The sequence below is a fragment of the Balaenoptera borealis genome (genome assembly GCF_965194805.1).
Source record: "Balaenoptera borealis genome assembly, contig: HAP1_SCAFFOLD_1013, whole genome shotgun sequence".
NCBI classification, from domain to species: domain Eukaryota; kingdom Metazoa; phylum Chordata; class Mammalia; order Artiodactyla; family Balaenopteridae; genus Balaenoptera; species Balaenoptera borealis.
In genome coordinates this window covers 5970-126324 of record NW_028123198.1, presented here as the reverse complement: position 1 = coordinate 126324, position 120355 = coordinate 5970, and the positions used below count along the sequence as shown (strand labels likewise).

At 38.2% G+C, this 120355-nt stretch overlaps 1 protein-coding gene, 2 long non-coding RNA genes and 1 pseudogene across 8 annotated transcripts; 2 read left to right on the top strand and 2 right to left on the bottom strand.

The window, feature by feature from the left end:
* Positions 1 to 14658: 14658 nt before the first annotated feature.
* Positions 14659 to 16483, bottom strand: LOC309621799 (thioredoxin, mitochondrial pseudogene; annotated as a pseudogene). The gene is made up of 2 exons: positions 16472 to 16483; positions 14659 to 16187 (listed from the first exon to the last, which is right to left on the bottom strand). The product of its transcript is annotated as a thioredoxin, mitochondrial pseudogene (transcript).
* Positions 16484 to 46254: 29771 nt separating this feature from the next.
* LOC309621798 lies at positions 46255 to 86932 on the bottom strand. Of its 3 annotated transcripts, none has more exons than XR_014240282.1 (3): positions 76608 to 77080; positions 56669 to 57129; positions 46255 to 47852 (listed from the first exon to the last, which is right to left on the bottom strand). It is a non-coding gene; the product is annotated as an uncharacterized lncRNA (long non-coding RNA). The 3 variants fall into 3 exon arrangements; XR_014240281.1 differs by lacking the exon at positions 46255 to 47852 and adding an exon at positions 86739 to 86932 and having other exon boundaries at positions 56388 to 57129; positions 76608 to 76772; XR_014240283.1 differs by lacking the exon at positions 46255 to 47852 and having other exon boundaries at positions 56388 to 56766; positions 57046 to 57129.
* A 141-nt stretch (positions 86933 to 87073) lies between these two features.
* Positions 87074 to 100959, top strand: LOC309621800 (M-phase phosphoprotein 6-like). Of its 3 annotated transcripts, none has more exons than XM_082409129.1 (6): positions 87074 to 87184; positions 92258 to 92370; positions 93457 to 93546; positions 97514 to 97604; positions 99702 to 99796; positions 100257 to 100959. In XM_082409129.1, the coding sequence occupies exons 1-6, from the start codon at positions 87134 to 87136 to the stop codon at positions 100387 to 100389; spliced, it is 573 nt and encodes a 190-aa protein (XP_082265255.1). In that variant the 5' UTR covers positions 87074 to 87133; the 3' UTR covers positions 100390 to 100959. The 3 variants fall into 3 exon arrangements, with proteins under 3 accessions (XP_082265255.1, XP_082265256.1, XP_082265257.1); XM_082409131.1 differs by lacking the exon at positions 93457 to 93546 and adding an exon at positions 89113 to 89189 and having other exon boundaries at positions 87095 to 87184; XM_082409130.1 differs by lacking the exon at positions 93457 to 93546.
* A 4258-nt stretch (positions 100960 to 105217) lies between these two features.
* LOC309621801 lies at positions 105218 to 110431 on the top strand. The gene is made up of 2 exons (XR_014240284.1): positions 105218 to 107192; positions 108060 to 110431. It is a non-coding gene; the product is annotated as an uncharacterized lncRNA (long non-coding RNA).
* Positions 110432 to 120355: the final 9924 nt, after the last annotated feature.

The following is a 120355-nucleotide window of genomic DNA, read 5'->3' as shown; positions in this document are numbered from 1 at the left end:
GTTTTCATTAGTTCTCCTTCTGGTGATTGGAATTTCTTTGATTTTATTATCAATAAAAACGTTGCCACTTATATTCAAAGTACATCCGAGAAATCGGATCATGAAGTTAGAATGCACATACCTCCTTCAGATACTCTTAGAAAACAGTGTCTCTCCATGAAAGCATGAGAAAAATACTTGTACAGCATCTTATTTGCTTTACCATTGCTTTAATGCACTTTAAAATTTATCTACAGTAATTGGGAACAAAGAAAGAAAAATAGACATTTCTTTGTTTTTCATAAATAACTACTCTCCAGAGTTGATAAAAATCTCAAAGCATTATTTTAACTTCCCACAAATATAATACATACAATTTTTTTTTTCTGAAATAATAAGGTCAGCAAATTAAGTATCTTGACACTAATATAACCACATACAACTGCTATTCTACTGACTTCCAGGAACAAAACAAAAACAGAAAACTTCTTATCAAGGTGCTCTGGGTTTCCTTTTGCTAGTGTTAGGGATCTGGAATTATAATCACCTGCCAGTAATAATTTTATAGATTCTAGTTGATTGTCTACAAAGAAAATATCGCTGGCTCTGCTTTGAGAGTTCTGGGTTTGACGTGACACTGACAATACCGCGTGGGACAGGCACTACACACACGTGGAAGTCAGAAAAAGCGCTGAACGCCCTGGACTCGCACTACTGACGCAGGATGTGCCTCGCTTGGCTCAGTAATAAAGTCACCTGCACCAGACCCGAATCAACAGTCACTAAATCTCTCGTATAGATAATAGATATTATTTAGATACACACCCACAACACATACACACTATACATACAGTTTGGAACAACATGAAGTAATATTGTCTTCAAATGATGTACCACAGACTGAAATAAATCCTGTAACTGTCATCAAGCTGCTAGAAGCTTTTGAGAGTTCTGAGCCAGGTTACTTAGTTACTTTCATCCTGCCTACCCTTCATTCACCCTGCTTTAATGTCTTGGTAGCTTTTTCTTTCAAAACCACCCTCCTCAACCCAGGCGTATTTCTTTCCCAGGATCACTTGATCGGACTTTGGAGGCAAGAAAGGGCATGCAGGGGGAGCAGGAAATCCTCAGCCACTGTACCTCACACCTGCCTAGATTTGTGATGTTCTCTGTCCTGTTGGCCACATTCGGTGTTAGAAAGCAGTTATTCAAAGCTTTGTCCCTCCTACCCCCCTTGGTCTTTCTGTAGAGCACAAAAGTGAAAGAAGCCTCTTTAGCAGGGGTAGCAGTTCATTAAAATATACAACTACATTTCCTAGCTCTGGGGTTCCCATTCTGTACTTGAGACTGCAGGTCACGGATGCTGTTATTAAGGTGCGGTGTGGGATCCATGAGGTTTTCTCCTGGCAGCCGGTGTCAGGATTAGTGCAGCCCTAGCCCAGGAGGAAACGGCCTAATGAATACCAACTTGGAAACAGTGGTGTCAGCACGTTACTTAAGCTTGTACATTGCTCACAATTACACACAACACACACACAGGCTTATCACTGGAAATGACTACGAGAAAACAAGACAAAGGTTTGCAAGGATAAACCAATAAGGCACCAAGAATACTTATTTTCAGCCAATTTAGACAACTTCAAAGTGTGAGGTTAATAATAGAAATGAAAATGACTTCCTAAGTCTTATCAACTGATTTACTGAGAGGTCACATATTAGTTCCTTCTAAATCTTTACCCCCTAATCTGTGATGGGAGACGTTGCTTACAATTGAACCATGAAAGGGACAGCCCAAAAGCTGTACATGTGAAACTAAACTGGGCCTTAAATCCTCACTAAAATCACAGAGCTGGCTGTGAAGAAGCTGCTAAACCACCCCACAACCTTCCATTTTATAATTGTTTTCATGAGTGTGGATTGTTTGCCTAATAAAAATAAAAATCAGAAGAAAACAGCATATGAGATGGAAATAGGGGGCGACCATAAATAGATGGGCTTCTCTGCCCTGGGTAGCGGGAGGGGTGGCTGAGGTAAGACTTGAGGGAAGCAGGTGGGCTTCATCTTTGAGGGAAGGGAGGGGGAGAGCAGCGGTGAGAACAGAGGCTGAAAACAGAGGCAGCTCTGAGAGTTGGCCTGGACCTAGACCTCCAAATGCATTACCTGTATTGCCTCTCCTTGGCTTAGTATCCTTTGTCTTAACTGTCTTTTTTTTTTTTTTTAAGTAAATTGGTTGTTCTTTTTAGGTTTGGTATGTTGCCAAAATGAAAAATAGTTGTTTTAACAGGAAGAATTAAATCACTTCAACCACATCATCCCACGACTTTTAGATACATTCTGCATCATCTTTACACTCCTCCACAAAAAAAAAAAAAAGGAAGAGGAAAAACCCAAATTAGGCACAATGACCTAAGGCAGCAGAATAATCTATGTACTTTCTGGGAAGACATGTTAACTGAGGGAAGAGGTCAAGGTGATCAGAAAAGTTCCTCATTTGAAAAACAAGAGAGGAACTGGCCCTCAGGCAGGGGATCTATTTCAAGGTTCTAAGAAGCTTCTGAACAAGTAGAGGAATTAGATGTGCAAAAAGTTCTGGAGCTCTGTGTACAAGGTTTTGTCGAATATACTGAAATTTTGATTCAGAGGATGAGTGTGTAAGAGCAGTGCATTTTTATAAACGTGAATAGCTTCTGAAAGTCCATGAAAACTATAACACCAGGCTTCTTTCCACCAGCAAAGTGCTTAAATACACTATGGAAACTATACACTTGTTTACTTAATATCCATAATGTAAAAACTGACCTGGGCTTAAATCTGACTTTTCCAACTTTGGTATAAATGAAGCGCAAATCCCTACACTTGCTGTTTTTCTAGGGAGACATCCTCAAATTTTAATTGTTTTTGCCATTTTAGCTTCTTAAATTTAGTCCCCACTCAGTCCTGGTCACTGGTATTCTGCTGGCCAATGCACTGTCACCCCCTTCCCCAGTAATGGCCTCACACTCTTCTTGAATGAATGGTTAAATAGATTAGGAAAGCAAACGGAATTTTTAACAGTAAAGTATGTATGCGTGGTGTGTGTACGTGTGTATTCATCAATACATAGGCTTTCATATATAAATGAGGGAATGGTTCAACAGATTAGAAAAGCAAACAGAATTCTCTAACAGTAAAGTGTGTGCTCATCACTATATAGGCTTTCTCAGAAGAGGAGGAAGAGAAAAATATATTGAGGTGGGGGGGGGAACAGCTTTCCTTTTGCTACACTGATCCATGTTTTAAAAGCTTATGCAAGGGTGTTATGGGTCTCATTTGTTTTCAGAGGCCGCAGAGAGCAGTGTCTCGATGCTTTTGGAATATCTGGCTGTAATCTAGTCCAAAGTCCAGGGACACTTATTTTCCCCCATCGCTGCCAGTGTTTGTTCACAGGACTGCATGGTGCGCGCCCGCCGCCGCGTCCCGCCCGCCGCTCTTCTCCTCCCCTGCAGGGGGATCCGCGCTCCAGCGGACTCCTGGGGGCGGTGGCGGTTCTCCCGGGACGCGCCGGGCTCCGCTCCTCCCCCGCGCTCTAGCACCCTTTGGCCCACCTCCGGCGGGTATTGAACTGCGCGCGGCGGCGGCGGCGGCGGCGGCGGCGGCGGCCGCGCTGGCCGCAGTGGAGTCACGGCCTCGGACTGACTGGCCTCTCCCGCCCAGCCTGGGTCACCTGCTTCTAATGCCCGCCGGGAGGCTCCGCCCCGGCCCCGCCCCTTCGCGCTGGGGCTCGGTTGGTGGGCCGCCCCGCCACGCTCTCCGCGCGTCCCCGCCCACTGCCCCGCGGGCTCAGCCTCTCCCCAGGCGCCCTCCGGCCCCGCCTGGAGCTGGCAGCCGAGGAGCGTGGGCCAATCGCCGGCCGGGAAGCTATGGGGGGGCGGGGCGAATGCTAATCACGCCTTCTTGAGACCCGGAGCGGGAAACCCTAGCTAGAAGTCCCTCCTGAGTTCTCTGCTGGCGTCCAGTGGTGCGGGGCTCACTTTCCCGTAATGTTCTAGCTTATGAACCCTAGCTTCCAGGGCACCTACCGGCTCTCCTATCTGCAGCTAAGCATCCTTAGAGTCCAGCGCTTGTTTAAAAGAACTGCTCAAAGAATCATTCTTAACCGTGGCACCTGTCTCCTCTCTGCGCTGCCCTCACCAGGTGAGCTCAAATTGAGAGAAGTACAAATGCTTACTGAGCCCCTACTGTGTGTCAGACGGCGCGTTAATCATTCTCATCTTAATACAGGATGTCTCAGATCCTTACAACAATTCTTATAGGTGAAGAAACAGAGTTTAGAAGCATACCAAGGGAACCGAGCTAATGATAGTTCCCCCCAAGAAAGCCACAACCTAGATAATCTTGTTCAGCGCGGTATTCCGACCGCCTAGCACAGAGTAGGCTCTCAAATGGCAAACCCGGGATTCGAACCGAGATAGTTGGGACGCGACAGCCACAGTTTTTACCACCTCCTCCCCCCTCCCCCCATATGCGACCGGTTATCTCCCAGGCTTTAACCTTTACTTTTGCATTTCGTAACAAAATCTTACTGTTGCGACAAGAAAGTGATTTTCTTTCTGTCTTTGGAAGACTCCAGACATGTTAGTCCTTTATCAGTTTATCGGGTTAAAAATCCAGGCAGTTCGAAGTCGCCCGCAGAGAAAAGCAACACTGGCTCCGGGCTCTGTGATGGGCAGGGGCCGGCCCCCCCCCCCCCACCGCCGGGGGCTACCCGCTGCTTAGCTGCGCACCCGCGCGCCGCCGGGGATCCGGAGCGCACGGAGCTGCGGGAGCCCGCGCGAAGACCTGCTGGGCGCCTCGACCACTGGGACGCACTGTGGCGCTCTCCAGATGGGTTATTACGCTGCAAGTTTTAAATGTCCTAAAGATGCCTCTTTTCTACATGTTCTAATTAGGTTGGAAGACTGAGGTGTTTAACATTCTTGAAATTCATTCACACGCTTACAAAGAGGGTTTGAATTGTTTCCCGCTCCCCCCACCCCTTCCTTCTACTGGAAGAAGGCGGGAAAAAGGCAGGAGGGCCTGAGTTCTTGAGGGACTCAGGACTGCACTTTAGGGCTGAGTCGTTCTTGTGTCCTGGATCCCACTTCCACAGACTGGGAGACAAAATTGCAGAATAGCCCTCTTCCTCCTGCTTATCAACAAGACTTTGTGAGAAATAATGAGGAATACGTGTATTAATCCCAGCCTCAAAGTTAAAAGAAATAAATATAAATCTCTTCACAAACATTAAAACCGTTAATAAATATGTTTAAAATGTACTTTACCTCTTTCATTCCCTGGGATTCTACAGGTGCTTATATTGTTTTGGTGTTTTTGGAACTACTTGGCACTCAGTGTCGGCAAACATCCCAGGGTTGAAAGTAGTGGGAGTTGAAAAGCTATGGAATAGCAATCAAAAAGAAAGGGAAACCCTCAGTGGAAAGTATGCACAGATTGTGACCATGCCAAGAGAGGCTGCCTCATTCTGTGGCCTGTATGCAACATGTGTATTATTGGGGATGGACAAGTGTTGGCTAATAATAAAAATTATTTGAAGTTGGAGAATGTTAATCACTCATGCTGGAATTTAACCAGAATACATGTGTTATTTCACTTGGTTCTGACTCAAAGGATGTTATCTCCTAGTCTGTAAACCTCTCCCTTCTTAATCAACAGGGAGATGTTATTTTTGCTTGGAGATCTCTAATAATAGTAGTAATAATAGCGGGAAAACTTGGCCAAAAGAAACGTATTTTGCATTGTATAGCTTTTTGTATCATTTGAATTTTTGCTTTTCTGCATATAGTATTTCACTTTAAAGGCAGTTTAAAATATGCTGTTTAACATGTATTAGGCAGGGTGCTACATAATTCATTTCAGTTAGCTCATTTGATCCTCACAACAATCAGATGGGACTGGCATCATAATGGCTTCCTTGAAGTTACATATTTAGTCCATGGAAAGGACAGAAATCACAATTTTCTTCTGAGTCATAGTTATTGTTTAACAAACTGGAAAACACTGAATTATTTTTAAAGATGCAATTTTTAAGCAACCAGAACATTGCCAGGCATTCTTAGCTATTAATTCACTCATCTATCCTTCCATCTAGCCATCCATCCATCCATCCATCCATCCATCCAAAAACACCAAATTTCTGACTTGAAGACACTACTGTTATATTAAACGTGTTGCTACAAAGTGGAATTCATGAGGTTCAACTTAAATTACTGTCCAAGGTGTACTTATTAATTGATGAAAATACGGAGGATCATGCCAAACATTCCATCTAGTAAGACTGTGACATTTTGAAAGTTTTGAAGTATTGGTTTTGGATTTTGTAATCAGAGAATAGTTATTGCATTTCTAATCTTACTATACTTGTATTGATTATACATATTGAGACACTTGAGAGTTCAATGCTATAGAAATGACTGGACAGGTAGCCTCTGTATACTCTTCAGTATCTTGATAATCAAGCCTGGAACAGTGTGCTGCCCATAGATGCCTTTGGTAAATATTTGTGAAATAAATGGGTGAATAAATGGCAACTGAGATTAACTTTTTAAACTTTAGCAAGTGGCATTGAATCCTTGGATAAAGCTTACCTTATGAGCTATATATATCTCTGAGGTTGACCCTACCCTGTTAAATGCAGCATGAGTCCAAACCTTGGCTCTTCCTTTACTAGCTGCCACTTTGGACAAGTCACACAACAGCTCCAGGTCCTCTTTCCTCATCTGTAAAGTGGAGTTACCCCTCATAGAGTTGTAGTGAGGGGTAAATGAATTTATATGGTGAAGAGCTTAAAACCATGTCTAGCACCTCGTAACTCTATGTAAGTCTGTTATTAGTTTCTACTGGGTTCATGCTATTTTTCTGTTTTCTCACTCTATTTTCTTTTGTGTATCACTTTAATAATGGGAAAAAAGTTACATTTTTTAGATGTACAGGCATACCTCAGAGATATTGTGGGTTTGCTTCCAGACCACTGCAATAAAGGAAATATCACAATAAAGTGAGTCACATGGATTTTTTGGTTTTCCAGTAATGTCTATAAAACTTATGTTTACACTATTCTTCAGTCTATTAAGTGTGCAAGAGCATTCTGTCTTTAAAAAAAGTACATATTTTAATTTAAAAATACTTTATTTCTAAAAAATGCTAACCATCATCTGACAACTCAGGGTTGTCACAAACCTTCAATTTGTGAAAAAGCAAAGTCTGCAAAGCGCCATCAAATGAGGTATGCCTGTACTTTATGTCTGAGCACACTCCCAGCTGTCACCAGCTATCTCTAGCATTTAGATATTAGCTAGATTTTATGCCAAAGCAGGGATCATTTCACTTGCCCTGGATCAAAGTGCGTACACCTGACATCAGCAACCAGCCCGCAAGTGTGCGAGTGTGCACAGGGCTGGCACAGGACAGACACCCACAAGCCAACTTGAAATCCCTCACAGGTATTTCCAGACTAGCTTTTTCCATGTCCTAGAGCATTTCTGATAACTCCTCTTCTCATCAGATCAGACACCTCTAGATGAGAAACCCAGACACTAATCAGAGGATTAACATGATGAGTCATTTATCCAGGTTCATAATAAGAATGCCTTGTTCACATTATAAGTGGAATCATTCAACTGTAATCTTTAGTCCTCTCCCCTCCTCCACTGTGGTGGAGATGATAGAAAAGTAAGAGCTTCTTTCTTCTTTCCCAGAGGCGATGGAAGCGCTAATCTTTCCCACTCTCAGCCATGGCTCTCAGCTGCACATTACAATCACCTGGGGAGCCTTAAGATCTACTGATGCTTGGGCCCTACTGAATCAGAATCTCTGGTTGACGGACCCAGACATTGTTTCTTGGTTTCGTTTTATTTGTTTATTTTTGTTGCCGTTTTGTTTTTAGCTCTCCAGGTGATCCTGATTTTCAGCTAGGGTCGAGAGCCACTGACATAGATGGTTTTGTTATTTCCTCAGCACAGCCCCAAACTTGGGCCTAGCTGGATCTTCTGCAGAAAAGGGTTAATCACGTCATGATGTAAAATGGAACACCTCGGGAGAAAGTATAGAGAAGTACGTTCTAGTCTAACTGCATGTGAGTCTGTTTGGGCTGAAGGAAAGTATATGTATATGAAGTAAAAAATATGTAACAGAATTGTGGTACAGGGATGGCACAGTCAACAACAATGGTGGCCGTAACAGTAACTGATGGGTATCGGGCATTTCCCATGTGCGTGCACTGTGCTAAGCATTTTACATATATAATCTCTTTTACCCCCAAGAATCCTGTGAGGTTGATATTATCAACCCCATTTTATAGATTAAGAATCTGAGGTTCAGAAAGTAACTTGCTACACAACGGCACACACCTTCCAACTTGGGTTTTCCTCGCTCCAAAGGCTATGCTGCCATTGATGGCAGGCCTCGTTGTAGGCCCAGCAGTAGAGGGTCCTGAAAACCACCAGATGGTAACTCTTGAGATAAGCAACTTCCCTTGTTCCTTATCATCCTTTTCCTGGGGACCAGGTCAAATTTTCAATTCTGGTGTGGCCTCTTGTGTGGGGGACTAAAGTACGGAAAAGCTGAGGGCTCTGGATTCATCTAGAATCCAGTATAAGTCTAGAGCCACTTGTTCTTTGGGCTTTGCAGACCAGGCATGAGGTGGGGCACCCTTTAGACTAGATTTCAGGACCTGTCTGGTATCTTGGCAGAGGGAGCTTCAGTTCGGTAAATATTGATTGCTGCACATGCTGTGAGCCAAACACTGGTGCCAGGGGTGCAAAGATGAAGAGGCATGGGCTTACCAGGCAGGACGTGGTGGGAGCACAGAGGAAGCACCTGGCCCAACCTGGTGGCTCAGGGAAGACCCAGGCTGTGCCTGGAAGGCTGAATATGAATTAGGTGATCTATGAGTCAGGGTTTAGTACAGGAAGAAACCACTCTAGGTGTTTCAAACAGAGAAATATTTAATACTGAGAACCAAACAGAGGCTTACAAAATTGATGAGCTGGAGGGGCAGAAGTCAGGGGGGTACCCCTGGGCTATTGAGTTCACGGGCCTACCACAGTAGCTATGTTCCAGAAGTTGGGATGGTGCTGCAGCAAGGGCTCTTCACACCCATGAAACTGGTGACTAGACACTGAAACAGGACATTGAGTCCAACAGCATTAAATGCCTCTTAACATTATTGCTCAAACCTTGCTGGCCAACAGCAACAGCAACAGAATGATGCCTTCTCCTTGCATCTGCCTCCAAATCTTACACAAGTGCACCTGATTGACTGAACTTATTTCAGATCAAGACCCTAGCTGCAAGGGAGTCTGAAAAAAGTAGCTTGGCAGTTCGCCATCTCTTCAAGCAAATTACTAGAAGGATAGAATGGACGCTGGAGAGGCAATCACTAGTATCCACTATAGGTAAGGAAACTGAGAAGGACTTCCTAGACAGAGGAATCAGCACAAGTAACGGGCACAAGGCCATGAAAGAGCACGATTCAAGTGGTGAACAGCTGGGCATGGCTATGCTATCAGAAGCATCTGAATCAAGGTTTTTACCTGAAAGTGCACTCACGTCTAATCAACATATTTTTGATTAATTAGATTCGTATGTACACTGTACACATGACACTCTTTCCTGTTGATACAGCGCTTGATTTATTCAACTGACTACTAGCGCAGAGGAGAAAGGAAAGGAGCAAAAAGCATGAAAAAGAATAAATAAAATTGTTAGGTAATAGTCATCCACAAAGAAAACAGAACATTAACCTTCCCCAAGTCTAATGTTGCAAACACTGTTGATTATGTGCCGAGGAGTCATCTCCCCTTTTTCCTTCCTAACAAAACCCCCGTTATTTGTTTTGTTCTGTTTTGTTGGGGAATCCACCCTTTTCTGCATAGCCCTGTGCTTCAGGAGAGGCAGGAGCTTCAGGTCAAGCCCCAAGGAGTAACACGTGATTAGTCTAACTGCTCGTGTTTCTCCCCTTCTTCTTATCAGCGTTTAGGTTACATACGTGCATGGGACACAGTCCTAGCCAATAAGGCGTGGTGTGGGGGCCAGTGTGAGGTAAGTCTGTCAGGGGCTTACGGGAAAGATCTTACTCCAAAGGAGAAGTAGTCCTCTCCCCTGCTGGGTATTGTTTTGTCTGCCTGTGATGCCTACCACTGTGGGCACCATCTTGCAACCACAAAGGAGCTAAGTGGACCCAGTGAAGAAGGATGGCATTGAGGCTGCCTGAACTGTTGGCCTCCAGACTTGTTGTTATGTGATACGATACGCTGCTTATTTTTTAATACATTTGAGTCCCTCTTTTCTTTCACTTGCAACCAAGAACATTGTAACTACTACATGCAGTCTGTACACTTAGGATGAGATCTGCCCACTTAAACTTGGCTAATGAAGTCTCTGGAGGAGATTTAAGGAGAAAAATTTATTCCCTTTTGTTTCCACCAGAAAAATTGTTGTTTATCCTTCAAGAGCATTCAAGACCCACTCAAATGTCATTTCTGTCAAGCTGAGTGCTTTGTTATTGCCTGTACTCCCACAGCCCTCCCACTACTTCTCTATTACAGCACTTTACTCATATACTCTTTCAGCAAATATTTATTGAGTGCCTATTTTGGGCTTGGTAGTGTTTTAGGCACAGGGGTTACAGTAGGAAACTAAATGCATGGAGATTCCAATCTAGTAGAAGACAGACAATGAATGAAAAAATTTTAATGTGATGACTCTTATCAAAGGGAAAGAAAAAGAATTCTTGTAAAAGAGGGGGAAATAACTACCTTGAAATTTATTTTATTGTACTGTGATTCTCTGTTCATATGTCAGTTTTTTCCACTAGATTGTGTGTTCTTGTAACCTCACATCACCCACCACTTCCCCGGGGGATTGCATTTTCCAAAGATGGCTGCGAAAACCTCTCCCATCCCACAGGTTTTTCTGCAATGTGATCTTGCCATTCCCCATAGGGGAGGGATGTAGGAGGTCCTAAGTCTCCTCCTCTTGAATCTCAGGGGGCTTGTGACGGTTTTGACCCATGGACTGTGTTGGAAGTGATGCTCTAAAACTTCCATGGATAGGTCATAAAAGGCCGTGTAGTTTCTACCTGGGTCTCTTGGGACACTTGTTTTTTGGAAGTGCTTTTTCTTGGGACACTCCCTCTTGACACCTACATATAGATGCTCCACTTGACAGTCCCAGCTGAGTGAGCCTTCAAGTCATCCCAGGTTAGGTGAAGAAGCTTCCAGATGATTCCAGCCCCCAACCTCAAGTCATTCCTAGTTGTTCAAGTCTTCCCAACTGAGGCCCCAGATGTCATGAATCAGAGACAAGCCATCCCTGCTGTGCCCTCTCCAAATTCCTGACCCACCGTATCCATGTGCATAATAAAATGCCTGTTGGTTCACACCAGTACTTTGGAGTGGTTTGTTACACAGCAGCAATGACTGGAACCCCCCAGATCTGCCTTTCCGTGAAATTTTAATCCAGTCGACAACTTGTTTTCTTTTCACCTGACCCAGTTGGTGATCAGCTTACGCACTGAAGCTTGAGAACTTTCATCCATCTTACTTTCATCCCATTGAGTGTCGCTGTTGATGATATGCATGTGAAATGTCTAATCTTTTAAAACACAAATCTTCACCATTGATCTTAATATCCTGCTGCAGTGAGTTCCCCAGTTCAATTGTGTGTAGTAGGAAAAAAGTGCCTCCTTTTATCCATTTTAAACATGCTTCCTTTTCATCTCATCTTGTTCTCTTGCTCTTCCCCAGGTAAAGTGATTTCCATTTTGTGGGTACCTAGACACAGAGAACTGAGTTGAGACAATAATCTTTCTTTGGTTACCCAGAAGGCCTCGGGCGTGCTGCGACGGGGAGCAGTGGATTTTAGCTGGTGACTGAAAGGTGGTGGAACACTGTATTCTAATTAGTCACAAGTTTAGTTCCAAGCTTTCAAAAAATAGTCTAGATTCTGCAAGACACAGTAGGTGTCCTCTTGTGGTGCTGGGAAGTAGAGCACAGTAGAGAGGGAAGAACATTGGCCAGTACATAGGCAATCCGGATTCAAGTCTCATCTTGTGAGCCAGCTGTGTGCCCTTGGGCATAACACTTAGCCTCTCTGGACCTCATTCTCCTCAACTATAGAGTGAAGAGATTCAACCAGAGGGTTCTGGAGCACCCTTTTGCCTCTAACTTTGTATGAATTCTATGTATTTGCCAGTCATTTTGAAACATCTACTACATAAATCCACGGGAAGAAAAAGTTTGTATTCTAAACAGTTTGCCATTTTAGCTTCAAAGTGGAGTTGGAGAGAACCACCACTCCCCCCTAAAAAATTTTCTAGTTTTTAGAAAACTAATGTCATCGTTTTCCAAAAACACAATCCAAATTAGGCTTCAATTACCAAAACTATATCCTGCTGTGACTGTTAAGTGACAGGTCTTGCAACCTGAGTCCTTTTAGTTTGGGGGTGCACCCCAGGGCTCCCATCAGCCTTGCTTTCATGAGCCTCTCAATTCTCACGGTGCCATTGCTCGATGTTTGCATGGGGACAGCTCCATTCTAAGTGATGAGAGTGAATGGATGGGGTGAACTGCTGCTGCATATGGCCACCTTGGGGAGGAAAAAGAATATTGTCCCAGTGAGCAGTGCAGTAGGAACTATTCAAGTGAATCTCTAGAAATCTGAAATCTCTTCCCAATTCTTTCTCTCCCTACAGAAGAAAAAAGGCAGTTACCATGTGGGACTTGGGGAAAGCATTCAGTCTCACTCAACCTGGACTCATTTCACTAATTTTCTGGTCTGCTTAATATTTCTTCAACAGTTGTGATTCTTAGAACGTCGTGGGCTCTAACCCACTTCTTAAGCTCTGCATCCTGTTTTGTCTTACTGAATTTTCTCTTTCCAATCCCAGGTGGGTGGGGGAAATGCTTCTCATCTCTGATTTTAAAATTCATTACAGAATCTCCAGTATTGAAGTGCTACCATGCATTGAGAGGACAGATTGCTTTCACTGTTGGCTTAACAAACTCTATCAATAGCAACAAGTAGCATGACGAGGTTCTACTCAACAGAAACTTACTTGTAAGGTTAAGAAAACCCCTGCGGTCCTTAGACGAAACTTCAGGTAACAAGTAGGAGAATAACAGCAGTAAAAGTAATAAAAAATATATCTAGTGTTTAGAAGAGCTTTTTGAAAATATTCTAAAGAAGAACCCTCCCACACTTTCCTTAATAAGATATCTCATATGTGATCACACATATCCACTTCCTTATCATCAGTATCATATGCGAGGATGTTTTGACGTTTTTGTTAAGGCTTTCAAGGAAGGCTTGAAAACAACACAGCAGCATCTATAATGCATAATACTGTCAGTTGTATCAATGGGAAAACTGAAGATCATGTAGGATGAATCACTTGGTTATTATCTGCTTGTTTAAGTTATTTGGGTAAAACAAGTCAGAAGTGTCGCTTGTTTCTTAGAGTGGTGCTACCCCTGTGAGGCTGCCTTCATGTGCTCAGTGACTCCTTGATTGTAGCTAAAAGGGGGACCCAGGGTTCCACACACCACATTCTGTTCCCCCTTCTGTCATTCCTGCTCACACTCTAGTGGGGGGATGAGTTTGAAGGCTTGTTGTCTTCAAAACCCTTCTGTCTATGTGGGCTATGCTGCATCATTGCTTGTTGCCCAAAGGCGCTCTGCAAAGATAACTTACTGCCTAAGAAAGTGGTATATACAGAACTGGTCAAGCCATGGGTTGCACTTTTTACAAAATTAATAAACAATTTTTTAAAGCAGTTTTAGGTTTACAGAAAATTGAGCAGATAGGGCTTCCCTGGTGGTGCAGTGGTTAACAATCCTCCTGCCAATGCAGGGGACACGGGTTTGATCCCTGGTCTGGGAAGATCCCACATGCCACAGAGCAACTAAGCCCATGTGCCACAACTACTGAGCTTGCGCTCTGGAGCCCGTGAGCCACAACTACTGAGCCCGCGTGTCACAACTACTGAAGCCTGTGCGCCTAGAGCCTGTGCTCCACAACAAGAGAAGCCACCACAATGAGAAGCCTGTGCACCATAACAAAGAGTGGCCCCGCTCACCACAACTAGAGAAAGCCCGCGTGCAGCAACGAAGACCCAACACAGCCAAAAATAAAGAAATAAAAAGTAAAATAAAATTAAAAAAAAGAAAATTGAGCAGATAGTACAGAGAGTTTCCATATATCCTCTCCTTTTCCCACTCACAGTTTCTCCTTAGTGCGGTTCTTAGTTCTCTCTTAGTTCTCTTGCCTTAGTGCAGTTACAATTTATTACAATTGATGAACCAATATTCATATAGCATTACTAACTAAAGTCCATAGTTTGCATTAGGATTCGCTCTTTGTGTTCTACAGTTCCGTAGGTTTTGACAAATAATGTCATGTATCCATCAATACGGTATCCTACAGAATAGTTTCACTGCCTTAAATATCTCCTGTGTTTCACCTAATCATCACTTCCTCACCCCGCCTTGACCCTTGACCCCTGACTATCACATCTTTTTACTTTCTTTCCCAGAATGTCATATAGTTGGAGTCATTCAGTATGCAGCCTTTTCAGATTGGCTTCTTTTATTTAGCAATATGCACTTAAGGTTCCTTCGTGTCTTTTCATGGCTTGATAACTCATTTCTTTTTTTTTTTTAATATCCTCTTTTTTTTAGAAGAAGAAATTACAAATAACAAAACATTAGCAAAATGAGTAGAAAGTACAGCGACTTCTCATATACTCCCCCTGCCCTCACACATGCACAGCCTTCCCCATCATCAACATCCCACACCAGAGTGGTACATTTGTTACAATAAATGGACCTACATTGACACATCGTTATCACCAACGACCGTGGATTGTATTAGGGTCCGCTGTTGGTACTGTATTCTATGGGTTGTTTTTTTTGGTAATTAATTAATTAATTTATTTATGGCTGTGTTGGGTCTTCGTTTCTGTGCGAGGGCTTTCTCTAGTTGTGGCAAGCGGGGGCCACTCTTCATCGCGGTGCGCGGGCCTCTCACTATCGCGGCCTCTCTTGTTGCGGAGCACAGGCTCCAGACGCGCAGGCTCAGTAATTGTGGCTCACGGGCCCAGTTGCTCCGCGGCATGTGGGATCTTCCCAGACCAGGGCTCAAACCCGTGTCCCCTGCATTAGCAGGCAGATTCTCAACCACTGCGCCACCAGGGAAGCCCTGGGTTTCTTTTTTGCTTCTTCTGTTTGTTTTTTTTTTTGTTTTTTTTTTTTTTTTTTTTTTTTTTTACAAAACAGCAGCAGGAAAGAAAAATGCAGGAGGCAGATGAGCCAGGCACCGGGGTTCAGATCAGAAGGGAGCAGGGAGACCAAGCTGTTACTGCAGGCTGGCCCCGGGACTCTGTCCCAGCATCCTGGGAGCACGGCAACAAGCCCTAGAAGGAGCAGAGAGTGGGTGAGGAGACGGCTGTCCCAGCTCGGTGGCGGCACCGCTCCTTGGGCGGCCACCCTGGCGGTCAGCCAGGTTGGGAGCACTTGAGGCTCCTGTGTTTGGAGGCCTGGTCTCCAAAGCACGGACCCACAGGGGCCAGGCAGAGGGAGGAGGTAGGAAGGGCCGGCACAGAAGGGCTATGAGTTCTATCTGGGTCCCCCGGGACCACGGGGCCCAGGTGGGCAGGGGCAGTCAGGACGCTTCCCTGCTTGTCAGACAATCAGCTTCTTCAGGAAGGCCTCCAGCTGGTCCTCATCCTTGATGCCCACAAACTTGTCCACCACATCCCCATTCTTGATGGCCAGCACGGTGGGCACAGCTGATACCTCATACTCTATGGCGAGGTCTGTGTGGTCATCAATATCCGCCTTGGCCATCACCACCTTTCCATGCTGCTTGGCCACCACCTTCTCTAACCTTGGCCCCAGGATCTTGCAGGGACCACATCACTGTGCATGGAAATCCACAACCACTGGTGTCTCACTGTTGACAACTCAGTCTTGAAAGTCTGGTCCATCCTGGATGTTAAAGGTCATTGTACAGACTCTGGTGGTGTATATTGACTGGGCTTGGCTGGGTGTTACTGTCAGGTTATTAGGACTGCGCTGTGGGGTCTGCAGGGCCCTGGAGGCAAGGGGCGCCCACTGACTCTGAGAGGGCTTCCTGCAGATTATGGAGGCCAGGAACCTCCCCAGGAGAAGTCGCTAAGCCATCTCCCTGCAGCGAGAGCAGAGGGGTGCACAGCGCGGCCCTCCCCACCGGTCAAGGGCACTTCTGTTCCCTATTCATTTCTTTACTCACTGCCTGCCATCCAGCTTGCACACATCCCCAGTCACCCAGTTGCCGCAGCCAATGGTATTTGTAGCTTTCCTGCCCCATGGACAACACTGGACAATTGCGAATGGAGCATCTACTGGCCAGGTACTGTGCTAGGTGCTCTGCTCCAGAAATGAGAAGCAGATGTGATCCCTACCCTCATGGGACTCACGTGATCAGTCATTCCTAATTAATACTCAGGTCCCTTGATTGCCACTGCTCCCTTTGGCAGGTTTACTTAAATGCCACTTAAATCTCCCTATTTTTGAAGACCTCTTCTTTCCTTCCCTTCCTTCTCTTCCTTCCTTCTTGCTTTCCTTCTTCCCCTCCTTCCTTCCTTCTTTCCTTCCTTCCTTTCTTCCTTTCCTTATTATACATGTCTTCTCAAGGCAACCACTTCTATACCTACAGCTTCAATTACTTTGTGTATACTCTAATGACAACACAATTTTAAATGTTGTTTTCATTTACCAGTTTTTTTTTTTTTTGGTTTATTCCTAGGTATTTTATTCTTTTTGTTGCAATGGTAAATGGGAGTGTTTCCATAATTTCTCTTTCAGATTTTTCATCATTAGTGTATAGGAATGCAAGAGATTTCTGTGCATTCATTTTGTATCCTGCAACGTTACCATATTCATTAATTAGCTCTAGCAGTTTTCTGGTGGCAGTTTTAGGATTCTCTATGTATAGCATCATGTCTTCCGCAAACAGTGACAGTTTTACTTCTTCTTTTCCAATTTGTATTCCTTTTATTTCTTTTTCTTCTCTGATTGCCGTGGCTAGGACTTTCAGAACTATGTTGAATAATAGTGGTGAGAGTGGACATCCTTGTCTCATTCCTGATCTTAGAGGAAATGCTTTCAGTTTTTCACCATTGAGAATGATGTTTGCTGTGGGTTTGTCATATATGGCCTTTATTATGTTGAGGTAGGTTCCCTCTATGCCCACTTTCTGGAGAGTTTTTATCCTAAATGGGTGTTGAATTTTGTCAAAAGCTTTTTCTGCATCTATTGAGATGATCATATGGTTTTTATTCTTCAATTTGTTAATATGGTGTATCACATTGATTGATTTGCGTATATTGAAGAATCCTTGCATCCCTGGGATAAATCCCACTTGATCGTGGTGTATGATCCTTTTAATGTGTTGTTGGATTCTGTTTGCTAGTATTTTGTTGAGGATTTTTGCATCTATATTCATCAGTGATATTGGTCTGTAATTTTCTTTTTTTGTAGTGTCTTTGTCTGGTTTTGGTATCAGGGTGATGGTGGCCTCATAGAACGAGTTTGGGAGTGTTCCTTCCTCTGCAATTTTTTGGAAGAGTTTGAGAAGGATGGGTGTTAGCTCTTCTCTAAATGTTTGATAGAATTCACCTGTGAAGCCATCTGGTCCTGGACTTTTGTTTGTTGGACGATTTTTAATCGCAGTTTCAATTTCGTTACTTGTGATTGGTCTGTTCATATTTTCTGTTTCTTCCTGGTTCAGTCTTGGAAGGTTATACCTTTCTAAAAATTTGTCCATTTCTTCCAAGTTGTCCATTTTATTGGCATAAAGTTGCTTGTAGTAGTCTCTTAGGATGCTTTTTATTTCTGCGGTGTCTGTTGTAACTTCTCCTTTTTCATTTCTGATTTTATTGATTTGAGTCCTCTCCCTCTTTTTCTTGATGAGTCTGGCTAATGGCTTATCAATTTTGTTTATCTTCTCAAAGAACCAGCTTTTAGTTTTATTGATCTTTGCTATTGTTTTCTTTGTTTCTATTTCATTTATTTCTGCTCTGATCTTTATGATTTCTTTCCTTCTGCTAACTTTGGGTTTTGTTTGTTCTTCTTTCTCTAGTTTCTTTAGGTGTAAGGTTAGATTGTTTACTTGAGATTTTTCTTGTTTCTTTAGGTAGGCTTGCATAGCTATAAACTTCCCTCTTAGAACTGCTTTCGCTGCATCCCATAGGCTTTGGGTCGTCGTGTTTTTATTGTCATTTGTCTCTAGGTATTTTTTTATTTCCTCTTTGGTTTCTTCAGTGATCTCTTGGTTATTTAGTAACGTATTGTTTAGCCTCCATGTGTTTGTCTTTTTTACGTTTTTTTTCCCTGTAATTCATTTCTAATCTCATAGCGTTGTGGTCAGAAAAGATGCTTGATATGATTTCAATTTTTTTAAATTTACTGAGGCTTGATTTGTGACCCAAATTGTGATCTATCCTGGAGAATGTTCCGTGCGCACTTGAGAAGAACGTGTAATCTGCTGTTTTTGGATGGAATGTCCTATATATATCAATTAAATCTATCTGGTCTATTGTGTCATTTAAAGCTTCTGTTTCCTTATTTATTTTCATTTTGGATGATTTGTCCATTGGCGTAAGTGAGGTGTTAAAGTCCCCCACTATGATTGTGTTACTGTCAATTTCCTCTTTTATAGCTGTTAGCAGTTGCCTTATGTATTGAGGTGCTCCTATGTTGGGTGCATATATATTTATAATTGTTATATCTTCTTCTTGGATTGATCTCTTGATCATTATGCAGTGTCCTTCCTTGTCTCTTGTAACATTCTTTATTTTAAAGTCCATTTTATCTGATATGAGTATAGCTACTCCAGCTTTCTTTTGATTTCCATTTGCATGGAATATCTTTTTCCATCCCCTCACTTTCAGTCTGTATGTGTCCCTAGGTCTAAAGTGGGTCTCTTGTAGACAGCATATATATGGGTCTTGTTTTTGTATCCATTCAGCCAGTCTATGTCTTTTGGTTGGGGCATTTAATCCATTCACGTTTAAGGTAATTATCGATATGGATGTTCCTATGACCATTTTCTTAATTGTTTTGGGTTCGTTTTTGTAGGTCCTTTTCTTCTCTTGTGTTTCCCACTTAGAGAAGTTCCTTCAGCATTTGTTGTAGAGCTGGTTTGGTGGTGCTGAATTCTCTTAGCTTTTGCTTGTCTCTAAAGCTTTTGCTTTCTCCATCCAATCTAAATGAGATCCTTGCCGGGTAGAATAATCTTGGTTGTAGGTTCTTCCCTTTCATCACTTTAAGTATATCATGCCACTCCCTTCTGGCTTGCAGAATTTCTGCTGAGAAATCAGCTGTTAACCTAATGGGAGTTCCCTTGTATGTTATTTGTCGTTTTTCCCTTGCTGCTTTCAATAATTTTTCTTTGTCTTTAATTTTTGCCACTTTGATTACTATGTGTCTCGGCGTGTTTCTCCTTGGGTTTATCCTGTATGGGACTCTCTGCGCTTCCTGGACTTGGGTGGCTATTTCCTTTCCCATGTTAGGGAAGTTTTCGACTATAATCTCTTCAAATATTTTCTCTGGTCCTTTCTCTCTCTCTTCTCCTTCTGGGACCCCTATAATGTGAATGTTGTTGCGTTTAATGTTGTCCCAGAGGTCTCTTAGGCTGTCTTCATTTCTTTTCATTCTTTTTTCTTTAGTCTGTTCCGCAGCAGTGAATTCCACCTTTCTGTCTTCCAGGTCACTTATCCGTTCTTCTGCCTCAGTTATTCTGCTATTGATTCCTTCTAGTGTAATTTTCATTTCAGTTATTGTATTCGTCATCTCTGTTTGTTTGTTCTTTAATTCTTCTAGGTCTTTGTTAATCATTTCTTGCATCTTCTCAATCTTTGCCTCCATTCTTATTCCAAGGTCCTGGATCATCTTCACTATCATTATTCTGAATTCTTTTTCTGGAAGGTTGCCTATCTCCACTTCATTTAGTTGTTTTTCTGGGTTTTTTTCTTGTTCCTTCATCTGGTACATAGCCCTCTGCCTTTTCATCTTCTCTATCTTTCTGTAACTGTGGTTTTTGGTCCACAGGCTGCAGGATTGTAGTTTTTCTTGCTTCTGCTGTCTGCCCTCTGGTGGTTGAGGTTATCTAAGAGGCTTGATGGGAGGCTCTGATGGTGGGTAGAGCTGACTCATTAATCATGTTTTTAAAAATGCTTTCACAGCAAAATCTAGGCTGGTGTTTGATCAAACACACGGGTATCGTAGCCTAGACAAGTTGACACATAAAATTAACCATCACAAAGGCAAATCCATTTCCCTGGGCAGGAGAAGGTCCTGATTACCACTGTAGCATATTGTATTATTAAATTGATTTACTTAGTAAAGAAGATAGTTCCTCAAATTTAAATATACGTAGGACCTTCTTTGCAGTCAGAGACTAACCCACTTTGGGTGTTATCGTCAGGTTTTTATGATGAGAGTTGTCTGAATCTAAGAAATTTTTATTCTATACAATTAAAAAAATGTTACTTAATAAACTGAACTACATTGGATGATACAAAAAGAACAATAGACAGCACGTGGACAAAGAAGTTTTTGAAGTGCCTATGACAATTAATATCTATTGCTATTATGTTTCAAAAAACACTTGGGTTTTTACAATATAAAACTATTATTAAACTTCAAAGCCCTATATTCTTGAGGCTAAAAGAAATCATTTCTATTAAGTTTATTTTTTTGAATCTTCTTCCAAACCATTGTGGTTATTCTCCAAATACATGTTATGCATTAAATTTAGGTGTCCAAAATTCTAATAAAACTCTGGTGGATAGTTGGTAAAACTTTGTATATCAGTTTGCACACATTTTCTTTGCTGACTTCAATATAGGTCTAGTATGTTTTAAATATGAGAAAATATGTTTAATTACCCTTCCTAGGAAATAACCCAGCAGGTATGTGTGTGTTTGCATGTGTGTGTGTATGTATGTATGTGTGCGTGTTGGGGTATTGTCCATCAATCCCGAAACTATGTGAATTAGTCTACAATACACTACAAAATTCAAAAATTCCTTTTTTTTCAATATAAGAAGTTGTGGAAACATAAAACATTTCTAGATTACCTTTGACTATGTATTATTACTGCTTCCAGAGGCTATAGCACCAGAGGCTGAAAGCACATTTACACACACACACGCATGCACACACATCCTCATACACACAGCCACATCATATAGCTGTGATGTTGGAATGATGTTATACTCTCTCTGACTTGACCTGAAATGACTTAAAAAGGCTCAGTTAGACGAAAACAAAATAAATCCAAAGTCTAATTGTCAACATTGTGACATAAATAAAATCTGGTGGTGTGTTTTAGATAAAATCTCAAAAGCCAGTGACTCCATGTATTTTCCCTTTCATTACTCTTTGCTATTAAGCCTACGAGAAAAAAATGCCTATTGTTCCCTCTCTTTCTCTCTAATAGCCAATACTGATGTTTTGATGGTCCTGGGGTTATATAGAAAATCAATTCCAAAAGGGAAGAAGCTGGAAAAGTAGCTGATAAATATAATTAAACATTATTTCCATTTTATTGTATATGTTTATATTCTTGATTCATGATAATAATAATTACCACAGTGTATTCAGAAAGATTAAATTAATCAATATTTATAAAGCACTTACAACTATTCATGGCACATTGGTGTTTTAAAAGAACAAAAGGCAGGTTGTCTTTAAAGAGGGCAGCCAGCAATCCCTTCCCTCTTTGTACAGACATGCTGTTCTAACCATCTATGAGGTAGAGTCTGTTTTCCTCTTTGAAGATATGTATGTTCCTAACTGAACCACTGGGCTCTTTTACTCATTTATTGACATTAAGAAATAATTAGGAATTATTCCATTTAGTTGGATATAACATAAACAAATGATATCATTTTTCAATAAAAGAGCATGTTACATTCTACTGCCACCGACTCTAGGTCACAATCTGTGTTGACATAGAGTAGCAAAAAAACGGGGAGGGAAGATAAATTGGATATAGCTATGTTTATGGTGGTGAAACAATAGAAGTCATTGAACTTCTGTAATTAGAATTGGAAGTACACCTCCTTCTGGCTTAGGAATGACCAGATGTTAGGATTACTCTTAGGAAACACCTAAACATTTTATTTGGGGTAAGCATCTCTTTTCTAGTGTACCCAAATAATGCACTAGATGTCTATCAATTAAGCACAGCTGGTGTCAACCTGAAGCAGAAGTAAAATCAATGGAGATACATCATTAGCACACATCCAAAACCAATGCAATTAGAATATTTCATTTCTCAATCTTGTTTGGTCTGTAGGACATTGCAAGCCCAAACAAAGCAAATTCAACTCTATGAATTGTTACGGAAAGCTGAATTTACCCATGAGGTTGCCACTCAGTTGTGAGCAAATTGACACCAAAGGAATTTTCAAAGATTGCAATGAAAGGGTATGATAAATACTGGACAGAAAGGCAGCAAAATCTTTACAGTGGTTTGATTGTGGATGATTACTTTTTCTCAATCTCTCTATTTTCCTCAGAGAATATAAAATACATATACCTTTTTTTTTTTTTAATTAAAAGAAAACCACGAGAAGAAGCTGAAAATAAAGCAATGTAACTACAGGTGCAAAATTAAAAACTGAGTGGAGTCTATGTTGATTTTATTTTTATTTTGGCTTTCTTGGACTATTACATATAGTTATATATAATTTATGTGTATATATTCATGTATGTATACATGCATTTGCTTACAGCTGTCTATTTTTGTTACTTGATATCAAATATTGTCATTACGAAAAATATTGCTTGGGAAAAAACAAAGCTGAATAAGAATGAGCTTGAGGGATAATTTTGAGTAACAGTAAGATAAAGACGAATTTAACTATTCCTTCTTGGTCTTAAGTCAAAGAGAAATTTGGAGAGGAGGTGGCAGAAAAGTGGGTATTCAGGAGAAAAATATATCTGCTATAGCAATACAAACTACTATAACGATACAAACTACTGTAGCAGTAAAAACTAGCCTTTGTTCATCAACAATTCCAAATTCCAAAATTGTAAACTTTCTTTCTTCATAAAATGTTAATAAATATATTCGTTTTTCTGACTCTGACCAAATAACTGGAGAAGATGGAATTTTTAAAAAATATATTAATAATATAATAAAATTTACTGCTAACTGTAAACTTATTAAGATCTCTCCCACAGTTGAGAAACAAAATAATCTCTACATTTTCTGAGTTTGTCAATTTAATCATTTTTTTAAATAGCATTTACAGAAATACATAAATTATGAATATCTTTATATCTTGCTTTATACTTTTTTTAGTTTACAGCACTCTACTTCTGACAATTTTATAAATTATTGACAGGAAGCAGAAATAAATCTATAACATTAATTCTTTTTTCTTAGTTTTGCTGATTTCATTCTGATATATGTGCTAGGGATTGTGGTGTCTATTTGTGTTGCCACTGAGTGACAACCTAACTTTGACCTACTTATAATGAAACGTCGTGTTGTCACTCAGGCTCAAGAAGCCATTAAAATTTGACAGCATTGCCTCCTGTCAGGTTTTCCTAAATTCGACTGAACAAAACATCTACCAGAATCATGAGTTTGTTTCACAATTTTTTTTAAATGACATCTTAACTGATGAAAAGTAACCTGTTGAATTTCAGTTCTGGCCCTCCACAAACTAAAGGTCAGCCTATTAAGAATTTTCTTATTGACAAGGCAGCTTTGCTTCTTAAGGATACATCATCATAGCAAAATAAGGTAGTTTGGAAAAAGAAAAACATCAGTTCATCATAAGCCCTGAACTTTGGCTTAGTTTATTTTTTTTTCTAGGATTGTGGTTTTCTGTCCAATAATCCATTAAATCGGAAAAGGAAAGCAAATACAAGTCATAACATGAAGCTAAAGAGAAGTTTTCAAGTAATTTAATTATGTTTATAACACAGATCCTAAAATTGCAGGTATTCATAATTACAATCTAAACACAATACTGCAAGCTTGATCTTGTTCATTTTAGAAGATATTTAAGGATATAAACAAGGTCGGTATATCAAAGAAGAAGGGATGTGTCAAATGGATAAAATGAGTTTAAAAAAGAGCAATTTAAATAAATTTGCCATTCTTAAGGATCAAAGAAAGATGAAGGAAGTCACAATGAGTGTCTGGGAATCATAAACTAAACTACAGTTTTTATTCATTCATTAGTCTCATATTTTTAAACATAAAAGAACTAGAGAGAGAAACAAAGGGTGTCTGACTTAATTCCTCAAGTAGCATTTTAAAATGCTTTTCCCACTGAGACTTCAAATTTAACTTAATATTTTCTGGGATTTGCCTTTGAATATGTCTAAATGGCACAAATAAAATAAAATATAAGAAAGTAAAAAAAAAAATGAAAAAGCTATCAAAAATTTTAAATGTATTCTTTCTAACAATAGCTATATAAATAGAATATATTAATGAGCTATAAATTTAAAAATCCACCATACAAACTATTGTATTGCTTTAGCAACCAATTTAAAGTTAGTGGGGAGAGGGTATGTTAAATCATGCCATATTTGACAAAAGATGATAGCATTACTAAACAAAAACTAATTTGAATTTAGAATTAAAAAGAGAAAATGTTTCTTTGATAACAAATATGCAATTATTATAGCCTTGGCAACTGGGTGGGAAAATAATTCTACTTTTCTTGAAGTATAGTTCACTTGCAATATAATATTAGTTTTAATTGCACAATATAGTGATTCAATATTTTAATATGGATTATACAGAGTTATTACAATATTATTGACTATATTCCCTGGGCTGAAAATGACTTACCTGTGACTTATTTTATAACTAGTAGTTTGTATCTCTTAATCCCCTTAACCTATTTTGACCATCCCCACAAACCACTCTCCTTTGGCAAACACTAGTTTGTTCTTAGTATCTATAAGTCTATTTCTGTTTTGTTATATTTGTTCATTGGTTGTATTTTTAGGTTACACATATAAGTGAAAACATAGTATTTGTCTTTTTTTGTAAGTATTTGTCTTTATTTCACTTAGCACAATACCCTCTAGGTCCATCCATTGTTGCAAATGACAACGTTTCATGCTTTTTTATGGCTGAGTACACACACACACACACACACACACACACACACACACACACACACCCCACTTCTTCTTTATCCATTTATTTATCAATGGATATTTAGGTGGTTTCCATATCTTGGCTGTTGTAAATAATCCTTCAATGAACGTAAGGGTGAATATATCTTTTCACATTAGTGTTTCATCTTCTTTGGATAAATACCCAGAAGTGGAATTGCTGGATCATATGGTAGTTCTATTTTGAACTTTTTGAGGAACCCCCATAGTGTTTTCCAGAAGCTGCACCCATTTACATTCCCAACAACAGGAAGTTTCCCCTTTCTCCACATCCTCACAAACACTTTTTAGTTGTTGTCTTGATGATGATAATTCTGGCAGGTGTAAGGCAATATATGATTTGCACTTCCCTGATGATTAGTGATGTTGAAGATCTTTTCATGTGTTTGTTGGCCATCTGTATATCTTCTTTGGCAAATGCCTATTCAGGTCCTCAGCCCATTTTTAAATCAGATTATTTGTTGTTTTCATATTGAGTTATATGAGTTATTTATATATTTTGAGTATTAACCTCTTATCAAAAATATCATTTGCAAATATCTTCTCCTCTTCAGTAGAATGCCTTTTCATTTTGTTGATGGTTTCCTTTGCCATCCCAAAGCTTTTTCATTTGATGTGGTCCCATTTGTTTATTTTTGCTTTTGTTGTCTTTGCCCAAGAAGAGGGATCCAAAAAAATTTTGCTATCATCAATGTCAAACAGTGTAAAACCTGTGTTTTTTGTTTATTTCTGAAAGTTTTATGGCTTCAGGTCTTACATTGATGTATTTATCCACTTCAGGTTTATTTTTCTATATGGTGTGCGAAAATGGTCCAGTTTCATTCTTTTACATGTAGCTGTCCAGTTTTCCCAACACCACTTATTGAAGCGATGGTCTTTTCCCCACTGTATGTTCTTGCCTACTTTGTCATTGATTAATTTACCATATATGAGTGGGTTTATTTCTGGACTCTCTATTCTGTTCCATTGATTTATGTGTCTATTTTTATGTTCCAGTATCATACTGTTTTGATTACCATAGCTTTGTATGGATAGTATAGTTTGAAGTCAGGGAGCATGATAGTATTCTCTTATGATTGTTTGCATTCTGTGATATCAGTTGTAACTTCTCCTCTCTAATTTCTAACTTTATATATTTGGGTGCTCTCTCTTTTATTCTTGATGAGTCTGGCTAAATGTTTGTTAATTTTGTTTATCTTTTAAAACAAACAGCTCTTAGTGCCGTTGATCTTTTCCGTTGTTTTTTGGGTCTCTATTTCATTTATTCCCTCTCTGATCTTTATTAATTCTTTCCTTCTACTAACTTTGGGCTTTGTTTGTTATTTTTCTAATTCCTTTAGGTATAAAGTTAGGCTGTTTATTTGACATTTTTTTTGTTTCTTGAGGTAGGCCTTTATCTCTATAACCTTCCCTCTTAGAACTGCATTTGCTGCAACCCATAGATTTTAGAAAGTTGTGTTTCTATTTTCATTTGTCTCAGTATGTTTCTTTATTTCCTCTTTGATTTCTTCATTAACCCATTTTTTGGGTAGTATGTTGTTTAGTCTCCAAATGTATTGTTTCTAGTTTTCTACTTGTAGTTGATTTCTAGTTTCATACCATTGTGCTCAGAAAAGATGCTCTGATATGATTTCAATCTTCTTAAATTTACTGAGACTTGTTTTGGGGCCTAGTGTGTGATTTGTTGTGGAGAATGTTCCATGTACACTTGAAAAGAATGTATATTCTGCTCTTTTTGGATGAAATGTTTTGTAGATATCTGTTAAGTTCATTTGGTCTAATATGGTATTTAAAGCCAATGTTTCTTTATTGATTTTCTGTCTGGATGATCTATCCATTGATGTAAGTGGGGCATTAAGTCCCCTACTATTATTGTATTACTGTCAATTTCTGCCTTTATTAATATTTCCTTTATATATTTACATGCTCCTATGTTAAGTGCATATATGCTTAAGAATGTTCTATCCTCTTCCTGGTTTGACTTTTATTGTTATGTAATGCCCTTCCTTGTCTTTTGTTATAGTGTCCATTTTAAAGTCTATTTTGTCTGATATGAGTATTGCTATCTCATCTTTCTTTTTTGTTTCCATTTGCATGGAACATCATTTTGCATCCCTTCACTTTCAGTCTGTGTGTGTCTTTAGCTCTGAAGTAGGCAGCATAAAAATGGGTCTGGTTTTCTTTTTTTCCCATTCATCCACCCTATGTCTTTTGATTGAGGCATTCAGTCCATTTACATTTAAAGTTATTGTTGATATGTATGTACTCAGTGCCATTTTGTTACTTTTTATCTGGTCGTTTCTGTAGTTCTTTGGTCTTTTTTCTTCTTTTTTTAGTCTCTTCCCTTGTGGTTTGATGATTTTCTTTAGCGTTAGTTTTGAGTTCCTTTCCCTTGTTTTTCTGTGTATGTATGGTAGGTTTTTGATTTGTGGTTGTGGTTACCATGAGAAAGATAGATAGATAGATAGATAGATAGATAGATAGATAGATGATAGATTTGCTTTAAGTTGATAGTCATTTACACTTAAACCTGTTCTAAAGCTCTACATTTTTTACCCTACCCTCCACATTTTGTTTTTGATGTCATATTGTGCATCTTTTTTGTGGGTCCCTTAACTACTTAATGTAGTTATAATTGAATTTGTCACTTTTGTCTTTTTACCTTCATATTATCTTTTTAAGTGGTTGATCCAATGCCTTTACTATATATTTGCTTTTAGCAGTGAGATTTTTTTTCTTTTATATATTTTCATATTTCTAGTTGTGGTCTTTTATTTCCTCTTGGACAAGTTTCTTTAACATTTCTTGTAAGGCTGGTTTACTAGTGATAAGGTATTTTAGTTTTTGCTTGTCTGGGAAACTCTTTACAGCTCCTTCAATTCTGAATGATAAACTTGCTGAATATCCTTGAGACTTGTTCTGTGGCCTTGCATGTGATCTACATGGACAGTGTTCCATGTGTCTTTGGTTTTTCCTTCAGGACTTCAAATATATTTTGCCATTCCCTTCAGGCCAGAGTTTCTGCTGAAAAATCAGCTGATAGCCTTATGGGAGTTCCCTTGTATGTGACTTTTTGTTTTTCTCTTGCCATTTTAAAATACTCTCTTTATCCCTTACTTCTAACACTTTAAACATGATGTGTCTTTGTGTGGATCTCTTTGGTTTTATCTTGTATAGGACTCTCTGTGCTTCCTGGACTGGGGATCTGTTTTCTTCCACAGATTAGGAAAGTTTTCAACTATTATTTCATCAAATATGTTTTCTACTTTCTCTCTCTCTTGTCCTCTTGGGACCCTATAATGTGAATATTAATACATTTGATGTTTTCCCATAGGTTCCTTAAACTAATCTCAAATTTTTTAAATTCTTTTTTCTTTTTGCTCTTCTGACTGGGTGATTTCCACTATTCTGTATTCCAAGTTGCTTATATGATCTTCTGTATCATCTAATCTGCTAATGATTCACTCTAGTGTATTTTTCATTTCAGTTATTGTATTCTTCAGCTCTGATTGGTTCTTTCTTATATTTTCTATTTGTTGTTGATGTTCTCATTCTGTTCCTTCATTCTTCTCCTGAGTTCAGTAAGCGTTTTTATGACTGTTGGTTTGAACTCTTTATCAGGTTAATTACTTACCTCCATTTCATTAAGGTTTTATTTATGGGGTTTTATCTTGTTCTTTCCTTTGGAAAAGGTTCCTCTGTTTTCTCATTTTGTTTGACTTTCTGTGTTTTTTTCTATGAATTAGGCAAAACAGCTTCAGTCTTGAAGGTGAATTCTTATGTAGGACTGTACCTATGCACCACGTGTGCTCAATGGTTTTGGTGGGAGGGCTGGAGCTGAAGCAGGTGTGGGTCAGAGCCTCTTCTAGGGTATGCTGGGGGCCATCACCTTGGGGTGGGGGCTGGATCCAGAGCTTGGTATGGGCTGGCGGTTATATTAGGGTGGTCTTTGCAGGCTAGCTAGATTATGAGGTGTTTTTCATTCTGCTTCCTCTGTGCTGGAACTCGGGATAGTAAGTTTGTGTGCAAGCCCTTTCAGAGCGCTGTCTCTGGTCCTATAGCTCTCCAGCTCTCCCAGTCATAAGCCCCACTAGTTTTCAAAACCAGTTAAGGGGGCTTATCTTTCCAGTGCCAGTCCCCAAGTCTGGGGTACTCAATGTGTGCTCAATCCCCTCACTCCTTAGGTAGGACCTCCAAATGTGTGATATCCCCTCCGTTTATGGGTTATCTGCTGGAGGTGTGGGTCTTTACTCGATTGTGTTTCTGCCCCTCCTACCCATCTCAATATGTTTTTCTCTTTATATTCTTAATTGTAGAAAAGTTGTTCTGCTAGACTTCAGGTTGTTCTCAGAAAATTGTTCTGTATGTAGTTGTAGTTTTGGTGTGTCTTGGGCAGGAGGTGCAGTCAGGATCTTCCTACTCCACCATCTTTGTCCCACCTCTGGGAATGTGATTTGAAATCCTCACCAAACATAACACTGAGAGAAGATTTTTGGATAATTGCTTACTGTGAGTTGTATTTTTTTTAATAGCCAAGATTTTCCAGAGGTTCCCCACAGTCCATGCTGGTTCTTAATATTCATAAAATGTTTGTCTTATGCAATTACACTCCTAAAGTATACTTTTCTGATACTAAGTATACCTCCAATGCCCCTTGTAAACTATTCCTATATTACAGGTGTTCTTCTGAGTATAGAGAGTATCCAGATGGGAAAAACCTAGTCCTGACAGCACCACAGGATTAAGAAGAACTGGTAGGGCTAGTCATTTAGGAAAGCAATTCTGGTTACTCAGAGGAAATTTATGTAAGGGTGCAGGGTTTAAAGCAGAGAAAGCAATTAGAAGGATACTACTGGAGAAAATGTAAAGATTTGGTGATTATTTGATTGTGTTGTATAAGATGAGAGGGAGGGAAAATGGGTCAAATATAAGTAACTTTCAAGGTTTCAAGATTTGGTGTCTAAGGGTAAATGATGTTGTGATTCATGATGTCAAACACAAAAGAGAAAAGAAGTAGTTGGAGATTTAAAATGACTAGATTCAATTTGGGGTATGTTGAATTTGAAGTATCTCCAGAATATCCAGCAAATAAGACATTATGAAGAAAATAAGCATATAAGTATGTGGTCTGCCTATCAACATATAAAGAGAGATTGTGTGGGAACATGGGCCTAAGTACATTCTTGAGGTATAGAATTTTAATGAGAAATTGTAATCATTGTTTCTGAGAAACTTAGATTTTAAACATAGGCTAATATCAACCTAACTTTTTTCTATAGAATTGGTGAACTTAGCCAGTATCTACATTTACATTCATGAAAGAAGTGAATCAACTTAATGGAGGCCAGATATATATTAAGTTCACTTATACTTTGAAAAGAATACCTCATAAAGGAAAGTAAGGGTCAACTGATTTTGGAAATTGTCATGCTCCATGTATGCCATTGCCAATATATTAGAATTACCTTCAGTTTTTTATATCTTTTAGCAAAATGCTGCACATATAGCATGGTGTGCTAAACAAATATTAGTTGATATCTTAAAGGGAATAGGCACTACTTAAGGGTAAAAGAATGTCGCTATTGGTTTTAACAAAAGGGGTGATATTTTATTCAGGTTTGAAAGATGAGTAGCCTTTTGCAAGCAGAAAAGAAAGCTGTAAATGGGTTGTAGTAGACATTTTAAGCAGGGGGAAGACAATGTCCAAAAACATGGAGTAGCATTTGCACATTTTGGAATGATATTATATGTATCATGTTTGCTATATAGGGTACAAAAATGAAATAATATTCTCCAGAGAGGTAATTGAATAATCATATTGTGAAGAACCTTACATTCCATGTTAAGAGATAAGCCCTTTGGCTATTTATTCTTTGGCTAATGAAGAGCCAATGGTGCTATTACATTTTCCCCAGAGGAATTAAATGATCTGATTTGATTTTCTAGAAGTTAACCCTCCTAACAGTGGGAAAAGTCAACATGTGTATAAACAGATTTGCAGCAAGAGAGCAGTTGGCATATTAGCAATGGGAAATGATAAGAAGAAGATCTCATGTAGGAATAGCGGATTGAAGAAAACAGAAGCAATAGAAGAAATATTTGTAAGGTATCAAAATTATAGAAAAATAAAGTTTGAAAACCCAAACAGTGATGTCTCTGCTATGCCAGACACTAAAAGTATTCCAATAGATTAAATATTTAATAAAAATATATATAACTAAATTAAATTTGAAGGTAGAGGACACTTTTAGTGAAAATTTAACTAAATATAGAATAAGAAATTATAAGGATTAAAAAATACTCCAAACTAAAAAATGATGGGTAAACTATGTAAAGTGAAAACATCTCTAGATTAAGCACCATATAAATGATTAAAACAGTAAATGATAAATAGTAAAGTGGCAAATAGAAAGATACATACTAGAAAAGTATCATTACTAGATACTTTCTAGAAATACTAGAAAAGTATCATTAATGATCTTAGTATTACAAGAGACATGATAAATCAATTAAATACCCTTCAGTCACCCCAACAAAATAATTTTTAAAATATATAAAGACAATTCTTGAAAGAGCAATAAATAACCAATGAAAAGGAAAAAAATATTTCATCATTGCTAACTGATCAAAATTTTAAAATAAAAACAGTATTGATTTATTCTTTAAACTATTAGTCTATCATAATTTAATAAGATAATATTTCATGGTAAGACTGTAGTTTACATACCTTCAAATAAGTAGTATTAAATCACTATTTAGTAATATTCATATAAATATTATTATATTTTTTCAAACTGCATTAAAATAATTTAAACTGCAATTTCTTTTCATGTATATCAGAATGTTTAATGAGAAAGTTATTTTTAAGGCTTTTAAAGTCTATACAAATCAAAAGTTGTAATTATAATGCAAACTAATCAGAAACAACCTCTATATTTGATATATGCTGAATAAATTAACATAAATTGATAAATTGCATAGTACATATTTTCAGTCAAATGCTTTCAGATATCACTCAAGGAACTTCTTTCACAAAAAGACCATTACCCTATAAATTTGTTAGTTTAAAGAGAACTTACACTAATTACCTCTCTTGGCTTCTGCCAAATGATTTTTTAGCTTTAACAAAACAATATCTTGATTGTGTCATTCTATAGAGATACCAAAATTACCAGCCACTTAAAAAAAACTGAATCACTTTACTATACACCTGAAACTAACACAACATTGTTAATCAACTATACTCCAATATAAAATAAAAAGTTAAAAAAGTAAGTTCTTTCTCTTTGGACTTAAAAATTCACCTATTTTTCTAAGTTGTGCATCGAAAAAACAGATTCTTATTCTAATGAAGTCATCCAAATACTCAAAATAAATACTTCCTTTTCAGTCCACGTTTCCACCTAGATTTCAGGAACAGACAGAGAATTAAGTGTAACTTATCTTGCTAACTAGGATTTATAAGAGAGAGAAAATGAGTCAGGATTAATAAGAAATGCTGTCTTTATAAACTCAATATTTGCCCAGTAGTTCTTAAACATTTCCTATATTTATCAGATATTTTATTTATCAGTTGAATTCCAGGTGGAATGAGAGGTAGTGGGGGAACTTGTACGTGTGTAGCATTTCATTGAAAATTGATGCCAATTTATTTGTTAAAAAATTAGACTTACTTTCTGTTCTCCAGCAGATGTTTTTAGCTACTCATCTATTTGTGTTTATTCTTTTATGGTTCTCATCACACTGCATTATAATTATATATTAACATTTCTAATTCCTCTGGAACAGAAGCTAATACTCTTCTGTTTCCTTTAGTATATCATGATAAATTGGGTAAAATATAAAATTAAGTGAATGCATAAACACTGAACATTGAATTCATAAATGTTTTCTATAGATTCACTGACTCACAAATGAAATGCTGACAAAGAGTATCTGCAGATCCAGTTTTACACGTACTTAACTGAAGACAAGTTTGGATGAAAGTTAACATTCCAATAAATGCACTACTTCTAGATCAACTAAACCTTTTGTCTGTAGTACATCCTATTGATAAAATGGTTTATTCATACAAGATCAAATATATTCTCTTCTGGTGAAAACATGATGGAAAAAATAAATGATCAGGGAGGAGATAATTAAATCAGCTAGGATGTATTGTCTAATGAACTGTAAAACTTGTTGTATGGCACTCATTCAATTGGAAACACCGTTGGAAATGCCTCCCCTTTCACTTGTTCAGTACTCACTGTTCATAAAGGTTTCCCAGCTTTGTTCCTAGTACCTGAAACTATGCTCTGTCTTGTCTAATAGGAGAGAACACAATACGGTTACCAGTTTTGCAGGCTCTGAAGGTAAATTGCCTGAATTAGAAACTTAACTCCACTACCTTCTAAAAGAGTGATCTGTGGAAAGTTTCTCAACCTGAAAGCTTCAATTTCCTCAAACTAAAACCTAAATATAAATAATACATTTACTATCTCAATTATTCTTACAATAATATAAATGTCGAGTGTTTAGTACAGAGCCTAGCTACTAGTTAAGTGCTTGTTAACTGTTGTCATTTTTGTTTAGTGTGTAAGTTTTGTTTTTGTAGATTTTATTGATTTTCTTACTAAAAGCAAAGCTGACCACAACAAAACTGTTAAGATAAACTTCTTTATGGGAGGTGTGCAGGAGATATGTATGTGTATTTACTTGCATGTCCCCTGGAACTTTGCAATTGAAAAACCCTATTTTGAATATCAGATTTTCATGTTAACTAGATTCCAAATCAGTTTTGAAAACAGAGAGTCCCCAAGACAAGAGACAAAGATACAGTAGAATCAAGAAGAAGACACCTACCCCTCCTCTAGACTTAAAATGCTTTCCCCTGCCTTGAGGATCACCACATTCTATATAATCATGTGCACACACACACACACACACACACACACACACACACACACACACAAACACACACATCAAGGTAGAAGGTGGCATTTCAAAATACACACAGATTTAATTTTTACAGTATTGGTTTTCTTATATGTAGTATATATCCTAGTACATGAAACCAGTATGAACAAATGTGTAATTAAAGAGATGAATCAAAGAATCAAATTCCTCTCAAATGTATTCCTTAGTTCATGCAATGAAAATTGATTGACATTGAACCCCAACTTAAGATTTTATTTATAATTATAGTTGCTATTGTTGTTATGGAGAGAAATAAAAATGGAAACAAGAAATTATAATTAATGCAGGGTTAGGGCTACTACAGGCTTCTATGGAAACATATGCTTTAAGTTAGATATGTAACAATGCTGATTCCAATTCCAATGTGTGGGTTTTTTTCCCCACACCACCAAGCAAGTCTCCATCACCAGCTGGGTGCCCTACAATTCAACTCAATTTGGACACTATCTACCTGGAAATAGCATCATATTTCAGAGGTTAAGTGCTCAGTACCACAGGACTGTCTTCCACTTCAGTTACTGTTACCCAAAAACTGGGTTTACCTCTTGGTGGGTGTTGAGCCAAAAGACATAACCAAGCCAAAGATCAGGATAAGGAAGGATGTATTACTTGAAGTAAGTAAGGAGAACACTGGGAATCTTTCCTAAAGCAGTGTCTCCCTGAACAGCAAAATTGGAGAAGTTTAAAGCTAAAGGTACATGCATATTCATGGAGGGACCTGGGCTGTGGACAGAGTCCAAGCTTTAGTTGATTGAAGTCAGGAGGGTCAGAAAAGGTCAACATCATCATCCCTTAAGTTCCAGTTGATCTGGTGGTTGAGTGCTTCAGGCTAATCTTTACCACTGAAACAGAACTGAGAGTCTTTACAACTGATATATTATCTTTGCTATTTTTACTTCTCTTGCATGACAACAGTTGTTTGTTTCTGCATTCTTTTGTTCTCTTAAGATCATTAATTACTGAGACCTGTCCAAGGACAAGCATTGTAGGCAGGCTTAGATCACAAAATGGCTTAGGCCAAAAATGGCTTCTCTTCTGTCAGGAAAGCCATACCTGGTTCTCTTTCTCTGGGGACCCCCTACCCTACCCTATCTGCTTACAATACCAGTCTCAAGTCCATGTGTTTCTGACTGGCTATAAATCAGAGGTTCCCATGACTGATGCTGAAAACTCGGCCTCTGTGCAATGGTGCCTAATCAAATCTCGGAGACAGAGTTTTGGGTGAAGTGGAAAAAAATATCTTTATTTCTTTGCCAGGCAAAGAGGGACACAGTGAGCTCATGCTCTCAAAACTGTGGGTCCCAATCCAGGAGGATGTGATGAGGAGTTTTATAGCAATGGTTCAAAGGCGGGGTTGCTTATAAGGATCAGGGTGTGGGCAGGGCCTGCACTCCTTTAATCTGGTCTCAAGTAGTCTCCTGATGAGCTTTTCTGGTTCCTTTAATCTGTCCTCAGGTCATCTCTTGATGAGCTTCTTTGATTCTTGAGGCTATCAAACTGTGACCTTTTCTCTGGAATGAAGAATGCTAACATCCTCCATTTGATAGGGGTTTTAGTTCTGCAGAAGAGCTTAAAGCTATTGTTATGGGCATCACTTGAGGAGGAACCAGGACCCTGCCCCAAGGCTGCACTGTTGTTTCTTGGCTGCTCCTCCCTTGTCTCTGCATCCCTCCCTTCCCTGATTAGCAACTGTTCAAATCTGCCCTTCAGAACTCAGGGAAGTTCATGGAGGCTGGAGTCTATTCCCTACAAACAAGAAACAGAGAACACAGAAAGGCTTCCATGTCCAGGAGCCCCACAGGGTTCTGCTTGGTTTCATGACCACCTCCTTAGGCTTGATTAATCTGCTAGAGCATCTCACAAAACTCAGGAAGGCAAATTACTCACTAAATTACTGATTTATTACAACTGATATTAAAAGACACAAATCAACAGAGAGATGGAAAAGATGCACAGGACAAATTATATAGGGAGGGACGCAGAGCTTCCATGCTCTCAGAATATGCCACTCTCCCCAAATCTCCACTTGTTCACCAACCCAAAAGCTCTCAGAACCCCATTTTTTTTTTGGTTTTTATGGAGGATTCATTACACAGACATGATTGACTAAGTCGTTGGCCACTAGTGATTGATTCAACCTTCAGTCTCTCTCCTCTCCTCAGAAATTAGAGAGTGGAACTGAAAATTCCAATCCTCTAATCACTGTAACCAACCCCTATCCTTAGGGGCATACCAAAAGTCACCTCATTAACATAAACTCAGGTGTGGTTGAAAGGGGTTATAAATATCAAGATACCTTCATAGCTGTTATCACTTAGGAAATACAAGGGATTTAGGAGCTCTGCAAAAAATGGGGATGAAGATCAAAGATATATTTCTTATTATAAATTGCAATATATAAATTGTAACTTTAGGGAGAAATAGGAATTATAGAAATTAAGCATGATGGCAGAGAATGTAATAAGGTTAGCATTCGAAATGTATGGCAGGTGGTTGTTTATAGCAAGTTCATAGAACAATTGAAAGAATGGGAAGAAATTGATTTTGATATATATTTTGGGCAGCAAAGTTTAAGAGCATTGAAATGTCATTTTTAAAAGTTTGGCTTTAATCTTAAAATTAATGGGAGTCATTGAAGTATTTTAATACCTGAACAATATAAAGTTTTTCAGATGAGTGTGTGTAATTAATTCCTAATCCTTAAATTTACTCTTTTTGTTGTCAGTTAAACTGAGTTCAGGAGAAAATAGAAGATGTATCAGGAACAGTGAATGCAGACAACTATTTCAAAAAATATTTTTCTAAAGAGGAGCAGAAAAAGGGAGCTGTATTTGAAGGGTGGTGGGATTAAGAAAGTAAGAATAAATATGTTGAACAACTCCAGCCCTTAGACTAAGGAGTATTATTATGTGAAGGGCCAAGAATATGAAGCTACATCTCTACCAAAATTTAAACTAAAAATTTATTATATTCTGGGAGTGGGGATGGAGAGAAGCAGATTGGGAATCACAAATACTAGTGCCAGCATTAAAGATTCCAGATCATCAAGGGTGAGGACCCTTAGAGCATCCCTAGTTAAAATCCAGTTTGGATTTTGGTTTTGAGCAAAATGATACCCTCTTTGACAATATACTGCTTCACCTCTGAGGAATGTTCTTCCTCTGTTTCCAGTTAAACAACAAAGATCTGATTATGGAAATTCAGGTGACCGTATAATCCAAGTTTCTATTTATAAACTAGTGCTTTTTTATCATCAAGCCAAAAAGTAGGGCACACAAGCAGATTCCACTATCACAAAGGGCCATGCAAAAGAAGGTGCACAGACATTGGGCTTAACTATTGGTATGCTTACATCTGCTATACTGCTACTGCGTTTTCAGCATTTATCTATAGTCACATGGGATGTTCCCTCTATGAATATCTGTTAGAGAAGAAAAAAAAAAAAATCAAGCCTGCTTTACAGAGAATTCTGTAAATATGCTGGCATACTCAGATGTGGAGAGGTATGTTAGTGTGTCGGTGTTATGGCTAACCTCAAGAGTGGCCTTGAGGGACAATTGAAGAGGAAAATTACTAGTACTACCTACAGCCTCCTGACAAATACGTAAAAACAAGGACAGCATTATCTGAATATATTTCCTTCCAAAGTGTGTAATAAAAATATATTTATATATTTAAAATAAATTTCACTTTTCTTTCCTCCCATTTGTATACACAGTTTTATATAAAATATGTTCATGGTATATAAATTACCAATTTTGGCTTCCTATTCTGCACCCAATGCCAATGGGCGTGGGCAGGGGTAGAGAGGAAAGGGGGGGTGGTTCCAGCACATCCAGCAAGCAATTCTCTGACACCAGCTGGGTATCCTACAGTTCACTCCAGTTCTGATGTCATCTGCCAAGAGATAGCATCAGATTCCACAGGTTAAGGGCTCAATTATACAGGACTGCCACTACTCCTCCCTTCAGGTGCCAGTTGCAAGTGCAGATTGTCACCTGTGCTTCTGACCAACCCATCTTGGGTTCTATTAGTTTGCTAGAGCAGCTCACAGAGCTCAGAGCAATATTTACTTACTAGATTACCAGTTTATTATAAAAGAATATAACTCAGGAATAGCCAGATGGAAGAGATGCACAGGGCAAGGCATGGGGAAAGGACTCAGAGCTTTCATGCCCTGTCAGGGGCACCACTCTCCCCAAATCTCCATGTGTTCACCAAATCCCCAAATCTGGAAGTTTTTCAAACTCTCTTTGGGGTTTTATGAAAGCTTCATTATATTTGCATGATAGATTAAATCATCGACCATTGGAGATTGATTCAATCTCCCTGTCTTCTTCCCTCTCCTCCCCAGAGGTCGGGGGGCGGGACTGAAAGTTCCAAGTTTCTAATCATGTGCTTGGTTCTCCTAGCAACCAGCCCCCAACATTTAGTCACCTCATTAACATAACAAAAGATACCTTTGTCTCTCTCAGTGCTCAGGAAATTATAAGGGATATAGGAGCTTTGTGCCAGAAAAGGGAACAAAGACCAAATATGTATGTCTTATTATAAATCACAATATCACATGGCTACTGTTTACAGATAATCCAGTTGAAATCACGACAGAATGGGAAAAGGACTTTCCTTTACCTAAAAATCCGAGATTTGTTTCTAGATACTGAAAGCAAGGAAATTTTGAATATATTTTGTTGGGAAACATATTTTCTGTTAGATAATGAAGCGTAGACGTGAGGTTTATGGAAAAACTATTTTTTGATAAGGTGGAAAGCAGAACCTCTTTCATTTACTACTGATATTGGAAATTCCAGGTACTTCATTTTCAGTCTTGCTTGCCCTTCCTTCACGTGAACCTGACCTAGTGAAGCCTCATCCAATCAATAGCATTAATTGTAGGTTATGAATAAGGAGCCAGAAAGCCAAGGGAGTAAATTAAGCAAAGGATTCATTCTCCAAGTGATTAATTTGAGGGGCAAACTGTTAGGGCTTTAGCAGTTGTGCCAGTATCTTGGACTGGCACCAGTGATACAAGCTGTAGCTGTTTGGGTTTAGTGTTGACAGCAGCAGAATCGAATCTGTGGGCCTGCCTGCTATCTAGACTCTTCTATCCCATTCATTTCTAAGTCTTGTTCTTTTGTGCTTTAAGTAAATTCTGTGAACTCTCCCATATTTTTCAATGTATATTTTATACTTAATTCATTCATTGTTAATTTCTCATCCTTGCAAAAACAAACAAAAAAGGCAACTCTGATACATGATTATTTCTTCTTTTTTTCATTATCAGTCTTGCCAAAGATTTATTAGATTTTAAAGAAAAAATGTTTTATCACATAATCATTTTTTATTTTTTAAATTATTCTCCTATTTCATTTCTTCTTATTTATTTGAATATGATATACTCATCTTTTTAAGTTTTTTTTAATGTGCACTATTACTGCCTTTATTTTCATTCTTCCTTTTCTCATGAAAGCATTAAAATCAATTTCTCTCTCTCTCTCCCCCTCCCTTTCTCTCTCTCAGTGTTCTTCAATGACCCCTTTGGATTCAGTCTGGAAATTTGGAATTTATTACTTTTAATATTTTTTGTTTTAAATATTTTATAATTTCTCTTGCTGTCCTGTATAAGCTATGAGTTATTTAAAAACATGACACTAGCATATCTATACATTAACATATATTGCAAGCTATTATGTTTCTGCTTATGAGTTCAGTTTCTTTGTAATCATTGATTATAATGATTTTGTGGGATTTATTGAGACTTTCTGTGTTTCTTATACAATGTTTTTATTTTTAATGTCAATGTTAATAATCTATGTGTCCAAGGCAGTACATAGTACATATCTTATTAAAAAAACATTCCTTTTATTTTTATTCTTTTAGTCACATTTTTAACACCTTGATTATTCTGATCAGTTACATCTATCAGTTCTCAAGATAATTATGATGAAACCACTATTTTAGGATAATTAATTTCTGTATTTCTAACAAATTTTGTCTTACAGATATCAAGACTATGTTATAAATGTAATATATTCTTACTAAATTATTCTTTTAGCTATTTGTTTTTAATCTTCTATGTTATTCTTAATCTTGAGTTATATTTTATCTGATATGAAATTGCCCTCTTGGGGTATCTGCTCCACATTTGCCTTATATCTCTGTATACATCTTTTTAAGCTTAATTTTTTTTCCTTTTGCTTTGTGTCACTTCCAAACAACACATTGTTGAGTGCTTTTTGAAATCCAATCTAAGAATTATCTTAAACTTAAATATGTGTTCTGTCAATTTAGATAAAAGTAAATCTAAATAAAATCTTTATTAATCTTGCTTCCCATATAATGTCTTCCTCCTAGATTAATTTTACTTCAGCTGAAGTACTTTTTGCAATTTTTTTCAGAGCATGTTTCTATGAGATAATGTATTTGAGTCTTGTGCACTTTAAAGAAAGTATGTATCCAGTTTAACATAAGATTTATTATAGAAACTTATGTTCAAAGTTGTTTTTCTTCAATATTTGGTTTATATAATAATCTTCTTTCATCCAGTATTTTAGATAGATGATTGATGAAGTATAATTCTTGATTTTTATAGGATATACATTTTGCCTCTAGAACAGTTATTTTCAAGTTTGAATTTTTAGAATCATCACTAGGGGACATTTTAAACATGTTTGGTTCTCATGGAATCAATGTATTTGATTTTCAGTGCATCCTTTGAAGCAGTATTTCTAAAATTCCCTAGGTGATGCTAATATAAAGCTATGCATGTAAAACAATGCATGGAAGCCATTAACATTGTGTCTCCCTCTTACACTAGCTGCGCTTTTTTTTTTCTCTTATGTATCCTATTGAGACCATTTTATGCTCTTTCATGTGAGGTCTTTGGACTTTCCTCCAACCCATAAAAATGTCATTATTTCTGTGTTCTTATGATATGCCAAGTACAGAGTTAATTTCTTCACCTGCAATTTTATTTTCAAAAAATTAATTGTTAAGTGCTGGCATGCCTACAAAGATATATTTGTTTGCCAACAATAAAATATTGGTATATGATCTAACATTAATGAATACATACTGTCACCAATTCTTTGCATCAATTGAGTGTCCTGCAAGTCAATTCAGTTCTGACACTAAATACCTTGGAGTTAGTGTCAGGTCCTACAAGTTAAATGGCAAAGCATCCAACAAGACTACACTTACTTTAGACTACAAATTCTTGGATTCCCATGACCCTGCTTCAGGTGATAAAATTTACTAGAAAAAATTCACTAAAAGTGCTACACTTATGACTATCGTTTTATTATAAAGGATACACTCAGGAACACCCAAATGGAAGAAATCAGTAAGGCAAGGTCTCAAGGGAGGAAGGTGGTGCAGAACTCCCATCCCCTCTGCTTGTAGCATCCAGGTATGCCACCCTCCCAGCACATCAATGTGTTCAGCAAGCCAGAACCTACTGAGCTTCAGTATTCAGAGATTTTATTTGGGTTTCATTAATTAGAAATGATTGATGAAATCATTGACCATGTGATTGAACTTAATCTCTAGTCCCACTCCCCTATTTACAGTTTGAGGAATAAAAGTGAAAGTTTCAACCCTCTAATGAAGTGCTTGGTCTTTCTGGCATGGCCAACCTTTCCCTCAAAACTATTGAAACTAAGTTTCACCATGAGTCATCTCTTAGCATAAATTCAAGTATGATCTAAAGGGGCTCATTATGAAAAACAAAAGAACTCCTATCACTTAGGAAATTCCAAGGGATTTTGAAGCTCTGTGTCAGGAACTAGGGACAAAGAACACATTTATTATCAATATTTATTATATCACAATGAATAACATAATAACCCAAGAAATTCCGGCTTCTCTTTATACTCTGCTTTTGAATAGTGCTTGTATGAAAATATCAAATAATTGCAATTAATCAACCATTATAATGTTATTAAGTCTTTGTTCTACTGTTCTGAATACAGAACATAAAAGATATTATATGACTAGACATTCATTTCCTTCATAATCCTCCACTTTAAGGAAAATGGATTGCATAGATATAATTGAGCCTTGTTCATTTTACTTTGCCTATATATAAAAACACAAATTTGAGTAAAATGTCCCTTTTACTGAGAGCAGCTGACATAATTCATTTTTTAAAATGACATGGATTGATGGGAATGTTGTTCTATTTAAATGATTAGTAAGTTATACCTTATGAAGAATGGAGCATATCTAAGAAAGTATCTTAACTTTTTATCAAAAGGAAATTTATCATTGCATATTCAATTGGTAAAAATGTTAGATGGCAACCTGAGTCCTTTATATCTATTGATGTTGGAAGTTCTTTGGCTAAGTCAGGATATAAAAATAACTCAAAAGCTATTTTAATGTAGCCAAAGGTTTTTATCTTTAAGAACTCATTTCATGCCTTCTCTAGACTTCAATTCACAATGATGTTCTTTTAACTTGGAGTCAGTCCTGCATAATGCAAGAATTGAATATGCCCTTTAAAGACATTTCCAAACCTGAAGTTCTTTGATTTTAAAATATAAATGTGTTATTTAGTGTCAAAGATGCTTGTTTTCTTCTCCTTGCCCTATCTTACAAAGGATACCAATTTAACTCTTTAAACAAAACCCTAACTCTACAAAAATATGGTCAAAATTCTGGCTCTTGGAAAGGAGCCTTTCTTTATACTTCACTGACTCTGAATCAACTCGACTTTGCTGTTTATCTGATCTGGCTCTTGTGTTGTAAACTATCAGAGGTTGGGTTTGTGACATTTGTAATCTCATGTATAAATTCCTAGTTCATTAACTGCATTGTCCAGATTCTATGTTTTCTAATTTCTCTTGCATGCTAAAATCACTGCCCTGCTCAGACTACAGTGAAATTACTGTTCCATCAGGACGTTTATTTTATCATCATTTAGGAACTCACCATCACACTAATAGTTTATATGTCCTCTGTATGTCAAGTTTACCTCTTTCTTTAAGTCCTCCCTATCTTCCTCTTCTACCCATGACTGGATTGAAATAATGAACTTGAGTTTTGCTTTGATCTTGGTTTATGATACTAATGTTCTACCAATTCTTTCTCTTGTGTCTCATTTCCTGTTTCATTCGGCTATTTAATATATATTAGTATGTTTTACTTCACTTTGTAATGCTGATCTGATTCTTACATATGTGAAGTGACTTGAAAATTCCCATTTTTTAATAGATGGCATGCTTATTCCCCAATTCTGCATTTTCCTAACTTGAAGAGTATTCCATTCAGGGCATCTTTTTTAGAGGAGAAGGAACAACTTTTCTGACTGGTGAATGTGGGGGAACTCAGCCTGCATTGTCAGCCCATTTTTCCCATTCCTCTCTTTATTTGGAGCAGGGATTATCTAACTTTCTCCAGTAAGGACATTCTCTAGGCTACTTTAGTTCTTTGGGGAGAAGGTGGAGATAGTTTCCTTTGTCTAGACTTGACTATGACTAGCTATTTAATGAGCTATTCACATTTTTCACATTCAGTGTCTATACAAATTCCAGTCCTCCATTTGCTTCATGTAAAGGTTTCTCATCTCACCAATAAAATATTTTCTTTAAAACAGTGACCACCTCTATACTCTCAGAAGTCTTGCATAAATAAAAACACTCTGATAAATGATTTTTTTCATTTAATCTTTACAACATGATTTTGTAAAAGGATTATATCATCTTCAATTTGTAAATAAGGTTCAAAGAGTATATATAGTTAAGTGGGTTATCTAGGATATTATACCAGATATGAAAACGCCATAGCGTGCTGTACCCACCTATGGCAAGGAATTTTTCTGCTAACCTGGGTCTATGCCAGCTTCCTGCACTTATTAGACAAGTCATTTTAGACAAGTGTTGAATTCATTTGCTGCCTTTTCCTCCCTCTGTAAATAATGAACAGCAAAACCTGTCCTATGTAAATTTCAAAGTCGTATATACTTAAGAAAATACGTAGATGCACTTTGTATATATGATCAATGTTATTAAAAAGATGAACCAGAGTCCTTTAAAAATTACCTACATAATAAAAATTGCCTTAGAGTGAGCAATGTTAAGTTCTTTAATAGTATTAAAGTTTATATCAACTCATGAGTTGGTTTGTTATGAAAATCAAATAGTTATTATACCAGGAGTTTTTAACTTAGAGTTCCACAGATGGAATTCAGTGAGTCCATGAAGTTGGATGGGAGTAAAATATTTTTAGTTTTTCTTAACCTTGACCTTAAATTTAGCATTTCCTTCAATTACAAAAGTAGGTAACAAACCACAGTAGCATAAACAGCAACTGTCACATTTTTCCCTATATAATCACAAAATTTTCATATTTATATATTTGTTTTAGTGCTTATCTTTTGATTTTTTTAAGCCTAGATTCCCATCAGAAATTGGCATATAAAACAAGGGCTTCCCATGCAGGTTTGTTTTGGAAATTGATCCTAGGGAACAAGAGTGGGGGTTTGGGAAGAGTGAAACAAGGAGTGACGGGAAGAATACACACAGCAATGGGCAGTGATGCTCAGTTCCTCCAGGGTGTTCTGAAGATACATCTAGTAACACTCAAACCCTACTGGTCAAGCAGTTGCTTCCGGGTGTGCTAACTGTTAACCTCTGAACACTTCCAGATTTTCAATGAGTGAGAGTCCTGTGACTTCTCAGGAGTCCCAACCTGTTTAGAGTTTAGTTAAACTACTCTATAATATTGTTGCCTTGGCGTCCACTCTGTGTGGCCAAGAGTAATGCAGGGGCCTTGAATGGGAATGTGGGACTTTCCCACATTCCCTAGATCCCAGTTGGCAGAGCCATAAGTAAATGTAAATTCCTGATGTGAGTTCCCCAGCACACCTGGTGATAAACAGTCTCTCCTGCCTTCTGACTCCTTCCTCTTGTGCACCCCTTAAAGAAGACCCTCACTCACAAAATAGATTTGAGATAAAAAGATCTACAAGAATATCTAGTTTAAGTTTAAAACATGAATGTGAATTAAAACACAAGTAACTGTCAATGTTCCTTTCTGAACGTTCTTGAAAACACCCAACAGATACTTAAAAAAAAAAAAAGATCCCCACTGAGCTTACCAAAACCCCACTCTTTGGGGCTTGAATTAACCAATTCACTCTTAGTCAGAAAACTCCAAATCACTCCACCTAATAGGGATCCTAATAAAGATGTGTGCCTTAGGTACAGCTGCTAGCTCTCTGTCGGCACCCTGCCTTTACCTTCTGTGTGGTCCTTTGAGGCCATGGACCTCCTCCAGGACCTGTGAGTAATAACCTTCTCTATTTTACTTTCCCTTGTATTGAAACTTGGCTCACCCTCCACCACCTCAGGGTTCTACTCAATAAATGTTAGTTTAACAAAAAATCACAACACAACTGTAGATTTCAGAGACAGTGCTGGAACAGAAAGAAAGAAATAGTTGTAAAACTGAGGAAAAGGCCCTATCTGGTTACAACGGCATTAAACTAGTTGTCATAGCAATAATTAGAGTAAAATATAGGCTCAGAAAGTGTGAGACAGGGCAAGAGAGATGTCTTCCATAACTTTAGACTTAGGATTTTATATATCTACTTTCTTCCTTTTTATTTACAGTAGCTATCAGATCCTTGCTACAAGAAAAATAAAATTAGCTTCGTCTCCTAATTTTTGCCGCTAGTATTATATTTCTTAGAGTTTACTTCTGTATTCGTGAATAAGTTTAGATTTCTACTACTTGTTTTGTCAGCTTTGACTCAGTTATTATAAATGAGACATGCATTAAGCATTTTTATTTTTTCCTATATATTTTTCTTATTTTTTTCCCTCTTTCTTTTAGACATATCATTTCCACATTGTCAGTGTTTGTAATGTATGCATTTCATTCTTTCATCCTATCCCATTTTGGTTTTAGAACCTAAGATCTTTTTTTTTTTAATAGATCTTTATTGGAGTATAATTGCTTCACAATACTGTGTTAGTTTCTGTTGCACAACAAAGCGAATCAGCCATATGCATACACATGTCCCCATATCCCCTCCCCCTTGGACCTCTCCCTCCCATCATCCCTATCCCACCCCTCTAGGTCATCGCAAAGCACTGAGCCGATCTCCCTGTGCTATGCTGCTGCTTCCCACCAGCCAACTATTCTACATTTGGAATGGGACTTGAACTTAAAAGCTTTTGCACGGCAAAGGAAACCATAAACAAGATAAAAAGACAACCCTCAGAATGGGAGAAAATATTTACAAATGAGACAACAGATAAAGGATTAATCTCCAAAATATACAAACAGCTCATGGTACTCAATATCAAAAAAACAAACAATCCAGTTAAAAAGTGGGAGGAAGACCTAAATAGACATTTCACCAAGAAAGACATACAGATGGACAAGAGGCACATGAAAAGATGCTCAACATCACTAATCATTAGAGAAATGCAAATCAAAACTACAATGAAGTATCACCTCACACTGATCAGAATAGCTATTATCAAAAAATCTAGAAACAATAAATGTTGGAAAGGGTGTGGTAAAAAAGGAACCCTCCTGCACTGTTGGTGGGAATGTAAATTGATACAACTACTGTGGAAAACAGTATGGAGGTTCCTTAAAAAACTAAAAGAGAACCTAGGATCTTTAATTAAATATATTAAATAACCTGTGGCATTTATTTTGCTAAAATTTCCAAAGTTTTACTTGAATGACAAGAAATACTCCTTTTGTCTTTTCTTAGAAGTCTCATATTAACAATATTCTCTTTGATATTGCATGTTCAGGTAATTTGTCTGTAGTGATTTTATGTAAAAGACAAATAGCTTGGATATTAATTTCTTTATTCCCATGAGAATGCTGTAGATGTTACTCCACTAATTTTGGTCATTAAACGTTGCTGAACTCATTAGCTTTTGCTTTATAACAAATCACCTCAAAATCTCAGTGGCATACAACATTAAATAGTCATTTTTCATGCCTCTGCTGATAGGTGGAGAGTCTACTGATCTAGTCTGAACTCAGCTGGGCAGCTCTGATGATTTTGGTTAAGATAATTTTCATACTTACAGCTGGCTTAGGTCACCTGATCTAGGGTGATCCTGGATGTCTCTTTCATCCACATGTCTCATTCCACATGTCTTTATTCCGAGGAGGATCCATCCATACCGGGAGAGATCAGGCTGCTAGCCCAGCCATGTTCTTCTCATGGTGATGGTATAAGTGCAAGAGCAAATAAGTGCGATTGTTACCAACCCTTTTGAGTCAGGCCCCAAAAAGTGTCCTCCTGCTTGGTGTCTTTAGAACCAATAGAATGAGAAAGAGTTTGGTTCAGAAGGAAAGCTTTATTCTTTGATCAAAGAGTGGAGAGGTGCAAGCCTGAGCTCTAGAGGACACACTCTCCCCGAAAGGCTGTGAGCAGGCTGCTTTACAGGGTTCTTGTCAGAGGGGAGAGGAGGGAGCGGAGTTCTCTCCTGATGGGCACCGCTGCACTGCTCACATTCCACGTGGCGGTGCCAGCACGGCGTCTCTGACGTGGCCTGCCACCGCCATCTTGAATTGCCGTGCTGTGCTCAGCACTTCTGTACAAGGTCCCGGCCTGAGCTGACGTGTCAGCATAGTCGTTTCACACTAGGAACCCTGTCTGAGGTGCCAGGTGTGAGGCCTCCGCATGTGGCCCCCTATGAGCAAGTAAAACTGGATGAAGCACAAAGGAAAAGGAAAAAAAAAAAAAGGTTAGATTTTATTACCCAGATTCTATTTTTATTTCCCAGGAATTTTAATGGGCTTTGTTGGTGAAAAGTCCCTCCTGTGTCTTTTGTCCTGCTCCTCATTCTTGAGGAGCTCTGAGGGAGCGAAGTCTGTCGTCTGTATCTGCTTCTTGCTGATCTGGGGCGTCCTCATAACCTCGGGTAGAGAAGCAGAACTTCTCTCCAGCTACTTTTAGATATGTTTGATTGTCACCAGGCCTCAGCCCTAACTGTTCTTACCCCTGAGGGACTACCATTTGTCTAACCTTTTGGAGACAAAGGACACCAGACAATTTAAGACACATAGCCCAAATACTAGCAAGAGAATAATGGTCATATGTCAAATTTTTCTTAAAAATGAGGGTATCTAGATCTTTTGCCTGTAGGCAAAAGTATGCCCTGATGTTGAGGCTCACTGCCAAGGACTGAATATCTCTGGTGACACTTTTGTTGTTTTTTGGAAAAGAAGCTTCAGGCCAGAGAGAGGTTCACATGAGTAGTCAAGGGAGTCCATTGCCCCACGTTGTCACTCTGGAGTTTGGGGCTCAGGGGCCCCCTTCACTTGAGTGTGATGTGCCCATGGAATAATCCCCTGCAATTCCAGGGCAGAATGGGTGGTTAGGATCGCTAAGTGTGGTCCGTTCCACTTAGGAGTGAACTGATTGTGGGCTGCCAGTTTTCCAGGTTTTTTTGGTACACCCAGTCTCCTGGCCAGAAGGGGTGTTGGGCCAGGTCAGTGGGTGCAGGCAGCACTAAGCTACCATATTCTATGAGAGCTTTCATGGTTTCACCTACCTGGTAGGCATACTTGAGGTATAGGGGGCTCAAGGGGGTTAAGGTGTCCCTTAGGCTTGGGGAATGGGTCTACCATACATGAGTTCAAATTCACTTAGATTTAACTTATCTCTTGGGGCTAACTGCATGCAGATTAGGGCAATTGGAAGCAACTTAATCCAATTTTCTTGAAGTTCCTAACATAGCTTGGCTAAGGCCCATTTGAAGATCTCATTGCATTGCCCTACGTTCCCTGATGTTTGGGGTCTTCAGGCTGAGTGAAAGTTCCATTTTATTCCCAGGATACTCATTATCTCTTTCATCACTTGAGACACAAATGCTGGACCATTATCATTTTGTAGGGACTCTAGGAGCTCAAACCTGGAAATTATTTCTTTTAAGGCTTAGCCACTTCTTTTAATGCCTTAGCCACTTCAGCTGCCATTTCAGTTCTAGCAGGGAATGCTTCTATCCACCCAGAAAATGTGTCTACTAGCACCAAGAGATACCTGAAATTGACTGGTACTCTCAGCATGATGGTGAAATCTGTCTGCCAACCTTCTCCAGGATATGTCCCTCTGGTTTGAATGGGCCTTATCTGAGAGCTTCTGAGGGGGTGGGGGTGGGGGTCTGGTGTTGGAGTTGGTCATTATGCAGATGAAGCACGTCTCAACTATGCAACTAATTATACTTTTCATGACAGGAGTTACGATGACCTCAGCTAACCAGTTGTTAAGGGCTTGCCTCCTATACTGAGTTCCTTGATGAGCTTCCCTGATGGTTTGACAAGCTTCAGTTTGGGGGAAGAATCATGGCCCATGTTCTTAACTAGCCATCCATGGCCTTTGGGGGCTTTGTCTAATTCTTCCTTTGTGTAGATTGGGGAATAATTGAATGGATCCAGCCTTCGAGGTATGAGGGTAGTTGACAAGTTACTGACTGGTTCTAGGGCCACTTTTTTGGCAGTTGCTTCTGCCTTGTTTTTTCCCTTTAATAACTCTGCATCCCCCTTTTGAGACTCCTACAATGAATCACTGCCACCTTTTTTTTGCTGTGCTGCATCTAAGAGCTTAAACTTAAGCTTAAGCCATGCTTAAGCCATGCTATACCTGTTTATTCTCTTCAGTAAGCATACCTCTTTTCTTCCAAATAACCCAGTATATGTGTAAGGTGGCATAGGCATACCGAGAAACCTGTGTAAACATTGAAGATTTTCTTGGTCCAGAGATGAGACCTCTGATCAGATGAGGGCTATCAGCTCTGCCTTTTGGGCAGAAGTCCCCTGGGTTAGGCTTCTTGCCTCTGTGACTTGGGTCTGGGAGGTCACTATGTATCCCACCAACCTTTTTTCCTCTCTCATAAAACTGCTCGCATCTGTGAACCATTGTTCTTTGGCATTCAGGAGAGGCTCGCTTCCTAGTTTGGGCAACTGGAATAGATCATGTCTGTGGTTTCTATACAGTCATGCTCCAGGGGCTCTGTTTCCATGGGTAGCAGGGTGGCAGGATTTCTCATGTGACATATTTTTATTGTAGCCACTGGGTTGTCTATAAGCATAGTCTGAACTTGAATAGACCTTCCAGGGGATGGCCTTCTGCTCCCTTAGAACTTACTCGAACCTGGTGGGGAGTCCATATAGTGACTGGCTGACCAAACATTAACTTTTCAGCCTCCTTTAGCAGGGTTGTAGTAACAGCTACTTCTCGTAGGCAAGGAGGCCATCCCTTAGTGGTTCAAGCTAACTGTTTAGAAAAATAGACACCACCCAAGTTAAGAGGTCCCAGTTTTTGAGCTAATATTCCATGGGCGATTCCCCTTCTCTGATGAATGTAAAGGTCAAAGGGTTTAGCTAAATCTGGGAGGACCAGGGCAGGGGCCTGAAATAATTGCTTTTTGAATTCTTGAAAGGCCCCTTTGCCTTCTGAATTCCATTCAAAAGGATCATCATCCTTCCTTTTCAACTTTTCATATAGAGGCCTAGCTATTATACCATACTTAGGGATCCAGATATGGCAAAACCTGGCTATCCCCAAGAAACCTCTAAGCTGTCTTCTAGTTTTAGGAGGGGTGAGGCTACAAATGGCTTCTTCTCTTTTCTGGGGTAGGCTTCTCTGACCTTCTGTGAGAATGAAGCCTAGGTAGGTCACCCAAGTCTGTGATATTTGAGCCTTTTTCTTGGACACCTTAGATCCTTTATGGGCTAGGTGTTTCAGAGCAGTTATAGCATTTTTGTCAAAGACCTCCTTAGTAAGGCTGACGATCAGGATGCCATCTACATACTGATGGAGGGCTCCCTCTTCCAGATGTACCTCTTTTAGGTCTTTAGCTAAAGTTTCCCCAAAGATGGTAGGGGAATTTTTGAAACCTTGGGGCAGGACTGTCCAGCAGTATTGTTGTTTTTATTGCGTGTAGGGTTCTGCCACTCAAAAGCAAAAGTCTCTTTTGACTCTAGGGCTAAGGAAATACAGAAGAAGGCATCTTTTATTTTAATTTTTTAAATTTTATTGAAGTATAGTTGATTTACAATGTGTGAATTTCTGATGTACAGCAAAGTGATTCAGTTATACATATATATATTCTTTTTCATATTCTTTTCCATTATAGTTTATCACAGGATATTGGATATAGTTTCCCGTGCTATACAGTAGGACCTTGTTGTTTATCCATCCTATATATAATAGTTTGCGTCTGCTAATCCCAAACTCCCAATCCTTCCCTCCCCCACCCCTCTCCCCCTTGGTAATCACAAGTCTGTTCTCACAAGTTTGTTCCTGTTTTGTGGATATGTTCATTTGTGTCATATTTTAGATTCCACTGTCCAGTTTTCCCAGCACCACTTATTGAAGAGACTGTCTTTTCTCCATTGTATAGTCTTGCCTCCTCTGTCATAGATTAATTGACTGTAAGTGCATGGGTTCATTTGTGGGCTTTCTCTCCTGTTCCATTGATCTATATGTCTGTTTTTGTGCCAGTACCACACTGTTTTGATGACCGTAGCTTTGTAGTATAGTTGGAAGTTAGGGAGCCGGATTCTTCCAACTTCGTTCTTCTTTCTCAAGATTTTTTTGACTATTCGGGGTCTTTTGTTTTTCCATATAAATTTTCAATTTTTTTGTTTTAGTTATGTGAAAAATGCCATTGGTAATTCGATAGGGATTGCATTGTAGATTGCCTTGTAGATTGCACTGTAGGTTGCCTTGGGTACTTTGGTCATTTTAACAATATTGACTCTTCCAGTCCAAAAACATGACATATCTTTCCATCTGTTTGTGTCATCTTCAATTTCTTTCATCATTGTCTTTTAGTTTTCAGAGTACAGATCTTTTGCCTCCCTAGGTAGGTTTATTCTTAGATATTTTATTATTTTTGATGTTATGGTAAACGGGATTGTTTCCTTAATTTCTCTTTCTGATATTTTGTTATTATTGTATAGAAATGCAACAGATATCTGTATATTAATTTTGTATCCAGCAACTTTACTGAATTCATTGATGAGCTCTAGTAGTTTTCTGGTAGCATCTTTAGAATTTTCTATGTACAGCATCATGGCATCTGCAAACAGTGACAGTTTTACTTCTTTTCCAATTCAGATTCCTTTTATTTCTTCTTTTCCTCTGATTGCTGTGACTAGGTCTTCCAAAACTATGTTGAATAAAAGTGGTGAGACTGAGCAACTTTGTCTTGTTCCTGATCTTAGAGGAAATGTTTTCAGCTTTTCACCATTGAGTATGATGTTAGCTATGGGTTTGTCATATATGACCTTTATTATGTCAGGATATTTTTCCTCTATGCCCGCTCTCTGAAGATTTTTTTATCATAAATGGATGTTGAATTTTTATCAAAAGCTTTTTCTGCCTCTATTGAGATCATCATATAGTTTTTATTCTTCAGTTTGTTAATGTGGTGTATCACATTGATTGATTTGTGGATATTGAAAAATCCTTGCATCCCTGGGATAAATCCCACTTGATCATAGTGTATGAGCCTTTTAATGTCTTGTTGCACTCGGTTTGCCAGTATTTTGTTGAGGATTTGTGCATCTCTGTTCATCAGTGATATTGGCCTGTAATTTTTTTTTTTTTTGAGATATCTGTGTCTGGTTTCGGCATCAGGGTGATGGTGGCCTCATAAAATATATTCAGAAGTGTTCCTTCCTCTACAATTTTTTGGAGTAGTTTCAGAAGGATAGGTGTTAACACTTCTTATATTCCTTCTTCCTGCTGGTTATGCAGCCTGCAATGAGTGGTATGTGCATGAGAGCTCTCCCTTCAGGGGTTTCCTGACTCCATTTTAAATGAGGTTTTCCTTTATTTATTTTCACATTTTCCCTTTTTTATCAAGCTTTTTCCTGGAAAGCATTGCTTGTCAAGAGTTAGGTTGTACATATTTAGTGGGTTTTATCCCTTGGTGCCAGGAATGACCTTTCTTGGTTTTCATGTCTCCCATCTGAGGGAAAGCGCATTGTGATGTGAAACCATTTTAGTAACAAGGAGGGACAGGAGGGAGAACTTTCAGCTGTTTCCCATTTAAAGTCTATATCCTTTCAAGGTCATAAACATTGGAGATCATCTCAGAAGTGTGAAGCTAGCATCAATCTAATGAGTATGTCATTTCTACAAAGGATAGACAGGCAACAGGTACAGAACTTAAAAATAATTATGCAAAGCAGAATTAAAATTAACATGACTAGTCCAATTTGTATTGTGCTTGTTTCTTTATCATGTGTAATTAAATTTTTACCTCTCCAGAGATATTTATTCGTGTGCAACTTGTGGTATTTGCTATTGTATAAATGCCTTCTTGTTCAGCAAGTAGGTAATCAAGGGCTACACAATTGTCCAAAACTACTTTAGCCAATGAATTAAGTGATTGTTGTTGGGCTGCTACTGCTTTGGCTCTGGAATCGTCCAGCTCTCCTGCTGTCAAAAAGAGATTTCTGATCATGTGTTCACTGGCACTTATTCTGACCCAAAGGAGAAAGGCTCTCCCTGTGGAGGCAAACTCAGAGTCATATATTCCCTTAGTATTTCCCATTTAAGGGGCTGTGGAGGCTTAATGGGGTGGATCGATGGGAGGTTTCAAAAGCTTTACTTTGTAGCTGATATCAAGGGGATGCTGGGTGAAATTAGGAAGCACTTGAGACAAGTGAAAAAATTTATTACAGGGTGGACTGAAGGGTCACCACTGTTGTTAATGGATGGGAGTTTCTGGTGGCAAACCCAACAATTAGATAAGTATCCTTTTGTAATAGATTGAGAAATACAAATGAGAGCATTGTCTGTCTGAGAAAAGGAGGGAGAGAGACTAGGGTAGGAAGTAACCATGGGAAAAAAGTAAACAGGCCTGGTAAGGTCATATTGAGAGAGCTATCTCATTCAGCGGTCATGTGCTTCGATTCCCGGTAAATTTGATTTGAAGGTTCCCAGTGCACATAGGACTGTATATCAGATGGAGCCTTCTTTAGCTATATGCTGTGTATCTAAGGCTTGAGTCTCTGATGCTTGGGTGCCATCTGGGTAGTGAGGAGGACCTTGTATAGTCCCTTCCAAGGAGATATAGGGCAGCATTTTTTCTTATTGATTCCAAAACAGAAAGGTGTGAGAAAATGGGGAACTGTTTAGTTTGGGAATCTGTAGTCAGATACCTGAGGAAACCGAAAAGCTTAGGGTCTAGTTCAGCTTACAGATGTATAACAAAACCTTAAAGACAATTAACAGGACAAGAATCTAATATTTACAAACGTGCAAACAATTTTTCTCTCCATAATTATTCCTCCTTTTGTCAAAGGTAATCATAGTAGAACTCATTTGTTTGAATTAATTTGGGCCTGATTATTGACCCAAATGCAGCAAGAATAGTAAGTGACCACATAAGCTCTTTTAAAGAATACTTTCCTGGAATCTTGTAAGCAAGATACTAGAGTGATTTTTCCAGGCAGTTTCTTAAAATTGGTCGTATCTGAGTGTATGTATAGCTTTCTCAAATATGACATTCCAGTCAAAGACTTGATAATATAGCCAATATTTCCAATTGTTTCCTGTTTCAAGGAGAACAGCTTCTTATTAAACTCATGCAAACAACTGTATTGACATTAAAAGAAAAATACTCCTTGACAGTTTCTGAATATTGAAGGGATCAGGCAGAGAGAAAAAGTAAATGCTTCATCTTTGTTTACAAAGGTACATTTTATCAAATTGCTGAAAGTCATAGATAGCTTAAGAGAAAAAGCTTTCTTAAATCTGATAAATCAAAACATTAAAAAAATCAGCAATTTCAAATAAAAAGTCATACAAGAAATTATAACCATCTTCCTCAGTTTATTTAGTCCCATGTAACTAATTCTTGTTGATTTCAATCTTTTGTTGGAAGTTTTATGAAGCCATCAGTTTCTCCATGAGAGTTCCAAAAATTTTTACCCAGTTCAGTGGTATGATTAGAAAAGTTATCAGAAAGCTCTATTCCAGAATACCTGTCAGAGCCCTTTCCATGAATTTCTCTGTAGATGAAGCACTTGTGCAAGGACACTTTTGTAAAAGCATCAGAGTAAAACAATAACTGTAAGGAACAAATAACTTTAAAATAGCCACAGTTAAAGATCTGATGAGAATTGCAATTTATGAAGAAATTTGGTTATTTCTGTGACACATAACACTTTAAGATAATAACTAGAATTACAAGTGATAATAGAACATATCAGATTTCTAGGACTTTCATACAATTCTGGAATACTTATATTAATAACATGTCCACACAAATATAATCTAATAAAGGTTTAGCATCACTTATTTGACAATGTTTCCCACATAACTTAACAAATCAATTAAGCCTAATTAGTGTAACATCTCTCCTTTTATAAGGAGAGAGAACACATCTTTTGAGATGTTCCAGAGGCCCTCTGGAACATCCCAAAGTTAGTTTGAGGTCAAAAAGACTTCATTTACAACTTGATTTTTTTGGGGGGGGAGGTATTTGTCAAATACCAAAAGGTTTCAAAACACCTGGTCAAATAGGATCATAAGTCATTGTGAAACTATCCTTAGTTATCTAGGTGACCAAAACAACAATTAAAGACTTCACAGGAAAACATAGAAGGTTGCTCCACAGAAATGTAGAGCAAAACTTAGCTCTTTTATTATCAAGATGACTAGTTTCCTTAAGTAATCAAAGACCTGTGTAAACAGTGTGAGGCACAGTTGGTAAAACATAAAATCTTTGCTTTTAAGCAGATTACTTATAAAGGTAGGGAAAAATCTTTCATAAGATTTTCTTATATCAGGAGCAGACCAATAATAGTCCAACGAAACTTTGTTCTTTAGCAGATGAAAGAAAATTAAGTTCCGGTTTTATCTAAGTACACTATTGATCTTAAAGGTTAATTTAAAAACCCTTATAACCAATTTGTTCAATCTTATTCAGCTTGATCATACATAAAATTCCCTTCCCAGGATTCTTTTTCCACAAACCTTCTACAACTTTCTATATCCACTTAGCTTTTGTCCTATCTTTTTTTCTTTTCTTATTCTGGAGCAATCATTTTATTTTAGGACAAATTTTTTTTCCCGTATCAAAAATGCATCTCCATTATTTATACCTTCTTTCACTGAAAACTCATATCCTACTTTTCATATACAGTCATTTTCTTTCATCCTTATTATTTCTAGTAGTTTTGTAAAAGCAAACAAACAAAACAAAAACCTTTTAGCTCTTTTACAAATCAGGTTTGTATTTAAAATTTTTTCCTCCTCTTTTTTGCTGACAATTTCAATTTCATTAGTTCAAATGTTATCTTCTCAATTTCAAAAACTTACAAAGCTTATCTAGGAAAGAAATGATGCGAGGTAGTTGTTATAGAATAATTACAGATTTACTCTTATAGGAGAGAATAACTGTCTATTCACTATATTAAATGAATGTAAATTCCTTCTACATAATATAGTTAAAATAAAGCATATACTTTTGGAAATTACAGTATGAGATTCACTGTCTTACCTCTGTCTACAGTTTCATCCTGACATTGCTCTGATAGAGTGAATGAATGAACAGACAGAGGCAACAGGATCCCCACATTACTGCCGAAGAGCGTTGTCCTAAATTGAGTAGACAGAATAAAGATTTGAAAAATGGGAAGACAACTTCCAAACTGATGGCAGATCTATAAATCTGGGAAACCACTACCAGAATTCCCAGCCTTGCAAGTAATTATAAGAAATGGGAGAATTTCTTTTATACAAAGGTTGCTGCCTGGCTACAAATCTGAAAAGATCAGGTAACAGGTATGAGCATATTAAACAATTATTGCAGTCTGACCTTGAGGAATTATCACTGAGTTTGAACAGGGCAGAAAGGGTGGTTGTTTTTGAACTGACCTTTTCAGCTGGCTGCACAAACCATTTTGTGGCTCAGTTCATTGTGGTAGAAGAGCAGTAGCTTTCAATCATGCTGAATCATTCCTTAGTAAGAAACATAGTGTATATTATGTATATACATACATACATATGTGTATATATACTTACATATATAAAACCATCTAAGTAACAAAAATAAAAGTTTACCCTCTTGCACTGTTGGTGGGAATGTAAACTGATACAGCCACTATGGAGAACAGTATGGAGGTTCCTTAAAAAACTAAAAATAGAACTACCATACGACCCAGCAATCCCACTACCAGGCATATACCCAGAGAAAACCATAATTCAAAAAGAGTCATGTACCACAGTGTTCATTGCAGCTCTATTTACAATAGCCAGGACATGGAAGCAACCTAAGTGTCCATCAACAGATGAATGGATAAAGAAGATGTGGCACATATATACAATGGAATATTACTCAGCCATAAAAAGAAATGAAATTGAGTTATTTGTAGTGAAGTGGATGTACCTAGAATCTGTCATACAGAGTGAAGTAAGTCAGAAAGAGAAAAACAAATACCGTATGCTAACACATATATATGGAATCTAAAAAAAAGGTCATGAAGAACCTAGGGGCAAGACAGGAATAAAGACGCAGACCTACTAGAGAATGGACTTGAGGACATGGGGAGGGGGAAGGGTAAGCTGGGACGAAGTGAGAGAGTGGCATGGACATATATACACTACCAAATGTAGAATAGGTAGGGGGAAGCAGCCACATAGCACAGGGAGATCAGCTCAGTGCTTTGTGACCACGTAGAGGGGTGGGATAGGGAGGGTGGGAGGGAGACGCAAGAGGGAGGAGATATGGGGATATATGTATATGTATAGCTGATTCACTTTGTTATAAAACAGAAAATAACACACCATTGTAAAGCAATTATACTCCAATAAAGATGTTAAAAAAAAAAAGATCACAAACTAACCAAAAAAAGTTTAATAAATTGACATGTATTTCCTATTTTTAGTGTATGCCATGTATGTATTCTGTTTTGCACCTTATGAAATTGCTCTCTTTTATTTATATATATGGATAGTAAATAAATCTATAACAAATCTATTTATAAATTATAGATAAAATTTAAGATACATATTATCAATTTATTTATATAGACAAATACAGGTAATAAGTGTATCATAATTAACCAGTAGTATGTGAACACAGTTTGAAAAACAAGAAGTTATAGTAAATCCTCTCACAGGAAAAGTTATAGTAAATCCTCTCACAGGAAAATGCTTTCATGGGAGTTCCACTGTTTCTCATCTTCCAAAGCGGCACTAGCTGCTTTCTTTGAATTCTTTCATCATCAGTACATACAGTTTATGTGGAGTTAATTTACGCTTATTACTCTATATGTTTTGACACTTTCTCTTTGGTCTATTTTGTATTCTGAGCTCTTTTCTCAACCTTTTAAATTATTTGTAATTTTTGCTTTCCAGTGAAAACTAGGAAGCAGGCAACTGTGAACTATCTCTCATATGTTAGGATCCTGCAGTAGATTAGAAAAATTATAAATACGTTAAAAAATTTTTAGAAGTATGTTCTTCCTCATAATAATCTTTTTTCAATGTGGCATAAAACATGTTTATTAAGAGCCCCAAATAGCCCTTGTCTCTGCAAAAATTAAAAAGCCAAAACTAGACAAATTTATGTTTAGCAATCAGTATCTCAGTATACCATCCTATCTGGAAATGATTTAGATAGTCAATGAATATCCATTATTTAATGTAACTTAGTATAAACTTTTATCTTATTTATAATTTTTAAAACACTTGTTTTTAGCGACTATGCTTCGGTTAGATATTAAATAGTTAACCATCATCTTAAGTTGTTTTTCTTGTTGACAAATTCTGTGACAGAAATAGCACAACCTAATTTTATCAGTAAACCCAGGTAGAAAAAGTTGTATATTTGCATTATATTCAATATTGATGACTCTGAAGACATGCCTTTTTCATTAAACCAACAAATTTAAGCTAACTTTTATTTCTCAAAGATTACCTCAGATCATATGAACTCAAAAAAACATTTGGGTTAGTTTCTGTGTTTCTGAGAGTATACTTGATTTATATAAACACTTAATGTTTCTTTAGGCCAATTAAATAGTGTTCTTTACAAATTAATTTTGACAATGCCACCTAGTGGTAGAAAAATATTATATACTTATACACATATAGACTTACATAATATACAGACAGACGCATACATCTTACAGGTTTTGTTTTTAATAATTTTAGCCATGTCTCAGGTAGAAAACTCAAAGGAATAGTTGCATCCAAATTGTGTTTCTGGCAGATTCAGTAAGTTAAGTTTACTTGCTCAGATGGCCAAAGTTTTTTACTAAAGATTTTTTATTTGCATGCTGTAAGTCATTTTGTCGTAGAAGCTTCTGTGTACCAATCAAAGAATGTATTCCATTGTCTCTGAGAGGTTTGGGATACTCTTTTTTAAGGGTGCCCCTTATAAATTTTATATAAAATAAAGATTCCCCAGAATGGCCATTATAATTCCAAATTATCCAAAAGTTCATCCATTTTTTCAGAAAGGCACAAGATCCTGGTCCAAGGACTAGGTGGATCCTATCTTGCCTTTGGATTCCCTAAAACACCTTAATTATGATGGGTCCTGTTTTCCAACAGCTGTTCTAAAATACCAGAAATCACATGTTTTTCCCTCTTTTGAACAGAATGAGTGACTTACCAAGAAGGTTCATAAAAACAGATCCCAAATAAAGCTGGCGAGCTCAAAATGCAAAGAGACTGGAGCTCAGATCCAGGAGAGACCCTCAAACTCCAGGATTAGGGAGAAAGCCCTGAGCTCAATGAGCTTTGTGGTTACTAGCATTTGTTTGCTCACGTGCCTAGGAGTTGTTGGGGTCTTCTTTGGCTCTCACTTTTGATTACCAAATAATATCAACCACAGAAATAAAGTAGCCCATTATTTTACCAGCAAAATGGATTTATTCAGAAATAGCAGAGAATTGCAATTCAAGACAGGCAAGCTGGTGAGTCAGGTAAATCTGAAGAAACAGAGGGAAGGTCTACTTTTATTAGGTTTTGGAAGGAAATTGGGGAGGGTTGTTTTGAATGAAATTTCACTGAAGAAGAACAAGAGTTCAAGATTGCAGCAGTTTCTTATTGGCTGCAAGTGGTGGTTAGTGCGTTTCTGCTGGGGCAGGAAATGCTGCTGGGGCATTTCCTTCTTTTTCTTAAAAGCGGGAGATTAAATTCCCTTGTGAAAAATGTTCTCCCTTGTACCAGAAGAAAAGTAACATTCTTATCATCAAAGTTAAGAAGTTGAGACTGAGAAAACTTTATACAGAGAATTCTATACGAACAGACCTTGTTAAAGTCTTATTTTCCTTCTTCCTACTGGTTATGCAGGCTGCAATGAGTGGTATGTGCATGAGAGCTCTCCCTTCAGGGGCTTCCTGACTCCATTTTAAATGAGGTTTACCTTTATTTATTTTCACAATATCTACAAATGATAACTTACAGAACTGTTTTGCCTCTGCATATTGTGGACTATAAATGTCCCTTCTGAAATTAAAACTGACATATACACCCTACTATATATAAAATAGATAACTAATAAGGACCTTCTATATAGCACAGGGAACTCTTCTCAATATTCTGTAATGACCTATATGAGAAAAGAATCTAAAAAAGAGTGGATATATGTATGTGTATAACTGATTCACTTTGCTGTGCAGCAGAAACTAACACAACATTAAATCAACTATACGACAATAAAATTTTTTTAAAAATCTACACAACCAGAGGGGAAAAAAATAAAATTCAATTCAATTAAAATTGAAAACATAGGTATTAATATATTTAAATCTAATAAGATCAGAGACCCAATTACAGGTAACATAGAATGAATTAAGATTATGTTTCTTTGGAACCACTCTTGATACCAAATTCTGTACTGGTCAGTGTTCAATCAGAGAAATAGAATCACTTGTGTTGCTACTTAAATGCATACATATTTGCAGGAATTTGTTTCAGAGATTTGACCTCACACAATTCTGTGAGCTGTTTCAACAGTGTGATACTTTCCTATTTTATATGTGCTTAAAGTTCACAAGGCAGGCAGTTAGGAATTAAAAATGAATGTAACGTGAGTGAAAGCCAGGATAAGCTGGAACCCACAAACGGAAGAAGAACCCATGAGAATAGACTGGAACCAAAGTCAGTTCACACGGCCTTCATCCTTGATGAAGAGAGTATCTTAGAGAAGAAGCTGATATCTTTTATCATATAGATAAATGCACATATGACCCAGAAGTAGAGAAACGAAAGGAGGATTCTGGGAAAAGTGGATTTAATTTCAGGCCAGGCAGCTGCCACAGGCCAATGAGGAAAGTCAACAAATAGTCTCTGTTCTGACCTCTTGAGTACAAAAACAAAACGGCTGCTGCTTCACTTCTGCCCTTCAAATCCTGTGGAGAAACACCTTTGGTGGCTCATCCATTTTTTTCTTTTAAACTGCTCTTCTTCTTCTTTTTTTTTTTTTTTCTAATTTGGCTGCACTGCACAGCATGAGGGATCTTAGTTCCCCAACCAAGGATCAAACCTGGGCCCACACAGTGAAAGGGCCGAGTCCTAACCACTGGTGGGAATTCTGGGAAACATAGGTCAGTCAAGCCAAGTTGACAATTTGCAAAGTTAACACAAACACATTACTATTTGTGTAGCAAAACATTAATATCGACAAGTGACATAAACAAAAACACTAAATAGGTTCACATTAAATACACGTCAGGTTTTGCCATCCAAAGATTTTTGCATTAATCTGACAAATACATTCAGTTTTAAAAGATTTTTGGATTTTGTAATTGTCAAGAGATTCAAGATTTACTTTATGTTTCCAGGTAGAACAAATTTAAAGTGATGGTTTTGGGCAAAAAAGAATGTGAATAAAAAATGATAATCAAGAAAACTGTTGTTCTGCAACAGCATCCAATAAAGCAGATACTTTCCTTGACTCTAAATAGTGACTTTCCAGACTTCCCTGGTGACACAGTGGTTAAGAATCTGCCTGTCAAAGCAGGGGACACGGCTTCGAGCCCTGGTCCACGAAGATCCCACATGCTGCAGACCAGCTAAGCCTGTATGCCACAACTACTAAGTCTGCACTCTTAGCCTGAAGCCACAACTACTGAGCCTGCGTGCCACAACTACTGAAGCCCACGTGCCTAGAGGCTGTGCTCCACAACAAGAGAAGCCAGCACAATAAGAAGCCTGCGCACCGCAAGGAAGAGTAGCCCCCACTCGCCACAACTAGAGAAAGCCCGTGCGCAGCAAGGAAGACCCAACGCAGCCAAAAATAAATAAATAAATAAGTTTATTTTATAAATAAATAAATAAATCGTGACTTTCAAGTAACTCTTCTCAGTAGACATATAACATATATAAACGATAAACTAAATATCTTCAGGGCACAAGTATTCTTTCAACTATCATTTTTTGGACTAATCAGATTAAAAAATCTGGCAATGAGAATAACCTCTATCATGGAATCCAGATTCCCAAGCCTAAAAAATATATAAATGTTCAAAGGATTTTCCAAAATGGTATGAAAAATGAATATATGAATGCTGTGGCCATGAGAATATGCCTCTCAGATCTCTGACCACAGCAAACATCATTGAGCAACGTTCCAAACTATTGCATTCTGAAATCCATTACCATGTTTGTGCCTCAACTAGATTTCTGATGAGCTATTCCAAGCCAGTGCCTGAGCATGGTAGGAATATTATGGTAGGCCTGTCCGAGGAAATCCTGTGACCTCATAAATGACTTTGACTCCAAGATTCCATGACAATTCTTTAGCACTTGAGATCAGTCTAAGATGCTTGCACCCAAATTTTCTTCCATCTTTCACTCACTCCTGCATTTGAGATCAGACTTGCATCTCAGAATCATGGCTCTCCAAGCTCCTTCCTTTTTTTCTCACATTCATTTTTTCTAATAAAGTTTTGCACACTTAATCTTATCTTGGTGTCTGTTTCTTGAAGGAGCTAGTGTAACACAATGTTATGTTTTGGTCTATGTGTTTGTGTGTGCTTGTGTGTGTGCCACAAGAGCAAATACAAATAAAAATGAAATGCTTAATTCTCCTGTTATAAATAAGAGACTTCTCCCCTCCTTTTTCTGAGCTCATTTACTTTAGAAAATGTGTAAACTCTTCACTGTCTCTTTGAAATATATATAAATCTTGTAAAAGCTAATTAAGCTTATTGCCAGTTTTAAGATCCAGGAATGCCTTCTCAAGGACCTGGGAGCCATCTGTTTGAAGTGTCATCTTCAAGGAAGCTAGCCCCACTATCTCCAAGTTTCTGTGAGAAGGAAGGAGCCTAATTTGGGTAGATGCCTCTCTCCAAGTTGCAAAACTACTTAGGTATGACATTAGTGTCATAAAGATATGAGAAATTTATTTTTCCTTTAGATAAAACCAATTTCCTAACACAGATGGTCATTCCAATTACCAGATGAATTGTGTGTGACCTATAGTGCTGTTAAATCCTTTTACTTGAGGACTATTTATTATTTATCTTGAGAACATATATGTGATGGTTGGCCATTTGGCTATATAAAAATTGTCTCTAAAATCTCTTAGTGGATTACCTGTGATGTACATCACATTCTGATTTAATTCTTATTCAACAGTAAAATTGTTTTCTTTCTCTTCTACGTATATGGAAGAAGTTTTCTAGGTTGGGAAGAGATTTTTTAAAAATTATATGTCCCAACAATATGTATATGTATATATATATATATATACACACGTATACATGTATATATGTATGTGTGTGTGTGTGTGTATATATATATATATATCTGTATATACATATCTGTGTATATGTATATATATACATACATTTCCCCAACATGTATATGTACATGTGTATGTATATATTTATATACATATATGTTTCTATGTATACACATACTTTTGAAAACATTGTGTTTCAGAAATGTTTACATAGTATTAATTTCAATTGCTCTAAAAATATTCTATGGTAATATTTTCTTCAAAATATTAAGCAAATTCAGAGGTATTCAACAAGTCATTAGATATTTCTTGCCCTTGTAAGACACAAACTTGTGACAAAAATATTTAGAAAAATAAGAGCTGGGATATATTTTATAATGCAATATGAAACAAGTGTTACAGAAGTGTGTATCTATAGAATTTGGGAAAATTTCATAGAAGAAATCTTCTTGGCTTTATTGTCCAAACATTTACAGTACCACTATTCTTCATCTTCCCCATTATATCCAAAATATCTCTCTTCTCATGGGGGTAATGGGACTTCTTGATTATGTCAGTAACTTCCTAGCTCCTCATACCTTACTGCTTCTACCTGCCTTCCTTTCCCCAAAGAATTACATAGAAGCCTACATGATCCCTTAAATATATAACTCAGATAACTTCATTCCTTTGATAAATCTGTGCATTTGTCCCCATTTCACTCATTGGTCTGTAGATTTGCACTCCTACCCCTCTGACTTTTTCTTTTAGTACCCTGGTAAGCTAACTCAACCCCAGATTCACTGGCCTATATGCCTTTTCTTGCATTCCAGGCAAGCTCCCTCCTCATGGATACGGTCCCAGCTCTTCCTGTGGCTAACATCCTTATTTTCTTCTGTATTTTATTCAAATGTCTCATTTTCAGTGACCTGCGTTGAACATCCAGATTTAATAATTCCATCTGCTTCCGCCCTCCCTCAGCACTCCTTCTCCTACTTATACTTTTCCCTTATATATATATAAATCCATAGTGTGTTTTTTTTTTTGGCTGCGTTGTGTGGCTTGTGGGTGATATTTTCTTTAAAAATCAACAGCTAATTCAGAGGTATTCAACAAGTCCCTGACCAGAGATTGAACCCAGGGCCCCATCAGTGAGAGTGCCAAGTACTAACCACTGGACTGCCAGGGAATTTCCATAGAATTTTTTTACCTTCTTAATAATTATGATTTACTTGTTTATCATACCTGTTGTTTATTCTCTGTTTACTCTAGCCTGAATATCAGCTGTTCAAATCCAGGTATCTTTGGCAATTTTGCTCACTGATGCATCTAAATCCTAACCACTTAGGATGGTTATGGTGCCTGATACATAGCTGGCACTCAGTAAGCGTTTGTGTGATAAAGGAATGCATGCATGCATAGAAGAAGCCATGTAAGATGGCAAGTGAAGGCAAAATGGGTTTCAGTTGGCCAGTGTAGGATTTTATGTAAATTACTGTGTGCTGAAGGAAAGCAGCAAGTCTGAGAATTGATGGGTATGTTTGTGGACTTTGAATAATGCAGAGGAGAAGAACTGGGTTCAAGGAAATTGAAGAAATGTGTCTGGAAAAGTAAGCTGTTGCTATATACTTTTTCCTTACTGGTTCTTTGTACTTAGGTTTCCAGTCACTAGAAAACTACTCAGCATCTACAATAGTCAGTGGTATAATGAGCACTGTTTCAGAAGATAGTATATAAAACAGGCTGTAGGGGGAAAAGCCATTTGAAAACTGCTGCAGTTGTCCCTCAATAATCTTAAGAGGATAGGTTTGAATGAAATGCCTTAAAATTCAAATATCACTAGTCCTAACATTTTTGTGATAACTGCCAATTTCTGTATCACCAGTATGACTGATTCTCTTTGTCCAGCAGTACTGTATTTCTGTTATCTGAGTTTTTTTTAATAACCTTTTACAAAACTTTCATATAAGTTATATGCTTTACATACCCTCCACAGAATTTATGTTCTATAATCATAATCAGAGGAGAGAAACAGAACAGAATTTAGACAAGTTAAAGCCTAAAACTTGATTTAAAAAAATTTTGTATTAGTTAAGGCTTTGTAAATTATTTAAGCATAATATTTATAAAATTACTATTCAATTTTATTTTAAATGTCTATTTGTTTGAGTTAAATACACTGTGACAATATTTGGATAACTTTGAAGAGACATAAATATAGAACAGATATGCTGAGACTATCTGCTGTGTATACATCCTAAAATAGACATATTAGAGTCAAAGCTCAACTGCTCATATTAATAAAAGGAAAAATGTGTCTTCATCTGATAGGAGGTGATAAAAACTCATTTTTATCCTTGAGCATGAGATGAGTATTTGAAGTCTAAAACATAATGTATTTATTTCATGAAGACCAAACTAATGAATTCCTGGAATTTCTTTACTGGTATTTGCTTATCTGTAAAAGCCATTTCAAGTGAATATTAGAGGGAATAATCTCTAAGATTGATGCAGAGCTCACACCCAAGAGAACTGAGCTAGCCGTCATCTCTCCTCAAATAGATATAGTTAAGTCCTTTGGTTTCAAGTATCTTCCACTTAGATTGTAAGATGAATGAAATGATTAAGCAAACTAATAAAGAAAGTACTTAAACTCAGTAAATTTGAAGGACAAATTATTTGGAAAATAGAATGTGCTAATAATAATTTTCCTGTAGAAAACTTGGAAAAAATAATTGCTCAGAAATAAGACACTATGTTGTGCTTCAGTAATCTAATTTACAATGAGCATTTAAATGCTGAAATCTCTTTAAGCACATAATTTAAGGCCAAGGTCAATCGAAAAAGGATCCAATAATGGATATTTTTTTCTAGAATTGATGGATTAACTTAAGAAACTCAAACTCATAATTCAGAAACCATATAATATTTGGAATAAAAATATTGATGTTAACTTCTTAAAATAATTTTTAGTTTAAAAATGTATTTTGTGCTACTTGAGCTATAATTATCAATTTGCATTTGAAATTACTCGTTCCATAAACACTGACTGATAACCTCAAATTTTATCCATGATATTACTTAATGAATTCCTGAATATTTAATGTTAAAATATACCTACATACCAATATTTCAACAAATTTAACACCACTGAGTCTGATAATGAAAATAGGTTTTTTACATGTGCTGCCAGATTGATAGTAATTTTTAAATACCTTAACTTGTAAGATGCATTGCTATTTTAAGTAAAATAAATGTGAAAAAAATGGATACCTCTAAAGATGATAAACTGGAGAAATACATAGACAAAAGTAAATATGGGAAACAACCTTCTGAAGACAAGCTCTATATTTTAAAATAATTAATATCACACAATTTATAAAATGTTGGAAAGAGAAAATGATGAAAATCATTACAAGGAACACTTTGGTAAAATTATTTTGTGCTTTTTCATTACATGTACTTAGTACTGCTTTTATGCTTTTAACTATTAAATTATTTGATTTTTTCATATTATTGACTAAGTTACTATTTTATATAGTTCTCAGCATCTCAAACATGTGGCATTTCTAGGAAGGACTATACCATATTACTAGTGGTAAGTTTGAGCATTTTTAATAATTGGTGAAGCTATTTCTCAGTATAAATTTCTTTAAAATCCTTGAGAAATGAAAGCTGAGTGTCTGTTTTAACATTACTGTCCAACAGTCTGCATTAACATTATTTTGCTCTTCCAGGAAACTCTTACCCAAGAAGGTTAATTTACAGATAAGTTTGTTCTAAGTACTTCATGAAAATCCAGACACCCAAAGCATAGAATATTTCACTAGCTCTCCTGAAGTACAAGTCTCTTCTCACAGCCATCGACTTCTCAGATGGGCTCATCAAGGCTCACTTCGACAATCCCAACTGAGTCCCTTACTAATAAATTATTATTTTACAAATTTGACCCAATTTCAAGTATACCCTCTCACTGAAAGGACCCCCTTTAATTGGATCCCCCAAATCTTATAAATATCCTGTCCTGACCTTTCTGTTCCAAGTACTCCTAAAACTGTCAAGATAGTTCACTGCCTTTCTGCAGTAAGCAATAAATCTATATTCAGTCAGTGGGTTATTTTGGTAGTCTTTCTGGAGAGGTGACAGGAGACACCCCTTCTACTTAAAGAATGCCTACGATTATTATTGACTTATTTACTGTCAGATTTCTATAAAATAAAAGAGCATTAGCATCACTGTTTTGTTATACTCAGCAGCTTGCCATATGGTAAGCATACATTAGAAGACAATTAAGGGTGAAAAGGACTGCTTTTCTCACATGACACAATTACATAGTGTGAAAACATTCAGGAGGTGTTTATGAACTCAGTGGATGCTGAAACATAAGGTATTTCTTCACGAGACATAAGGAATTTTGCAAGAAAAATATAACCAGTATTTTAGTTCTTTTTTAGAGATCTAATTAGTATGTCTTTTAAAGAAAAACTGTCTAAAATTTAAATTATTTTTAAGGGAATTTTAGTCACTTGAAATCTTCAGTTTATAAATCAGGAAAAAATCTTTTAACTCTTGATACTCCTACGTAAGATCATGCAGCTTTAAGTTAGGTTAACAGTAGATTGCTGTTTATATGAAAATCTAACCCTTGAGTTAGTTAAACATGCAGTTCCATGAGTCTGTTATAATGCCTGGAAGATTTGAGTCTTTATTCATAAATATGTGAAAAATACTTTTGTATAGAAAAGAACTGCACAAAAATAGACATTAAGATTCAAGTAAAGAAAGCATAGGGATTGAAGACAAATCAGAGCATAATTTTTGAAAATTGAAATATAACATACACTAGAAAAAAGTGCACAAATCATCAATCAGTATTCAGTTCAGTGAAACTCTACAAAGGCAAGTATGCAGTCAACACTGGATGAAGAAACAGAATAATATCCATATCTTGGAACTTCCCTGCATGTTCCTTCTCTATCACTATCTCCCCTCAAAGATGATGTTTTCATGGAGGAGTTTTGGCGTTTTCATAGGTGTATACCTATGTCAAAATTATACTTTAAATATGTGAAATTTATTTTGTTAATTACACCTCAATAAATTATTTATAAAAAGTAAGTATACAAAATGATTTCCAATAACAGTAAGTACAGTAAGGACTGTAAAGTAGTCAAATGGAAGGAGGAGGATGAATTTAAAAACATCTCCTTTGAAATCACATCTTTTCATGATAGACCTGAATGATAAGAATGAGTCAAGCATGAAAAGACTATGGCAAAAATAAACAAACAAAACATTCCACATAGAACAGTGACTACACTTAAAAATATGGATGGGGCCTCACAAACATAATCTTGAGTTAAAAGGCCAGGTACAAAAGAGTATTTATTAATAATTATTTATTTATAATGTACAAAAAGTGTTGTAATTAATCTCTACTCTTAGAATTCAGAAGTGATTATCCCTGGAGAGTTATTGGATAGGTATGTTGACTTAAAGAAAGACACACAGCATAAGAGTTTAAATTCTATTCAGGGTGTAACTGAGGACTATAGCCCAGGAGAAAGCCACTAAATTGGCTCTGATGTGTTTGTGAAAATTCTGTGAGTCACACAGTTATATGAACACTATGTATTCACACATATGCTGTGGTATGCAGACTTGAAATTTAATTTAAACTAAAAAATTATATTAAACATATGAAATAGATATATTATATCCCAGCTAGATACTTACCCAAGAGTTAACTTTTGTTAAAAAATGATGCCACTCTTCTGATCCAGAACTATAAATGGCACACTTTAAATATATAAAATATATCAACCTATCTAAATTTCATATCATCTGTTATAATAATTAAAGCCCTTCTTTATTATCCCCAGGATTAAATTTCTATTTATATTGCTTTGCATCTTTCTAATATGTACTTAAACATGAATCAAACAACATTTTAAAGCTATATTTGAAGATTTTAATGCTTTTTCCCACTTTTTTAAACATAGCATGCAAAGAAGACATTGAAATTCACTCTCAGTTTAAATCTAAAGCACTATGAAAATTTATTCCTAAAAACAAAACAACACACAATACCAAAATGTGAAGTATCTACACTGAGAATACTGTCTACAATCCAGCAAGTATACCTTAAAACGACAGAGTGGAGACGCTAGAAATTATTGAGATGAGACCAAGGTGAGAAAGAAGGGACTAATATATGGTGCATTTATAGTGAGATTCACGGTACCCGATAATTAAAATTTAATTGTGGACTAGTTATTCTCATTTCAGGTTTAGAAAGTATAAGCTGAGTTTAAGTAACTTGTTCAAGACTACGTGACTGCGTGGTAAAATCATGTCTTTCTAACATATGTTTCCCTAAGACTAAAGATGAAGCATTTAAAAAACAATAATATAAAAAAGTTTGAATACAGCAGAAATACAGCAGATACTATCTTCCTTATAATTTCCTTTAATTAACCAATAATTTATCTTGAAAATCTACAGAGAGCTAAAAATAAGTTTAAAACATTATAAATATACTTTTATTATGTTGGAAGAAAAATGGTTAAGCAGCAGGTCAGGAATCTCCTCTATCCCTTTGCTGGGGGGAAAAGCTCTATCAAACCTTGTAAACATGCTGATGACAGATCTGCAGACAAACTGTTTAATGGTTTTGCCAATAGGAGAGTTGTTATCTGTGGAATCGTTTTAGCAGGGTTTACCTAGTTTGTCTAGTGTGCCTGAAGTAAATACACTTGGAATCCATGAATTTATGTGGCATGGATCCCTGGAAAAATCACATTAGCTATTTAAATATTTAAGTATAAAATGGAGATGACTGAGGGGCTCCCTTCTCTATTATGAATGTGGCTCCATATATTTCTTAGATACTTCTATATTAATCTGGTCAAAGTGTGTCTGATATGGAAAGAAAAGACCTGGAGTGCTACAGTACCTGACCTGGACTTATCTCTATTTGCCTGTGCCTTGTGATTACTAGGATCCTTGAATTCTTAAATATAGCTTGATAGTAAGTATATTAATTTCCTAGGGCTGCCGAAGTACCACAAATTGAATGGCTTAAAACAACAGAAACATATTCCAAAGGTAGGTGTCTAAAATCAAGGTGTTGGTAGAGACATAAGGGAATCATTCCTTGCCTCATCCTAGCTTCCTATGGTTTGTGGGCAGTTCTTGGCATTCATTAGCTTGTAGCTTTATTGTCTTCCTTTATTACTACATGGCGTTTTCTGTGTGTGTCTTCACATGCCATCTTTTATAAGAACACTCATTATGTTTGATTAAGGGCCTCCCTACTCTGGTATAACCAAATCTCAATTAGTTACATTTGCAATGACACTGTCTCTACATTTTGAGGTACTAGAGGTTAGGATTTCAACATATTTTTTTTGGGGGGGGGGACACAATTCAACTCATAACATCAGGTAAAGTCTCTGATATTGTGTGAGTATGACTGACAATCAGATCCCTTTTGTTATCTGATTATAGACCAATGGGGTGAAGATAATCTGGTACAACCTTAATTTAATTTCTAAACTGCTAAGAGGAAATACTAAATGTCTTTCAACAAAATATATATAAATAATTAGTATGAGATACATGGTATCTTATTAATTTAAACAAGTATATTCCAACTACTTTTCTAACCTCTTGAGGCAGAGGTCAAAATAATAAAGTACCTAGTACTAGGTAACAATTTAGACTACATGAACTATAAATATGATCAATTTGGGGAACAAATCCTTATGTTTTATCTTAATTTGGGTTCTTCCATAAATAGATGCTAACACAGGAATTTAGATACAAGAAATCTCTTTGTGAGTTGAACCCTGGAACTACTTGAGAAAGAAGGGAAGTGAGAAATGAATGGAGTCAAGTCAATAGAAGATGAGTTAATGAGCAAGTTACCCCTGTTGGCAATTGGGATTAATATCACCAGAAGCCGCTAAAACACTGTGCAAAACATGCCACAGAATTTGACTACTGAGGGGCAGGGAATTGAAGAACTTATATATAACCCCTTGCCCTGCAAATAAAAGTTGGAGAAATTACCTACAACCCCTGGGACTCCAGGAGCTCCAGTGAATTACCTTGCATGCACTTTAAGCTTGCCTTGTGTGACTGCCTAGCATCTTCCCATGGCCAGAGATCTCTCCAGAGCAGAGATGCAGGAAGTTGTTGGTATGTCTAAGTCCTCTATGAAAACTACCTGAGGTGTAGGCCAAAGAGATAGAGTGTGAAATTGACAGACTGTGCTACATACATTACCCCTTTTTTGTGAACAGTATCCCTGACATTCTTCATGGAACTCTGGCTTTGTATTTAAGACCTAGGGTGAACTCAATTAAGATCTAGAGTGTTCCTTCACAGAAGCAGTATAAACCTAAAATTGTTCTCCTCTTTTGGGTATGCTCCATGGTGTTTCATGATCTTTTCAGACTCCACATTTTACCCCATGAATTATAATCTACAACATTTCTTGTGAAATATAGATAAAAATCAACCACATTAAAAAAAGTGGACCTTGGCAATAAGTGAAGGTGAATGGAACTGGTCGTGTCAGGATAAAGTAAATAATCCAAGTAAATAATCAAGTAAATACTCCAAACTAGTCCAAGTAAATAAGATAGTCGCAAGTTGGGTGTAGTGAACTAGGAGGTCAAGTGGCTTAGGCCACTTAATATCTGACAACAGAGCAAGAACAAGTGTAGAGATAGATTACATAAACTGTGTCAAATAAATAGAAGATAGCTCACAAGGGGAAAATGGAGAGCTAAGAAAGAAACTAAGACATGAGGCTATTTTCAGGAAACTATGGCATAATGGTCTACTACAGGGGTACTTGGCAATTGTTACTCTGACATCTAATAAGAGCTCTTCTGTTAATATTCCTGGCTCTACATGTCTAATATCCGTGGGTATAAATGGTGTTCATTTAACTCAGATGATGTACATATTGCCCATATTCTTTAAAAGATATACATCCCCCTATAGTGCCTTACAAACAACCTGGAATTTAATGGCAAGGGTCTTAGGCCTTCTCATGGCTGACATATTAATACTTATCAAGTGATTGAGTAGGACTCCTAGTGGTAGAATCTCTGCCTCAAGCACAAGGAGCAGTATTTGCAGCATGAAGTCTCTGGTATATGCACTGGAGTGATGCTTGTGAAAGTCACTGGGGGAGTGTATATGAAAAAGCAGTTTAGCAGATGTAAAAAATAAATCTAACTTTCACACTGTTAAAGATATGATCCAACTACTTTTGATCAAAGTCTCTTTTGAGTCCTATAAATAGATTATGAGAGAAAACTTAGATGAATAAGCCTTTAAAGAGAAGCTTTGACATGTCAGAAGAATCACCAGATCTAATGTTCACCTACCTAGTAACCTATATGTGTTCTGAGAGCCTGCTAATGTGTCAGAACTAGCTTAGTCTCCGATATATTAATAAAGTAGGGAGAGGGAGGCTGGTATATGGTATATCATCTTCCACTGCCATATAATCTGTTCACCATGACTATAAAATGTGGATGATAGCAGGGTTCCTGATGGGCATTGAAGTATACGTAATGATGAAAGAAAAGACAGGTTAACAACAATTTCAATGAGAAAATGTTATTTGAGTATGACTTTATTAATGATATCAAGAAATCACAGAATTTTTAGGGCATGGTTAACTATCTTCTAAGTTGGATGTGCATGTCATTAAAAATTGAAACTCAATTTACTCTTTTATTTTTTTTCTCTGTGTATTTATTATTTTGTGGAATTGACTTGTTGAGACCTCTGCTAATGAGTAAGTATATTCAACAATCTGTTTCTGTGAAGCAACCTGAAAATAAGTCATAGGAACCATGAGTTCTAGGAGAACTATGTCCCTATAATTTATGGCAAGGAATAGCTCCATTTCACCCTAGATTTCATTTGGAGATGTATCTAGTTAAAGCAATAATTATCCTTCTTACTTAACTTCAAAGCTGTTGATACTTCTGCACATACGAATGGCTTTCCCATATGGGAAATTTCAGAGTCTGCCATGGGTCTTGTTTGCACTATTTGTTGACCTTTTCCAAAATGATCAGTTTCTGCTTTGGCTTTTTTTCCCTTTTCAGAATTTTCCTCTTTTTTCTCATTTTTAAAGCAAAATATTGTTTAAATCTAGCAGCCCTATGTCTGATGCTTTGTGTTAATACAGTTCCCCACATATCAATGTTTTCCACATATCAATATTTATGTCAAATTATTTTCTATATGCCCTTTAAGCAAAACCTAGTGCATGTAGTGCTCAGATTTTCTTCACTACTCTTATTTTTCATGGCAGTTTGACATTCATTTTTCATTCTATCAGACTGGGCTACTGCACAGAGGGATTTTAAGGAACATGGCCTAGATATCATTCATAAGGAAGAGGCTATCATACCACTGAAAACACACATAGTTGATGTCACAAGAGATATTATAGTTTCTACTGAAATTTACCTCTTCATTGATATGAACTTTACTTAATGGGGAAATTACTTACTTTTTCTTTTCCCCACTGCTACATTTATCGCTTCCTAGCATAGAGGAGTGTTGTGAAGCAATATGTTTAAAAATACAGTTTCATCATATTACTACACAGACTATGCTAGTAAACATTTCCCAACCTAACACAGTGTCTTATTTCCATTAAAAATATGTTAGCCTTTATTCTCAACAAACCCAGTGCTAAGTAGTTTATGTATTTTTTGTCTTTGACTCTTCACCACAAATCCCAAAAGTACGTATTGCTGTTTTTCCCATATTATAAATAAAAATCCTGAGGCTTAGAGAGATTAAATAATTTGTCCAAAATCACAGAGCTAGGGAATTTGGGGCAAATATTTAAAACTAAGTCACCAGACCTCAGACACCTTGTTCTTAATCATTGTATTACGCTGAGTTCAGAAATTATAACACTATTTTTATTCGATTCTGTCAACTGCTAATAATGAGTACCTAGTAAATATGTGGGTTCACTTCTTTTTAGGTAAAATAAAAGTTTAATTAAACATTTGTGTTATCCTCTGTAAATCTCACTACCCTCTCATAGATATAATCCTACCTTTCATTTGCTTTAATGTCTTGTGGAAGACTCCTTTGTCTTTGAAATTCCATTTTTTTAAAAAAAGAAATTTCTACCTGATATTAGTCTTCCTAAGTTTATACTACACAGCGATTTTTTAACAATTAGTATATTATTATTTTTAATTTCATTTAGTTTTCCAGTAATTTCATATATTTTTTCTTATCAGTTTTATTGAGCTATAATTAGCATAAAATAAAATGCACAACAGTAAACTATGCAATGTGTGTGTATACATATATATAAGTATTTCTAGTTGAGTAATTGAACAATTCTATTACTGGCACAAGATGACTAAGTGTTCAATTTAACTTTAGACAATGAAACTACTAAAAATGTTTCCTGGCATATTACTTTTTTAATGGCCTTGCAGCCACACCTGATGCTGTTTTTGTGCTAGTATTTCCTTAATGACATTACAAAATCAGATTCATATTTTTCATAGGACTTACAACATTGCATCTTTATTGGACTTGTGTAAATTTAGCATTTTCCATGGTTTTAAATTTGAATGAACGTGCTGTTTTGAAGAGAGAAATTTCTTATATATTTTCAAATAAAAGCAGTAAATGTCTTAGTAGTTAGAGAGGTTGGTACTTACTTAAGCTATATTCTAGGTCAAATATGTAGCAAGCAATAAAAGGATTTAAAAACAAGGTACATGAGAAAAAAATATAAGATGATGTAGAATAGATGGACAATCTTAGATATCATGGTACAGTTCTTAAAGATTAAGAACCAAAATCTTCAACCAAAGATTATAGAAAAGAAAAAATCATGAAGATTAATGAAGGTTTCAAAGTAGTACATAAGGGGGGAAAATGCAAAATTTGGAGAAAGATGGGAGGGAATAGTTAAGCATGCAAATTAATTATATAGACTTATCTAGTCAATATTAATACTATTAATAAAACATGCATTTATGACCTAAGGTTGCAGTTCAATGGAGGGAAAATTATGTATACCAGTAATTTTCCTATAGCCTAACATGAAGCAAATTTTCTAAAATGTAGAAGCTAATATTTCTCCTTTTATTCCTAAGAAGTTTATTATCAAGGATCTCAGAACCTCAGAATGCCTTAAACAATAATAGCTCAGATGATTAAATGTAGCTTTGGATTTTGGATGATTGTACTCCATTTTAATTAGAACCAAGAAATTACAGTAAAGTTTATATTCCTATGGATGATAATAGAAAAAACCCTAACTAAATTCATCTAATATGATCATTGTCTAAAGATAGTAAACTTAATCTTTCAGATTAGGTATTTTGACCTATGTTAACCTATCTTTCAAGCCTGTCACAATGCATTCATTTGTTTATAAAAGCTCTTTTATTTATACTTAGAAAACTTCCACCAGTGCTTCACAATTCATTTATACTATTTTGGAATTATAAGCTGACAATGTGCAGAAACTTCTCCGTGTAACATTATCACATATGCCGTATACTATGGTGTTGATAAGTTACATTCTTTGAATCTGTTTATGAAGTGTGTTAAAACATAAGGGTTATATTTTTATGGTCAACTCAAAAATAAATTTAAAGCTAAAAAATATAGACCATTTACCATAATCTCATTTTACAGTAGGAAACTAAAGTCCTGAGAAATTAAATGTGCAGGAACTTACACAACTAGTTAGATGATGATCAGGGAGCTGAACGCAGATTTTCCTGCCTCCCAGTCCAGGGCTTATGCCACCATGTACCTCCTGTGCATGTGCACAGAATACAGTGTTCTCTGCAGATCGTCTGGATTCCTGGATTCTTTCTCTTTTTCTCTGTCTCCATCCAACCTGGAAAGGCAGAACCAGAGAAGAAGATTTGGAATAAATGTTTCCTGCTGAGACCACAACTATCCTGACTTTCAAAAGAGCTAGCAGTTAGTCAACAGCATGAGAAGGAAGGGGTCACTGAGAAATTGGGAACCATAATCGATATTATTCAAAATACTTAGCTTCCTTTGGCCCCTGGATCAGGGAATGAGTCTTACTGGGAATATGGGTGTATAACTCCTACTCATAGGCTTCTGTCCATAATTTTTATTTCATATAATTAGAAATTAGTCATTTGTATAGAACAACATAGTAAAGTGAATCTGAAATTCAGTGGGATTATTGGTTTTAAGGAGAAGTAACTCCATACCTCAAATACCAGTACATGTGACTGCAGTCCCTGGGAATTATCAAAATTTACAAATTATGAGTAATAGTGAATGACAAGTACTGACTCTTCAACCATATTAAATAAGTCTTGAGGCATAGATCCTATTCATTTCTCTCAGTACAATTTTCAGAATACAGTAGTTGCTCAAGAAATCTATATATTTACACAAACTGTAAATTTATCCTTTTGTGTTTATTATTTTAAAATTAACCATTAACATTCCAAGAACTTGTGTAATAATAACTGAATTCTTCTTTTTAAAATTTGCTGTCTTCTGTTGTTTCAAGTCTCACAATTAAATTTATCTGATTATTTTTAAAATCCACATATACTTATAGAGACTCCCCAAAGTATTATTCTACCTTTTCCTTCACTTTCCTGCCAAGTACTTACTGTCTAATCCATGGTTTAAAAATTGTTTTTTTTCTATAAAAGAACAGATAGTGAATATTAGGTTTTACAGGCTGTGCATTCTCTGTTACAATAACGCAACTTAGCCACTGTAATGCAAAAACTGCCATAGACAGTATGTAAATAAAGGAGCCTTATTGCGTTCCAACAAAACTTTATTTATGGAATCTAAAACTTGAATTTCTTATAATTTTCACATGCCATGAATATTATTCCTTTTTTGTGTTTTGTTTTTTGTACCAGCCAGGATATAACAATGATTTTCAAATGTTTTTTTATTTTGACCCCACAATGAAAAAGATATTTTACTTTATGACCAAGTGTACATTTATATCCATATATCTAAATAACTATATAGACCTAGATATATATATATATACATATATATATATTTATCTGTATGTATCGGTGTAAGAATATCATCCATATTGTAGTTTGGATAAGTACTTCATTCCTTTTCAGGACTGGATAATATTCCATTGCATCAATATACCACATTGTGTTTATATATTCATCAAGAGATGAATATTTGGATAGCTTCCAGCTTTTGGCTATTATTAATAAAGCTGTTATGAACATTTGTGTACATGTTTTTGTGTGGCTATATGTTTTCAATTCTCTTGGGTGTATACCTAGGTGTGGAATTGTTAGGTCATTTAGCAACCCTATGCATACATTTTTTTAGGACCTATCAAACTCTTCAAAAGTGGCTGTTGCATTTAAAATTCCCACCAGCATATATGAGGGTTCTGAGTTCTTCATATTTTAGCAAACATTTGTTATTTCTGACCTTTTGATTAGAGCTATAGTAGTAGGTGTAAAATGGTGCTTGTTGTGGTTTTAATTTACATTGCCCTTATAACTAAAGATATTGAGTAACTTTTCATGTGCCTGTTGTTTATCTTCTTTGGAGAAATGTCTATTCAAATCCTTTGTATATTATCTTTTTATTGTTTTGTTTTAAGAGTACTTTATATACTCTTGATACAAATCCCTTATCAGATATATGACTGGCATATATTTTCTTTCATTTTTGTGGGTTAACTTTATACTTTCTTGAGAGTATAATTTAAAGCACATGTTAAAAATTTTTTTGATGTGGTACAATTTATCTATTTTGTTCTTTTGTTGTTCTGCTTTTGGTTTCATATCTATGAAATCATTGCCTAACTCAAGGTCACAAAGATCTGCATTTACATTTTCTACAAATTGTATAGTTTTAGATCTCACATTTATGTCTTTGATCTGTTTGATATATTTTTGGTAAATGCTGAGAGGTATGGGTCCAAATCCATTCTTTTTGTATGTGGAGATCTGGTTTGCACAGACATTTATTAAATATTCTCTGCTTTCCCTTGAATTGTCTTTATACTGTTGTTAAAAATCAGTTGACTATAAATGTAAGGGTCTACATCTGAAATCTCAATTACATTCCATTAATCTATATGTCTATCTATATGAAAATACCACATCCTATTGATTATTGTGTGTTTGTAGTAATGTTTTAAAATCAGGAAATGTGAATTCTATAACTTTGTTCTTTTTCAAACTTGCTTTGGCTTCTCAGTGGTCCCAAAAATTCCATACGAATTTTAGGAACAGTTTGTCAATTTCAGCAAAAAAGGAAGCTTGGATTTTGATACGGATTGTGTTGAATCTGTAGATAAATTTGGGGATTATTGACATCTTAACAAAACTAAGTCTTCAGGTCCATGAATACAGGATGTTTTTCCATTGACTTAGGTCTTCTTTAGTTTCTTTGAACAATGTTTTATAGTTTTCAATGTATAAACCTTGGATTTCTTTTATTAAATTTATTTCTGAGGCTTTTATTGTTTTTGATTCTATTGTAAATGGAACTGTTTTCTTAATTTCAATTTTGATTGTTTATTGCCAATGTAAGAAATACAGTTGATTTTTGTATCTTGATCTTGTATCCTGCAGCCTTGTTGAATTCTTTTATCAAATAGTTTTTTCCCGTGGATTACTTAGGATTTACTATATACAAGCTCACGCCATCTTTGAATAGAGTGTTTTAATTTCTTCTGTCCTATCAGGTGCCGTTTATTTCTTTTTTTTCTGGCTAATTTCCCTGGCTAGAGCCTTCAGTACAATGTTGAGTAGAAGTGGTAAGAATGGGCATACTTGTCTTGTTCTTGATGTTAGGAGGAAATCCTTAAGTCTTTCATCATTAAATATGATGTTAGCTATGGATTTTTCATAAATGTTTTTGTCAGGTTGAAAAGTTCCCTTCTATTCCTGGCTTTAGTTTTAGTTTATCATGAAAATGTGTTGGATTTTGTCAAATACTTTTTATTTCCATCAAATTGAGATGATCATTTGTTGTTTTTTTCCTTCATTCTATTAATATGGTATATTACATTGATCAATTTTCTTAGGTTGAACCAATCTTGAAACTTTTATATACTTGAAGCTCTTTTGGTCATGGTGTTCAATTCATTTATACATTGCTGGATCTGTTTTGGTAGTATTTTGATGAAATTTTTTGTTTTTGTTTATTGGTTTTTTCAATTTTGTTATTTTTGTGTGTCTATATTCCTAAGGGATATTGGTCTGTAATTGTAGTTTTGTTACATCTATTGTTTTTCTCTGCTTTTGTTTTTAGGATAACACCAACCTCATAGCAAGACTTTAGAGTGAGCATTTATGCAAATCATGAACTTTAGTTAATACTAATGTATCATTATTGGTTCTTCAGTTATAACAAATGTACCATACTATTACAAGATATTAATGATAGGGAAAACTATGTGGCGTGGGGAAGGTGGAGAGCATATCAGAATTCTCTGTACTATCTGGTTACTTTTTCTATAAATCTAAACTGTTCCAAAAGTAAAGTTTATTAATTAGAAAAAGTCAATTCATCATTGTTGGGAGTACTCCTGAAATTTATATTTTGTTCCACTGATTTACATATCTATGCTTCACCAATATTAACCTATCTTGATTAGTAGCTTTATAGTGACATTGAAATAAACTAGTGTGAGTTCTTAAACTTTCTTCTTTTTCAAAATTGTTCTATCTATCCTAGTTTCTTCACCCTTTGAGAAAAATTGTAGATTCAGCTTGTCAACTTCTGCCAAATAAGCCTGTGGGGTTTTGGGGGGGTTTTGAGAGTTTCAGTTTCAATGAAAATAGGAAAGGTTATATATATATTTTTTTACCAAAGTTATATATACATTATCAGCATGAAGTTTTGAAAAAGTATTGACATTCATTCATTTACAGATGCCACACAAATTTACCTACCTATCTAATAAACAGTATAGATAAAACTCAGAATTTTAGTATATGCGTATTTCTCTTTGCTTGATGCTCACAGTAAATACTTTATGAATGGATAGAGTGGTACAGTTGTTTAATCATTGCTCAACTATATACATTTGTATTTGAAACAGTATGTTATTGAATCCTTTTCAAAAGCAATTGTGACCAGCTGCAACCAATTTGTCTGTTAGTACAATAGAAATAGAAATGAATAAAGTTTTCAACTAGCTAAATTAATGTGCCAAAGTCCGTCCTTAGACACACACACACTCACAGGCATACACAGCTCAAATACAAAATGCAGATGTCAAGGATTAAACATGTAGATATTATATGTGATAGTGATTGTTCATACTTCGGAAGTAAAGAAGACCAATTTGCAGTCAAGTAAAAGTTCTCCCTGAATAATCAAAATGCTGATGTGATCTGGTAGCTGAACAACTACTTTATTCCTGTCTTTAAATTTTTATTCTGCTTTTGTGGAATGAAGTATGAATCAGTCATTGGGAAATTTGCATCACTACAGCTTTTTAGTTAGTTTTAATCCCAGTTCTTAATTGACTATATTTCTAACATTGATGCTTATAACAGTTCATATCTATTGGGACCTGACTAGTCAAAACCGGTTCTTAAAGTTTTACCAATGAAGGAATACAAAATTTGGGGTGCATACTCCAAATATTATAAGATAGCAGTTGAAAATAGGAAAGCTAAAAGCTTAGTCAAGGTCATCTTAAAAATCCTTATACTCTGGTGTTCCTTTATAATTGGCAGTTACATGAAATTTTCATTCCCTAAATTATTTCTATGGAGAAATGTATCTTTAAGATAAATTTATCTTAAGAATGTATTTGATATGTAAAGTTAAATAGACTGCCAAATAGTTATGAAGTTCCCAGAGAACTAATATAATTTTTGGAGATCTACCAATATTAGGCAGATAAGTCATTCACTTAGGGTATGTCAGGCCATTTTTGAATTCCAAGTAAATAAAAATGGACTAAAAGAAATCACTACACTTCACCCTTTATATTTAAGTAACTATTATTTATTTGCAAAGATCTTCTTTTACATTTTTTGATAAAAGCTATCAATTTTAAATACGTAATCAGTGTACATTCCAAAATGCATATTAGAAAATGCACGTACACAAGAAAAATAAAACTAAAAATGGATACACAGAAACTTAAAATGTTTTTTCTATTAATTATTATTGAAACGCCCTGCTCATGACTGCTATGTAACTAAACTCTTATTTATCTTCATACTTGAAATGTTTTTTCTTTTCTGAGGTCTTCTTATTCCATTTAAATTTTAAATATATGTAGTCAGTGGTTCCCAAGTTCCGTAGGATAAAGTTTGTGCCATTTAACAGAGCATAAAATGCACCCTGTGATCTTACCTTTGCTAGCACTCTAGCCTTATCTCTTTTAATTCACATTAATCTCCAGCAATACCATTTTTATTAGCATTCCCCAAAAGTGAAATACTTAGGTATAAATCTAACAAAACATATAGAAGATCTATATGAGGGAACTACAAAACTCTTACAAAATCAAAGAACTAAATAAATGGAGAGATAGCCCATGTTCATGGATAGGAAGACTCAATGTTGTCAATATGGCAGTTCTTCCCAACTTGATCTATAGATTCAATGCAACCCGAATCAAAATCTCAGGACCTTTACAGTTGCTATTCCCTCTTCTTAGTACACTCTACCTCCAACCCTTCATCCAACAGGTTTTTCTCAGCTTTCAAGCCTTGGCAATATCATCTGACAAGAGTCATCCCAGATCACCTTATCTAATGTAACCCTAAAAGTCACTCTATCACATCATCATTTTCTTTCTGCCATGGCACTCACCAGAATGTCAGCTCCAGGAAAGGGAGGTCATCCATCTGAATTAAATTCTCCTTCATTACTCCTGCCCCTTTCCCTTTTTTGTCTGGTATAGACTTAATTCATCTTGTGGTCTCAGCTTAGGTGTCACTTCCCCAAGGAAAGCTCTCCAAGCTCCTCAAATCCAGATTAGGTTTCCTGCCATAAGTCTTATCCCTGACAGCATTTAAGACCTGTATCCTTGTCTGTGGCATACCATCAGGGAAGGGGTATTTTCCCCACCACCTACCAAAGGGCCAGGAACATAAGAGGTGCTTAAAAATATTTGTTAAAGAATGAAAAAGGCAGAAGGCAGAAAAAAATAGGAGTCTATGACTGTTAGTCATAAAGTAGTAAGATTTAGTAGTAAGAGGGAACACATTTTGTGAGAAAGGGAGATCTGATATTGTATGTCAGTTTCCCAACTGATGCTCCTTATTTGTCCTCCATGGCTGTGTCAACAGAACTCTCCTCTTTCCTGCCTTAAATAGATACTTAACCTTGGCTTTGCTGTTTTGGCTTGTAAAATGATTCTCTCTTCTTTGGTTATAGCACCCAATTTCTCTTTAAAGAATTACCCTCCCCCATTTTGTATAGTCCTAAAGGGACTATAAATCAGGTCCTGCCCTCTCTTAGCTAAGACTCAATGAGATTCTCTCCTTGACTTTGAAAAACTGAGTGTCCTAAGAGCAATCACCTGATGCTCATCATTCCTGCAGTGGCACTAAGTTAGTTCCTGCTTCCTAGATACCTGGGCTGCCCTGGTTTCTGTGCTTTTAACTTGTCCTTGTTCTCAAACCTTATTATGAACTACTAGAAATGTCCTTCTAATAAATCCCCATTTTATGTAATAAGCCATTGTCAATTTCTGGTACTTGCAAAGAACAAAAGAACAAAAGCTAACAGAAAAAGAGAAAAAGAAAGAAGAAAGGGGAAAGGGAGGGGGGACGGGAGGGAGGGAGGGAGGAGAAAGAGAAGAAAAAGAAATGCAAGATATATATATCATTTTAAATTTTCTAGCAGCCTCATTAAAAAAAGAAACATGAAATTAATTGTAATGCTAGGTTTTATTTAGACCAATACATCCAAACTCAGTATTTCAACATGTAGTCAATATAAAAAATATAAATATTTTACTTTCTTCAAGTCTTTGAAATGTGGTATATATTTTACACTTACAGCCCATCTCAATGCAGACAATAAATTTGCAAGGCTAAAGTGAAATGCAGTCCTTCCAAAACAATGAAATGTGTATAACAGGAAAATATTTTACACTGCTATAGTTTTTAAATTTACTAAATTTAAATATTCTGTTACTCAGTCACATTAGCTACCTTTCAAGTGCTCAGTAGCAACATATGACTAGGCTTACTGTACTGGGCTGCACAGCCTTAGACATGATCAGCTCCAAGATTGAAGAGACTCAGGGGGTGTGTTCTTGATGGATTTAGTAACTGGAAGGAATTGGAGGTTTTCACACTTCCAACAAATTCCATTATGAAGGATTCAGAATTGTGTGAAGACCTATGAAAATATCTCTTCCCCCAAAATGATGTTTGCTTGGCTGGGTAACTAAAACAGGTTAACACATTATTGAGTGTGAAACCAATCCTCTCTGTATTCTACAATTCAATAGCATAGAGAGATCAAGGAGTTATCTTCCCTGTCTGGGAGTTTAATTCAAAGTTAAAATTACATTATTACTTTTAAATCACTTCTCATTTATTACATTTTGATGGCTAGAAAGAGACTTTGGGGATTAGCTTTAATTATAAGTATTTTCTATGTCAAATAAAAATGTAGAAGTTTGAAGTTTGAAGAATTTGACCTTCATCCCTCAGACAATGACAGTCATTGTAAATTGTGGAGTAGGTCAGTGGCCATGATGAGGCCAATGTTTCAGGAAAAGGAATCAGAATCCAGTGTGCAAGCAGACTGGTAACAACAGAGGTCCAGAGGGAAGGTCTGGAGCTTCCAGCATCCTTAGCTGGTGTACATATGCTCTTACTTCTGTCAAGAATTGTTTTCCTCTTAAGCTGATAAGACATGTGCCTATCCTTCAAGATCATATTCATAGTCAGCTCTGTTTCCCAGATGCAGACTACAGAATGGATCACTTCTTCACCTTTGCTCCACAGAACCTCTTTCAAAATCCTGAAAAGTCAAATTCACAGAGGCAGGAAGTGGTATAGTGGTTACCAGGGGAGGAGGGAATGAGAAGTTATTGTTCAATGGGTAGAGTTTCAGTTTTGCAAGATGAAAAGTTTTCTGTGGATATATCGGAGTTACAGAGGCACAAAACTAAATGATTGGAAGGCCTTTCCCCAGGCTAACTCCTCCCCTTTCAGATCTCAACTTAAATGTCCCACTTTTAAGAGTCCTTCCCTCTTCCAGGCCAGAATGGTTTAGGTGCCCTTGCTATACCCTCTCATGAGCCCCATACTTTTCATGTAGGGCTCTTATTATAATTGTAATCAATACCTAATTTTGTGTCATATTAGTTTGCTAGGGCTCCCATAACAAAACAGTATGACCAGGTGGCTTAAACCTCAAAACTTTATTTTCTCACAGTTCTGGAGGCTGGAAGTTCAAGATGAAGACACAGGCAGGTTTGGTTTCTTCTGAGGCCTCTCTCCTTGGCTTTCAAATGTCCACCTTCTCACTGTGTCTTTCCCCTGTGCATGTGCATTCCTGGTATCTCCCTGTGTGTTCAAATTTCTTCTTATAAGGACACCAGTCAGATTAGATTGGGACCCACTCTAAGGGCCTCACTTTAACTTAATCACCTCTTTACAGGTCCTGTTTCCAAATACAGCCACATTCTGAAACAAAATTCTGATGAATTTTGGAGGGACACAATTCAACCCATAACATGGGATCACCTCTGTTGTTCCCACTTGGTAAACTCTATGACAACTCATCTCGTTCTCATTTCAGGACCTTTACCGTTGCTATTCCCTCTTCTTAGTACACTCTACCTCCAACCCTTCATCCAACAGGTTTTTCTCAGCTTTCAAGCCTTGGCAATATCATCTGACAAGAGCCATCCCAGATCACCTTATCTAATGTAACCCTAAAAGTCACTCTATCACATCATCATTTTCTTTCTGCCATGGCACTCACCAGAATGTCAGCTCCAGGAAAGGGAGGTCATGTGTTTTTACGCGCTAGTGTAGCTCAGAGATTAGCCCAGCGTTTCACATGCACATGCGAATGAATAAGTTTCTATAACCACTTACCACATTATCATGACTTTCTGAGAAAACCTGCCAGGGCATGGCCATGTTTTATTCATGTGTCAGCTCTCTGGTCAACCTCAGCTCTAACACTTACTAGCTGTGTAAACTCTGGTAAGTCCCTTAACCTCTCTGGGCCTCAGGTTCCCAAACAAATACCTTCTTCAGAGTTCTTATGAGGATTAAATAAAATAATACACGTGGGATACCCAGCATAAGAATTCGGCATACAGTGCACGCTATCAGCTGAAAAGCTATTAGGTTGGGTGTTTTCCAAAGTGTGGCAGCTGTGAACGGTGTGACAACTGTCTTTCGGTGGTACACGGAGCATTAAAAGTATCATCTTGGCAACGTTCTTTTAATTCCTCGGATTAAAACAAGGTCATGTTCTCATGCTCGTATGTCTTTGACATCTACCTCTTCCTATTCTTCCTCGTTCACAGATCATTTAGGTTCAGAGACGCACACACCACTTAACAGGTGGATTTAACACTGTTTGTAAGGGCCATTCTGCGGCCAGGCCGCCTGGGTGCATCCCCCACCTCCCTCCCTCCCTCTGGCTTTGGGCTAAGTTCTGGAACCTGCCTGTACCTCAGTTTACTCAACTGTAACAAGGGGATAATGACCGCCCCATAGGGTTATCGAGAATATAAAATGAACTTATGACACGTAAAGTGATGCAGAACATAAAAAGCCCGCCAGCCACGTCAGAAACACGTGAAAGAAACGGTCGGGGGGTGGGGGGGCGACGGCTGGTGTGGCAACTATCTCAAAGGTCTCACCAGGGCGACTGGGTCGGCGAGGCAGGACGGGGTCCGTGAGGCGGGCGGCGCTCAGCCGGTGCGCGGCCTGAGGGGCCCGGTCGAAGCCCTCGGGGAAGGCCGACAGCGGCCAGGACTCCGGCCTTCTGCGGCTGAGGCCTCTTTGGGGTCTCCCTCCCGGCGTCAAGTCACTCTCACTCCTGCTTTGGCGGCCGCGCCTCTCCCCTGAGCTTCTTCACTAAGCGAACGCTCCCGGAGGCGACGCGCGAAAAGCGCGGGCCAAGCTGAAGCGCGAGACACGGGGGCGGAGCCACGGGGCGGGGCGACGTGATGTACGTAAAAGGCGCCGACGCGCACGCAGCACTGCGCAGGCGCGGCGGACCTAGTGGCGGAGCGCGGCGGCTGGGGTGATCAGTATGGCGGCCGAGCGCAAAAGTAAGTTGTCCAAGAACCTGCTGCGCATGAAGGTGCGGGGACGCGAGGGATGCGGGTCGGGCGGCGGGAGTACCCGGTCTTCCAGACGTGGTTAGAGCCGAGGCGGCGGGCGTATGGGGGCATTCGAGAGGCCCCGGAGGACCTCCAGCTCTCGCGGTCATTCATTCACTTAGCGCCTGCTCTGCGTTAGGCACTGGGAACCGGATTAGAAATCCGTCGGATTCTCTTTTAAAGCCCGCGGCCGGATAGGAGAGACGCCTAAGCAGGCAATTAGAATGCAGTGTACTAAGTGCAGTGATGCTAGAGTCGCCGGAAGCCCCTGGAACTTGGGCTTCTGAGGAAAGTGGCGTCTAGTAGAGACTGGAGGGTAGGAGGGAGGGTTGGGTGCATAGCGGCATAGACTGTGGGGAAAGCGAGTTCAGAACTCTGAGAGGTAAAACCCCCAAAATCCGTTATTTCCAAGAACTAGAGGTCATTCAGTATGTCTGGAAAGCAAGTAGCAAGAAATGGGCCTGGAAAAGGAGACAGTAATCACAAGATGCAAGGAATTTTAGGCCAGGTTAAGGATTTTTTTCTTTATCTTGTGAGCATTGGGAAGCAGTTGAGCACCGGGGAAAGTATCATTAGCTGTGCTTTTTACTTTTCACCGTTACTTTAACTGTCCAGTGGAGAATACATTGGTGAAAGAAAGACCCGACAAGGGACCAAACTGCAGTCCTAAACGACCAGCTAGAACTGATGATCTGGGTGAGGGGTTTCAGGTGATGGTGGGAATGGAGAGAATTTTAAGAGTTGAGGTGAAAGTGAATTATGTCACCCAACTTGAAAGAAAAGTGATTTTCAGATTTGAAATTGAATCAGTTTAACCAAATAATTTCGGAGTTGTGTGGGGGAAGACAAGGGTGTATGAAATTAATACAGGAATTAAAACAAGAGAAAGACCCAAACCTTAAAACTTAATAGTAGTGGCAAACATGCTATGTGGTAGACATTCAGTGCTTTGCATATTATAACGTGTGAAATCCACGTAATAACCTTTTGAGGTGGGCACGATTATTATCCCTCTCTTACAGCTGAGGCACCTGAAACAAGAAGTAGGTAACTTGCCCAAAGTTACACAGCTAATAAAGAGTATTGGCAGGACTTAAACTCAGTCAGTCTGGCTTCAAAGCCCTTGCTCTTAATTACTATCTGTACTGCTTGTCGCTGAACACCGCTCATAGATGCAGACTGTTAGCTGTCATGTTTACAGAATAATGGAATTTCCAGTGAAAGGAAGCAAGGCATGAATAACGTTTTGAAAGACTGGAGAGTAAACGTTGCATGTGCAAGACATGAGTGGAGTTGAGCTAGGGTGTAACTCGGGATGAATAGGGAGAGTGAGGGTGCAGGGTAAATCATAGCATTATTTATCATTTCTAAAGTACTTCTTTCAAGCATATTAGCAAAATTTGAATCTTTACTGAACAGAGTTTTTGTTTTTGCTTATGGTTTGTAACATCATGTAAGCTTCAGAGAAGTGGATTGGCAAAGCAGACACTGAAAAGATTTTAGCAGTTGTTTTAGCTCTTGGAATAAGTCAAGTGAAGATGTGCTGGGTAATTAGGGCTCAGACCAACTATCTGACTCTGGAATTAGGAAGGAAGAAGTTAACTTAAAAAAATTATCCACCCCTACTTGAGTGATTGGGGAAGACACAACTGGACATTGGAAGCAAAGGAAAGAGAAAAAAATTACCCAGGTTCTCTATGTGGGTTAGCAACTTCAGCCATTGATGAGAAAGAACTTACTGGCAGGATAGCAGGAGACACAATATATACAGATAGAGTGGGGTATCCTTTGAGAAGCAATGGAGCAGCTGCATTAGGTCTCCTTATCTAGCGTAGCTGTTCAGCCAGAGCTAACTGTAGAGTAAGAATGAGAGGGCTGAGGATTTAATATTGACTCATTTGTTTTCTAGTGTACTCGACTTCCTCTGTCTTGGTCAGCTACTGGGGGCTGGAGGGTGATCCTGACCAGAAGTAGAAAGTAAAGGAGGTAGGTGGAAGGTCTGTCAGTATGATGGAATGGTTGTAGAGAGGGTACTTACTTGTGATTTTAGCTCTTTTGGACTCTTAAGACAGAAATTAGTGAATTTTTTCTGTAAAGAGACTTTAGTCTTGTGGGCCAAACGGCCACTGTTACAACTACTCAGCTCTTCCATTGTGGCTCAGAACCAAATGAATATGACCTTGTTCTAGTAAAGCTTTATTCACAACAATATACATCCAGCCTAAGGACTGTACTAGTTTGTGAGACCTGCCCTAGGCCGTCAGTTGTGAGTAAAGTTAAATCACTATCTTTAGAGTATGTTCTTAGATGCTGTAGAGTCAGGAGAATTGGGGAGTTGCTTGATTCATATTCACAGGATGATCTGTCCTTTCCATGTGTACAGAATGTTTGTGTGTGTGTGTGTTTGTGTATTTTGTATACCATAAATAATATCTACCTGACTAAAATTAGGAGGTAAAAGGGCAGTTGGGCAGGATTGGTGAGTTTCGCCACCAAGAGTATAAGTGATGAAATGAAGCATCTAGGTTTAAAGAGAACCATCCAAGAAAGGGAGTCTGGAAAAATAAGACAAGTCTAGACTCACGTTCAGAGAAAATTTATTGAGTTCTTCTCAGGTACCAAGTTATGCCTGAGTACCAGTAATACAAGATGAACAAAAGACATGGTCTACTCTTCCTAATCTTAGTCTTTTGGGAGGCGCAGAAAAAGCATAATGAGCCAGTGTTCATAAGGCTGTCTTAGAAGTAGGGAAAGGTATTCTTTTATGGGAACAGACCTGAGAAGAGCTTGGCCAGAAAAGTCAGGGAAGGCCCAAAGGACACATGCTCTGGGCCTTCCCAGAGGAATATTTTGCCAGGCAGAAAATTGAAGCATGATGTTGAGTAGCAGAGGCAGAAGGAGTGGGAAGTACAGGGTATGCATTACAGAAATTGCCAGTTCTTCTTTCCTGTGGTGAGGCTATAGACACAGAGGTGAAAGGATGAGGACCACAAAACACTTCAGATAGATTGCAAACATTTCTTTTATGTTTATTTAAAATAATGATAGATTCACAAGAAGTTGCAAAAAATGTAGAGAGATGCCGTGCCCACTTCACCTCCCTGTCTTATATTGCTAGAGTACAGTGCAAAGCCAGGAAATGGACAGTGGTACAATCCACAGAGCCTGCTCAGATTTCACTGTTTTACCTGCACTCCTTCGTGTGTGGGGGCAGGTGTATGTGAGAGTGTTTATCATGTGTAGATTCATGTAACCATTACCACATTCAGGATACAGAATTGTTCCGTCACCACCAAGTTCCCTTGACCGACCCCTTTGTAGCCACGCCCACTCCCTTCTATCATGCCTAACCTCTGACAACCACGGATCTGTTCCCATTCCTATAATTGTGTTACTTCAAAGATGTTGTAGAAATGTAATCATTACAATGTGTAACCTTTTGAGATTGACTTTTTTCACTCAGCGTAATTCACTTGAGATCCTTCTAGGTTATTGAGTCAATCAGTAGTTCCTTTTTATTGGTGAGTAATATTCTATGCTATGGACGTACCATATACTTAACCATTCACCTCTTGAAGAGTATTTTGGTTCTTTCCAGTTTGGGACTATTGCATATAGAGCTGCTGTGAATATTCTTGTATAACTTTTTGAGTGAATGTAAGTTTTCATTCTCTGGGATAAATGCCCAAGAGGACAGTTGCTGGGTTCTATGGTAAGTGTATGTTTACTTGTGTAAGAAATTGTCAAGCTATTTTCCACAGAGGTTATACCATTTTACTTTCCCTCCAGCAGTGTAGGAGTGATCCAGTTTCTCTACATCGTCATCAGAACTTGATGTTATCACTGTATTTTATTTGTGAACATTTTTCAAGTTTTTTCATTTCTTTTTGTAGCCATTGGTAAAGCCCTTATGCCTAAAAATGCTTGTGTTTTTGGAAGTGCTGGAGTAGAGGGGAAAGTAATATGGAGCCTGGATAAGGGAAATAAATGGGGATTAATGGAAACCAGTGGAACCCTAGACCTAACTTCTGGGATGCTCCTGGATGTTTTCTGAATTTATTTTTTCCCGTATTGATACTTTATCATTTTGCTGCAGTTAACTTCTTGGTTTGTTCATCTGTCTCCTGAGGAAATATAGCTATTGTTTGTGCTAGGAAGAGACTAACAGCAGGACTGGCCTGTTTTGAGTTGAGTTTCTGCAGATTTTAGAGTAAAGGGCAGCCATAGAGTTGAGCGTTTCAGAGGATAGATGTAAGTGAAGAGCAGCGGGGTTACAGATACAGCTTTGCTGCCATCTGTGTTCACAGAGCCCTTACAATGCATCATTCGTCGTGCTGGTACTGACGGAGATGATCCAAACACAGTCCCTGCCCTGAAGGTCTTCAGAAAAAACAGATACTCAAGAAATTAAAATGTCCTGAGACTAGTTGAAGCTGCCATGGGAAGCTTCTAGGAAAGAGATGCTGATTTCGCCTGCAGCTGTCAGGGACAATTTTACAGAGTTGGAGTAGCTTTACCTATGTCAGAAGGCTAGAAGTTGGCCAGGTGGAAGGACTTGAGAAGGGCATTACGAATCCAGGTCAGCAGGTGCGAAGGCCGATGGGCTTCCCAGGTCAGAGAGACATTCAGATAGTACTGAGCATCCTCTCCTTTGTGCCCCCCTCACTTTCTGTCTCAAGCTGCCTGTCCTGCTCTGTGGATCAGTCTTTTGTCTTAGCCCTTGCTCACTGGCTATTATGTAAAACTGAAATATTTAACGTGATACTTACTGAATACAGTTGGGGTTTTTTGCCTGTTTCATTAAATCAGGAAAACTAAAATGTGGTAAAGCTCTTTTAAAGTCTTCTAAAGGAAGTACACATGTTGCTTTTTCTGTGCTCTCGCAGGCTCCCTCCTGAAGTGATGTCATCAAGGGCAGGGCTAAGCTGCTTGGTCACCCCACCCCCACCCACGAGACGGGATTCCCAGAGAAATGAGGGAGGGCAGGTTGAGTTTTCCTCAACTGGAAGTTGGGAAAAATAGTTGCTGACACTGATTTTGTTTCGTTTTGACAGTTCATGCAAAGGGGACTGGACTCAGAAACCAAGAAACAACTAGAAGAGGAAGAAAAGAAAATCATTAGTGAAGAGCACTGGTACTTGGATTTGCCCGAGCTTAAAGAGAAAGAGTAGGTTTTTTATGACACTTTGGACATTCAAAGGGAAATCCCTTTAAATGCGATTGATCATTGCATGACATAAAACCCATGAAATAGTATCTATTCAGTTTCTTGAACTAGCCTTGCAAATTTTTTTTTAATTCTTAAGTCTATAAGAGTTCTAGTTTGATTTATACATTTTTATTGGTCCTCGGCCGTCATTTATAACAAACATCGTTCTTTTTTTTACATTGAATAAAGGAATCCAGCCTGTATGTCTCTGGTAATAACTGGAGACCTTTTATGAGAATCAGTAACGTGCTCTGTATCATATTAAGTTCTGAACATTAGATGTGTTCTTCAAGCCTCTCCAGTTTTGTTTCAGTAACAGAGTTCTCCATTAGGCTGAGCTTTGTAAAGGCAGGTCAAGAATGTTTTGTTTATTTTCTTTTTTTAAAATTTTTGCTCTTAATACCAGTCATCTTAGCTAAGATGAATTGAGTCTATAGTGTGTTCTAGGAACTGGGCTAAGCACTTTACATCTCTTAATTATTTAATCCTCATAGCAAACTTGAGAGCTGGCTACTATCATTCCATCCATTTTATAGTTGATGAAACTGAAGCTTAAGGGAGGGTAACTAGGCCAGGGTCACCAGCTAGTCGTTACTGAAGCTGGATAACACACTAGATCATTTCTCTTCCACCTCTAAGCTTGGTTGATGCATGATAAATTTTGAATGAAGGAGTGACGGGTCACATCATCAATTAATTCTTCTGAATTCTTCTGGAAGCTATTTATCATTTCTCCTTGATGCTTTTCTTACCTTGGTAACCTCTGTGGTATGGCAGTTTTATTTAAATTTTGTCAAATGACTGAAGATGCTGCTGATTGTCTCCAGGCCCATTTATGTCTTTCCTTTCCATACCTTATAATTTATTTTTTTCTTTTTAACACATTGTTTTTCATGGTTCATTTGGCAGACTTTTTCTGAATCTTTTCTGGAAGGTTAGACATTCTTCTCTAAAGGTAGAAAGTATGTCCCACCAGGAGGGATGGAAGGAAGGTACTTTGTTTTCTCTGCTTGCTTCTCAACTTGCTTTTCTCTTGCTTCTCAGAGGAAGCAAGATGTTAGTGAGGAAGGAGAAGATGATGCTGAAGATGGTATGGATTTGGGAGCAGGGGTTGGTAGGAAGGGACCATTACTGGTAAGGAGCTATAATTTAATTTTATGCCTTGGCTAAACTTGCTCAAAGTTTTGCCACATGTTTTGTTACTTACTTTTATTGAAAAGCAAGACAGTTTGTATCCTGTTTTCAGTATTGTTTTTTTTTCCCCCAACACAGCATATTAGTCCCAGAAAAATGACCTCTAGATTCCTTTCCTAGGGAGGTAGGTGTCTCAGTCTGTTCAGGTACTATAACAAAATACCACAGACTGGGAAGCTCATGAACAACAGAAATTTATTTCTCACAGTTCTGGAGGCTGGAATTTTAAGATCAAGATATCAGCATGGTCATGTTTTGATGATGGCCCTCTTCCTGGTTCATAGCCAGCGCCTTCTTGCTGTGTCCTCACCTGGTGGAAGTGGCTAGGGATCTCTGTGGGGTCTCTTTCCTAAGGCCCTAAACCCCTTCATGAAACCCCACACTCATGACTTATGCACTTTCCAAAGGCCTCACCTCCTAGTACCATCATCTTTGAGGGTTAGGATTTTAACATACGAATTTGGGGGTGGGGGGGACACAAACATTCAGGCCATAGCAGTAAATAATAACCTTTTGCCCTCATTCAGTGTCCTATTTATGTATAGGAACGAATTATCAGTTTAGGATGTTGGCAGGAAGAGATGACACTGTCAAATTGGGTAATTTGAGGAGCGTATAACAGAGACCACCAAAGTGTGAGCAGGTGTAGGGAAGCCGCTGTGGACAGTGCAGCACCTTGGTGGCTTGTATAGTAGAAATAATTTCCACTCCAGGCCTGGAGGATCAAGGGGAGGGAATGGTTACTGAATCTAAAGGCAGGCTGTGTGGAGAGAGCATCTTACAAGAGCTGCTACCTTTACTTGAGGGCATGGCCAGCCCAAGTAATCCCATAGGAAGGGAGCCAGCCGTTCCAGACAGCAAAGGAGCCCTTCCATGTATTACATTCAGATCAGCCTCCCAAGGCATTGATGGTGGGGGGGTGGGGAGAGTGGGGAGTAGATCTGGAGGGGTCAATGGATGGTATGTCCCTGGGGTGTGTGTGTTTTAACACCCCAAATAAGGAGACAGTAGAATGGATTGGTTAATTAAGTGCATGGGCTCTGGAGACAGGCAGACCTGGGTTTGCTGCCCACCTATGCTACTTGCTTACTTGGGATCTTGGACAAGTTATTGAACCTGTCTTCTGTCATTTGTATATTGGGTGTGATAACAGTATCTGTCACTTACATTATGAGAAGTAAATGAGATAATGTATGTGAAGCAGTGACCACAGTGCCCGGCATAAAGCACAAGAAATATTAGCAGTACATGTGTTTCCTTATACTTGAATATTATGAAATTCACCCACTCTTTTTGCTCATTTGTGTCTGTGAATCTTTACTTGGTATTGTCATCTGAGTTATACCAGAGGGTTACTGCTATCTGTGACACTGGAGAGTCCATGGTGTATATGCTCTGGGAGTCTAGAGGTTGCCATTCAGCTGCACTGGGCTATAAGTCAGTGACTGTGAGGGCCGTTCAGTGTTCATACCTCCCCTTATAGGACACCCCTAGCCAGTGACCAGGATATGTAGGGGGCTGAGGATCTGGCTTCTTTGTCTCAGCTTGGAACAACTGCAGGGCTTCCTAGAGTTCCTGGTAGGGGGTGAGGTCTTGGCATAGCCACGTTGCAAGTTAGCTTCTCCCTCAGCCCAGCCTTGCGGTCTTCGTTTCCATAGAGGGGCATCTGCCACGCAGCACTCACCAGTAAAACTTCTGCACGTAGCTCTGTCTCAGAGTCTGTTTCCAGGGAACCTGACATAAAATACTTGGTGTAAATTTCTAGGAATAGAATTTACCAGATCCAAGATTTTGCTGTGTTGTGGCTATATGGTTTTTCTGCAAAGGATGTGCCCTGGTAGAGAGGATGTGAGTATAGCCATTTTAATTACTCCTTTGCCATAAGATGTTGTTTAAAAAGTATTTTTGCCTCCTGTGCTTCTCGTGCTTGTGCATTGTGGCCTGGTGAACTTCAAGAACTGTGAGGTCTGAGATTGACCCTACTTAACAAACTGACAAGTTAGCCTGCCACAGTTTCATGGATACTGGTGGAAGGTACGAGATTCCTGAGTCAGAGACAGAGGACTTTATTACTCACAGTACAGCAGGCAGCATGAGCATCACATTGGCATCATTTCCCCTAATCCCAGGGAGGAGGATGTGGCACCCACAGTAGGTTTGCATCACAGCAAAGTCCTGAGCTTAGGGAAACCTGAGTCTTTGATACTAGACTGCAGACAGACTTGCCCTTGGCTCCAAGGGAGGCATTATCTTTATTATACTGGGCATTAAGCAAGTCTGCGCTTTGCTCCAGAGGAAGAATGAAGGCAAAGCTCTGCCTTTCCAAGCTGTTCACTGTGCATATATCCTTAAAAAGATACTTCGGAACAAAAGGGCATTTAGCGCCTCACTCACAAGGTGTGCTAAAATAAGAGCGACCCATAGAGAATTGTTTCTCAGCAGTGAGTTTTTGCCCTGTTTTGCCGTGCATATTATTTGTGGCTTTAGGCAAGTTTGTTTATTTTTTTCTGAGCAGTAGTTTCTCATCTGCAAAAATAGATGAATATTTCCCTTATTTGCTAACTGAATTAGTGTCGCTCATCATTGAAACTATGCTGTAGATAACAAAGCACTTATGCTCCTTTTTATATTATTGTTACAGTTCTTGGGCCAATAGAAACCCATGGGAAAACCCTCTGAGGGGCCAGTGGCCCTACTATGAATCCTTTCCTGGCCTTTGGGTCCACCTCTTGACTTAAGTGAATGCTTAAATGCATATGTATGGTGCTTTCCTGAGGGAGATGATTTACTGGGGACATTGGTGATGTTTTATCACCTGTACTTTACAAGAAACAAGATTGGCCAGTTGAAAGGGAATCCCTAGTTTATGGAAGAGGCTGAATAAAAAATTCAGGAGAACATGTGCCTAAATTCATTGGTTACAGTCGGAGGCCTGGTTTGGTACCAGTTGCTCCATTGTGGCCAGGAGTGGAATAACCTTCTTCATGTTTATCCATTGTATAAGTCTGTTATTTATTATCTGGCCCCCCTCTAGAATATACCCTCCATGAGAGCAGAGCCTCTCAGTAATGGCTGTCTCCCCAGCTCTAGAACAGTACCTGGCACACAGTTTGGTTTAACAAGTGTTTGCGGAGTGAGTGAATGAATGAGCGTATCTTGACAAGAAGCAGGGCAAGATTGCTTGACAAGGAACAATCTGCCATAAAGGCTAAGTATTTGCTTTCCTGGCTTGCTTTATGGTTGATTGCCGGGCTGTAGTCGGATATGCTTACCTGGAATTGGGGTCATAAACTGGTGACTCACGGGAGAATCCCTTTTGGAGACTGAAACATTCACACTTGCATCACATTTCCAGGGCAACAGTGCCTCCTGGATGCCCTCTCAGCAGCAGTGTCATTTTTACCAGGGTGGTTTTGTAGCATGAGTGTGGTTTGGAGTCAACCACCTAGCTACCCTGTTTCTGCCCATTCTCCAGTTCTGCTCATCCAGCTCTCCCATTGATTCTGTGAGATACCAGTATCCTTATAATAAATTACTTCTCTGCTGAAGTCATCCAGGGCCAGTTGTTATTTATAGCGAAGAGCTCCAAGTAAAACACTCTTTTAAAGCCACCTAGGACACTAATTTCTGCAGATTTAATAAAAACTTGGTGGGGGGTATAAATGTCAAGGAACCTTTGCTTCACTTTTGGAAAACTCAGGTGCCCTGCTGCTCTTGCCTCCTAATGCTTTTGTTGACCAAATTAATCAGTTTTTGTTTCTAATCCTAGGTTAGTAATATTACTGTATTTTTACTTGATTCCGCTGAGAACCATAAGATCTATTTTTCATTGGAAATCTTGACTTTTATTTGCTGTGCTTTGTTATAAGTAGTCATGGTATTAATACAGGTTTATTTTCTCGTCTAGGAGTTTCATAATAGAAGAGCAGAGTTTCTTGTTATGTGAAGATCTTCTCTATGGAAGAATGTCATTCAGAGGATTTAATCCTGAGGTTGAGGTATTAAATATAATTGCTTCACATTTAAGATTTTTGCAATTGAATTCTTTCTGCTAATAATTGGGTTTAGGTTTTTCTCCACCAGATACCATTTCTCCTCATTATATAGAAAATAAGAAGCTTGAAATATTGCCATAGCTATTTAAAGAAATTATAGGCATTGCAGTCTAGTCTTATGATAGAATTGAGTAGATAATTTAATATAGCAGTGTACAGTCCTGGACAGTGCCACTGTTAAGTGTTAGAATTTTACCTCAGTTCTTTTGCAGGAATGTCAGGATTTTATTCATATGATGCTATTACAAAAAATTATTTTCTGGCATCTATAAATGTATCTTTTCTAGTGGAAAAAATGTTACTTAAAATTTGAGTAATTTGACTTTTTAATGGACAGGTTTTAATCCAAGCTTGTAAATAGATTTTTAAATGAATCTTTGGAAAGTTTGTCTGGAAACGAAATATTCAGCTTATAACTGAGATGTTCATTTTAATTTTCCTGCCTCGGGTTTGTAGAGAAGCACAAACCTTCGTTTAACAAGTAATTATTAGAACTCTGGCTTATATATTGAAAGCCATCCTGTCAGGTACTTGACCAACCACATGGAGGTTTGTGGTATAAAGCTTTCGTTTTGTAACTGTCACTTGAAGCCACGGTTTCTTAGCCCTGGCACTCTTGACGTTTGGGGCCAGGTTATTCTTTATGGTGGGGGCTTTCCTGTGCACTGTAGGATGTTGAGCAGCGTCCCTAGCTTCTGCCCTCTATCCACTAGATACATATATACACCCCAGCTGTGGGCCCCAAAAATGTGTCCAGACATTGCCAGAGGTCCCTTGGCAAGCAAAATCATAACCTGGTTGAAAACCAGTTCTCTCAGGATGCTTATAGGAACCACAGTTAACCAAACTAAATGCCAGGGTTTATTTAAAGATTGTAGGTTGATTTTCTTTTTTTTCCTTTTTTGAGGGGATATGATCATTAAGGTGTTAATTTTACTTTACACAGAATCAACACAAAGTGTTCGTTTTTAATATATTTCCTTGTTTGGGCCTGCTTAAAGCTTTAGATTAGGAAGACAAAGAGGACAATGGGGTAAAAGGGAAAAAAAGATAGCAAAGATTATGAATGGATGATACCCAGAGACTAGGGTATTGGGCGGGCAAGGACTCCAAAGTATGTCTGATACAGTGGGAAAAGGAGTTGATCTGGCCCTCCAGATTTGATGTGGGAAGTTATTAGAAAATGACTTTCATTACTGGCACTCTGTAACACTGAATATATTCTCTCTGGGAAAAGGTTTTGAACTGTTTGGCTTCCAGATCTGAGCTGTCATAAATTGTGAGAAAAGTTCAAGGTACCTGCTTATAAAAAGAATGATACCAACTTGAGAGTACTTACTTTATTATAAGCAGGGTAAACTTAGAACACACTTTTTAATATCTATGTGTTTCTAGTGATAAAGAAGGTAGTGTACTTTTTTTTTTTAAGTCTGTCAGAGGATAACTATCAAGAAAAGGTTAACGTGAGAAAAAGAAATGAAGGAGAGACCCATGACACGTGGACATCATGTGGCAGTCAGTGCGTTATCCGCCCGCGTGTTCAGGGGTGAGGAAGGTCTCCCAGTTCTACCAGAGCCAGCCTTCCAGTTCTTCCAGCAGTTTGCTGCTCCCCTTCCCCAACCACCACCAAAAACTGCATTTAAAATTACTCTTGACTGTAGTGTTTCTCCCATTTGGCCCAAAGTTGGGAAGTTCAAAGGGTATCTGAAAGTTTACTTCTTCTTTCCCCCAATCACTAGAGTGTGTCAGCACTGTGCCTGCTTTAGATACAAGTAACTAATAAATTTATGATCTAAAATACATTTAAACTCATTAACAGCAAGTCTAATCTAGTGGAGCTTTGTCTTATTATTTTTTTTAATTCAGAGCTGGCTTCTATTAGCATATTGTAGAATAAAGTATTATAGAGAATCCCTTATAAATTTTGGTTAGTCGTGTAGATTCTGTGGCTTCTGTGTCTCTCCCTTCAAATACGTTTGACACCAGTTCGTTTAAGAAGCTTTTTCCAGCCCTGCTAGTCCCCATTGTTGTATTTTTCAGAAATTAATGCTTCAGATGAATGCTAAGAACAAAGCAGAAGAAGTTGAAGAGGAAACAGTGGAGCTCGATGTGTCAGATGAAGAAATGGCTAGAAGGTAACTGTTACCTTGGACCAGCTTTATAATCTGAGCCCAGCATTCACTGGCTCTCACATGTGCACTCGTTCCACACGGTGACTGGTCTGCCATACCTTTGAAGGGAATACCCCAGCAGGAGGTCATCTTGGCTTAGTCATCTTCTAACATGGCCTGGGGCGGATTTATACCTGTCAAAGGCTGGCAAATTGAGGGCTTATTTCTAGTGCTGCTTCTAATACATATTCTAAAATATACATCTCAATTTATTTAGGATAATGCAAAACCAAAAAAAAAAAAAACAGTGAAGAATTTAATCGTTCATAGAGAAGTTCATAAATTTTAAATCAGATGGTTTCTTTTCATCAAAGTTTTGATTTTTCTTATTCTTTGTTGCGTATTTGGTTTGATATTCTTGACAAGTCTTGATTCCTACCTTTTTTATTTGAAACTAAACTTGTTCTGTATATCATCTTAACAGATATGAGACCTTGGTGGGGACAATTGGGAAAAAGTTTGCCAAAAAAAGAGACCGTGCCAATTATGAAGAAGATGAAAATGGAGACATAAAACCAATTAAAACAAGGAAGATGTTCTTAAAGCCCCAAGATTAAAACGGATGCCTTAACATGTGGCTCAGGGTTGCCTTGTGAGAATTAGCACATTTTGGAACTCATTCTTTTGGTTCCTCTATAGTTATTAATGCTGTAATGTTTATTTGTAAAGACATGTATAATTTTGGAAACATGCTGTTTTTGGAACAGATGTGTGATGGGTGTTATACATCCTTTGCTTAATGGTATTCATCAAGAGTGGATTTTTAACCCTTGATCTTCAACCATACATAGGTACGTGGTTGCTTCCTAAAGAATTTTTTATCTCAGATTTTTTTTAATATAGTTCTCCAGTCACTGACCTTGAATTGACTCATGTAAACTAATACCAGTGTTTAAATTGCCCATATGTTTATAATCATGTCAAGTCAATTCATACATATATTTCGGAATCAAACGTCATGAGAATTTGTTATATGTAAATTCATCAGGAACAAACATGCCTCTCCAGGCTGAAGTATTTCCATGCTACCAAGTCAATGTCAGTGTGTGGAATTATGTTTTTTTGTTTAAAGCCTTTAATTAATTAAGAAAAAAAATTGTTCTGTCATAAATACCTGTTTTCATGTACTTTTCTTTCTCTTATACTTCCAAATAATAATTTTAGTCTAATTCAGTATTGGAGCTTTTGTCCAATTAGTAACTTCTAAAAAACAGCCATTAATTTAGAATATGGTGATGTATTAGGTTGAACCATAAGAAATTGCCTTTTATGGGTCAAAAACAATTATCGATTTTTGATAGTTCAGCCCAGTAGAATTTACCACCAAGCAGACCATCTCCTAATCTGAACCTTATTCTAAGTAGTAAATACAGAAGCCCATGGAATTAAGTGTGTAAGTGTGTCTGTCCATCTGGAGATATGTACCTAGGACATCTAAGAAATACTGATTTCATCTAATTATGTTCCCAGCAATTAAATGAGGTGCATTTCTCCTCTTTCTCTGAATCTCCTTAGATTCAGATTACTCTGTGACCTCAGTTCTCTGGTGAGTTATGAAAAGGTTGTGACTTTGAAGTTAATCTGACTCTAATTCATTGTGAAGGTGAGGACAGTGCACCTTCTGGCTCCCTACATCCTGGGGCAGAAGCTCGAAGTTTTTCACAGTGCTTCGCCGGCACCACAATCCATGGATTTATGGAATCCCTCATGATATTCTGCACAGCCTTACTTCCGATAGCTGAACCCATTTCCCAATAGAAGAAGTGGAGCAGTGGGCTTGTGCCTCTGGAATTCACTGGTCTGAGCACATACCCCAACACCCAGGAGCGGTGGGTGTAATAGGATGGTGGAAGGGTCTACTGAAGATTCAGTCACAGCCCTAGGTGGGGTACAACACTCCATCTTACAAAATGTAATTTATGTTTTGAACCACTCACCACTCAGATGGGGCTGTTGCTCTCATCATGGTCAGAATGTATGGTCTGGAATCAACAGAGGCAGAGGGAGTGGCTCCTCTCACTCACAGTTTTGACCTCCATTGTTTGGAGATCTGGGTTCCCAAGGAAGGTGTGCTCCCACCAGGGAGGACAACAGTGGTCCCATTAAGACAGAAATTGAAACAATCTGGTCATTTTACCAGTAAGTCAGTGGGCAAAGAAGTTTACTCTCCTGGCTGGTGCATGTGACCTTGGGAGCACAGGGACGTTTGCGTTGTTCCTACACAATGGGTGATGAAGAAGGCTGTCAAACCCAGAGCATTCTCCAGGGCATCGTTGTTAGCACTTCCATGTCCAGTGACACATTTTAATGGAAAACTACAACCGCAGAGGTGGGAACGATTTCAACCCTTTAGGCTATGAAGTCTTGGGTCACCCTGGCAGGTGTCAACCCTGAGCAGTTGAGATGCTGGCTGAGGAAAGAGGAAACATGGAGTGTGTAGGGAAAGAATGAAGGTTATTAACTTGCGACCCTGACAGCCTTGCGACCAATTACAGGAACAAGTTACGGAGCAGTTTCACATCTTTTCTTCCTTGGTGCGTGTGTGTACTAACTTCTCTCCCCTCCTTCCTCTTATTATTGTGTACATTTTTTTAAAGAGGGTTAACTTTGTTCCTAGCCTTGAGATAATAGAATATTCAGATGGGTCTATGACTAAAGTCCAGGTGTAACTGACAGGAGATAAGATGAATAGTGTGACTGTTTCCCAGAAACGGATACAATGTCTGCTGGGATTTTGGAGGATGAGTGAGAACATCTTTTGTACAAAGGATGTTTGCAATTTGTTAGGTAGAAACGGAGTTTTTCTTCTGGGAAGTTTAATCACGTTTAGAAGCGTGTGTGTGCGTGCGTGTGTTCATGCGTGCGTGTATGCTGAATGGCCCAAGGGACAGACTGTTGCAAATATTAACCTGTTGTTTCTCAGATTCAAACACTCTTCTATACTCAGCTTTTGATGCTGGGCTGGCACTAGGCAAACACCATTTCTCATTCGCCAGCTGCCTCCTTACTAGGATCAGCCAATGGAGCCCAGAAGGAGACAGCAAAGCTAGAGGGGGAAGAAAGGGCTTGGCCCTTCCTGTCTGCTTCCTCTTTGCTTCCTCTTCCTTTGCCCACCCCCCACCCCCCACCCCACCCCCAAACAATACCTCTTCACCCCAGCAAAGGCTGGCGTTCATTCAAGTCACAGTTGTTGATAACACTTGGTGCCCCTCAGATTTCTGCCTGGTACCCTGGCCCACAGGGCCCCCTACTCAGCTCAGAGACACTGGTTTTAACTGAGCAGCAGCTTTTTTAAGTTTCTTTTTTTTTTTAATGTGGACCATTTTTGAAGTCTTTATTGAATTTGTTACAATATTGCTTTTGTTTTATGTTTTGGTTTTTTGGCCTTGAGGCATGTGGGATCTCAGCTCCCCACTGGGGATCAAACCCGCACCCCCTGAACTGGAAGGCGAAGTCTTAACCACTGGACCGCCAGGCAAGACCCTGAGCAGCAACTTCTTGTCAGAGGTCTTGAGTTTCAGCTCTCCAGGGCCCTCCAAGCTTCTAAAATTGAACAATTTCAGCCTCTTCCCTGAGAGTGGCAGCTTCCTGCATGATAACCTTAAGCATTGTCTTTTTGCCTTTTTAGCTTTTTAATACCCCATTAACAATTGTTTATGTTAGATTTCCCCTGTTAAAATAAGGGTGGCTTTTATCTCCTGACTAGGTTTTGACAGATACAGACTCATCCTAAAGCAGTAATATCTGAAATCATGGGCTTGGTACGGCTTGAAACCCTGCTTTTTCTAATCTGCATTCAAGTTTACAACTATTAAAGTAAGGACGTTCAACCCTTTCCACTTCCTGGAAGTTATCTCATGTAACCAGAAGTTAGCAGACCACTTTTTGGAGAACACTGCCCAGCACAGTAATGCCCATCGGCTTGGTTGCTGAGTCATTCATGTTCATCCCCTTAGTTGTCAAGCTACTTACTGTCCTCTAGGGCAGGAACTATATCTTACCTTTTTTTATTGACTCCTGCACCTAGCAAGGGATATGGCTCATAGTAAAGGCTTTGATAAATGTTTCTTAAATGAATGGATTTGGGAACCAATTGGCCTACAGAGCATGTTTAAACCACACGGCTATGGAAGTAATGACCAACCAAATGAGAAAAAACAAAGACTTTCTTCTGAGCTTGCTGTATAGCTAGGGAGTCAGCCACCATCACTTGTGCCTTAGCAGAGACTCAGGCAGGCAGAGAGTGGGAAAGCTTTACAGTGGGAGAAAGGGAAGGGTTAGGCGTGCCTTGATTGGAGGCTGTTGGCATGGGAAAGCTATAGGCGGCCAGCTAGCAGCAGGGTATCCTAAATCATTGGTTGGGGTCTCGTATTTTACTTTCTCTAGTTGATCCCAAATTGGAAATTGGGACAAAAATTAAGGAAGTTGTCAGTTATTAACCAAGTCCTGACCATTTGGGGCTGATTGTTACAAAGTTATTTTTTAGCTTCCTGGATTGCCCCTGGAGATAACCATCTGACTTCCTGCCAGGTCTGGCTTGTAGCAGGCTGGCTTCCTGAGTTGTTTATTATAAAGTTTGATTTCTTGGGCTGGTTGCTGCAGGTTATGAATCAAAATTCTGTTTTTGTATGTGGTCTGGCCATTGTCCATTTGTGTATTCAGTCTCACAATGCTCAGGTTTATTTCTAATCGTACTATAAAATATAACCACTTGATCATGTCTCTGAGGAAGCATGCACCCAACTTAAGAAGAGGATGCCACCTGTGGGATCAGGGATGTTTGCTCCAGCCATTAAGGGAGCTGCCTGTGCTGGAAGCAGACCCTTCAGCGGTTAATGCCACAGAGACAAAGCCACCAAATCAGGCGACTGAAACTTTTTGCCCTCCCAGATCTTGGGGAAGAAAACTGAATACCACTGGCTAATGGATACAAAATTCAATTTAAAAGATAATCATCATTTCATGCATATACAACCAGCCATTCGCTGACATTCAAGTTGGTTGACGAACTTTATCAAAGTGGGCTATTTGGGGAGGGAGAGAAGATATAGCTATAATAGTAATTGCAAGAAAATCTCCAGAGAACTTCCAGTGTTTAATGTCTTTTATGAAGATACCAGTTTCTCCACTTGCCTACGGAAACACTCATACATTTTCCCAGTCCTGGCTTCAGAGAACACACAGGTGCCTTATCATTTGAGTCCAAGGTGTGTTGGCAGCTTCTTAAAAGAGAGTCTGTGGTCTGACCTCCCCTCTCCCTGTAGGCATAGCCTTCCATAAGCAGTTTACTAAAATTATTTGGTGTCTCTGTAAGTTTTTATAGAGCTATAAGCCTCTCACTACACGGTAAGTTCTAATTTTAATTTTAATCGTCATGAAAGTCATTAACACTTAAATGGACCCTGTTTAGCCCTCTTTGGACAAAGAAACTATTTACACAGAGAGGATACTACTTTCCAAGCCAGCAGCTCAATTTTATATCCTGGAGTTTCCTTCCTTTAGCTTGTTTTCCATGTGGCCCTGTGTTTTCACTTGCCCCAGGAAAAAAGATGCACTGGTTTCAGACATTCGTTGTAAAGTAGGAGTCCATGGACACGCTTGTACAAAATCACACTGTTCTCCTTAAGGCATATTTAATTTGGATGGTATCCCTTGCTAATTTCTCTTCCATCCGCATTGTGCGGGTGGGAGAAAAGCCTGTCTGCCCATGAGTAGCAGGGGTAATCGTGTGTTGTTGCAAAATTGCAGCAGGATCAAACAAGACCATCCAGGTAATGAAGATGACAACCTGACAAATATTGGCAGACTATGATTCCCAGCAACTTGTCTTCCTCCTCTCCCACTCATGGCAGGCTGTCACACCCACATCCCCATCTCCGACCTCTGCTCTGACCATTGTCCCTGATGTCACTTTACCACATGTGACACCCATGTCAAGTGGATCGGTCCTTGAACCTTCGCTGCTCCCACCTCAGATTCTCATTTAACCTCATTGGGATGGCAACAACTTAAAAATGGAGAACAACAAGTGTGCTGTTTGAGCCATAGGCCAGATTCTGGAGTCCGTGGTAACAGAAAACCTGAGCTACCTCAGGAGTATAAAGCACAAACCCACACTTGATCATCAGAAACCCTAGCAGGTATTTAACCAAGAAGGGAGCTGGTAATGGAGGACCCAGATGTTACCTGGAGGAAAATGAAGCAAGGTAGAAGCAGTTACTCATACCACTGCAATAGCCATGCGAAGATTTGTCATTAAATGTCAGCCATGTGCCGGGAATATTTCTGATATTATTCGATTGTTTGTTAAACAAATGTTGAGTTCTGACACTCAGCCAGGCACTGACTTGTGGGCCGGAGATATCATTTATTGCCTCCATTTTATCCATGAAGAAACTGAGGTACAAAGACATTCTGTAACTCACCTGATGTCACACATCTTTTAAGTGATAGAGCAGTATATGAACCCAGATTTACTGAACTCAAAGCCCACACTCTTTCTCTCATGTCACACTACAGGGGAAAGCAAAAGACTAGGATTGGGAAACAGGCATAAAATAACCTAGCCCCATAAGACCCTAATTTTTCCCAAACAGAATCTCACAGAATTATATTGTACTACCTGGTATTTTTTTAATATTTCCTTTTTTCTAAATTTACTTTTTCCAGATGGTATGGGTTAAATTCACATTAATAATCTGTTTTCAACGTAAATGATTAATTTCATAAATAGGGTATTCTCAATATTAGTGATCCCATATTAAGAAAGATTTCACGTGTCAATCTATGCTAACAAAAAAATTGGAAAAGCAATTATTTGATGAGTGCTTGCTTGGAATATAACTGTGTCATCACATATTCATTTAGGTCCTATTCTATGATATATTACCTAATTTCAAAGCAGGGATTATGCCTCACTGTTCTTTGGTTCCAAACCAAGTTCCTCATGTAGGGCTTTGTAAAGAAGTAGGTATTTAAAGATAATAGTGAATTGAATGGAAAAAAAATTTTTTTTCTGTTTACCTAGCCTCATATAAATGTTTTTAGTGACTCTCTGTGAATTTATTTAATAAATATTGGCTCCTCAAAGATTTTGCGTACTTCACTGTTTTGCAAGATAATTCTATCTGCAGGCATATATTCACAAACTCAAAGTCTTTAGTTGAAGTTTCAAGAGTAATGGAGTAGAATTTCAGTACCTTCCCCAGGAGGTTAGAATTATAAAATTCTTAGTTTGGGATTTACTTCTCCCTTCTGATTTGTTCCAGGCACCAGATTCTACTCTCTCTGTCAAGCAGAAGATGCAAGGCATCTGAGGCTGATTCTTCCCAGAAATTAACTCCAGGGCCCACCCCATCTGGTAAGATCTGGCTGGGGAAATTCCCAGGTAGAAAATTAAAAGCAACAAATGGCTTCTTCTGGCTGCCTATGGTAAAATAGGTAAATATGGTTTTAAAAAGCCAGAGAGATGAACTACAGAAGGAACTGTTTAGTTTTGTAGCAGAATTTAGAGGAAATGTGAGGGACAAGGGTGGTCTTTCTAGCAAGCAAAAGGTCCTCAAAGTAAGAAAACGCAAAGATCAAATCTGGAGTGTTGTCAATAAAATTTGGTCTTAGAATAATTTTCAGGTAAATCGTCAAAGTCAAGGATGCAGCTGTAGACCATTTTCTGATTTTGAGCTGTCAGATTTAAAGGTATGTCTCCTAGATCTTCTTTGTTATGTAAGAGAGATTCCAAGAATCTTAAGGGGGGCACTTTGTTATGCAGCAATACCTAATGAAAATACCAACTTTAAAACGTTTGCCAATCTTATCTGTAAGAGGTGTGGCACTTTGTTTCTCTCATCTGCATTTCCCCGGCTGCTAGTGAGTTCGGGAATCTTTTGTTTTAATTATTTATTATTTATTATTTATTGATTTAGGCTACTCCGGGTTTTAGTTGTGGCACGCAGGATCTTTAATTGCGGCATGCAGGCTCTTACTTGCGGCATGTATGCAGGATCTAGTTCCCCGACCAGGAATCGAACCCGGGCCCCCTGCATTGGGAGTGCGGAGTCTTACCCACTGGACCACCAGGGAAGTCCCGGGAATCTTTTTTTTTTTTTAATTGAAGTACAGTTGATTTACAACGTTGTGTTAGTTTCAGGTGTAGAGAAAAGTGATTCAATTATATATATTTTATATATATCAATATATATATTCTTTTTTATATTCTTTTTCATTATAGGTTATTACAAGATATTGAATGTAGTTCCCTGTGCTATACGGTAGGTTCTTGTTGTTTATCTGTTTTATATATAGTAGTATGCATCTGCTAATCCCTAACTCCTAATTTATCCTTCCCCCCCACCCCTTTCCCCTTTGGTAGCCATAAGTATTTTTCCTATGTCTGTGAGTCTATTTCTGTTTTGTAAATAAGTTCATTTGTATCGTTTTTTTAGATTCCACATGTAGGTGTTATCATATGTTATTTGTCTTTCTCTGTCTGACTTACTTCACTTAGTATGATAATCTCTAGGTCAGCGGTCCCAAACCTTTTTGGTACCAGGGACTGGTTTCGTGGAAGACAGTTTTTCCAGGGATGGGAGGGGGCGTGGTTCAGGCAGTAATACAAGCGATGGTTCAGGCAGTAATGCGAGTGATCGGGAACGATGGGGAGCAGATGAAGCTTCGCTCACTCACCCTCTGCTCACCTCCTGCTGTGTGGCCCTGTTCCTAACAGGCCGCGGACCAGTACCGGTCCTCGGCCTAGGGGTTGGGGACCCCTGCTCTAGGTCCGTCCATGTTGCTGCAAATGTCATTAGTTCATTCTTTTTTATGGCTGGGTAGTATTCTGTTGTATATATGTACCACATCTTCTTTATCCATTCATTTGTCGATGGACATTTAGGTTGCTTCTATATCTTGGCTGTTGTAAATAGCGCTGCTATACATGCATTGGGGTGCATGTATCTTTTCAAATTAGAGTTTTCACGTTTTCTGGATATATGCCCAGGAGTGGGATTGCTGAATCATATGGTAACTCTATTTTTAGTTTCTTAAGGAACCTCCACACTGTTCTCAATAGTGGCTGCACCAATTTACATTCCCACCAACAGGTGAGAGGGTTGGGAATCTTTTCTTGAATCCCTGTGAATACCTCCTACCGCTGTAAATTGGATAATAAGGTTTGGAAAGGGAAAAAACATGTTTCTCCAAATTAGCCAGGAGAAATCAACTCTGTGGGATAAACTGCAGTGCAGATATTGCTGGAGAGAAATTTGAAGGGAGGCAAATAATCCCAGAATGTTAGGTTGCTGGCTGGCCAGTTATTACGCAGGATGGTAGTTATTGCACAAGATGGTGGTAAGACTGTAGCTGATTTCAGAACTGTTCAACAGATTATGGCCTCTATGCCCTTGATTCTGGGAAAGCTGGCATCTGGATTTTTAGACATTACAATCCATATGGCCAAATGTACAATTCTGAGGTGGCTTCTATCCTCCGTAGCAAAAGTAGCAGAAGCCCTAGAGCTTCCAGCAGGAATCGAGTAGGAAGCCACTGGGCCAGAAGGCTCGCTGGTGAAAGAAAGTGAGGCTGAAACATCTGTCCTCATGATGAGGCAGAGACAGCTGGGTGGCGGCAGAGGGTTTCAAAACACCCTCCAGCACCCATGGATTGGCAGTCAGTAATTTTCAAATCAGAAACTATGTTTCCAAGTGTTTATACCTGGGAGCAGAAGAGCAAAACTAAGAAATGCCTGAAGTCTCCCTGAGCTTACTTCTCCCAGATGAAGAGATTACAAAAAATGAGAAAGACACGAAATAGATGCCAGTGATTCCAAAGGTGTGAGGAAGTAATAATTATGAAGCTAAGAAAAGCCGTCTCGTGAATGTGAATTATGCGTGTTGGAAGCTTATTGGCTTTAATACTTAAAAGTGTTAGAATTAGTACTGTCTTAGTCCAAAAATTCTAATTCGTATTAAATCAACTCTGAATGTAAAAAATCGAATATAAATTCACTCTTCATTTCCTTGATGAGGAATAAATACTTTCTTCCTTAGGAAGAAAATGAAAAGGTGGAGGAAGTATGGAAAGCTCTTTCTTCACTGAACTTCCCTGAGAAGGGGCCAAGGAAGAGATTGGCTTCAAGCTGAAGATTTTGAAAGTAACTCTTTTAAAAGGTCAGGTCATTTTATATGTCTCTTTTATTTTGACACTCTGTCAACTGGTAAAAGGAATTTCTGTTTTTAGTCAACATTGAGGTATAATGTGTATGTGATAAGATGCACCCATTTTAAATCTATGGTTTGATGACTTTTGACAAAAGTATTCACCTGGGTAACCATCACCACAATGGAGACGTAGACTGCTTCCATCCACCCTAGAAATTCCCTCATTCCTCCCTGTGGTCAATTCCTGATCTCCTGTCTTAGGCAACCACTGATCTGTTTCTGCCACATTATGTTAGTTTTGCTTGTTCTAAAATTTCATATAAATGGAATCTTATAGTACATTTTTTTTTGTACCCAGGTTCTTTTGCTCAGCATAATGTTTTGAGATTTATCCACGTTGTTTGCATGTTTCCTGCACTTCCAAAATAAACTGCTTGCACTTGAACCCTCATCTCAGGGTCTGCTTCTGGGGGAACCCAAATTGAGACAGCAACTCTGAGTCAGACTTTGGAACAATTGTTATTGTCAATGTAAGGGTAGATTGGCAGGCAGACAGATAGATGATAGATAGATAGATAGATAGATAGATAGATAGATAGATAGATAATACATAAAATCAAGAAAAGAATGATTGGAAAGGAGAAGGATCACAGACTTTTATCTAGAAAATCTGTATTGATTACATTCATATTTCTTACTGAATGTTTAAAAATGGCAAATTTCTTTCAAAGATTTTTATTGTGGAATTTCAAATCTATACAAAAGTAGACTGAATAGTATCATAAGTTTCCATGTACCCATTTTCCAGCTTCAACAACTTACTTACAGCCATCTTGTTACATTTATACTTCCATCCACTTACCCCACTCTATATTATTTTGAATGAAATATCACGTCATACCATTTCATCTGAAAATATTTTAGTATATATGTCTAAAAGATAAGGGCTTGTAAAATAACTATTATCACATGTAAAGTAACAATTTCTTAATATCATAAAATATCCAATTCAACTATCTAACAAATGTCATATTTTTTTTTACAGTTTGCTTAAATCAAGATCCAAATAAGTTGTCCACATAATCACTCATTGATATTTCTTTTAAGTCTCTTTTAATCTACAGTTTCCCTACTCCATCTCACTCTTTTTCTTGCACTGCATTTATTAAACAATTACTTGATATATTTTAATTTACTAAGATTTGGCTAAAACTAATGCAAATTACATTTTTGCTTCCTTTGAGTCATGCAGTTTATAACCCAGTGTTAGTCCAGTTCTTTACCATGATTTCTTCTTTTCTGCAGACTAATGTTGGAAACTTTTATTTATATTTTGGAAGGCATTCTCAAAATGTAAATGCTTGGAGGCTGTGGAAACAGCCATATGTATATGAAAGTAAAATCAGGAGCTCTCAGAAGCTAGATAAGTAAAGAGAATGAGAAAGCCAGCAATAAATGCCAAATTACTTTTTAAATCTCGAAATCAATCATGTCACTTTCTCTACTTAAAATGTTTCTATGGTTTTCCACCACACTGGGAATAAATTCAAAACTCCTTACCCTGGCCCTGTGTAGTTCAGACCTGCCTTTGTAATCTCACCTTATTAGCTCTCAGTCTCTTATGACCATACAATCAGACGGCCTTCTCTCCAAACCTCTCGCCTCAGTAGGGTTTGTGCACTTGCTTTGTCCTCTGTCTCGGTAGTGCTTGTTCCTGAGTGTAAACAAGTCTGCCCAAGATGGAGGACTAAACAGATACAGACTACGCCCCAAGTTTAAAAACATATAGCGAAACCTGAAAACAAAAGACAAAATGTTCCCGTGGCCACCAGGGGAACTTAGCCCCAGTAACAAGCAGAAATCAAAACCATGTGGCCTGGGAATGCAAAATGGTACAGCCACTTTGGAAAACAATTTGGCAGTTTCTTACAAAACTAAAATACATTCTTACCATCTGATCCAGCAATCACGCTCCTTGGTATTTACCCAAGGGTGTTGAAAATATGTCCACACAAAAACCTGCACACGGATGTTTACAGCAGCTTTATTCATAATTCCCCAAACTTGGCAGCAACCAAGATGTCCTTCAGTAGGTGAAGGGATAAATAAACTGATCCATCCAGGCAATGGAATGTTATTCAGTGCTAAGAAGAAATGAGCTATCAAGCCATGAAAAGATAGGGAGGAAACGTAAATGTACGTTACTGTGTGAAAGAAATCAATCTGAAAAGGCTACATACTGGATGATTCCAACTCTGTGACATTCTGGGAAAGGCAAAACTATGGAGACAGTCAAAAGATCAGTGGTTGCCAGGGGAGGGAGGAAGGGTGGATGAATAGGCAGGGCACAGTGGATTTTTAGGGCCGTGAAACTATCTGTACGATACTACAGTGGTGGATACATGTCATTACACATTTATCCAAACCTGTAGAATGTATGACATCAGTAAGACCTGAGGCAAATTCTGTACTTCGGGTGATTATGACGTGTCAATGTAGGTTCATCATTTGTAACAAATGTACCACTGTGGTGGGGGATATGGATAGTGGGGGAGCCTGTGTGTATGTGTGGGGACGGTGGTTATATTACAGATCTCTGTACTCTCCCCTGAACTTTGCTGTGAACCTAAAACTTCTTTCTAAAAAATTGTCTTAAAAAAAAAACAGAAAACAGCTGTGTAACTCATGTGAGGCTGTCCATAAGATAAATCCTTTGGGAACTACACCTTGAACTCATGCTTAGAAATGGAATCACTCGTGATGACAGCTCATTTGAGCATAGAACTCTGGACTGAAATTCATTTTCAGAAACCCAGAGATCAAGAGCTATTATTCTTCACAGACCCTCCCTGAAAACAGTATTAAAGAATGAAACTAGGAAAATAAAGACAAAGGTTGCGTCATGTAAGAAGAATTAGTGAGGACAGAAATCAGCAAAAATTGATTGGACAGTCTACGTGTGCATTGATTGTAAGTTGTGTAATTATTTAAAAATTTTAAATATGCATTGATTGTAAATAGTCTAATTATCTGGTTTAAAAAATAACACCAGGGGCTTCCCTGGTGGCACAGTGGTTAAGAATCCGCCTGCCAATGCAGGGGACACGGGTTCAATCCCTGGTCCAGGAAGATTCCACATGCCGCGGAGCAACTAAGCCCATGTGCCACAACTACTGAGCCTGCGCTCTAGAGCCCGCAAGCGACAACTACTAAGCCCATGTGCCACAACTACTGAAGCCCGCACACCTAGAGCCCGTGCTCAGCAACAAGAGAAGCCACGGCAATGAGAAGCCCGCGCACTGCAACGAAGAGTAGCCCCTGCTCGCCGTAACTAGAGAAAACCCGCACGCAGCAACAAAGACCCAATGCAGCCAAAAATAAATAAATAAATTTATTTAAAAAAAAAAAAAAAACCCTTAAGTGTACCTGTTAAAATTTTGACTAACCACCAAAGGAATTGAAGTAGAATATGGTCAAGTTAAAAAAAGGAGGCCAAAAATAAAAGACAGAAAAAGAGGGGGAAAAAAGAAATAAAAAGCACATGGTATTGGCATAAGATAGACAAATATATCAGTGGAATAGAGGAGAATCCAGAAATAGACCCATATCTATATGACCAGTAAATTTTTTACAAAGCATGACAGCAACTCAGTGGGGAAGGTAAAGTCTTTTCAACAAATGGTTCAGGAACACCTGGATGTCTATATGGAAAAAAGGGAACCTTGATCTCTACTCCCACCAGCGTGGGCTACACAGCTCTATTCATTTCTCAAAACTCTTTGAGCCATGTGCTTAAGGGGTGTGTGTGTGTGTCTGTGTGTGTCTGTGTGTGTCTGTGTGTGTGTGTGTGTGTGTGTGTTTCTCATACATGAAATAATACTCAATTTAAAAAATCTCTGTTTGAAATGATTATGTCCACTAATTCCTCTCAACCTTTGCTCTTAGCCTAAATGTTACCTCCTCAGAGAGGTCCTCCATTACCACTCTAGACCTTCAGTCCCTTCAGCATTGTACTGACTTCAACCTGAAAAAGATAGAATGTTATCCAGCCAAGATTCCTCATCCCCCTGCTCTACAACCGACCTCCATCCCCCACCCCCCCCGCTTACCCTCTCTTCTTTGTTGCTCCCCTTCCGCTATATGTTTGCCCCATTCCCTCCCACCACCTCCAGCCTTTGCTCCACCCATCATCTCCTTGCTTTCCCATCCCAGTCTCCTCATCTTCTTCCCCTAGAAATGCTTTCCAGGCTGCCTCCTCCAAGATGTTGAGGATCACAAAGTAAGAGATAATAACAACACACCTGGTTGTTAGTTTGGACTTTGAAACCCCAAACTTGCCCTGCCTTCTGGGTGTCCTATCAGAGTCTCTGTGGTTATTCGGTACCTGTTCAGGATCCAGAATCATTTCTGGTGCCCCTAGAACCGAAGGCTTCGCCAGGGAAGTAGAATTGAAGCTGGATTACTACCTTTTGTTCTCTAATTGCTGCTTGCTCATCCCCTTGGGTCTGATGCTAACTCTGTCCTTGCAAGGTACATATTTTAAGGAGGGATGATAGAAACTGTCCTTGGAGATCATAAAGCTCAGCAAGGCTGACATGCACAGTTGCACAGGTTGTGCATTTCACAACACATCCTGCTAAGGCGGTAAGAGGGACCTGAAACCCAGCCTTCACTCCCCTTAACAAACCATACGTCCCTGGGACTGTGTCTGTCTAGTGGACAATTAGTAAAATTGTGTACTAATTTGCAAAAGGTACTAAAGAGTCTAGCATCCACCCTGAAACCTAGCCTGGGGAGACAGGAAGGGAACTGACTTTGGCTGAATTCAGAAGCCCTGCAGCCATTCAGGGCCCTGATTTACAGGCTTTTCTGAGAAGCCGCCTAAAGGCATGAGCCAGTTTTCAATGAGGCCTGTTATCTGATGTTCAGCAAGTTACATGATGTAAAATCAGCCACAACCCCTGCCCGACAATTTCCATCCATCCACTCAGCTTTGGCTAGAGAGGCCCTTACTCGCTCATGGGCCTCTGCCACCTGGCCTGTACCCAGGTGTTTCAAAATCAATTACCAGACCAAACTGATTCTGCAATTTGTCACCTCGAGCCAGAACACAGTTTCCTCCTTGTGGCCCAGGGCCTGCAGACCTGGGTGCTGAGGCCCCACATTGGCTGACTTTACAATCAGCCCTGGGCAGAGCCAAGCGTCCCCCACAGGTGTCAGATGGGGATGGTGGTCACTTCTCAAGAGTTTAGGAGCAGCAGACATCTGAGTTGGAGTTGAGCAGCCTGAAACATCAAGGAGTTATTCAGGAGAGGGCTGTTATCCTTCTTACACCTCCTGGGGCTGATTGTCAAGGGTTTCATCCTCTACTGGCATCTTTTCAGAAGAGCCAGTGGTAATTGGCTTGGTGGTTGGAGCCCTGGTGGGAAACAGCTAAAATCAGGAACCCCTTGTCATAGGTCAGTAGAGCTCCCTGTGCACTCAAAAGTAATAGCAATGACCACACGTTTAACTCAGACTCTTTAGTCGCTGCATGTTTGTCTTCTTCATTATACTGTCAATTCCCAGGAGAGCAGGGATCCATCTATCTTGTTCCCAGATGTACCTGGAACAGCGTGGGAACTCAAGAAAAACTTGTTGAGCAGGAGAAGGAGTTGGTAATGCCGTGGGTGAGAGATGAAAGCGAAAACCTAAGGTTTAGGGTTGAGGCAGAACTTCCTCCTTTTAACGGTGTAGGACGGATGGGCAAAGCGGACAGCCACGATCTGGCTTGACATTCACACCCCAGGGCAGATCAGAGAAGGCAGAGTGGCCAGGAGTCACAGAGCAGAAACATTTCGGCTCCAGTTGGGGTGTGCAGGATATAAAATGTATGAAACACTCTTTCCCTTAGAGTCTACTTTGTCTGGCATTGGTATAGCTATGCCAACTTTTTTTTGATTAGTATTTGCATGGTATAATTAATCTTCTTACCTACAATCTTAGGATGTTTCTCTTGTTGACACCCTCTAGTTTCAACATCCTTGTGGACGTTGACTATCAGCCTTCTGAGGGTCAGTGAGTTCTGGGAGGGCAGGGGCTGTCTTCTTTGCTTTGGACCCACCCCACCCTCCCATAGCTTCTCACCCAGTGCAGTTGCTTCATAGTCTACCAAAGTGGGGTTGTCTCCCATCTCTCAACAAGGTAAGAATTTCACTCTTAATGAACAGTGAAGCAGAAGTCACAGGACACCAAGACACAGAGATGGGTCACATCTTCCACTTTTCCTTTACTGCATAAAAATCACAATGCCAGGTATCACCTGCTCAGCTTCCAGCCTCTGCCTCCTTGTGCTTTTCTTCACCTACCATTCACAGCTGTCCTGAGAGGGGAAATTTCCTGTCCCTTTTTATCATTTCACTCAGGACAGAAATGAAAGACCTATGATGACACTGAATTAGTGTTCTCTTACCTTATTTGAAACATTGATGAACCACCTTCTTCCCAATTTTGCATAGAAATATAAATGTCAAGTGTAATTTTCAAGCAGGAGTTGTTGTTGACAATTTAAACACTGTGTAATTATAAGAAAGAACACTTCAACGAAGGACACTGACACAGTACTTAAGTCTTCCCTCTAGCTGCAAATAGACCAGAAGCACGTGGGCCTTGGTGTAGCTCACAAAGGAAACTTGTTATATGGTAGCATCTCATGGTCTTTCTAGGGGAGAGACTCATTGACATCTTCCAATGGACTTCAATAAAGCTTGGCACATAGTAGGTGCCAGGGGATGCCTTGGAATGAATGAAGGATGATTGCTTCTCCTCAGGGGCCTAATCTTCCCATTTCTCTTGATTACAACAGGTCCGTTGACTGGATGGATGGACCATACACTCTGTAAGGTCATTAGCGGCACCCAATGTAAGGAAGAGCAAATCTCCCATCCCCTTCCAAGCTCCTCACCCATTAACACACAACTCTCTACACTAGGAACATTCAAAACATCCCATCAGCCTGACATAAATGGCTCTGAAGCCATGTAGCTTATCTATGAAATCCTGACTTTAGGAAGAACCAGTGAACATTCATCTAGGATGAAAAAAAATAGTTTTCTTTGACCTCCCACTTCCTTTGGCCTCTCGCCTTCTTTCAATGAGAGATGATGCTTGTTTAGGTCTTTCCTCGTGGCTAAGCCAGAGCTTTGACTGAGTCATTGGAATAGCCTCAGCCAGCTGTGGGAGAAACTATCTGGAACTTCTAAACCAAGCCACTGTCATCATCAAGGTGGATGGCAAATCAATTTCATCCTTTGCACTAGTTCCCATCAACTGGTAGTGGCCACATGGAGCACAGTTCTGGAGAAGCCAACTGAGGCCTTATCTAAGGCTTGGTGGAAGAGAATTTCTGATTGCTCATCAATCCTACCTTGGTTATTATTATGAAAAAGTCACCCAAAACTTGGAAATAAGGCACAACGACATCTGTGATCTTTCTAGTATCAGGCCAGAGCATTGTCTAAAAGCCCTCTAAGAACCACCTGACCCTCCAAGGAAATGTGAACTTACGTATTGACCAGGGACCCAGCTCTGCAGGGGTAGATAGTAACTTGGAAAAAACTTGGAAGGTGCAAATTACAATATTTTTATGCAGTAGAGATGCAGATGATTTCTGATCAGCAGAGAATATAGACCCAAACAGTATGAACATATTGTTTGTAGAACCTTAACCAGTCTTGCAGTTTTGTATTGCATTTAGCAATCTAATTCTAGCATCCTTCTATTATTTTAAGAGCGCTATATTTTATATATCAGTTCTCATATCCTCTCTGAAGCCAGCTCTGCCATCCCACTGGTTCTCTCATTATGAGTTAAATAAAACTTTGGTGCATGCTCACTCTGCATTTGTTTGAGATTTTAATATTTTCTGAAACTTATTCCTTGACAGTATGGAAGGAGGAGGGAGGTGGCATGGAAGTTGTGAGCTTTTTGTTTGTGGCCTGGAGTCCAGAGGAAGAGAGGGCTTTGAGGATGTTGCCTACACAGGCTTCTGTTCTGCAGTTCATCCCAGGCTCTCCATCTGCCAGGGACCCAGCTCTGTAGGTAGAGACACACATATGTGTATTCAGTTGCCTGTTTGGGTCACCCAGTTATCTAGTGATGAGAGAGATCATGTTGCCTTTCAATATTAGGGGAGATTTTGGAGACCTAATGAGACCCCATCAACCTTATGCAAGGAAATGATGTGTCACCTCAAGCCCAGCTCAAAGAAGTGAGCTTGAATAAAACTTCATTTGGTCCAAAGCCTTCTCCACATCACAACATCTTTCCTAATGCTCTCATGTTCCAGCTTCCCTCCCATCAGTACCACAGCCCCCTATAATTAGCAATATGGAGTAATAATAACTAATGCTTATTGTATGCATAATATTTACCAGGTAAATTCTAAGTACTTAATATAACTTAAGTCATTTAATATTATAACCACTCTATAAGTTAGGCACCATTAATTATCATCCTCTCCATTTACAGATGAAGGTACTGGAGCACTAGAAAAATCAAGTAACTTCCCCCCCCAAGATCTCATAGCTCATCAGTGGCAGAACTGAGATTTGAACCCTGGAAGAATTTATGCTATAACCACTTCACAATAGGCTCCTTTCACAAATTAGAAGTTGCACAAATTCAACTTAAAAAGCTCAACTCTTGGGATGATGAAAAAGTTCCAGAGATGGATAGTGGTTATAGTTGCATAGCATTGTGAATGTACTTTTTACGCCACTGCATTACATACTTAAAAGTGGTTAAAATGATAAATTCGCATGGTATGTATATTTTACCACAATTTTTAAAGAACTCAGTTCTACTACATACTAGCTGTGTGACTTTGGGCAAATTAACCTTCTAAGCCTGATTTCTTATCTAAAAAGGGAGATGATAACAGTACGTGCGTTGTGGGGTTGCTGTAAGGATCGAATTGGTTAATTCAAGTAAATTGCTCAGCAGAGTTCCTGGCACGTAGGAGGACAGAAATGATTGTTAGCGTAACAAATAAATAAATAAATAAAGGCAGTAAAGATTCTTATCAGGAAGAACAGGAGGTGTGAACTTCATTGTTTGTCCATGAAAGACTACCTTGTACTCTTGTGGGAGGACGAAGCATTAGCCAATCATCAGCCGTCCCACCATCCAGCCTCAACCTAGAAAGGACACACCAAGGTAACCTCATCTCCACAGCAAATGTGCTCAGATACAAAGAAGAAAAAACCAACTACTATTATCCTATGTTTGGGGGCCCTTATTAACTGCTAGGCACCAGCTAAACCCTTTGCATTATCATCCTATTATCATGGTAACTGTATGAAATCAGCATTATCACCTGCATTAGAGGAAAAAGAAGAAAATCCCTAAGATGCAGAGAAGTTAAACAGCTTGCTTAAGGTCACCCAGCTGCTGAACAACAGACCCAAGATTTGAAACCAAGTCTACGCATCTTAGTCAGTTCTGACTGTTATAATAACAAATCACCATGCATGAAATGGCTTCAACAACAAACATTTATTTCTCACAGTTCTGGAGTGTGGCAAGTCCAAGATCAATGTGCCAGCAGATATGGTGTCTGGAGAAGACCCACTTCCTGGTTTTCAGATGGCCATCTTCTTGTGGCAGAGAGAGAGAAAAGCAAGCTCTCTCCTTTCTCTTCTTCTAAGGGCACTAATCCCATCATGAGGGCTCTACCCTCATGAACTAATTACCTCCCAAAAGTTCCACTCCTAATACCATCACATTGTGGGGTAGGTTTTCAACATATGAATTTGGAGGGCATGCATTCAGTTCATGACACTCTCTAAAAATAATTCCAAAATACCCATATTATACCACCATGCTGCTTTGCTACCAAGAGTGTGACATGTTTGGAGCAATATTAACCAGAATTCAAAACACAAAACAAGATGAATCACTGTGTAGGAGGAGGAGAGAGTTCTCCTTTGACCTTAAAATGGGAGAGACTAGTAGAGTCTCCCCAGTTCTTCTTATAAGCTTCCCTGGAAAAGTGTTCTCTCAAACACCAGTCTCCCTTTCCTCTCCCAACATGCCCAGGTCAAATCTTAGTCTCACCCCTTACATTATAGCCTGAAGCCTTCCGTCGAGGGGAGGCCACCTAATGACTTGGGATTATGAAGTTGTTTCTCAGTAGAAACCAAACAAGAAGAGATGGGAATCCAGGGCCTGCCTGGGTCCCCATGCGACTGCGTCCCTGCAGGTGAGGCAGAGTCCTAGACAGAGCGAGAGGAGGAGCGGGCTTTTGGGATGGTACACAAGGAGAAATGCACACTCTGTCCCTCTTTGGAGAGGGTGCATCCTTCTTGGAGCCATTCACCCTGAGGACCCA

Bases quoted from the DNA above. Each gene is read 5' to 3' on its own strand.
- LOC309621800 (XM_082409129.1), top strand. From the start codon at position 87,134: ATGGCGGCCGAGCGCAAAAGTAAGTTGTCCAAGAACCTGCTGCGCATG. The intron at 97,605-99,701 runs GTATTAAATATA...TGTATTTTTCAG, and splicing joins GATTTAATCCTGAGGTTGAG to AAATTAATGCTTCAGATGAA. The intron at 99,797-100,256 runs GTAACTGTTACC...TCATCTTAACAG, and splicing joins GATGAAGAAATGGCTAGAAG to ATATGAGACCTTGGTGGGGA.